Source organism: Crinia signifera, chromosome 19, assembly GCF_055691185.1.
Source record: "Crinia signifera chromosome 19, ASM5569118v1, whole genome shotgun sequence".
NCBI classification, from domain to species: Eukaryota; Metazoa; Chordata; class Amphibia; order Anura; family Myobatrachidae; genus Crinia; species Crinia signifera.
In genome coordinates, this window is record NC_139226.1 from 133834088 (window position 1) to 133949624 (window position 115537).

Sequence of the window (115537 nt, forward strand, 5' to 3'; positions counted from 1 at the left end):
ATAATAACAGAGTCCGGGTAGCGGCGAGCGGGAGAATAGGAAACATCCTATTCAAAAGACTGGGCGGGCAGGGCGGACACTGATTGGCTGAGCTCTCGGCCAATCAGCGTCCGCCCACTCTCTACGTCTGTCCAGCATACACCTCTTTTTCTTTATTGTTTTGCATCTGCTTATATTTCATAAAGGCCATCTTTGCTTTCCCTTTCCTTGTGTTTTTTTCTAACCCTTTTATTCAAAAAAGTTGTTTTGCCTTTAGTACAGTGGTTCCCAAACTGTGTGCCGTGGCACCCTGGGACAATAGCAGGGGTGCCTCAGGTTGGTGGTCCAGGACCAATTCATATTTGTCCAGGACCAATGGAATATTCAAAACCAGTGGTGGTGGCTGACCATAAGAACATACAGTAAGTTGGAAAACAGAAGCAAATCTGGTCCCTCTCCACAAAAATTGAACCTAAGGATGACATGTAAACACCATTTTCTTCAATTAATATTTTTTTTCTAAATTTCTCAACAAGCAGCTTTTCGCCTAGGGGTGCCGTAAAAATATTCTGACACTCCAGGGTGCCTTGACTCAAAATATTTTGGGAACCACTGCTTTAGTATTTCACTTTTACATTTTTCCACCCTCTCTGGCACTCCTAAGTTTCTCCACTTTGCCAAAGCATCGCTTACACTTTTTCCCATCCCTACAAAATCAGCCTCCCTAAAATCTGGCACCTTTGTTACAATGGGGGTTATTCTGATCGGTGCGGCCAAACGTGCGTACGTTCCATATTAGCGTACGCTCTCCGTACGCGGCCGTTGAGGTTAAGTCCACCCACAAATCAGCCGCATACGTACGGCCAGAAACAACGTCGAAGGGGAGTGGCGTACAATTGAGCATACGCCAACGTATACGGACGGATCAGCCCTTAGACTCCGACAACTGGCGTACAACAGAGCGTACGCCACCATTTACGGACGTCTCTCGTCCGTCTTCCCACCGACTTCTTGCGGCTATCTGAGTGTACGCCACCGTGCACGGATGGGTCTCTATTGTTTTCAATGGAAAACTCAGCTTATGTCACCGCTCATGAGAGTGAGCGTACGTCTGTGCACGCTGGCATACCCTTCACATATATAGACCTGCAAATCTTGCCTTTCAACTATAATTAAGACAATTAATTAATTATTCTAATTGTTATTCAATTATTGTTTTCTATTAACTCAATTGTCTACCTTAATAAAGACCCTAATAACACAACATTTTAACCCTCATTACATGTATATTTGTTATGTTCTAATGTGGCATTTTAATCACTATCTATGTGTCCCCACATTGCTTTTACTTTCAAATAAATTTATGTTGGTGTTTGTGTGTATGTACTAAATTATGTCCATAATTAGTTTGTCCAAAATGTGTAACATGTATACCTACCCTGATGTTATGTGTGATGTTTTAATCTAACAACATTAAACATTCATGCATTTTCACTATGTGTTATTTAACTCAAAAACACACACATTCATACAGCAATCGTTACCCCTCACCTCAAATTACAAATATAAGTTAAATTACACATCTGTATGTACCTGCACTTACAAACCCTCTAACATTTGTATAATTAAAAACACAGGCAACTTCTAACTGAATATAAACTTTTATTTTTGTGAAACATAAAAACAAATAAAAATCAAAAAATTAAAAGAGGGCCTCCAGGCGCAAAAAAAGTATGTTTAAATACAGCAGGGTTAAAAAAAATTCCTGCACAATCTGGCCCACATCTTTCTGGTGCTGTTCAGTGTCTGTAGTGAAGGGCAAAAAACATTATATTTAATATATAATATACACAAATGTTTGTTGTATTTGTACATAATAAGAAGTTGTGAGTTAAGTGTGAAGGCCACATACATTTTTAAACTACATTGAAGATGGGTATGCTGTAAACACGGTCCTAAATACTATTCTGTTGACACACACATACTGTACATATTACATAACATTAAATAAATTACTCCTTCTTGGATGAATGTATGCTGTATCCCAATTGGTAGTTTTGTTTTGGGGGACTCACCTCTAACCTCACAATTAGGCTGTGCTATTTAAGGGTTATGACATTGTTGCAGCTTAAGCACTCCTTACTATGTTGCACATCATGCTGTGAAGTGGAGTTACACAACACCTGGACCCACATAACTACAACACCACTAATGTCGGATATGTCATTGGATGTACTGTTATGTCAATTAATCAAAGGGTTGAGGCATGGCCACACTCAAAAAAACCACCAAGGGGACCCTTGTTCCTGGAGAAGGACAGGCCACACCTCATGGTCGCCAAGCAGTGATATGTTGCAACTAATGTTGATGTTGGAAACACATATGTGGTTGTTGTGATTGTTTATGTGTAGAAATGTGTAGGTAAACATTAGACACATTATTTACTTACGGCTAGTTGAGCCATCCTGCTCGCCGCTGGTTGGGTGTCCAGTGGTTGGGGGGTCAGGAGCAAGGGGGATGGGATTGGACTTGGGAAACAGGTAGTGGGTTGGAGTGGGGATTGGAGAGGTTTGGGGGTGGGTGGTGGGGAGGTGTAGGTGGGTTGGAAATGGGGTGGGGAGGGGGTGTTGGTGGGTGTAGGGGTGTGGGTGGGGGTAGGGGTGTGGGTGGGGGTAGGGGTGGGGGTGGGGGTAGGGGTGTGGGGGGGGGGGTAGGGGAGTGGCTGGTGGAAGGGGATGTCGAAATGGGGTGGTCACCAGCAGGTGCCAATGTCTCCTCCTCTTCCTCCTCCTCTTCCTCCTCCTCTTCCTCCTCCCGGGCTTCCTCCTCCCGGGCTGCCTCCTCCCGGGCTGCCTCCTCCCGGGCTTCCATGCGTGCCCTTGCGCGTGCTGAAATGTTCATGTTGATGGCATAGAAATCGAAGGTTGGGTTTCATAAAAATGGGGGAATGAAAAATTCACATTAGTCATGCTCATAACCTTACAAATTATCATTTCTGTTATATTTCATACATTTATCATGCTAACTAATTGATATGCTACACCGAAAAACAGAGCGACTACATATACCCCCCATATACACCCCTTATACACCCCTTATACACCCCCTATACACCCCCTATACACCCCTATACACCCCTTATACACCCCCTATACACCCCTATACACCCCTTATACACCCCTTACACACCCCTTATACACCCCTATACACCCCTATACACCCACATACCCATGAACATATTTATAAAAAGTACAGAAATCATTGCTAAAAAACGCAGACATACTAGTAAAAAAAAAACTTACATCGGGCAATATGGCGGCGAATTGAGCATAGCATCACTGGCTGCCGCCGGCGCAGGTCAGACCAGCGTCGCTCCACTTGGGCCAGGCTTCTGCGGACGCCGGTCCGGGCGTATATTAGCCGGCGGGCAGCATTATATGCCCGCCGCTAGTCCATGTTGGACACATATGGGCCCCTGGACCCCAGGCGCCTGTCCATCACCTCAACCAGGGCCACCAGCTCCTGGTTCGAAAAGGCGTTAGCCCTGGTTGAAAACATATTGGCAATGGCGCAGTTATTAATTGCAGGTACATATATAACTTTTGGTGCTTGCTGATTGGTCTAAAAACTTGTTTGTTTAGTATAAACTTTATTAATCCTTCTTACATTAACAAACTGGATGCGAATAGAAACTTACGCGGACCGTTCTGATATACACACACCATAACCAACAGTATGCTTTCAATTTATAGAGAGCCGTACTGTATATACAGTGTGCTGAAAATAATACACGCAACCGTCTACTAATAAATACGCTGATAAAAGGGCACAATACAACGATTTCCATGGAGAGACGTACTGTATATACAGTGTGCTGAAAATAATACACGTAACCGTCTACTAATAAATACGCTGCTAAAAAAGGCACAATGCAACATGTTGGTGTATGACAATTTCATACTCATTACATATGTAAGGAAAGCATTATAACGTGATGTTTTGAAATGTGATTCAGAAAGCATACACAAACTCCAACAGATACCACCTGACAACACTCATCATTGGAATGACAGGTGCACACATTTCACCATGTAGCACACAATGGTCCACAACCTGTGTATGTGCATTAGGGCGGAGTGAAAAAACTGAAATTGAGAAATTCAAAATCGGCTAGTGTGGGAAAGTTGTGACTTGACCTGAATAAGAAACGTGCAAAAGCTTTTTGATCTGAGTCAACATCTTCTGTTCTGGCAAGAGACCTAAAGTTTCACTTTTTAGGTGAAAATAACGAAACCTATGAAGATGCTCCGATCTAGTTATAATTATGTCAGGATGTCTTATAGTGGTTCATTAATATACTTTAGCATAGTAAAAAACAGTACGAGCTTGTCCTAGTGCAAAGTGACTGACTGGCGGGAGAAAAAAATCCCTTATAATTGACCCATTTTCATAGTCACAATTGTGAATATTGTGTGTTTTCTCCTGAACGTGTTTATAATAGAAGAAGCACAAATACTCTAAATGGAATGACACTGTGTGAAATATAACACTGCATAACGGCCCTTAATCAGACCTAATCGCAGTACAAATTTGTTTTCAAAATGGGCAAAACAAATGCTGCATTGCAGGTGGGGCAGATGTAACGTGCGGAGAGAGTTAAATTTGGGTGGGGTGTGTTGAAACTGAAATCTAAATTGCAGTGTAAAAATAATGCAGCAGGTATTTACCCTGCACAGAAACAAAATAACTCAACACAAATCTAAAGGTGGCCATACATCTACAGATCGATTGTCAGATCTGGCTGGTTGGAACAAATACCTGGTAATATCTGAATGACAGTTTTGGGCAGTTTTCCAGCATTTCAAAGCAAAGTATCAGCATTTCAAAGCATCCATTACCAGTATTTTGTTCCAAACAGACAAATCGGACAATAAATCTTTAGATGTATGGCCACATTAACTCCCTCTGCACATGTTACATCTGCCCCACCTGCAGCTGCATTACAGCATATAATTATGCCAAAGATATACCAATATATTAACAGTTAAATACATTAAAGTGCATTATGCTGTAATAAGTATTGCTGATCAATCCTGCCTAGCATGGCCGTCTTTTTGTATGGGCTTAATGGGCACTTGCCCAGGGGCCCCAGGCCTATAAGGGCTCTATGTTGATAGCTGAGGATCCCCTTTTTCCAGGGATACCAGAATTTTGAAAATCGGCCCTGGGGAACTGGAGATATCCAACTTCAAAGCAGCAGTCCACATCCGACCTGTTAATTACAATTTCCAGTCATATTTCTCAGGTTCTCTCTGACACTAGCGGCTTGTCTCTATCATGCCCAGAACCAGAGATATCAGCCTTCAAGCAGCCGGTCCCTGCTCCAGCTCCAAACGTCTGGTGTAGTTTTATATTTTTGTCAATGGATTGCTCTGGCTCCTGATCTCTGATACCCAAGTTCCCAGCACCTCCTGAAAGGTGGGACTCTAGGTTTTTATACTAGGCTAAGAAATCTATTTCCAGATAATGGCGATATCTGCAGTCAAACAAGCTGCCCTTCCACCGGAAAATGACGAATATTAAGCCCACTCCATTATCCAACCCTCCTCTACGTATAAAACAGCCCCTACCTCCCTGGAAGTCATTTACAAGGGACCTTTCATTCAGCTCAGTGCCCCTTCCACACGTTAGTGTTCTCAATCCCACCACCTGTGCAGTAAAGGAGTAATTAGCAGAAGTTACTGCTCCAGGTCCTACATGTTGAATGGAAGATAGAGCACCCTCTGCCACCCGTGGGACATCAAAGCTGCTGCTGATAGCACCCCCCACCCCTAGGAGGGGAGAATGGGTAAGGGCCCCAGTGCATTGCTTTGCCCAGGTGCCCACACTGCTGTTAAGACGGCCCTGCTGCCTAGAAATGAACACAGTGATTGGCATATATGTACTGCTGGACACCACTCATAGAATGATTAACCTGTTATTTTTTGAATCAATGTATTTGTTTATTTATTTATTTACAGTTTCTTATATAGCTCAGCAGATTCCGTTGCGCTTTACAATAGTAGACAGTGATAAAACAAACTGGGTAATGACAGACAGACTTGGGCGTTAGAGGGCCCTGCTGCAAGCTTACAATGTATTACATCATAATACACTTCAACGTATTTAACAGTTAATATATTGGCTTATCTTTGGCATAATTATATGCTGTAATGCAGCCCAATCATGTTCCCAGTATAGGGGATGCAACACTGTTTTTCTGTTAATAAACAGAAGTGATATGTAAAATGATACATAAGACAGTTTACACTGTTACTTGTAATACTTATTGTAACAGTTACTGTTTTACAATAAGACTGCAACAGTTATTTCTTATTTATATACACAGGATTGTCTGTCTTTGTATATGCACTGCAAAGAGAGCAGCATAAATCCAATTTCATGTAGTTCAGTGACACTGTGTGAAATATAACACTGCATAATGGCCCTTAATCAGACCTGATCGCAGTACAAATTTGTTCTCAAAATGGGCAAAAAAATGCTGGACTGCAAGTGGGGCAGTTGTAACATGTGCAGAGATTTAAGGTGGCCATACATCTACAGATTTATTGTCCGATCTGTCTGGTTGGAACAAAATCCTGGTAAAAGATGAGAGCAAATGACAGTTTACCATTTGCTTTGAAATGCTGAAAAACTGTCATTCAGTTATTACCAGGTGTTTGTTCCAACCGGCCCAATCTGACAATCGATCTGTAGATGTATGGCCACCTTTAGATTTGTGTGTTATTTTGTTTCTGTGCAAGGTAAATACCGGCTGCATTATTTTTACACTGTAATTTAGATTTCAGTTTCAACACAACCCACCCAAATTTAACTCTCTCAGCACGTTACATCTGCCCCACCTGCAATGCAGCATTTGTTTTGCCCATTTTGAGAACAAATTTGTACTGCAATCAGGTCTGATTAAGGGCTATTATGCAGTGGTATATTTCACACAGTGTCACCGAAATTCCATTTAGAGTATTTGTGCTTCTTCTATTATAAACAAGTTCAGGAGAAAACACACAATATTCACAATTGTGACCATGAAAATGGGTCAATTATTAGGGATTTTTTCTCCCACCAAAGTCATTCACTTTGCACTAGGACAATCTCGTACTCTCTTTTACTATGCTAAAGTATATTAATGAACCACTCTAAGACATCCTGACATAATTTTAACTAGATCGGAGCATCTTCATAGTTTTCGTCATTTTCACCAAAAAAGTGAAACTTCAGGCCTCTTGCCAGAACAGAAGATGTTGACTCAGATCAAAATGCTTTTGCACGTTTCTTATTCAAGTCAAGTCACAACTTTTCCACACTAGCCGATTTTGAATTTCTCAATTTCAGTTTTTTCACTCCGCCCTAATGTGCATGTACAGGTGAATGTTCAGGTGCGTTGAGACCTGCGTAATTTAAGCGAGAATTATCGCCGGGAAATATCAGCGTAAATTAGCTACTACATTGCGGGAAAAATTTACGCCCCCTTGTTCATGGCGGGAGATTACCATATAAATATTCAGGCAGATGCAGGCCAGAATTGCTGCAAACATGTCTAGCTCAGATGATTCCGCAGCTGAGGACGCTCTACAGAGAGCAAGAGCAGAATCCTTGCTTGAAAGGTTGAGGCACAGGGAGCAGGAGAGGATAAGGAGGACCCAAGATCAAGGGGGCCCCTCACTAACAGCCACTTCTGCAATGCCACCAGCTACACAAGGGCCAAGCAACCAGCCAGAACAAGAGGTTGCATCTCTCCAAACAGGTGTGACCCAGCAGGTGCATGGTGAGAGAACTGGGGCCACCAGAAAACGAGCTGCAACATCTAGGGTGAGGACTGAGCAGGATACCACCACCAAAAAGAGAAACCCTGCATTTGTAGAGGCAGAATTGAGAATGTTAGTGCCCAGGGCACGCGAATGGATCGAATTGCCAACCAGGAAGCCGGGTGCCAGTGCAAAGAGAAACCTTTGGGACAAGATCACAGAGGAAGTGAACCAGGTGTCACCAGTGGTCAGAGATTGGCTAGCAGTGAAGAAAAGGCAAGTGTGTTTCTCCCCCTGATAATGTCATATGTGTGTACATATGTTACATGTATGTTTTGAGAATAATAGAAAGGTGTGTTTGTAGATAGTGCTACACTTCAATGTCACATGTGAACACAACCATGTCTAATAACCCACATTTATATATGAAACATGCACCATTGGTGTGATGTGAGGTTATGGGCACAGTTCTGCTCATGTGAAGTATGTGATGGGACAACAGAAAGTGTGTTGTTGAAAAAGAGTTGTTGTAACATGTTCCATATGATGCTACTGAAACAAGAATGACCAAACTGTGCACATGTAGCTGGTGAGAAACTACACATCCCAGTATGCCTTCCCATAGTTAAATTACTCCATAATAACCACACTGTCAAGCTATGGTGGAATGTGTAGTTTCACAACAGGTGGAGGTGCATAATTTGGCCATGGATGATGTCATTTCTGCATAGTGATCTATGTATGTGCATTTAGTGGCCTAATGAATGAGATGAGACACTGAAATGCCTCATAATGGAGACATTAATGTGTGTGTGGGAAACATATGGCTAAAAAACATAAGATCACCCACACTAGGAAATGTAACGTAGTCATGATGTTCACTAGCACAGTGGTGCACATATCTCATGGTGATATTTGTATTTTTTAACATGTAGGTGGTCAGACTTCAAAAGTACACTGAAGAGGAAGATGACTGACCGGTACAACCACAGCATGTCCACCGGGAGGGGGCCTATGCCAGATCATTTGGAATATACCCCCCTGGAGCAGGACGCCTTGGATGTTATTGATGTGGCCGAGGTCAGGGGGATATCCAATGTGGATAGTGAGCTCCCGGTGGAGGTCTTTGCTGCTGATTTTGATGGTAAGTCACAGTAATGCATTGTATTTGGAAAGATATTTTTTAGTGTGTATGTGATGGTGACATTGTTTTCAATTATTATCCTAGAAGAAGCAGAAACACAGGATGAACCGGCAGCATCTTCCTCTGCAGAGCCACAGGTGGAGCAAGTGGTCCAGCCTCCACCAACACGACACCCCCCAGCCACAGGACACATGGGATGCCAGGTGGAAGGTGATACTGGAGAGGATGGAGCAGCGAGGGGAGGAGTCTGCGGTCTGTCAGCAGAAGGTTATGGAATTTCTGGCAGATTGGAAGACCACAAAGACGCAGCAGTGTGAGGCCTTAAACCGCATCAATGACACTCTGGCAGTTGGCATGCAAAGCATTGTCCAGCAATTCAGCCGCCAGAATGACATTCTGGTGGAGCTGCTCACCACCGCCAGGTCCCTAAGGGACAATCCCCCATCTGCTGGCCCACCCCAAGCTGCTACCCAACCTTCCACCTCTACTGACCCTCCTGTGTCCAGTAGGGGAAGGCCGCGCAAGCCATCAGAGCCAAAGGCCCCTATCCCCAAGGCCCCATCTAAAAAGGGGAAAAAAGGGCCCAAATAATGACACCTGGTTCACTTCCTCTGTGGTTGGACCCCAAATGTTTAAATTGCACTGGACATCCACTTCCTGAGTTGGCCATCGATCCATTTTCGTGCCATGGGCATTAAAGTTCTTATTTTGACCTCTAGAAATGCAGGATACATTTTTGGTGGTGTGTATCATGCTTAGTATTCACCCTGGTTGTTGCAGTACGTATTCTGGTGTCCACATTTCTTTCACCATTGCATTTGCAGGGTAACACATGTTTGGAGTTATGCAACCTCTTGTTCTGGCTGATTTTTATTTTTGTGTATATTTTATATTTTATTTTTATTTATGACATTAAAGTGGCAAATAAGCTGTGATGCTGAACAGCAAATAAATTTATTTTCCCAATTACAACACAATTGTTGTATGTGTAATTTCTTGTGTAAAACAAATAATACATTTATGTGTACTTACTGACCAGGGTATTTTTGAGCATTTCTTGAAGTGTGGTAGAAGTTTCCCATGTGTAACCCTCTCCATGGCCATTCACATGTTCATATCCAACTTTTCCCTGCTAATTAGTTTGTGTCAGCACATGTGCAGAGCAACTTAATAGGTGAGAAAGCAGTTTGTGTGCAGGTGAGGTAGCTCCTACATTAGTAGGTAAAAGCAGGTCCAGAACAATGATTTCCTCATGGAGTGGGTGAGGTAGACAAACAAGGGTCAAAAGGGACATTTGTGTAGGAATGCATATGTGTCCTCCCTAAAAAAAGATGTGTGAATCGGCCAAACATGATAAAATTGCTTGTGAACAAACATGTTTAACTATTTAAATATATATGAGTTTACAGTGTCATAAGCAGATGTAGGAATCCTTTGTTAGAGAGAAGTGAGTGCAATAATGTGATTGGTGGCATCTTACATCCAGAGTGTAGTAAAATCCAATTCATAGCAGATCAGAAAGTGGTACAGTTCGGTATTTTGGTACTATACAAAGATTGTGCGCAAAATAGTGGGCATGGGCTTAAAACATTGCTGAAACATCCTTTGTAGGTGTTAGATGTGGTTTATGTTATTGTATCATAAATACGAAACCTATGTTTGTATTAGAGTGAACACGTTGACACATGTCGACTTGTGTAGATTGAGTGTGCTACTGTGTAAAGTCTATGAAAGCACGTAGTGAATGTGTATAACTGTTTAACAAATACCTACCTTAGCCAGGGGCGGATCCAGGATAAAATGACAGGGGGGGCACCATGATAAAAAAGGGTTTGGGTGGGGGAGGGGCGGTGTTAGTGGTGCCAGTGTACATGCTAAGAGAGCGGCAGGAGAGGGTGGGAATGGAATTAAAAATAGGCCCTGGCATTTAAAGTACGCAGTCCCACCATGGCGACAAAAGTGAAGGATGTAGTTGTGCGCGCGCCGAAGGCGCGCTCCTGAAAAGGGTGTGTGGCCACTCAACAGGGGGCGTGTCAACACTATATACAACTTCTACACATTATGCAACAAAATACTAGACCCCATTATACTTGCCCCTTACACATAATGCCAAATGGAATGAGCCAAAATTGACATAATGCCACATGGATTGAGCCAAAATTCAAATAATGCCACATGGATTGTGTCAAAATTCACATAATGCCACATGGATTGAGCCAAAATTTACATAATAACACACACGGATTGAGCCAAAATTCACATAATGCCAAATGGATTGTGTCAAAATTCACATAATGCCACACGGATTGAGCCAAATGCATAAAATTCCATACTGATTGAGCCAAAATTCACATAATGCCACACGAATTGAGCTAAAATTTCACATAATGCCACACGGATTGAGCCAAAATTCACATAATGCCACACGGATTGGGAAAAAATTCACATAATGCCACACGGATTGAGCCAAAATTCCCATAATGCCACATGGATTGAGCCAAAATTCACATAATGCCACACGGATTGAGACAAAATTCACATAATGCCACATGGATTGAGCCAGAATTCACATAATGCCACACAGATTAAGCCAAAATTCACAATACACTTCATAAACAGGGACATTGTCCACCAAAGGCGCGCATTAAACATTTACACCATAATGTCCATTACACGTTAAGTTACACGCCATTATGTCCATTATGTGTTATGCCAAACACCATAATGCCTATTAAAAATTATGCTACATAAGTGCTGCTTCTCTACATGCTCATTGCCAAGGGTTCCATGCTCATTGCCAGAGGTTCCATGCTCGTTGCCATGTGGGATTACATGCTCATTGCCAAGGGGGAATACATGCTCGTGGTAAATGGGGGACAGCCGCCGCCAGGCAGAAGTAATAGCCACTGACAGTGTCAGAGCCTGGCTGTATTCAGAGCACTGCAGGTCCCGGCTATTTGAAATAATACCCCTTTCACACCAGAAAATGCATTCCCAGGTTGGCCCCTTTTACACCAGCCTAGTCCCTGCATTTTCTGGTGTGAGGGGGAGAGAAAACCACCCCTCCCCCCTTTAACCAGTTATCTCATTTAACCGGCTATATCTTCGGAACCAACTGACCCATTTACATGAGACAAGTATTATATTGAAGAACTTTTGAGTGGGCTTTGAATGATTTTGGTCCAGTGAAACTGGAACGTTTGGTTCCAGAGTAATCTGCCCTCAAAAACATGAAATTATATTTCAAAAATAAAGAAATCGGTTTACACACAATATCTCTGGAACCGATTAACCGATTTGGAAATTAACCACAAGCTTATGTGATGCCAGGGCGGGAACTGGCAGCCGTCGGAACCGGGTGGGGGTCGGAATTGACGGGTCCCATATTATCCTATGGGGAAAAAAGTTACAGGTTTGCCAGGCGATATCTCCGGTTCCCGGGGGGCTAGAGACACGAGGCTGGGCTCGTTGGAAAGCCCTGGTCCTCAGCTACAAAATAAATGACAGGGGGGGCACGTGCCCGGGTGCCCCCCCCCTGAATCCGCCACTGACCTTAGCATATATAAGCAGGTCTTACAAAGATTCTTACCTTAAATTAAACAAACCTTTAAATGTAGAGAAGTATAGAAAGATAAGCTTCCAATGTGTTTGAGTGCTGTGTGTAGGCTTGCAGGTAGTGAAATCATGGTTTGGACTTAATAGACTGCAGCATTGCTTATTACATTCAGGTGTATGTGTTTGAGTAGTAATCAGCGTAAATTAGCAAACCCAGGCGCACGCTGGCATGCGGTATCTGTAGGTGGCGGTTGGCGGCCGCCTGTTTTGTGTCCGAAATGAACGGTGCTTTCGCCGATCGAGCGGTAGTAGCACCGTTCATTTTTGGTGCACACCCCCGTGTACGCCCATGTTTACGCCCATTTTCCCTCATTATTTCGGCCGCTCCCCTCAACACGCCCCTATGCCGCCCCCAATGACCGTACTCTCGCGTACAGGTTTTTTCGCATGGAGAGACCCGTCCGTAAGCGTTGTGGAGTGTTCGCGCCTGCGCATTGGAGATGGTACGCATGCGCAGATCGTTAAAAACCCCGGAACGTACGCGTACGGCCCGCCCGCACCAACCAGAATAAGGCCCTATATTAGATGAATTAGTCTTTGTCTTTATTCTGAACCATACTGTCTGATGGTCACTGAATTCCAGGTTTTACCTAATTTTACATCAGATATTGGGGGTTATTTTGCTTCACTCTTTCTGACAAAATCCTTCTTCAATGGACAAAACCATGTGCACTGCAGGTGGGGCAGATGATACTTGTGCAGAGATAAGTAGATTTGGGTGGGGTTTTACTTCAAAGTAAGATCTATATTGCAGTGTAAAAATAAAGCAGTCAGTATTTACCCTGCACAGAAACAAAATAACTCACCCAAATCTAATTCTCTCTGCACATTTTACATCTGCCCCCCCTGCAATGCACATGGTTTTGTCCACCTAAGAAGGCTTTTGTCAGAAAGAGTGAACTAAAATAAGGCCCACAGTCTCCATTTGGAAGTATTAAGTCTAGTATTGCATCTTTCTGAGTAGGCTCCCTCCACTTCTTTTCCACTTCTAGTGGAATGTGCAACAAACATTTTACCTCTCCTTTTAATGCCATTTTTCTGATGTCCTGCAATTGGTTCTTGTCCAGTTCCTCTTCCTGACTGTGTAGTCTGTAGATCATCCCAATATGAAGAATCGTCCTTCAAACCTGTTTTTATGGTCACTCGAAGGGCCTTAGTGTTATCTTTAATACTTTGTTTTGCGGTAGTATTTGTGCTTTTGTTTCCTTTCTATTCTGTCTTTCCTAAATAAAGTTCATACCAGTATAGATGTGTTTCGGTACTTTTTATTTCACCATGACTTATTAGGAGCTTATACTCTATCTGGCATCACTACCATTGAAGGTTAACATATGGACTTTGTGGACACTTAATTCATCAAAATTAAGAAATCTCTTAAATCACATCTGGAAGCCTATCCTAGGCAGCGACAGATTTGCACAGTCATCCAGGGTTACCAATACCCACTCCAGAGGAATCGGCAAAAATTCTATTGTTCACATCTGAAAACTGTTTTTGGGACTTTACTGGCCACCTGGTATCTATCTGCTGCTATTTGGAGACAATACAGTCCTGACCACCATGTCTTTGTGGTAGTATGTTTGTTACCATTTTAATTGCAATTAAATTGCACTTGTACCATGTATATTTATATGGAATTCCATATTTATTTTATTAAATTGCTTGGTACTTGCGTATTATCACGGCTCCCACGATTTCCATCTTATGGGATCTTGTGCAATTTAAAATTGTATACCATTGTATATGTCATACGATGAGATGAGATGAGATTTTAAATTGTATAAGCACACTAATGGGTGCTTTCAAGGTCAATTGGCCCCCCAATAAGATTTTTAATTGTATAAGCACCCTAATGGGTGCTTACAATGTTAAATGCACCCCCACGCCACCCCCACTATCAACGCCAACCCGAAGCGTGGCGAGCGCAGCGAGCCCGCGAGGGGCGGCGGTACGTGTCCTCCGACCTTTTTATACCCCCACTATCCATGTCGGCGTGGAGTTTATTTCATATAGTGTGGCGAGCGCAGCGAGCCACCGAGCCCGAAGCGTGGCGAGCGCAGCGAGCCCCGCGAGGCGTTTCGGGTTGGCGTTGATAGTGGGGGTGGCGTGGGGGTGCATTTAACATTGTAAGCACCCATTAGGGTGCTTATACAATTAAAAATCTTATAGGGGGGCCAATTGACCTTGAAAGCACCCATTAGTGTGCTTATACAATTTAAAATCTCATCTCATCTCATCTCATCGTATGCCATATACAATGGTATACAATTTTAAATTGTATAAGATCGGGTCCCATCGCAGCACATCTCATCTCATTGCATACCATCTTAAGCCTTATGGTATGCAATGAGATGGAATGAGATGGGAGCCGTGATAGTACACAAGTACCAATTGTTTTTTTGTAAAAGATACCGTTCCTATTGCATTATATTTTTCTTTAACAGCCCACGCTGGCACACCCTATTTTTTACTAAAAGCCACAATATCCAGATGATCACTTGTTATTATTACAATTAGCTTTGCTTGTGCTTCTCCTGTTCCTAACTATTTTTATCATTCTGCCTATGTTTATTTGGTTTTGATCATCTGAATCATCTTCTGTTGATGTGCATATGTTTTCCATTTGCCTCTAGGCTGGGGGAGCAAATTGCTTTATTCCTATTTGGTTTACTGTCCAACACTGCTAGTTTAAACAGTCCAATCTGAAAGCTGCTCAAGTGCTGAAAGTTAAAAAAAAAATATATATATATATATATATATATATATATATATATATATATATATATAGGTATGTCGGACTTGTGGATCAAGCCATTAATTCCCTTTGCCAGGATTGCCAGGATCCAAAGAGCAATCTCTTGAATTAGATTACTTTAGGTTGGCAACCATACCTGATCCTGGGTTTAAGTCACACATACACGGAAATCTGCAGAGCTGTTGGTGAACTAATTGTCAGCTCAAGTGGCATGTGACACCACAACATCTCCTCTTTCAGTTTCTTCTGCAACTGCTGCAGCTAGGAGAAAATGAAAGTGTCCTAAGGGAGCCACTGGTAGTGATGCAGATCTTTCTGAAAAAGCATATGACATCTTGTTAGGTCTGAAAGAACTGCCTGCAATTAGGGACAAGTCTACTGTGACTCCATCTGATACAGACACCATTTAAAGAAAGGTGGATGATATTTTAGTGATTATTTTAATGTCAGCATCTAAATCAGCATGTTATTTTGCCTACTGGCAGTACAAAAAAAAGACCACCTGGAGACCCTTGCACAAACTGGCTTTGCTTAACTTTAGTTGCCCACCCTACTCTGAAAGAATTTACAGCGTATCCGTGAACCTTGGCCCTTATTCTGGTTCACTCGCAAATTCCTTCTCAAATGGATAAAACCAGAGCTATTTTTCAGCAGGCTCCAGCAGGAACTGAGGCCCTTATTCTAGTTCACTCTTTCTGACAAAATATTTCTTAGATGGACAAAACCATGTGCACTGCAGGTGAGGCAGGTGTAAAACCCCACCCAAATCTAATTATCTCTGCACAAGTAACACCTGCCTCACCTGCAGTGCACATGGTTTTGTCCATTAAGAAATATTTTGTCTCCTCAGTTCCTGCTGGAGCCTGCTGATAAATAGCCATGGATAAAACCATGTGCACTGCAGGGGGGGGAGGGGGGCATATGTAACATGTGCAGAGAGATTTAGATTTGGGGAAGTTATTTTGTTTCTGTGCAGGGTAAATACTGGCTGCTTTATTTTTACACTGCAATATAGATCTCACTTTGAAGTAAAACCCCACCCAAATCTAACTCTCTCTGGACATGTTGGGGGAAATTTACTAAAGGAAATTTGTAAAAAAATAGGTGTATTTGTATTTAGAAATACACTCATTTTTGACATTTACTATCCCGAAAATACGGCAATTCGTAGTCGTATTGATGTGCTATCAATACGAATACGAATTGCCGTATTTTCGGGATAGTAAATGTCAAAAATAAGTGCATTTTTAAATACAAATACACCTATTTTTTACAAATTTCCTTTAGTAAATTTCCCCCGTTATCTCTGCCTCCCCTCCCCCCAATGTACACATGGTTTTGTCCATTTGAGAAGGAATTAGCCTTTGCGAGTGAACCAGAATAAGGGCCATTATCCGCAGTTGCCATAGTTACTTCCTCAAAATGTGGAGGATATAATGTTCATCAAAATTAATTACAAAATTCCACCAGGAGCACATTTTCTGGCAATTACTTCCACAAAATACAAAGGCACCTGTAATGGTGGATTCCAGCGGTTACAAATTAATATTGTGTGAAAATGAGGATGTACACACAGATGGGGATGACTAATCGGAAGATGATGAGGACGACATCTTGCCTCTGTAGAGCCAGCCTTTGATAGATTTTTTTGTGGGGGCCCAAACAAACCAATCATTTCAGCCACAAGTGTTGCAGTATGAAAAGTAAAGAAGATATTGGGTGAAATATAATAGGATGAGAGATTCAGAAAGTGAGAGATTTGGTAAGAAATTTCCATTTTTTTTTAAAGCGGCAATCATTTACACTGCAAGTTAAAACTGGTGTTGCAGTGTAAATGATTGCCGCTTTAAAAAAACTGGAGATTTCTTACCAAATCTCTCACTTTTTGATTGTTATCATCCTATTAAATCTCACCCTATGTCTCTTTTATGACACACAAAGGGAAGAAAAATGTCTATTTAATTATATTATACTTATTAAAATGTACATTTTATTTTATATTCTTAAAACCGTCAAAAAAGTGAAATATTTTAAAAAAAAAGTACATAAATTGAAATAAATTGTTATTAAAAATTATGTTTTTTTTTGTATACAATACTAATTTATTAATCAGCATGTGAAGCTGGGATGGTTTCCTGAAAGCACCGCTACTGCAGCACCACTAATGGCCATTGTGTGCACTTTATTAGAGTATTACCATTCTTCTTTTACTGAAATTGTTACTACTGTATTATTAAAAATCCTCACTGCTCAGCTGCTGTTTGTCAAAGATCAATGTTTCATCCACCTAAACCTTACTCGATGAATGCCCTATAAAATGGTGAAAATACGTCTCGATATTACCCTGAACAAACAGATGTGTATTAGGCAGGCTTGCCTACCCTCACGGAATTGCCGGGAGGCCCCTCCCCCAATTCGTGGACCAGCAAATTACGTTATTTGACTGTCATGCGGGCGGAGCTTGAGGACGCTTGCCCGTCCCGCCCCCTGACACGCTGCTGTCGGATCTCCTCTCCAGGCTTCTCCTGGAGAGGAGAAAAAAAAAGTCGGCAAGTATGGTATTAGGGAGTTTAGTTTATATTCTAGAGATAAAGCTCATTATCATGTTACATTTGTGGTATTAGTGAATGTACTTATAGTCATTTATTGCTGTTTAAACTATTACAGCCCACCAACTGCTAAAATCCTTTCAGGTAGACAACAGTTAACCTTATTGTGTAGATATGGTAAATATTCGGGTCTGACCTGCCTGCCTGGGTCACTGCCATAGCAGTTAGAACACTTGGCCTTAATTGCACTCCTTGCCTCGTACAAATGTTTGGTGTATGAATAAGAAGTTCCCTGTGCCCAGTTACATAAGGATGCAGGATTCTGCTCTATGTAAATATTAATCCACAAGAATAAAAAAGCTACTGTGTATTTCGCAATAATAGAGGAATCACAAGTTCTATATTGCATCTGGGTTTGGTTTGCATTGAATAACATTACTGAACATGAGTTGGTGCATCTTATTAATGTTTACATCAATAAATGAAATGAAATAGTTTGTAAGCTGTTGTGAACAGAGACTGCCTGTTATATCAGAGCATTAAATACATCCTGGACAGGCCGAAATATCAAATGCTTCTGCCAACAAAAACAGAAGTGATAGGCATTTTTATTTCTAATGGCCACTTTCATTGGCTTTCATTTTGCATAGTAAAACCTATTTGACACATAGCATAGCTGCCTACCCTCCTGCATTCTGCAGGAGACTCCCTGACATATCAGCAATCTCCCTCTCTCCCTCATTAGTCTAACAATCTCCCTGATGTCCCCTAGCCCACATTTCACTATTACATCATAGTTATCTCCCCTCCTGCATTCTGCAGGAGACTCCCTGACATAGCAGCAATCTCCCTCTCTCCCTCATTAGTCTAGCAATCTCCCTAATGTCACCTAGCCCACATTACACTGTTACACCATAGTTACCTCCCCTCCTGCATTCTGCAGGAGACTCCCTGACATAGCAGCAATCTCCCTCTCTCCCTCATTATTCTAGCAATCTCCCTCATGTCACCTAGCCCACATTACACTGTTACACCATAGTTACCTCCCCTCCTGCATTCTGCTGGAGACTCCCTGAAATAGCAGCAATCTCCCTCTCTCCCTCATTATTCTAGCAATCTCCCTCATGTCACCTAGCCCACATTACACTGTTACATCATAGTTACCTCCCATCCTGCAAATCTGTAGGAGACTACCTGACATAGCAGCAATCTCCCTCTCTCCCTCATTAGTCTAGCAATCTCCCTCATGTCACCTAGCCCACATTACACTGTTACACCATAGTTACCTCCCCTCCTGCATTCTGCAGGAGACTCCCTGACATAACAGCAATCTCCCTCTCTCCCTCATTAGTCTAGCAATCTCCCTCATGTCACCTAGCCCACATTACACTGTTACATCATAGTAACCTCCCCTCCTGCATTCTGCTGGAGACTCCCTGATATAGTATCAATCCCCCTCTCTCCCTCATTATTCTAGCAATCTCCCTCATGTCACCTAGCCCACATTACACTGTTATATCATAGTTACCTATCCTCCTGCATTCTGCTTGAGACTCCCTGATATAGTATCAATCCCCCTCTCTCCCTCATTAGTTTAGCAATCTCCCTCATGTCACCTAGCCCACATTACACTGTTACATCATAGTTACCTCCTCTCCAGCATTCTGCAGGAGACTCCCTTACATAGCAGCAATCTCCCTCTCTCCCTCATTAGTCTAGAAATCTCCCTCATGTCACCTAGCTTCCATTACACTGTTACATCATAGTTACCTCCAGTGGCGTAACTATATATTTTGCGCCCCCCTGCCAAACTTTTTCGGCGCCCCCCCCCATACCCATACCTGACAGAGCCGCATCTGCGGTCACTGTCCCGTCCAGAGTCCCTCAGTCTCCGCTGCGCTGCTCCAGCCTCCACTGCGCTGCTGCCCGGCCGCATCTGCGGTCACTGTCCCGTCACTCGCTCCCGGCGCCGGCTCCTGCTGATAATGAAAAGTGACTCTTAGAAAATGGCTGCCAAAACTGTCTGCAATACATGGGCAGCCATTTTCTAAGTGTCAGTTTTCATTATCAGCAGGAGCCGGCGCCGGGAGCGAGTGACGGGACAGTGACCGCAGATGCGGCCGGGCAGCAGCGGGTAACTATAGCACCACAGCCCCCCAGCGCCCATAGTTACTCTGCGCCTCCCCGCCACGGCGGGGGCTGCGGAGGCATAGTTACGCCACTGGTTACCTCCCCTCCTGCATTCTGCAGTAGACTCCCTGACATAGCAGCAATCTCCCTCTCTCCCTCATTAGTCTAGCAATCTCCCTCATGTCACTTAGCCCACATTACACTGTCACACATGGGCTAATTCAGGTTTGTGACATATCCAATGCATCATTACTCCACCACCACCTACAACTCTAAAGGTGGCCATACACACGCAGATTTATCTGCAGATCTGTCTGGTTGGAAAAAAAACATGGTTATGGATGAGAGCAAATGACAGTTGACCATTTTCTTGGAAATGCTGGAAAACTGACAAACTGTCACTCATCCATAACCCTGTTTTTGTTCCAACCAGCCAGATCTGAAGATAAATCTCACTAGTGTATGGGCACCTTAAGTCTCCTCCCGGCCGGGTGTAGAGCCTACAGCTGAGAACGTGACACCGGGTGACGGCGTTACAGAGGTGCCGCTACCCGGAAGTCGCGTCTCACCGCACTCTGTAGAGCCGGGCTCACAGTACAGCAGCTGCTGCCAGAGCTGGCTGGAGCTAAGAGGACGGGAGCATTGCGAGACGCACTAGGACAGGACACATCACACAGGTGAGAGGTGCACTGCGGGGAGACAGGACATCAGCCCCCTGTACCACCACCCTGTGAGTACATTTCATTGCCTTCCATCAATGACTGTGTCTGCATTAGCAGACCCCTGTACCACACCGCAGTGACTCATCCACTAACTCCAATACCCACAGCCCCCCTGGGACCGGACAGTGGCAATCCCACATCACCAGTCCCCCAACCCCTCCTCCACCCTAACCCCAAATCCCAAACCCCATTTTTTCATTTTCTATATGTATTTCATTCATTTTATTTCAATTAATTGTGATATATATATATTGTTTGCATGTAATCCAGCATTGTGACCTACATTACAGTGTATAGTCAATAAAAATAATATATCACCCACCCAACCACATTGGTTCCTAAAAATAAGGCAGACACATATATCTAGCTATAGTAGCAATATACAGCACCCATTAGGAGCTGAGCACAGTATCACCAATCCAATTTGATGTATCTCATCTGATTGATGAGATACACAGTACTCCCCTTGAATTTAAATCTGGTGAAGACATCAGTCGGATAGTTTATATATCCATCCTGAATTTTTGATATCCTGCCAGCCTACACCCGTTTCTAGGGTGTTTGATACAACTCTGGTACTCCTACCATTCGTTATAGAATACATGTTTTGATACCTTGTTACCCCTGAGGAAGTCCCTATGGGACGAAACGCGTAGGGTCTCTCAGAAGTGGTATCTCACATCAAATTTATGATGCGAACATCTGTATGAAATACATATTTTATATACTTTTTATTGTATGAAATAAAAACTTTTTACTGCTTTATATGTGTGCATATATACAGTTTTGGTGAAACTGCCATCAGCGCACCTCTACACTTTCTTTCTCTCTCTATGTTTTCCCTATACCTCTATTAACAGCGAGGTATTTAGAGGTGCTGCTAACCCCACAGCGCAGACAGGGTCACAACCCCCCATCCATATATATATATATATGTATATATATATATATATAAGGTGTGTCTATTAAGTTCCATGTTACCTTTGAGAAAGCTTTTTATAGCGAAACGCGTTAGGTGGACACCAACCCTACAGCAGAAGCGGACTACAAGCTCCAGCAATCAATTGTGATTTTCCATCTGCCCGAACCAGCCTTAATGGACCGGACATACCATCAGTTTGTTAAACCGACACCCAGTGGCAAGCCCCACTTTTCCAATGGACTCTCCAATATAAGGGACTTTGGACCTCAAAAGGGAAATTCCTAATTCCATCAGGATCCATTCCTCCCTAAAATCAAGCAAGGTGGACGGTAACTATAATTCAATCTGTTTACAGAGGCGGTCCTAATATTAATCCATCAGGCACCCTAGGAACGGACAGTCTATTGAGCCTATCCAAGTTCTGCTTTTCTGCTTAATGCATTCTTTTAACTAATTCATTGTACCATTTGTGTGGCCATGTGGCCTATTAAATTGTGATATTTTTCAATTTTAATTGTGAAGTCAATCCAACAAGTTTATAAGTTTTTATTTATTCAGCGCTGCATACCCTGTTTTTTTCTATTAAATCCCAGGACTGTACATGTAGTTAATGAATGAAAATGTGTAGGAACGCGTTATCATGCGGATGTGATAGCGTAACCAATGAGGCGCGAAGGTGGAACAAATGTGCAGTGATTGCGTCAGCATTTCCGGTTTGGAGAAGGTAAACGCAGGTGGTTCATTAGCGCGCGTGTCGCGGTCGGTGATGGAGCAAAGAGTGAATATCAAGTTTTGTTTCAAAATTGGGAAAACGCAGAGTGAAACCTACGAGTAACTGAAAATTGCATATGGAGATGCTGCTTTGAACCGCTCCCGTACTTTCGAATGGTATGCACGCTTTTGCGATGGCAGGGAAAGCACGGAAGATGACCAGCGCAGTGGGCGACCCATCACAAAACAAACAGAAAACAAAGCTATTTTGCATCGGTTAGTTAAACGGGTACTTGTTTCCTAGCACGGCCACAATCGCGGGCATCGTGTGTCATTTTTAGTGGTATACGACGCGACCGACGCGATGCCCCCGATTTTCCCATTGAAATGCATTGAAAACAGTGAAAATCGTGTCGGTCGCGTCGTATGAGGCTAAAAAAGGCTTAAATGGTGCAGACGCGATGCCCACAATTTCCCCATAGGAAACAATGTTAAATGGCTCAATGTACCCGCGATGCCCCCGATTTCCCATAGGGAACAATGTTAAATGACTCAATTTCACCAAATCATCATAGGGACCAATGGTAAATGGCCCAGAAACCCCTCAAAACACCCCTGAACAGTGAAATTTCCCCCCAAAAGTATTTTACGCCACCCCACGATCAACGCGAACCCGAAGCGTGGCGAGCGCAGCGAGCCCGCGAGGGGCGGCGGTACGCGTCCTCCGACCTTTTCATACCCCCACTATCCACGTCGGCGTGGAGTTGAGAATAGAATAGTGTGGCGAGCGCAGCGAGCCACCGAGCCCGAAGCGTGGCGAGCGTAGCGAGCCCCGCGAGGGGACGCGGATACCTTCACAGGTAAACGCGTCCCTTCGCGGGCTTCACAGGTATCCGCATCCCCTCGCGGGGCTCGCTGCGCTCGCCACGCTTCAGGCTCGGTGGCTCGCTGCGCTCGCCACACTATTCTATTCTCAACTCCACGCCGATGTGGATAGTGGGGGTATGAAAAGGTCGGAGGACGCGTACCGCCGCCCCTCGCGGTCTCGCTGCGCTCGCCGCGCTTCGGGTTTGCGTTGATCGTGGGGTGGCTTAAAATACTTTTGCGGGGACATTTCACTGTTCAGGGGTGTTTTGGGGGGTTTCTGGGCCATTTACCATTGTTTCCTATGGGAAATCGGGGGCATCGCGGCTAAATTGAGGCATTTAACATTGTTCCCTATGGGGAAATCACGGGCATCGCGTGGCGGCCATCGCACCCGATTTTTTTAGTGCATGCGATGGCCGCGATGCCCGCGATGCCCCCGATTTTCCCTTACGATGCCCACGATCATGATCGTTGTGGCCGTGCTAGGAAACAAGTACCGTTAAACGAGTACACCGTGTGCGACCGAATATGGATAAAGGCAGCTGGCTCCTACTGCACGACAGCGCGAGGCCCCACTGTGCTCTCATTGTGAAGTGCTTTTTGGCAAAACATGGCATTGTAGAGGTTAATCATCCTCCGTATTCTCCTGATTTGTCACTTCCTGACTTTTACTTGTTCCCAAAACTTAAGACTGCTCTGAAAGGGCATCGATTTCAGGACGTAGAGGACAAAGAAAACCGTAACCGCTCAACTTCAAAGCATATCTTCAGAGGACTACGAAGTGTGTTTTCAGAATTTGTACCGCCGTGCACAAAAGTGTGTGAGTGCCGGAGGTAATTATTTTGAGGATTATTAAATGTATGTTTGTTTTTTATTATCCATTCCGTTGTATTAGCCCCAGTCCTGGAATTTAATAGACACACCTTGTATATAAAAATTGTAGTCCGCCCGGAACTCTCTTCTACTAGTGGCCCCCGGTGTCCATCTCAGTAAAGGATAGAAATCAGCTTCAAACAAACAGAGGCATTCGTGGACTTGAAAAAATATCGAATTTAGTAGGAAATGCCTCTAAAAGAGACTTGCTTTAAACCTTAAGGTCCTTTTATATAGTTTTTAGTATATTTTTTCACCGAAAAGTACTTATCAGAAAATGTAATCAATTCTTGATTGAAACTTACCCAATCCCTGACTGAGATTTAGGAATAGGAGAACTTCTGTCTTCACCTACGAAAATTATTTTCTTAGTCTCACCTAGAAAATCACGAGATCTAAGATGTGTTGAGATTTTAACCGTTCCCCTGATGAAGTCTATCTAGACGAAACGCATTGGGACAGTTCCACACTGCTGTAGCATCTGTGACTAAACATTGAAGAATCAAATAAACTGTTTTATCTTGGAAGTATATCCTCCTTTGCATCATTGAAACCTTGATGGAACTTGTAGACATTATATTTAAGTTATAAGTGCGATGCCACTATTTGGGAGGATGGATAGATAGATAGAAAGATAGATAGATAGATAGATAGATAGATAGATAGATAGATAGAGAAATAGAGATATATAATGTAATACCATCCAAGTTCGGTGGCAGTGCAGGATGCCATTCGAACTATGACTTATTTTTTAAAGGGGCAATCACTTACAAGGCATGGTCTTGCTTTGCCATTACATTCCGCACTATAGTCCTGGAAATACAATTTAGCATAAGTATAATTCAGTTCTCCAAATGTTGTCAGCCTTTCCCTGCATGATCATCATAAGGTTAAATTTGCCAAACTACATGTCCCTTCTTGTCATCTAATTGTCTGTGACTAGCCTCACCCTGTGACTACCAAGTTGAAAGAAGAGTGAGCTAAGGTGGAGACTCCAGTCATACTGTTCTCTGGGAAGGCTTCATGCCCTGTACCAAAATGGCCAATCTGTAGTGAGAAGGGAAGAGAAATCTTTTGATGCTTGCTGACCAATGAATGATTTTTCTCCCCTTCGGTAATAAAAGTCAGCATAAACTGACATTTATTTCTGCCGATGATTGCCAAATACGGGGCGGGCAGGCATTGCCACCCCTGCCTTTCCAGTGCAACGCCCAGTGTTCCCCTCTTCCAGCCCCCCGGTCGTCCCCTCTGGAATGGACAGCCCGGCGAATGTGGTGTAGTTACATATGTGGCAGACCCCGCAGCGGCTTGGGGGAGCGGCCCCTGCGGGGTCTGTGGTGGGCGCCGCTGGCTGAACTGACAGGCGACCCAGGCAGCAGTGAACGCTGAGCTGGTCCCGCCCTGTACATATCTAATGAGCAGGGACCCAGTGCAGTGCATATTGAATGAGCGAGTCCCCACGCCATTACATATGCATGGGGTGGGGCCCTGTCATTTAATATGCATTGCGATGGGTCCCCGCTTATTAGATATGCACGGAGCGGGACCAACACAGCGCTCACTGCTGCCTGTGTCGCCTGTCAGCTCAGCCGGCAGCACCCGTAGTCCATCGCCTCGCCCCCTTCTGGGGGGGGGGGGGAACGCTGGACAGGGGGGAGAAAAAATTCTAGCTATGCCACTAGCACAAGCGCGGACCTGTACCATAGGCGAATTGGGACCTGTCTGACCAAGTCTGAATCACCCTCTTAGTTCCTTATTCACGGCGCAGATAATGACTCATTTGCCAGAACACATCTGCAACATTTGCAAAAACTCTTCCTGAGCCTTAAAAATAATTGGTCAGCTGCAATCTGTGCAGTGTGTTTCCCGCAGGAACTCAACGCTTCGCAGGAGGCTACTCCCCAAAGGTCACATTCTGGGACTTGTATCAGCTACGCACAGATGCAATGCCTGATAACATGTCCAGTCATGTAGGAGGAGAAGTTATGAAGTACTAAGGTAATAATCTACCTGGTTAGTTTAGGGATGAATGTGACTAGAAGTTGTAAATGCAATTTAAGATGTATTGAATTGCAGTCATTTGCAATTCAATATGATCTACAGCACAGGTTCTCAAAGTCGGTCCTCAGGACCCCACACAGTTCATGTTTTGCGGGTCTCCTCACAGAATCAAGTGAAATAATTCGCTGCAGCTGTGGATCTTTTAAAATGAGTCAGTCAGTAACGGAAACCGTGAACTGTGTGAGATCTTGAGGACCGAGATTGACAACCACTGATCTACAGGATTCAATGAGGCACTGATCAGAAGATGAGTTTCCACAATGCAACATGGATGATTGTCTGGGGCCCAGCAGGTCCCAAGGGGCCCCATAAAGATATCCTGGTCATCCAAAACATTCCCAGAGGAGCATTGTGTGCCATGACATCACATACCTCCCAACATGACCCTCTCCAGGAGGGACACAATGCTCTGCACCTGGACTTCTCTGTTACTTATATCATACCTCCCAACATGACCCTCTCCGGGAGGGACACAATGCTCTGCTCCTGCACTTCCCTGTTACTTATATCATACCTCCCAACATGACCCTCTCCGGGAGGGACACAATGCTCTGCTCCTGGACTTCTCTGTTACCTATATCATACCTGCCAACATGACCCTCTCCAGGAGGGACACAATGCTCTGTTCCTGGACTTCCCTGTTACTTATATCATACCGCCCAACATGACCCTCTCCGGGAGGGACACAATGCTCTGCACCTGGACTTCTCTGTTACTTATATCATACCACCCAACATGACCCTCTCCGGGAGGGACACAATGCTCTGCACCTGGACTTCTCTGTTACTTATATCATACCGCCCAACATGACCCTCTCCGGGAGGGACACAATGCTCTGCTCCTGGACTTCCCTGTTACTTATATCATACCGCCCAACATGACCCTCTCCGGGAGGGACACAATGCTCTGCTCCTGGACTTCCCTGTTACTTATATCATACCGCCCAACATGACCCTCTCCGGGAGGGACACAATGCTCTGTTCCTGCACTTCCCTGTTACTTATATCATACTGCCCAACATGACCCTCTCCGGGAGGGACACAATGCTCTGTTTCCTGCACTTCCCTGTTACTTATATCATACCTCCCAACATGACCCTCTCCGGGAGGGACACAATGCTCTGCTCCTGGACTTCCCTGTTACTTATATCATACCTCCCAACATGACCCTCTCCAGGAGGGACACAATGCTCTGCACCTGGACTTCTCTGTTACTTATATCATACCTCCCAACATGACCCTCTCCAGGAGGGACACAATGCTCTGCTCCTGGACTTCTCTGTTACTTATATCATACCTCCCAACATGACCCTCTCCAGGAGGGACACAATGCTCTGTTCCTGGACTTCTCTGTTACTTATATCATACCGCCCAACATGACCCGCTCCAGGAGGGACACAATGCTCTGTTCCTGGACTTCCCTGTTACTTATATCATACCTCCCAACATGACCCTCTCCAGGAGGGACACAATGCTCTGCTCCTGGACTTCTCTGTTACTTATATCATACCTCCCAACATGACCCTCTCCAGGAGGGACACAATGATCTGCACCTGGACTTCTCTGTTACTTATATCATACCTCCCAACATGACCCTCTCCAGGAGGGACACAATGCTCTGCTCCTGGACTTCTCTGTTACTTATATCATACCTCCCAACATGACCCTCTCCAGGAGGGACACAATGCTCTGCTCCTGGACTTCTCTGTTACTTATATCATACCTCCCAACATGACCCTCTCCAGGAGGGACAAAATGCTCTGTTCCTGGACTTCTCTGTTACTTATATCATACCTCCCAATATGACCCTCTCCAGGAGGGAAACAATGATCTGCACCTGGACTTCTCTGTTACTTATATCATACCTCCCAACATTCCCCCTCTCTGGGAGGGACACAATGCTCTGCTCCTGGACTTCTCTGTTACTTATATCATACCTCCCAACATGACCCTCTCCAGGAGGGACACAATGCTCTGTTCCTGGACTTCTCTGTTACTTATATCATACCGCCCAACATGACCCTCTCCAGGAGGGACACAATGCTCTGTTCCTGGACTTCCCTGTTACTTATATCATACCTCCCAACATGACCCTCTCCAGGAGGGACACAATGATCTGCACCTGGACTTCTCTGTTACTTATATCATACCTCCCAACATGACCCTCTCCAGGAGGGACACAATGCTCTGCTCCTGGACTTCTCTGTTACTTATATCATACCTCCCAACATGACCCTCTCCGGGAGGGACACAATGCTCTGCTCCTGGACTTCTCTGTTACTTATATCATACCTCCCAACATGACCCTCTCCAGGAGGGACACAATGCTCTGTTCCTGGACTTCTCTGTTACTTATATCATACCTCCCAATATGACCCTCTCCAGGAGGGAAACAATGATCTGCACCTGGACTTCTCTGTTACTTATATCATACCTCCCAACATTCCCCCTCTCTGGGAGGGACACAATGCTCTGCTCCTGGACTTCTCTGTTACTTATATCATACCTCCCAACATGACCCTCTCCAGGAGGGACACAATGCTCTGTTCCTGGACTTCTCTGTTACTTATATCATACCGCCCAACATGACCCTCTCCGGGAGGGACACAATGCTCTGCTCCTGGACTTCTCTGTTACTTATATCATACCTCCCAACATGACCCTCTCCAGGAGGGACACAATGCTCTGTTCCTGGACTTCTCTGTTACTTATATCATACCTCCCAATATGACCCTCTCCAGGAGGGAAACAATGATCTGCACCTGGACTTCTCTGTTACTTATATCATACCTCCCAACATTCCCCCTCTCTGGGAGGGACACAATGCTCTGCTCCTGGACTTCTCTGTTACTTATATCATACCTCCCAACATGACCCTCTCCAGGAGGGACACAATGCTCTGTTCCTGGACTTCCCTGTTACTTATATCATACCGCCCAACATGACCCTCTCCAGGAGGGACACAATGCTCTGTTCCTGGACTTCCCTGTTACTTATATCATACCTCCCAACATGACCCTCTCCAGGAGGGACACAATGCTCTGCTCCTGGACTTCTCTGTTACTTATATCATACCTCCCAACATGACCCTCTCCAGGAGGGACACAATGATCTGCACCTGGACTTCTCTGTTACTTATATCATACCTCCCAACATGACCCTCTCCAGGAGGGACACAATGCTCTGCTCCTGGACTTCTCTGTTACTTATATCATACCTCCCAACATGACCCTCTCCAGGAGGGACACAATGCTCTGCTCCTGGACTTCTCTGTTACTTATATCATACCTCCCAACATGACCCTCTCCAGGAGGGACACAATGCTCTGTTCCTGGACTTCTCTGTTACTTATATCATACCTCCCAATATGACCCTCTCCAGGAGGGAAACAATGATCTGCACCTGGACTTCTCTGTTACTTATATCATACCTCCCAACATTCCCCCTCTCTGGGAGGGACACAATGCTCTGCTCCTGGACTTCTCTGTTACTTATAGCATACCGCCCAACATGACCCTCTCCAGGAGGGATACAATGCTCTGTTCCTGGACTTCTGTGTTACTTATATCATACCTCCCAACATGACCCTCTCTAGGAGGGACACAATGCTCTGTTCCTGGACTTTCCTCTTAATGCATGATTACCATCACCTGTGCTGAAACACCTTACTTACCAATGAACAGGTGATCGCAATCATGAATTAAGAAGAAAGTCCAGGAGCAGATCAGGGTGCCGGATGGGGTCCCGACAGGCATTTACTCCCACGGCGGGATCCCGACTGTCAAAACACCGACAGCCGGGTTCCCGATGGCCACCTGCTATTTTCCCTCGTGGGGGTCCACGACCCCCATAGAGGGAGAATAGAATAGGTGTCGAGCGCAGCGAGCCACCATGCCCGCAGCATGGCGAGCGCAGCATGTCCGCAAGGGGCTTAGTTGCGCTCACCATGCTGTCTGAGTCCGGCCAGTCGGAATCCCGACATCGGGCTAATGACTGTCGGAATCCCGACTGTCGGACCCCTGTACCACACCCGCAGAGCATTGTGTCCCTCCTGGAGAGGGTCATGTTGGGCGGTATGCATCGCATAGACATGACCACAGTCACAAAGTGATAGGATAAAAAAATATTTAGATGCACAAAATAGTGTCATCCACTGAATGTACTTTAAATGTGACTCAAATATTAAGCTTACTTCCAAAAGACCTAAAGCCTGTTTCAGACCTGCTGTACCCAATGCCGATGTTCACGCAGCAGAGCAATATTGTTAGACTGTGCAAGCGTCAAGTATTTTATCGATGACGCCTGTAATCAGAACTAAATCTAGTGCTAAGGATTGTTTGATGGAGGGGGCCACAAACCCATATCTTGCCTAGGGCCCCTTGAGGTCTTCTCTGCCACTGGTAGAATGATTTGCTACATTTTTGTAAATATCTGATTTCACATTGTATTTATTAACATATATATTATCTTTACTAACAACATTTAACGCTATGCATGACTTTATTCCTCCCATCACACTGCTCCGTGCACAGCGCACAGCAATGTCCTCATTCAGCTGAAAGATTTTAGCCTCTGAGTAAGTTTTTTTGTATTAGACTTTTTTTTTTATTTATTTCTTGGTCTCAGTACAGTGAACTGTCAAGAGCAGATTTATCCCTCCTGTTGCTTAGCCAGTCAGCTGGAAGTAGACTGAACTGCTTATAATCCCCCCACATTCGCCCCAACACAGACCCAGACCAAGCCCTTTTTGCCTGTGAAAGATGAGAACATTTGGCTTCAATTGGAAGGATAGTTGGCAGCCGAAACACAGCCTGGTTTTTTAACGAAAGTGGGAGAAAGAGAGGAGTTCGAGGGAAACTGAGAGAGGGGAATGATGGAAAGACAGGAAGGCAGGAGCTGAGCTCGCAGACCTCTCAGACAATGCTAGAGTGTCACTAGGTCCAATCACCCTACTGCAAGAGGAAGACCCTAACAAATCAGAGAAAACATTGCAAATTAGGCATTGCGATGAAATAAGGGGAGAAAACAGTGCAGGAGGGAATTATGTGAAGCATTTTGTCAGGGCTCAGATAAGCAGCAGCTGACAGATAAGAGAGTCAGTATATACTGCACCAGCAGGACCATAGTCAGACAATATGGACCGTCAGAGGGATGAGGATGCTGGCAGTAGACAAAGAAGAGTCACTGGGCTCCTGCTTGGATTATTTGGTGTGCTGGTGTTTTTGGCTGGAGTTCTCACTACTTCCACACTTGTGTCGTGGAAGACACAGGTAAGAGTTATCCACGGGTTGTCTCAACATTCAGGGGATGCTGAGAAATACATTATTGGGGTTTATTAACCCACAGAATACCCTGATTCATTTATATGTCATCCAACGAGCGCAGTGATAGCCAATAGGCGGCCCTCGGGCCACGTTAGGTCCTACAAGACCTCACTTGCATCTCGCAACTCCTCTGTGCTGGCTGTCATATTTCGTTGTTCTAGCTTGTAATGCTTATTGTAAGCTCTTGCTGATATCTTATGATCTATAATAGGTGTGTTGTTCATTGATCAACTATTAACATTAAAGGGATCTATTCACTAAGCCTTGGAGAGAAAGTGGAGCAGAGGCAATGGAGTCATCTGCCACCGGTCTCCTGCTCCCAAAGGGGCACCTCTCCTCCCCTGCAAGTTTAAATCAGCTCAATTTTGCAAGTGTCACTCCTGTATTAGAACCCATGGCCTGTTCCACTAGAATCAGACACCTTACTGATTGAGCTGTTTGCTCCTTCATAGAAAGCAATGTGGATTCTAGCTATATGAAGTGGCTACAATACAGAGCTTTTTGTACTAACAGTTACACATAGAAGGTGAGATTTAATAGGATGAGAGATTCAGAAAGTGAGATATTTGGTGAGAAATCTCCAGTTTTTTTTAAACGGCAATCATTTACACTGCAAAACCAGTTTGATTTTGCAGTGTAAATGATTGCCGCTTTAAAAAAACCTGGAGATTTCTCACCAAATATCTCACTTTCTGAAAATCTCATCCTATTAAATCTCACCCCTATATCTGCACAATTACTGTAAGGTGTCTGCCGCCAGTGAGACAGGTCACAGATTCTAACCCTGTGTTTGACTGCAAAGCAATGTGTTTGTTAAAATAAATTGTAATGTATATTAAAAATATTTTCTTAGTTGTTAAATATATATATATATACTGTATTTGCTGGCGTATAAGACAGATATTTTTTCCCCGGAAAAACATGCCTCCAAGTGGGAGGGTCGTCTTATACGCCGGGTGCACTTATATAACAAACTCTGGTACTTATGTATTATCTGGGCTCCCATGTTAAATGCACCCCATTTTGTCATACCCCTACTATCCAACTACGCATGGAGTTGATTTTATATAGTGTGGCGAGCGCAGCGAGCCACCGTGCCCGAAGCGTGGCGAGTGCAGCGAGCCCCGCGAGGGGACGTGGTCTCATAAGAAAAACGGGAGCCCAGATATTACATAAGTAACCAAACTCTATATTTTGAGTGGAAATGTTGGGGGGTCATCTTATACGCCGGCAAATACGGTATATATATATTCTTGATGAAGTCTCTGCGACGAAACGCGTTGGGTACTGCCTGCTGACTCCTCCCAAATAGATAAGTCATATTTTATACTATCTCTTAAAAAAACTTTTTTTATATATCCCCTTATTTTAGCGACATCTTATGTAGGCCATTTTTGTAGTAACTCGCATATTTTAGTTTTTTTGTGTTTTTTTCTATATAAACTCACTGTTTGTTCTTTTAAATAGTGCTATTGTGCACACTTTTGTACCTAAATAAAATCTTTTATATATTATAAAAAGACACGTCTCCTGCATAGGTATTTGTAGTCGCTTTAGCCTTTATCCAATCTGTTGCAATATATATATATATATATATATATATATATATATATATATATATATATATATATATATATACTCTATATACCAAAATTTTTCTGGCCAGTGGGCCAAACTTACGCCACTGAAGTGGAGAGAGATAAAGTACCAGGCAACCAGCTCCTATCTTCCTATCTGTCATGTTACAGATTTGGGGCAGATTCTCTAATCTTGAAAAGTGATAAAATGGAGAGTGATAAACAGCCAGCCAATCAGCTCCTACCTGTCATGTCACATGCTGTGTTTGAAAAATGTCAGACAGGAGCTGATTGGCCGGCTGTTTATCACTCTCCATCTTATCACTTTTAAAGCTTAGAGAATCTGGCCCACTGTGTTTTACTTAATCTCTCCCCAAGCCCTAATGCATAGACCCTAAGGAGTAATGTGCGCCCCTTTTTGAAGGTCAGAGGGCTGTGCTATCTAGCCACTGACGAAACTCAGGAATCCGATCACTGGACTAGCGCCAGTGAGACAATGACAGGAGACCGCTGCTAAGCCTACAGCACATTTGTTAGCCAGTAACCCCACAATGAAGACTTAAGGCCCATACACACTAGAAGACATTGGCTTCAATATTGCTGATAAAGGGGCTTCTGAGCGATATTGAGGCCAATGTCTTCTACTGTGTATGACTACTATCATTAATGATATGCGCCCCCACGCGTTGTTCACATCAGTCGGTGTCTTCCAGCCATGCAGGTCAGTCACCCCAATATCGTATGTTGTTCAGCACATCGGTATGTGTGTATGCCGCGCCAAACGACATTAACGATAATCGGCTGTAGCCACTCCCCCGTCTCTCCAGAGATGACGCAGGAGCTGGAACTCAACACAGTGTGAGTACTCCAGCCACTGGCCACCAATGATTACATCATTATTAATTTCCCCTGCCCACCAATGTTTTAATAGTTTATTCCACCCACTGCATACCAATGTTTTAGCATGCATGCAATTTATAGGCCACTCGCCACCAATGTCTGACCCATGCACCCTCCTCCACCAATGTTTCTAGCATGCATACATGTTTATACCATGCATATATGCACCCCCTGCCCAACAATGTAGCATGTATACGTTTGTAGCATGTATGCACCCACATCCCACCAATGTACAGTATAGCCTACATGTACGGCAGTGTGTAAAATATAGCGTGCATGTACACACACTATATTTTATACACCACAATGCATGTAGGCTATCAGCATGTAAAATACAACGTACATGTATGCCGCCAAAATAGGGCCAATATGTATGGCAGTGTGTAAAATATAGCGTACGTGTATGCTGCTTTTTACACTGTAGAAAAAATATATCTCACTGTAAGGAAATGGGCGCTTATATATCAGAGACTATTACTACCCTGATTGTCTGGTGGATGTCGATGTCTCCTTCCAAATCACTCTTCCCGTGTCGATATATGAAACGATAAGAGAGGGGGAGACAGAGGGCAAATCCCCTTGTGTAATACTGTTTAGGAATATCACCGCCTATACTAATTATATTATAGCTTATAATAAAAATTGAATGATAAAGCAGGGTGTTATCCCCTTCTGGAAACACTCACAAGATGTTTATTTTACTTAGTGCATATAGAAACATAGAAACATAGAATGTGACGGCAGATAAGACTACTGTATTTGCCTCTACCACCTCTGATGGGAGGCTATTCCACTTATCTACTACTCTTTCTGTGAAGGAATTCTTCCTCAAATGTCCCCTTAATCTAATACCCTTGATATATGCGACAGTCTCTGTCCCCCCTTTCCCTTCTCTGCTCCAAAGTATACAAATCAAGATCTTTTAGTCTTTCCTGGTACGTTTTGTGATGTAGGCCATGCACCATTTTAGTTGCCCTTCTTTGTACAGTCTCTAATGTATTTATATCCTTCTGGAGATATGGCCTCCAGAACTGAACACAATACTCTAGGGGAGGTCGTAACAATGACCTATACAGTGGCATTGGGGCAGATGTATTAAGCCTTAACAAGAGATAAATTCAAGGGTGATAAGGAGAGATAAACGTCCAGCCAATCAGCTCCTTACTGACTTTTTTCAAACACAGCCTGTAACATGGCAGTTAGCAGGTGATTGGCTGGACGTTTATCTCTCTTTATCACCCTGGCATTTATCTCTTGTTAAGGTTTAATACATCTGCCCCATTATTACTTATTTCTTTCTACTGCTGATACCTCTCCCTATGCAACCAAGCATCTGACTAGCCGTCCTCATTGCTTACATTGCCTCCCTGCCTTTAAGGCCCCTGAAATAGTGACACCTAGATCCCTCTCTTCCTCAGTAGTTTCCATTATAGTGCCATTTATACTATATTTAGTCTTTGGATTTCTGAGACCCAAGTGCATGATTTTGCATTTTTTGGCATTAAACTGTAGTTGCCATGCTCTTGACCATTCCTTCTAATCTACCTAGATCATCGATCAATTGTTTTACCCCTCCTGGTGTGTCTACCCTGTTGCATACCTTTGTGTCATCTGCAAAAAAGGCACATTTTACCCTCAATTACATTTGCAATATCACCAATAAAGATATTAAAAAGCACTGGTCCATGTACAGATCCCTGGGGTACTCCACTTGTAACCTTTGCCTCCTTTGACTGTACTCCATTTACTACAACTCTCTATTTTCTATCCTGCAACCACGCTCTTATCCATTCAACTATCTTAAAATCCAATCCGAAGCTTTCAATTTTATTTAACAGTCTGCAATGTGGGACAGTGTCAAAAGCCTTACTAAAGTCTAGAAAAGCTACATCTACAGCCCCACCTTGATCTATTTCTTTAGTCACCAGTCAAAAAAGTCAATAAGATTTGTTTAACATGATCTTCCCCAGTAAACCCATGCTGTTTCGGATCCTGTAAATTGCTGGTTTTGAGATATTCTACAACTCTTTGTTTTAAGAATGTTTCCATCAATTTGCCTACTACTGATGTAAGGCTCACTGGTCGATAGTTGCTTACCTCTTCCTTTCTTCCACTTTTGTGCAGTGGGACTACATTCGCTGTTTTCCAGTCCTCTGGGATTACCCCAGTAGCTAGTGACTGGTTAAATAATTCTGTTATTGGTTTTACCAGCTCCCGTTTAAGCTCTTTTAGTATCCTTGGATGTATCCCATCTGGCCCCATTGATTTATCCACTTTCAGTTTTGAGAGTTCTGTGAGGACTTTCTCCTCTGTAAATGTACTTGTTTCTCCCTCAGTTTTCTGACTATACTTGCAACTTAACTGGTGTATCTGGAACCCCAAAGTATATTCAGGAAAATACAGTGGGGTTAGAACCCCTAAATTAAATTACTCATGTAGAGATTTGTTATAAACAGCATATCAGGTGGGTCTTTCTCATCCCATCCATTCCTTCACTTTCAATAGAATCTGCTGCCCATCCGGAAAAGACAGCATTGAATAGGCACCGTCACTATTTCCCACTGTCAGAAATAGTGGCAGAACGGGGGAAATAGCGACGGGTGCCTTTTCAATGCTGTCTTTTCCGCCATGATTCAAAAAAGTTTGGGAACCACTAATATAGACTATAAATCAGTATTTACTATTATATTCACTATTTTTGAAGTTCAATCTAATATATAGAAGGTAAAAAAATACATAATGCTTTGACCAACCGCTGTATATGAAGGGAAAAAACAAAACATTCCAATCGATTGCCCCTTTTAAAAAAATGTCAGAGTTCAGCTGGCATCAAACACAGGCGCCGACTCGGAGGCTTTTACATTTGACCCTTTCTGTTGATTCTTCTAAGCCAGGCCAGTCCCACATGTGACTCTGCGGATGTTGTAAAACTACAAGTCCCAGCATGCACTGCCACTGTTTTGCTGTTAAAACAGGGCATGCTGGGACATGTCGTTTCACAGCAGCTGGCGTTCCACAGGTTGTACAGAGCTGTTCTGAATTACAGAATATTATACACTTAAATATTGCAGAGAACTAGATGACGGCATTAGAAGTGTCTGGGTTCTGCGAGGCATGGCACGCTAGTTGGAGGTGAATTTAATCCAGTTAGTCTGTAATGGTGGAAATCTGCTGTTTCCATTTGCTGTCATCTAATTGTAAAATAGAGACAAGTGAAACTTGTAAAGTTGTATAATTAGAATATCCAGATGTCAGATGTGTCACAGTGAATGGGTTTCAATTATGTAGCATAATACAGAATCCCGCCAATTGCAGGTGCGGTAATAGAATGACATACACTGGCCCATTGTCAGCTCTGAACCAGTTATTCCAGGAGTGTTTGCAGACAGGAATTCCTGTTCTTTAACTTGCTGTGAGCCATTTATACTAAATCACAACCTAGCAGTTAGTAACCTGACAGGAAAAGGGCCACTTTGACAAAATGTGTTTGCATTAGACCAGAGGACAATTGTACGCTGGAAACAGACCTGTCAATCATCATTTTCCAATTTGATGTCATAACTTTTACTAGTACATGATGTCATGCTTCCACAGCAATGGGTGATTAGGTTGGTTGGTAGGAAAGAATAAAATGGATCGCTGGGCCGTCAAATTCACACGCTATGAAGGTTTGTACAGATGTAAAATAAGACCCAGAGCATGTTGGGAGGCTCGCTCATGTCTGGGAAATGTCTGTATGAATTTTAAATTTCATGTGTCGGGACTCGGGAACCCTGTCCAATACTTGTTTTTTGTTACTGTGGGGGCATGGCCCAGTAGCGCACGCAGGGGGGGGGGGTTTCTGAGTACCCAGAAACTCCCCCAGGAGTCTAAGGGTACTCGCCTGAAAGCTGAGGGTCCCCTCTTTCCATAGGTACAAACAATTTTAAAATCGGCCCTTGGAAACCAGAGATATCTGACTTCAAAGCAGTGGTCCCCATCCAAGCCTGATAATTGCTCTTCCCAATCAGATATTTCAGGTTCTGTCTGACTTAGAGTTTTTCTGAGGGTATATTCCAAAATCTGGGACTCTCCCCCTTTGATTGACACTAGTAGCTTGTCTCTACTGTTCCCAGAACCAGAGATATCAGCCTTTCAGCAGCTGGTTACTGCTCCAGCTCCACACACCTGGTATGTAGTTTTATATACTCGTTGGCAGATTGCTCTGCCTCCTGAACTCTGATCCCCTAGTCCCCAATATCATAATTCCATTAAAATCTAAGAAATCGATTTCTGGGAACTGGAGATATCTGCAGTCAAGCAAGCTGTCCTCCCACCAGAAAATGATGAATAATAAGCCCACTCCACTATACACCCCTCCTCTGCGTATTAAACATCCTCTACCACCCTGGAAGTTATGTATCAGGGCCCCTTCATTCAGCCCAATGCCCCCTTCTCCCACCCCATCTCCCACCATCTGTTTAGTAAAGGGGTAGTTAGTGGAAATTACACTGCTGTTGACGCTCCTGTATGTATATATATATATATATATATATATATATATATATATATATGTATGAATGTATATATATTTTATTATTATTATTTATATACATTTGGTCTATCTATAATACTTTAACTGACCCGGCATATATTGGGTCACCTAAGTGACCGTCTCCGTGGAAACCCCCTTCTGAAAATCCTGCGTTTGCCCCTGTGGCCAGTGGTCTATGAGCTGCTTCCATGCCCCCTTCTCCTCTTCTCTGTCCTCTGCATGAATATAGATGATGTGGGACCAGCATCTACTCACTGCTGCTCTGCTAAGCAGTGTGTTCAGTGTGACGTATGCAATAAGGCAGTGTGCTCAGGGTGCCAGGCAAGCAGTGAGTGTGAGGTGACAGGCAAGCAGTGGGTGTGAGGTGACAGGCAAGCAGTGGGTGTGAGGTGACAGGCAAGCAGTGGGTGTGAGGTGACAGGCAAGCAGTGGGTGTGAGGTGACAGGCAAGCAGTGAGTGTGAGGTGACAGGCAAGCAGTGAGTGTGAGGTGACAGGCAAGCAGTGAGTGTGAGGTGACAGGCAAGCAGTGGGTGTGAGGTGACAGGCAAGCAGTGGGTGTGAGATGACAGGCAAGCAGTGAGTGTGAGGTGACAGGCAAGCAGTGAGTGTGAGGTGACAGGCAAGCAGTGAGTGTGAGGTGACAGGCAAGCAGTGAGTGTGAGGTGACAGGCAAGCAGGCAACCAACAGCTTCGGATTAATAGGCAGGTTTGCAGCAGGTCCCCCCCCCCCAATCAGACGACATGTTCATGTCACTTAGAAAATGAGAGAATCCGAATGGTTATTTGCACAAGATTGCATAATGGCCTCCAAGACTATTAAATTACATATTCGAGACAATCATTTTCACCAGTCTTGCTAACAAGAGGAGCTATAATGGTGATTATCTATTGTCATGGACCTTTCCAATCCTCCTGTGTGCCGGCAGTTCTACATCAGTTCTACTTCAGTGCTTTAATCAACCTGCAGATAAGCCACAATAACAGTCTGATCTGACTCCCAACTCAAGAATTTACTTCGGAGTCTCCTGATTTTCGTCCATATTATGAAAGGAATAGTATGCTCTGGTTTCCCTGCCAACATTCCTGATAACGGGGGATGCGCTGCACCACAGATTCCAGAAACTTCTCAGGGAGATTGTCAAGCAATACCTATATTAGCATGGCATTAAAATGAATGTATGCTGCTCCTCAGAGCCGTAAATAGACATTTTGGTGCCCTGTGCCAGAAATGGAATTTGGACCCCCACCATATATAAAATGGGGATGTTGCTTCATGTGTCTTATCCCCTCCCCAGGCAACATATGTTAATGTTTCCAGCAGCAGCACTTCAGTACTCCTCGGCCAGCTCCTGGACCCGGTAGTGCTGTTCACACAACAGTACTACATGGGAGAGGATACTCTGCCTGCCCAGTACTGCCTGCTGTAATATAGACAGTGCTGCAGCAGTCACCAGCTCCATGTACAAAGCCAGCCAACTGGGTTACATGCAGAAAATGCACGGAATGCAAAGCATTGTATGCAACACCCTAGTAACAGCCATGCAGGCAGAGTATATGCTGCAGGATATACAAAGTAGCATAAACAGGGTATACTGGGGTACATACACGATATACTGTATAGTCAGGATATTTAGGTATTTGAAGCATATATGCAGGCTATATCGGTGATTATACAGGGGCTGGTTGGCTACTTTTAGCCTGACATATCTCTGTCAGGGAACTCCTGCACTATTTGGCGTAAGAACCCCCTCTAAGAAGGGTCTTCTGCCAATAACAACCACCCGTTGTTCTCTTAGTGCAGATGGCACACCGGTACTTACAATGCCGCCTGGTCTTATACCTCCCAGCAATAGAGACTCATGACAACAGGCAGGAGACCGCTAGATAGTATAGTAGTGGCGTTCTGGACCAGATGGAATGAGGATATAATGTAACATGCTCTGCAGTTATCCAACACTATGGGCAGCCAGATGGAATAAAAATATATTAACATCACAAATTGCTGGCTGCTACAGGCAGACCGCCCAGCCCAGAGATGTTAATGATACACAATATGCCCACTGGTGTAATTCAGGCAGCTTAAGAAAGGAGCAGGACAACCAGACACTGGGGATACCAGAATGGCAGAGAGGACTTAACTTTAGATACACAGGTAGGAGAAATGCAAAACACCAGAAGAGACATGAACTCTGGAGCACAACTCACCTCCTTCCATGGGGGGGGGGCCTGCCCAACTGCCGCCCTCCAGTGGCCGGTGCCCCACGCAAATGCCTAAAGCTGCCTAGTGGTGGCCCCGGCCCTGCCTCCACCACCTCCGATGATGCTCCGCCCCACCCCTGCATGACATCAGAGAACCGGCAATATTATCAGGTAACTGAAGGCGCCTGAGAAAGCAAGATGCAGGGTCGCACTGGGACTGAACTGTTTCAAAGTCCCGGTGCAACCCTGCATTTTGCAATTTGAAAGCATTATATCAGTTTCCTACATAAATCTGAGCCCTTCACCACACAATGACCTCACAGCACTCACTGACCTCATCTGACAACACTCATTCAAATTTCACTGACCCCCTCTCTCACGGTCCTCATCCCAACTCACGCACTGAGATAGGTTCCTAGGTTTGGCCCAGACTCCAAGGTTGGGGTCCTGTGAGAGGGAGGACCATGGAACATGCCTATTCATGCTCTGGTGCGCAGAAAGTATTACCTAGAGCAGGGGTTCTCAAACGCGGTCCTCAGGACCCCACACAGTTCAAGTTTTCCAGGTGACCCGACAGGTGCACTTATTACTCACTGACACTTTTTAAAAGAGCCACAGGTGGAGCTAATTATTTTACTTGTGATTCTGGGCCAGATTCTCTAAGCTTCAAAAGTGATAAAATGGAGAGAGATAATCAGCCAGCCAATCAGCTCCTGTCTGACATTTTTCAAACACAGTCTGTGACATGGCAGGTAGGAGCTGATTGGCTGGCTGTTTATCACTCTCCAGTTTATCACTTTTGAAGCTTAGAGAATCTAGCCCTCTGTGAGGAGACCTGCAAAACATGCACTGCGTGGGGTCCTGAGCACCGAGTTTGAGAACCTGTGACCTAGAGCAATGGAGGAAGCCAGGGTGCATACTTCAGGACTGGTGGCCTAGGGGACTGAATTCCATTGTCCCCTGTATTTACGCCCCAATATGGTACTATGGATCTGTGGGGAGCCCAAAGGACTTCATGAGTACATTGGTACAGCGAAATCTAACCAACTGCACAAGTATCCAGTTGAAAACAAATGTAATGTCAGGGGACCCACGCAATATGTCTGACATATAATTCATGTTCCTGTCTGTAACTGTAAATGTAGCTCCTGTAGCTGATGTTTTCACTCTCTCTAAGGTAGACTCTGTGGTGGCCCCAGTTCCGGCTCTTCATCTATCCTATCATCCATATCACCTGAGGGCGAAACGCTACACCCTGACACCAGGCCTGCTCAAATGGGACCATTACAATTTGACTTTCAGGTATGTAAACAACATAAAAGACTGTAAGAACCATGAAATCACTTAGGGGCTAATGCAGGGTTATCGATAAGTGCTCCCATGTGTACTACCAAAACGGTTATATACTGTATATGATATATATATATGTTGTGTGCACTCCGACTTCCAATATGATTAGGATGCTACAGTGGGGAACTCATTCGGTGGTGAGCAGCTGTGAAGTCTTCGCAAAATGTACACACCTATTCGCACTGATTCTCAAGGCTGCATTTCACTCTGCCGGGGCGGCATTTACCTAATCGCTGGCCGCTGCAAATTAGCAGCCATGTCCTGAATCAGGCCCACAGTTCTGTACAATCAGCATTAGTGTTGCAGTGCAGAATTGCACACACAGTCTATGAATGACAATCTTCCATTCAAGTGCTTACATTCAGCCACATCATAATGTTTTACTGGGATTCATATAAACTGCTTGGTGATAAATAGTATCCACCTTTTGAACTTGTATTTGCAGCAGACACAAATCTGAATGTGAGTAATGCCCATATGGACAGCAATAGCAGCTGCAGTGACTCCCAAAACCCATAGCATGTAATGTAAATAATTCATAGTGGAAATTCCAGGTCAGGTTACATGTCAGTATGATATAACTCACAACTGCGTGAGTGAGGTTTATAAAAATCACGTGTGTAGATTTACTCAGTATTGATACTAGTTTACATTTGGCTGGCGAAAAAAGATGTAGTTTAAAGAGTTTCTATAAACTGAGAAAGGAAGGGGTTGGAGAACCAACCCACTAATACCCCTTTCACATTGCAGCTTTAACACGGTATATTGCGTTTTTTTTACAGTTTTAAAAGGGTATAGCTGCAGTGTGAAAGCTTTATTGTCAATTTACCGGTTACAGAATACCGGTATTTTGAAACGTGTTAAAAGCAGGATCCTACACGTTTCTGAGCTGTTTTCCCTGCAGTCTGAAAAGCTCAGAAATTTGCTACAAATGATAACTACACAAGGGTGATAGGTTATCCCCCTGCATTATCCCCGCCCACAAGCAGGAAATAAACAAAGGAGATTCATTGCAAAGAAGCACTGCTTGAACTTGTTGCTTGAAACGGGTTGGATCTGAAAGGTACAATAACGGTATTGAAACTGCTATATACCGTTTACAACATGCAATAGGATATTTAAGACACGTTGACAAAAACGGGTTGAAAGCAGGTTTGCAATGTGAAACCAGCATTAGTTGTCTTATAGGGATCTATTCTTTTTAAGATGCAATGGCCCCATATACAGTATATTATGGATTTCACAGCTATTTGCAGCGGCTGCTCCAAATCCGCCAGAGTAATCCATTATTGCTCCACTGCCAGGACAGCTGCTTAGCACAGCAATTTCTTTTTCAAAACTCATTTTCACCACCAGTTGCAGCAAGGAAATTTGACGCTGCTGAATGTCATCCCTGCACGCACACTGGGAGGGCCTAAAAAGTGGCACAAAGTCGGATGTTATATGTGCGACTTTTCCCCGGAACTTGGCCAATGTCATAGCATGTATTTTTATTTATTTTTTGAATAACAGTATCTATTGATTTTGTATATAGAGAAAACATAGGTTGTAATTTAGACAAGGCACAAATGGTATTAAAATAGTTTAGGAGCACAGAACATTATGAAAGTAAAGGCTGTCTATGTGCCACACTGATCAAAAACATGCATATGACAAGGAGTGTCCATGATCAACAAACACACATACAGGTCTTGCAAGTGTCCCAGCAGGGGCGGATTGGCCCACCGGGAAACCGGGCCATTTCCCTGTGGGCCGGCCCAAAACTCTTTAAAAAGGGGCCGGCCGCGCTCCCCCTTCGCTGGCTGGGCCGCGGGTAGCGGGCGCAGCACTTTGCCCAAATCCAAAATGGCCATGAGAGGCTGCTGCACATGCGTGCACAGCACCTCCCAGGGCCTTCAAGCCTCACTGAAAGAAGAAGCAGCAGCAGCAGGTGAGCCGCCCGGCGCCCCCCCCCCCCTGCCGAGTGCGCGCATTGCATAACGCCGCACCCCCCCCGCGTGCGCATTACATACCACTGCCAGCCGTCCACCTTAAGCCCCCCCCCCCCCGCACATTACATACCCATACAAGTTTGGGTGGGGTGTGTTGTAACTGAAATCTAAATTGCAGTGTATACATAATGCAGCTAGTATTTACCGTGCACAGAAACAAAATAACTCACACAAATCTCTCTCTATACATGTTGTATCTGCCCCACCTGCAGTGCACATGGTTTTGCCCATTTTGAGAACAAATTTGTACAGCGATCAGATCTGAATAAGGGCCTACAGTAAATGTAATCCTAGTAGTATGGCCACAATATCTGTTCCTATTGTAATATTTTTCAGATCCTCTTTACAGTTTTTAGTTTTTTTGTGTGTCACAATCATCTTTCCAATCTAGTACACATCTGGTCAACATATATCTCTGACCACGTAAATCTGCAGCTGCCTAACATTCATGCGTAAAATTGATATTGTTCCTTTGGTTTTTTTTGCAGAATTGTGTCATTTCCAAGAAATTTAATAAACGAGAGCGATACGAGAAAGGGAATAACGTCAGCTTTCCGCATGTGGAGTGAGGTGACAGCCTTCCACTTCAAGGAGGTCCCTGCAGACCAGGAAAGCGATCTCAAGATTGGTAGGTAGTATTTATAAATATGTTCACATTCGTTAGAATGGCCATCTGCTAGTGCCATAATTAATTATCTCAGTTTGGAAGTCTTTGGCCAGCGGCACTAAAGAAGTTGTATTGAAATAATATAAATAAAGTGATCTTCCCAGATAGAACATTTCCTCATACAAATCGCTAATAAACCATGAAAAGGATATTCCAGTAGTCCATTTAGGTTGGCAGTTTAAAGTAATTTTGGAGATCTATATTAAGATCGGGCAGTAAGGTGAATTTTATGTTATTCATTTTGGTTTCCTGTAATAATAATCAATGTGTGTGATATCTTCATACTTGCCGACTTTGTAAAACTCCTCTCCGGGAGAAGTCCGGAGAGGAGTGAAAGGGGGGCGGGGCGAGGCTATGTTTTGGGGGCGGGCGAGGCTGCCGTCACCAAGCCCTGCCCCCATGACTGTCAGTAGCATCAAATTGCGGGTCCGTGGACGTGGGGAGGGGCTAAACTGACGCAAAATGACGCGATTCGCATCACTTTAGCCGCGCTCCCTCCCCGCGGACAAGCGAATTTCTGAGTTTAATAGCGCGGGGAAGGGGGGGGCGGGGCTACGAAAATGCGAGAGACTTGCCCACCTTCCGGGGGGCCGGGAGGGGGACCCGATTTGTGGGACAAGTATGGATGTCTTTCATATAAAGTCGTAGTGCGTTTGCAGTGTTTTAAATGGACAAATCAGTGCTAGGCGCTATACACAGTAAATGCACAAAGGCTAACGTAGTTTAGCATGTTATATTCAGTACTCTGTGGACTTGATTCAGCTTGGATTACATATCATAAGCTGCTAGCAGATACAAGAGGACGTGCGTACAACCCCCTGCTTGCATTTACCATAAATTTGAACTGCTATTCGAGTTTAGAGGAACATCGGACCATCGGTCGTGGTGTCCCTTTGTGAATGCAGCCTGAGTAAGTCTAAAGGGCCATACACACTGAGCGATTTAGAGCAGGGTTGCCAACTTTTTAAATCTCCTCTCCAGGAGAAGCCCGTGTGTGTGACGTCCTTAAGCCCCACCCCCATGATGGAAAAAAATGACCCTATTTGCCGATCGCTGCTGAGGGGGCGGAGCTAAAACAACGCGATTCTGCCAATTTAGCCCCGTCCCCTCATCGGAGAACGGCCAATCCAGTTATTTAAACACCGTGGTCAGGGGTGAATAGCCGGGAACAGGGGGGTGGGGGGAGCTGGGGTCCCCCAGAAACGGGGAGGGTTGCCCACCTTTCCGGGAGGCCGGGAGGGAGGCCCAATTTTCGGGACCCGGGAGGCCGGGAGGGAGGCCCAATTTTCGGGACCCGGGAGGCCGGGAGGGTAAGCAACCCTGATTTAGAGCTGAAATCAGCTCAGTTTTGTTGCTTGAGCTTCTTTCATCTCAAAAGCCGCCCAGTGTGTACAGGCCATCGATGAGCGCTGGTACGCGCTAACACATCATCGCAGGGCCCAGACTCCCTGATGAAAAATGTTCTAATACATGTGAAACGTTGGTACAGTACCCAGTTTCTTGCCTTCATTGTAGTGCTGCTGATCACTTCTCTCGGGAAGGCACCCAGGCTATAGCATTATATGATAAAATGTCTCATCTCAGTATATAAAGGTGTCTGTGACACTGTAAATCCTATTATCCTAGTGCCATGTATATATTATTGTGTGTGCGTGTGTGTGTTTATATATATATATATATATATATATATATATTAATTATCATTTTCTTTTTCCAGGATTCTACGGTATAAACCACACCGACTGCTTGGAGTCTCGTATTCATTATTGCTTTGATGGGACCACCGGGGAGCTGGCACACGCCTACTTTCCAAAAACTGGGGAGATCCACTTTGATGACAGTGAATATTGGATTTTGGGGGACACGAGGTTCAGCTGGAAGAAAGGTTAGGACGTATTCTGTGAGCCAGAAGCCTAACAGGAGCACCTGACAGTATCTGTTCATGTGTATAACATTCAGGACTTAGCCTATTGCTACAGCTTAGAACTGCAGCCCCATATGCAGTAACCATGGTTTCAGTGTCTCACTTCTGACGGCCATGCAGCGCAACCGCGCAGTTACTCAGGAAGTAGATCTTTGCGTTTCCTATGGCTGTGTCTTCATATGCAAGCGGTGAGATGCCTCCAGCGGCTTAATACAAACCCCTAGGACAAAATCTGCATGCATGTATTCACACAGCATTTGTATTCATTTGTGAATCAGGCCGATTGCACCTGGGCAGACCATGCTGCATTGCAGGTGTGTCAGGTGTAAATGTGCAGAGAGATTAGATGTGAGACTGGTGTGTCCAAGCGCAATTCTACACTGCTGTGTCCATGATGTCCATCATTTATGTGCTACATGTAAAAGCAACCAGTATTTACCCTGCACGCATAAATAATAATTATTTTTGCACCCCATGAATTTTCTGGTAATGATTTCCTAGGAGCGGAACACTCATTCATGAAGCAATGTATTGACTATGTTGGGGTAGAAAAACAGGCTGAGGTCTACATGTTTTAAAAGCGATCTAAGTAAGTTTTAGAACGGGAGACGGTAATCTCAAACATAGCATTCTAGTTGCCTCCTGCACCCTTCGGAAAAGTGAGTAGATCTCCCCTTTATCAGCTGACCCAGGCTGATCCCACCAACAAGGGCAGGCCCCGAGAAGACTGGATAGTTGATGCCACTGGGCACATTAAGCTCTGCCACCACTTTTGCAAAGCGCTGTGATTCGCCAGTTTACTGGTAGGTAGTGGGTGTGAAATAGTGGGGTTCGCATCATTGTAGCCCCATCACCTCCCTCAACGCTACAATTGATGGTGATTATCATTCCCTCCTGCCTTCTCCACTAGAATGCGGGAGATCTGCACATAGGCCCTTATTCTGGTTGGTGCGGATATATTCGCGTGCGTTCGGGCCGCCGATGTTTTGTGTCTGCGCATGTGCAGAGGCGTCTCTGCGCATGTGCGAGCGGGGCGTACGGCCAAATCCCGCATGAAATGTGAACACTCCGAACGGGGGGTGGAGAGGGGCGTGAAGGGCTATTTGTGCTCATTACCATATGCATACGCCCCGCGTTTCATGGGCGTTCCCATGCAAACGCTGGGCGTACGTATGGTAATGCGGCCGTGACGCACGTGTAGGGGGCGGACATATGACATCGCCGGATGTCAGCTGCCCACCCAGATCCCTGCTTTTGCACGGAAAAATGTCCGTGTGGTCTGAGGTTGCGGGAGCTGGTGGAGCACTCGGTCCTGCATTCGATGGTCTGCGACCATCGAATGATGGGGGAGGTTCCCTTAGATGGAGGAGGCGTATTCCGTGTAAAATACACGTGCGGTCCGTTCGGCCAGCTTCTTACCGCGTACGGACGGAGTTGGCGATCCGTATGGAAGGCAGGGTTTCGCACGCACGGTCCTGGCCGCATAATCGGATCCGGCCGCACCGACCAGAATAAGGCCCATAGAGAAGACCCACACAAACATGGGGAGAACATTCCAATGTCACATAGACCTCAATGCTGTGAGTCTGTAATTGTAACTGGTATGGTGGCGGTCCCTTAATTGTATTTATTTATTTACTGTACTGTATGCTGCTAATCAAAATTGATTATTTGGACAGGCTAATTGATCCCTCACATTCTTAAAACAGAAAATTTTAGTCTGATCATGAAAAGATCAAATTTGGTAGAAAAGGAGTCACTGAACCACCCAAGTGGTGCAATGTTGCATCTTTAACAGCATCAGCAGAACACAAACACCTCCTGCAGCTTTTGTATATTTTTATAGGCAAGTTCCTTCTCAAATAGACAAAACCGTGTGCACTGCAGGTGGGGCAGATGTAACATGTGCATAGAGATTTAGATTTGGGTGAGTTATTTTGTTTCTGTGTAGGTATAATACTGACTTATTCCTGCACTGCAATATACATCTCTTTATGGGGAAAATCCGCCTCTGGTTCAAAGACACAGCTGTTGTAGGAACTGTATCCATCTCTGAATCAGACCCCAGATCATGCAATGAGATATTTGCATGCCTGTAGGATGGAAGATCTGCTCACTTCTTCTACCTCTTTCCTGTATAAAATAGGAACCAAGTTGTCAAAGTCCCTCCTCAGTGAAAATTCCCATCAATGAAACTGAGAAACTCACCTCGGTGGGGCATTGACCACAAACCATTTGTTGAAAAAAAAAAGGCCAACTTCTGCAGGCAAAGACCGCTATAAAATCTTAATGGTCCTTAGAATTAGAGCTGGTTAGTCTCAGTGGGGGTAGATGTGTTATCTTCCCACATATCAGTGCGCCTCTGTCACTTGCCACACTTAATGCATGCGGGCGAAGCAGTATCAGCACAGAGCACTGATACTGCTTCTCTCCCATAGGGCCTTATTCTAGTTCACTCTCAAGAGGCAAATTCCTTCTCAGATGGACAAAACCATGTGCACTGCAGGTGGGGCAGCAGATGTAACATGTGCAGGTAGAATAAGATTTGGGTGGGGTATTACTTCAAAGTGAGATCTATATTGCAGTGTAGAAATAAAGCAGTCAGTATTTTCCCTGCATAGAAACAAAATAACACACAAATCTAATTCTCTCTGCACATGTTACATCTGCCCCCCTGCAGTGCATATGGTTTTGTCCATTAGAGAGTGGTTTTGCCTTTGTGAGTGAACAAGAATAAGGGCCATTGCCCCGTCCACTTGATGAAGGCAAGGGTGTCGCAGAGCCCACCTCCTCCTTCCGTTCTGTGTGTGCTATCTGCATCTCCCAGTGGCCAGCTATCAGTAGTAAGCAGGTATGTAGTATAAATGTTGAAGTTTTCCATTGTTTACTATAAAGCAGATAATATTGTTCATTCACTGATGATTTTTATCATTTGAATTCTGTCTATATAGGCGTTTGGCTCACAGACCTTGTGCACGTAGCAGCCCATGAAATCGGACATGCCCTGGGACTGATGCATTCCTTAAACAGCAATGCCCTGATGCACATTAATTCCACACTGACCGGGAAGAAGACAATCTCCCAAGATGATATGTGGGGAATCTACAGTCTGTACGGTTAGTACCATTTTCTTCATTTTCTTGTATTGCCTTTAAAAAGATTTAAGGCCCCTACACACTGGGCAACTTTGAGCCGAAAGCAGCTTAGTTTTGGCATTTGAGTGGCTTTCAGCTCAAAACCCGCCCAATGTGTACAGCCCAGCGGTGATCGCTGATTCGCACTCCCGCATCATCGCCGGCCGGCGCCACTCATCCGCTGGTATTACAAGCAGATGAGCAAGGGGGTACACGGCTTTCCATAGTGTTCTGCTATGGAAGGCCGTCCTACCCCGGTAAAGTTGCTTAGACAGGCGAAATCACTCAGTGTGTATGCACTGAGCGATTTTCAGCCCAACCCAGCTTAACCATGGTGCCTGGATATGATACGGCACCGCCAGTTATTTCTCTTTGAACAATGTGACTAAACAGCAGCACTGCACTCTGGGCCAGATGTATCAAGCTTCAAAAAGTGATAAACAGCCAGATAATCAGCTCCTAACTGTCATGTTACAGGTTGGGTTTGAAAAATGACAAGTTGGAGCTGATTGGCTGGTTGTTTATGACTCTCCACTTTATTGTTTTTTTTAAGCTTGATACATATGGCCCCCTGTGTGGTGGGGGCACCTTGCCAGGGCTGCACTGTGTGGTGGCAGTTTTTGGTAAGAGCTTTCACTCTGTGTGGTGGCATCATCTAGTTAGTGTCGTGCTCTGTGTGGCAGCTCTATTTGGCAAGTGCTGCACTGTGTAGCGGTGGCATCTGGTGAGTGCTGCACAATGTTGTGGTGCCATCTGGTGAGTGCTGCGCTGTGTGATGGTGCCATCTGGCGAGTGCTGCGCTGTGTGGCAGTGTCATCTGACAAGTGTTGTGCTGTGTGTTGGTGCTATTTCATGAGTGCTGCTTTGTGTGTTGGTCCTAAATGGCGAATGCTGTGCTTTGTGTGGTGGCACCACCTGGCAAGTGCTGCGCTTTATGTGGTGGCACCTTCTGGTGAAAGCAGTGCTTTGTGTGGTGGCACCACCTGGCGAGTGCTGTGCTTTGTGTGGTGGCACCTTCTGGTGAGTGCTGTGCTTTGTGTGGTGGCACCTTCTGGCGAGTGCTGCGCTTTGTGTGGTGGCACCTTCTGGCGAGTGCTGTGCTTTGTGTGGTGTCCCCTTGTGGCTAGCAGTATGATACTTAGGGAACAGTATCATGGGAAGATTTATAATCCACACAGCAAGTGGTTACACTTTCACTTAAGTATTTTATTACATGTCGTAAGGGCTCTTCTGTACTATAAGGACTTGAAAGGAGTTATCATAGACAGCAGTAACTGGATCAATATAAAATACTATTGTAATAGTTCACCAAATAGTTACTATTTGCTGTAAATTGCATAAGCAGTTAATAGTCTATTAATTATTTATTACACAAAGTGTAAATCACCGATAAATAACCTTACAATATGGGCCCCACAACCTCCGTAAACTACAGCTGGCTCATTTGAGTGCACTGTCTGGGAAAGGTTATTCTCCTAAAATTAGCTGCTCAAAGTCTAAAATGATTGTAAAGCGCAACGGAATCTGCTGCGCTATATAAGAAACTGTAACGGAATCTGCTGCACTATATAAGACACTGTACGGAATCTGCTGCGCTATATAAGAAACTGTAAATAAATAAATGTAATAAAAAGTTGTTAACAAAAGATAAAGTTCCGTAGCTCTGTTAAGACCAGTAGCATCTCTTTCCTCCAAGGCCTGGCCATTTTGCAGGGCCGTTTTCAGCAGATTCCTTGCGCATGGCCATCTGCGGAGACCCTGCACCCCTGTGGAACCAGCGCCCCAAACCACCACATGGGTTGTGCTGTCATTGTTACGCCACTGTGTAAAGTTGTCTCATTGCAGTCAGATCTAATGACAATTTACAAATCTATTAATTTACAGATTTTCTAAGAACCATGTTGCTAAACTTTTGTTTTACAGGAGACGGCTGATTTCTCATATTAAAAAATTACTTCTAAATTGAAATATATATAAAAAATTTAAAAAAATATAATTGGTTTGCAAATGTTAAGCTGTGCCCCAATTTAACAAAACTTTGCTTTGTAGTTATTTACTTTCCCTTAATCTTTTGTGAATTGGGCACAAATTACTAGAAATCTGATCTTTTTTCTGTGAGTCTAAAATATTATATAAGTAATCGGCTGCATAGTGCATAGTATATTTATTGTCCTACGGAAAATTTGTCATGGCATTTTTTAGTAGTATCCACCCATAAGAACGTTGGGACTAATTCAGACGCGATCGGAAGGTGGACAATTCAGGCCGGTTCCGATGGTAGGGGGTAAGGCTGAATATAAACTCTGCTGGTCTGAATGAAGCCCCTTATTCCCTCGCTGACTATCCAAATCCATGTGACCGCATCCATTCCAATTCAGCAAAACAAGATCCAGGCATTCAGTGATTGGACCAAGCCAGATCACATGGCGGTCACATGACACCATGCAGGGACTGATGGAGGTTACCGGTGACCTCATATTACTAAGGATATTTTGTTCTTTTTGCAGGATGCAGAGACAGATACTTAATGTGTGCCAGCTGGGCACACAAAGGGTACTGCGACTCCAGGAGAATGCCAATGAAGAAATACTGCCCATACAGCTGTGACTTCTGCTATGGTATCTGTCTTAATATTAATTCATTTCTATATCTCATGATCTGTCACAATGGGGCACATTTTTGTAAAGGCTGAAAGCCCTATTGGTGGATATATCCGTTTGGTTTTCATCATGTTTTGATAAATATATATGTATATTGTACAATGTACAGGGGTATGTATGATAAGTGGCTGTTCAGTCACCTGACTTGCCACAATGTACTCCACCATCCTATACTTTCTGCATTGCCTGTATAGCTGGGCATACATGATCAGATCAACAGATATATTATCTGGCAGCATCACACCCCTCACATATCATGGGCATGCTATGGTGCCTCCGCTGGGGTAAGACATTTCCCCATTCATCTGAATGTTCCTTTAATGTAGAACATCTCCTGGATTAAACCTACTGCTAACCATGGGTAGTGCCCAATCCGGGCGTGTGATACAACTACCTGTACATTTTGCCCGTCCTGATCACGGACTGACACTCGGAAGTGTCACTCTGGGCCACTTCTCATTTTACATTTTCAATTGAACTGTATGGGGCAAGTCAGTAATGTGCAATGTGTGGGGGCTGCATACATCCCAATTAGTTATGAGAAAGCAGCATCGCTCATTCTACTGCGCACCAACAGGTTACCTTATGTTGTATATTACAGACTTTCCATTTCCAACACGGATGCCTACGCCAACACCACCTAGAACCAAAGTCCGTTTGGTTTCAGAAGGCAGGAACGTGACCTTTAGATGCGGGAAGAAGATTATCCATAAGAAAGGCAAAGTTTAGTAAGTATATTGTGCTTTCGCCTCCTGTGTACAATAACTGCTGCACACTGACAGCTCTGGCAAATATTTGAAAAATTCATGGTGTTGAAACAGAGAATAGTCATTTAGGCCCAAGTTTCCTGGTTCACACATTAGAGGCAGACTACATGTGCAATCCTATGGGGTATATGAGGCGTAAAAGGAGCCCAGCTGGCTCGGCTCTTGGTCACCACTGGGATAAACTTCACAGAGTACTCAGCTCCAACACCGCCTGTATCCAGCATTATTGGGAACAGTACTCAGCTCCAACGCTACCTGTATCCCACTCTACAGGACACAGCACACAGCTCCAACATCACCGCCATACTCAGCTCCAACACCACCTGCATCCAGCTCTATAGGGCACAGAGTACTCAGCTCCAACACCGCCTGTATCCAGCATTATTGGGAACAGTACTCAGCTCCAACGCCACCTGTATCCCACTCTACAGGACACAGCACACAGCTCCAACATTACCGCCATACTCAGCTCCAACACCACCTGCATCCAGCTATACAGGGCACAGAGCACTCAGCTCCAACACCGCCTGTATCCAGCATTATTGGGAACAGTACTCAGCTCCAACGCCACCTGTATCCCACTCTACAGGACACAGCACACAGCTCCAACATTACCGCCATACTCAGCTCCAACACCACCTGCATCCAGCTATACAGGGCACAGAGCACTCAGCTCCAACACCGCCTGTATCCAGCATTAATGGGAACAGTACTCAGCTCCAACACCACCTGTATCCCACTCTATAGGACACAGCACACAGCACACAGCTCCAACATCACCTGCATCCAGCTCTTTTGGGCACAGAGCAATGGTTCCAACACCACCTGCATCCAGCTCTACTAGGCACAGTACACAGCTCCAACACCACCTGCATCCAGCTCTACTAGGCACAGTACACAGCTCCAACATCACCTGCATCCAGCTCTACTAGGCACAGAGCACTCAGCTCCAACACCACCTGCATCCAGCTCTACTAGGCACAGAGCACTCAGCTCCAAAACCACCTGCATCCAGCTCAACTAGGCACAGCACTCCGCTCCAACACCACCTGCATCCAGCTCTACTAGGCACAGAGCACTCAGCTCCAACACCACCTGCATCCAGCTCTTCTAGGCACAGGACTCAGCTCCACCACCACCTGCATCCAGCTCTACTAGGCACAGCACTCAGCTCCAACACCACCTGCATCCAGCTCTACTAGCACAGCACTCAGCTCCAACACCACCTGCATCCAGCTCTACTAGGCACAGTGCACTCAGCTCCAACACCACCTGCATCCAGCTCTACTAGGCACAGCACTCAGCTCCAACACCACTTGCATCCATCTCTACTAGGCACAGTACACAGCTCCAACACCACCTGCATCCAGCTCTACTAGGCACAGTACACAGCTCCAACACCGCCTGCATCCAGCTCTACTAGGCACAGTACACAGCTCCAACATTGCCTGCATCCAGCTCTACTAGGCACAGTACACAGCTCCAACACCACCTGCATCCAGCTCTACTAGGCACAGTACACAGCTCCAACATCACCTGCATCCAGCTCTACTAGGCACAGAGCACTCAGCTCCAACACCACCTGCATCCAGCTCTACTAGGCACAGAGCACTCAGCTCCAAAACCACCTGCATCCAGCTCAACTAGGCACAGCACTCCGCTCCAACACCACCTGCATCCAGCTCTTCTATGCACAGGACTCAGCTCCACCACCACCTGCATCCAGCTCTACTAGGCACAGCACTCAGCTCCAACACCACCTGCATCCAGCTCTACTAGCACAGCACTCAGCTCCAACACCACCTGCATCCAGCTCTACTAGGCACAGTGCACTCAGCTCCAACACCACCTGCATCCAGCTCTACTAGGCACAGCACTCAGCTCCAACACCACTTGCATCCATCTCTACTAGGCACAGTACACAGCTCCAACACCACCTGCATCCAGCTCTACTAGGCACAGTACACAGCTCCAACACCGCCTGCATCCAGCTCTACTAGGCACAGTACACAGCTCCAACATCGCCTGCATCCAGCTCTACTAGGCACAGCACTCAGCTCCAACACCACCTCCATCCAGCTCTATTAGGCACAGAGCACTCAGCTCCAACACCACCTGCATCCAGCTATACAGGGCACAGAGCACTCAGCTCCAAAACCACCTGCATCCAGCTCTACTAGGCACAGCACTCAGCTCCAACACCACCTGCATCCAGCTCTATTAGGCACAGCACTCAACTCCAACACCACCTGCATCCAGCTCTACTAGGCACAGTACACAGCTCCAACATAGCCTGCATCCAGCTCTACTAGGCACAGTACACAGCTCCAACACCACCTGCATCCAGCTCTACTAGGCACAGTACACAGCTCTAACACCACCTGCATCCAGCTCTACTAGGCACAGCACTCAGCTCCAACACCACCTGCACCCAGCTCTACTAGGCACAGTACACAGCTCCAACACCACCTGCATCCAGCTTACTCAGCTCCAACATCGCCTGCATCCAGCTCTATTGGGCACAGTACACAGTTTCAACACCACCTGCATCCAGCTCTATAGCTGGATACACACTATAAGATTATGTTTCCAATCTGACTGGTTGGAATGAAAATCTTGTAATTTCTGGGAGCAAATGACAATTGAGTTTGCTCCCAAACATGGAAAACAGACAAAAATGGTCATTCAGATAAACTGATGCACTAAGTAGTGTATGTATGTAGGTGTGGAAGTATGTATGTATTTATATGCACAGATGTACAGTGTGTGTGTAGTGTGAAGGATACTCAAGCCCAACATGTATATATAGATCCAGCAGACTGGCACAATCCACAAAATAACCAGGTATACTTAGGGGGTATTCAATGTTTAGGTCACAGCGGTCGAGCTTGCCCGTTCTCGGTCAGCTCGACCGAGAACATGCAGGCGGGATTCAATGTCCCGCCTGCCGGGGAGCGAGAAGGGGGTGTGGCCGTGAGTTGCGGCCGGGAAGAGGCGAGATGCAGCCGGCGGCTCGTCACTTCCCGGCCGTTCTCGGCAGAACGAGCCCGACAGCTAGTAAAGTCGGGCCCGTTCTGCCGAGATACCCTGCTCAATGTTGTCGGGCGATGGTCGCCGGCGATTGAATACCCCCCTAAGTCGGGTGCCCTCACATGAGGAATAGTATAGTGCAGATAGGATGCGGCACTCCTAGCTCCAAAAAATATAACTCCAGACTCATAGGTAGTATCAGCAACGTTTCACTGCAATTTAATCTGCATTTTCATCAGGCTCAACATTTATTTATTTATTTATTAACAGTTTCTTATATAGCGCAGCATATTCCGTTGCGCTTTACAAAGGGGACAGTGATACAACAAAACAGGGTATTTACAGACAGTCAAAATATAGGAGGGCCCTGCTCGCAAGCTTACAATCAACATGATACAAAACAGTTACACAATGACCACTGGGTGTATGAAGATATGTATCATTGTGTATGACGGCGGCCATGGCTCACACAATGTGACATCAGCACCTGAAAAAGATATATAGTAAAACGCAAAAATACTAAAACAGAACTGCCATTTAGGTGTCATGCAGCTTAGGCACTCATTAAGTCCCCTAGGTACAATGGTGTGAAAGCGGAATATCCCCTTGGTGACACATTGCAGCAGTTTTAATGCAGTACTTGGGGGTGTGGTCAATCATGCAATATCGTAAAGATGGTAATGTATGTTACAAAATGTTTGGGTACTGGGAGATCACATTTGCCGCCTGCCAAAGCTGCACACATAGTGGACCGGTGGGTGGTGATTCTCTCCTTAAATGTCCTTTCAGTCTTACCTATAATAAGACAATCCGCACGGTTAAATAAGTTGGTACACAGCATATTTAGTGTCACAGGTAAGGGTGTATCTGATATTATACTTGATGCCAAGGTGGGGATGGTAGAAGACATTACCCGGGATAGTACATACATACATACATACATAAAGAATGCAAGCACACTTTTACATTACAATACACTTTTTTGTTAGATTTTTTTTTTTTTAAATTAAACAGTGAGCTGAACAAATAAGAACATACATAACCGAGTAAAACACTGATCGATGGCTGGGTGCAGAATCGCCATCGATGGCAACCATCGATGGTGTCTGCAGCGATGGCCATTCCTAGCAGCAGCAGCCTTATTATTCCTTCTTTCACTTGCAGTCGCAGCACTGTACTCAGTCTCCGGAGTCAGTACATCTCAGCTGCCACAGATGGCAGTGCTGAGCTCAGGCAAATGCATTGTAATGAAAAACGAAACTGAAAGTAAAAGAACGACGGATCACCTTTTTGGGATCGGCGGGTCACTCGTTCTTTCATGGGATCCGTTCAAAAGATTTGCTTCGTTCGCGAACGACCCATCTCTACTAAAAAGTCACTTGGTGTTAGAGGTTTGAGCAGGGATGAAAAATTGGAAATACGTTTGTTTGGAAGTGTCCAGGGCATTGCCATAATCGTAGATAGTCATACATAAGAAAATCACTTGGAGTACAAGATTGACGTCACTGACATACGTTATGTGAGAGTTTCTGTAGTTGTCTTGTTCATTTGATTTACTTATACACTTAGTAATTATATTGTTTTTACGTGTGGCCAGCATTAGCGTATGCAGTCGTTTTGGGAGTTGAACCATGTATTTTCGAGTGACTATATCCTCTTATATTTAATGCGTTAACTCATTCTGTGTCTACAGCTGGTACAAAGACAATGAGCTCCTGGAATACTCATACCCTGGGTACCTTTCCCTAAACGATGACCACATGAGTATAATTGCTAATGCCATCAATGAAGGACTCTATAAATGTATAGTGAAGAAAAGGAATCGAGTGCTGACCACCTACTCATGGAATATCAGAGTACAGATGTGAGGAATCCAGTGTTTACAGAGTTAGAAAACTACAGTTTGACCGGTTGAACGCAAACACCAACTTTTCTCAACTGCTGGCCAATGTTTTATTCGTTGGCTCATGGACCTCAGACCTCCGGAACTGGCACAGCTTGGTGGTGATACATTGGAAGTATCATTACATTATTGAGCTTTGCGCATATTACTGCTGCAGTCAGTTGACATTTGCTATTGAGGTAACAAAGCCCTTTTTCGGGTGGATTTAGTGATTTTTTTTAATACATCTATAGGACAGTCAATGTGTGGCTCTCCCAGTTGTGGCGAAACTACTAGTCCCAGTGGGGTGGGCATGTTACACAAGTAAGTCCTACCTTGATGGCAGAACTTCAGACGTTAGCCTTTAGATTTAGTTTTGCTGGGCTGTAAAGTACATGCTATTTCTCTCTGTTATCAGCCATTTTCTGCACAAATAAGCTGGCTGCTGGCTCTTCCTGTTATTACGGATAACAAGGATGTTGGGAATAGAGAATAAAAAAATTCCCCTTTCAATGAAGGCATATTAACATGTTGCAACTTTTCCATGTGTATTACTCAGTTCTATTAGATCGCTGTATTTTAATTGACCATTTAATAGTGCTATTAAATTCCCCACTTCGTGACATATTAAATTGTATGTTGAGGCCGTGTTTTGTGAACTAAAGTTAATGTGAGCATTCTCAATCCTTAAAGCTTAATGAACCTAAAAGTATTTTTCTTAGACAAATATCATTATATAATTTACTGGAATACTACTGATAATTATTCTCTCCCCTTCTGAGATAAAGGTGAGTCTAAACCAGGCATGTCCAACGTTGGCCCTCCAGATGTTGTGAAACTACACATCCCAGCATGCTTTGCCACAGTTTTGCTATTAGAGAATGCTAAAACTATTGCAAAGCATGCTGGGATGTGTAGTTTCAAAACATCTGGAGGGCCAACGTTGGCCATGCCTGGTCTAAACTGACTTATTTCCCTCGGAGACCGCCGAAGGATTGGCAGACGTTGCTATCATGTGACGTCAGCCACACCCCCCCAGACAGGCACCGCCCCGTCTGCGTTCCCATGGAAATATCCAGCATTTGCATGGGGGCGCCTTTTAAATACCGGGAGTTCCACTCCTCCAGCCCCACAACGGACAGCTTGGGGGGGGGGGGGGAGTGAAACTCACCGAAGCGGTTTGGTTTGCACATACGCAAACCCTGTACATCGGTGGTTTGGGTCGAATTTAGATCGCTATGAATGATCCAGAATCAGCCCCTATACTTATGTGTGCTTTCCACCAATCTGCGTGACCATTATCCAGTGTGTACACCCAATCTGTCCCACACACAGGCCGTGGCTGATTCCACAGACAATGCGGCATTGCTACATGACACATGTGACAAGATATTGTCCAGCTGTTGGTGCATTGTGTAGGGTGAATGTCGACATAATATATTATTACATAACATGATATATTCTGTGTGTATCCAACTTGAGCTGCTACCAAAAGTCAGTCATGAAGAGCCTCAAACAGCAGCCAGCATATCTTCCCATTCTAAGGGCAACATTCAATAGTTTGTATCCAGCGCCTAAAGCAGGGGTGGGGAACCTCAGGACCGGGGGCCGTATGCGGCCACCATAGCCAGTCTGAGTGGCCCCTCCACCTGCCCAGCGGCTTTGCCGGGAGTCCAGTACAGGGGAATTCTCCTGAGAGGTCTGTAGTTCTCGTGAGAGTTCCTCTTAACCAACAGCAGCCGGAGACTGTCAGTCCTATTCAGCGGCAGCCGCCGGAGCGTGGGGCGGCTGCAGCAGGACAATTTGTAAGAATTTTTTTTACATATGGCCCTGAAGGATTCCCCCCCCCCCATACAAATGGCCCTTGGAACAAAAACGGTTCCCCACCCCTGGCCTAAAGTAATAGGTACCTGTCCAAGTTATTCAATTGTTACAGTTGATAGAAACGTAATTGGACCAATTTTGAAATACAGGCAAAAATATCAGCGCTTGAAAACTTGGGTTGTGTAGTTTATTTTTATGGCTTCTACCGGTAATTATATTTCATAGGTAATGTGAGGGGAACACACTTCATGAGACACCATACACAGTCTCTCACATCCCCCTGTTATCCTCATGGTTCTACAACTGGGCAAAACCATGTTGCCCCGCAGGTGGGGAAATGTAACATGTGCAGAGAGATTTATATTTGGGTGTGTTATGAACAAACTGAACTTTTAATTGCAATGTCAAAATAAAACTAAAAATCTAATTTCTGTGGGCTACATGCAGAGGGAGCCAATATTTACCCTGCACAGAAACAATATAAAATACACTTACTCCTTTTGCAGTGCACCACGGGTTTAGTCAAGACACAAAATTACTTTTTTTTCTTCACATTACTGAAGCTGGCCTAATATTTCAAGCTTTGCTCTTTGTAAAACGATGTATTTAGTAGTTTTGTGAAAATTAAAAGAATTGTCAATAAATTTAATTGGCATGCCTTCTCACTAATAAAAAGTAACAGAAAAACATAAACATGACACAACTTTGTCACATGAAACCTTTACTATAAAATGGCATAAGCAAAGACAAAGTGACAACTGTTAGGAATATAGTCCCATTCCTCGGTACTAAACAGCTTCAACTCAGTTATGTCGGCGGATTTTCTCCAACGAAGAGCTCCCTTCAGGTCATTCCACAACATTTCGATTGGATTAAGGTCAGGACTGTTCAAAACTTAAAATGGATCCTTCTTTAACCATTCTTTGGTCAAACGACTTGTGTGCTTTGGGTTGTTGTCTTGCTGCGTGGCCCATGTTCTCATGATATGCAGTGAATGGACAGATGTCTTCTCAATCTATACCAGATTATTCTAAAGATAAATGTGAATTCTTTGTCCCATTGGCAAATCATCCTGGAAGCAAAACCCAAACCATACCACCACCACTGCCGTATTTCGCAAGTGGTATGAGGATTTTATGCTTGAATGCAGTGTTCTCCGTTCTTCAAACACAACACTTTAGTAACAATGGGGCAGATGTATTAAGCCTGGTGAAGAGATAAACTGGAGATAAAGTGGAAGGAGATAACGCACCAGCTAATCAACTGCCAACTGTCATATTTCAAACACAGCTGATTGGCTGGTGCGTTATCTCCTTCCACTTTATCTCTAGTTTCTCTCTTCGCCAAGCTTAATACATCTGCCCCAGTATTCCAGAGATCCATTTTGTTCTCCTTTGCAGAAATAAAAAAAAATGTTTCATTAGCCTCCTGTCTTGTTCAGGTGATGGAAGACAGACAGCAGTGTTCTTTTTGGAGCGCAGAGCCTTTTCTCCTTGCACTCCTGCCATGCACACCATTGTTCTTTAGTATCCACAAGATGGACTCATGAACATTAACAAACGTGTTGTGAACATCAGACTTTGCACAATCAATTTTTTTTTTAAAGACGGGTTGTCACAGCTGATTGTCATCCAACAAATTGAAAACATCGGACTAACTTCAACATATCTGCTAAGCCTAAAGATTCACATTCTTGTATACCATTCAATATTGGATAATATTTCTCCATAAAAAAGGGAGCATGTCCAATTTTATTTTATGCTCTTTATATACTATTTTGTATGGCTGCACCCGATGCCCGTCACCGTTACCAGCAGCACGCAGCAAATCTCCCTTAAACAATAAATTAAAAGTTACAAACAAAAAAGAAGTTAACTACAGAATTGCTAACCCTACCGCCCATTAAACGTTGCTCAATTCTTACAGGCACTTAATGCACCGGCCTGAGGGGAGAAGCTTATATTTAGCGGAAGAGTCAGGTTTAAGCGCCAGCTCCTGTGGTCCCCATCAGCAATCCCCTTGGTTCAGTGGTGTCCAATAGCCCGGAATTATGCCTGGGACAAACCAGGACAACTAGGGCCCGATCCCCTCAATCTAGATCCAATTCCGACCAATTGGATGTAGATTGTAGGTAGATTGGGCCCTTTTTTTCCCTGTTCTGGTCCGATCCCGATCCGATGCGCGGCCCCGCGGGTCGGTTGGTCGTTATTCAGATCCTAGCTGCTGCAGGTAGGATCTGAAGAACGACCATACAGCAGGGTGCGGGTCGCCATCGGATGGGACCCGCTCACGATGCACATCGTGAGCGGGTCGTGCCCCCCCGCGTCACCGTGAGCGGGTCAGACGAGACACTGACGACCCGCTCACGATGTGCATCGTGAGCGGGTCGTCGTGGTGTGTACCCTACATTACTTAACCATTAGATCACACCATCACTATGCTTTTTACCTAGCTCCTACGTCCTTTTATTTTACCATATGAACATTTATCAAGAGACATAAAAGGAGGTAATCCAATCAGCTCTGATAAACTGTACCCGTGGGTGGAAAAATGATTTTATTCCATTGCCTGCAATAAACTACCAGCGATAACTCTCCACAGGATGTATCACAAATCTCACTACACCACACATACACTATATTGTGGTACTTCATGAGTAGGACAGTAGTATCTTTTTTGCTGGTGCAAGTGTTTATTATTTTATTTTTTTTTAAATGGCCTTAGAATGACCCAAATATATGTACCGTCATTTTTGGTGATAAACACTTGGTTTCTCTAATTTTTCCACTTAAAAAAAAAAATGATATAAACTTTCTTTTGTTGAAGCAAAAGTACCCCAAATAATATCAGCTGATTTCTCCATGTTCTCCTACATTTGTCTCTTGTTTTGGAGACCAGAATTATCTTTAGTTTCCTGCTTGTGTGAATCTGTAATAGAATAGGTCAAAATGCTGGAGTGCGCAATCAATAAGAAGCTTTGGCGTCATCTTTGGGCAATTTCCTGGAAAAGTCTGATCATGGCAAAGCGCAACACACTGCGACTAGGATGTACGTAGAGCGTAATTTGATAGAATTTGACACTTGTACAATAAGTGACACAGTCTCTGAATCTGTATACAAATGACTACATTATAGCAGCGGCAGCATAAAATGGATTTGTGGCATGCATAGTATGTCATACAGTACAATAGGGCGGTATTCTATAATACACAATTTCTGATCGCTGGTAACAGTCTATAAAGTGACAGCTAGAAGTAGACAGTTTGTCATTGTTTCAAGGACCAAGCTGTAAATAATCCACATTATTTGCATACAGTACATATATGCAACAGGAGATACAATTCAAAGCAATTACTCAACATACTTAATAATAAACAACTGCTAATACTAACAAGCTGTAGGTATATTATGCAATGCATATGGCCAGGTTAGGAGCTTGGAGCAAAGTAAAACAAACATGTTTTTGCCAAGTTGCACAGTCATTTTCTAACTAAAAGGTAAAGCAGAGAAATATAGATCTGAGAGGGGCGTGTTCAAACTCAAATCTGAATTGCAGTGTCAAAATAAAGCTGCCCAAGCATCTGTGGGCTGCATGCAAAAGCAGACAGTATTTACCTTGCATTAAAAAAGTACATATTTTACCCCGCATGAATTTGAACACGTTTCAATGCAATCCGTGTATTGACATATGGGATACCAGTGCACAGAATCCCTGTTTTTCTTTGCCGTTAACAAACTTGTACAGATGTACGGGCTGAGCTGTTGCATCGTGGAGTACACATTGACTGTGATAATAGGTCTCGCACAATTCACAAATAAATGACACTGCTCAATGTGAGACAAGACTCAGTACAGCAACTCCAGCTCTAAAGGTAGGTCACCGTATCATACAGCACACCAGGAACCTTTGCATTCTGGTGGAACTAATGCCTATTACCCTATAGATCAGTGTTTTTCAACTACTGTGCCGTGGTACACTAGTGTGCCTTGAGCTGTTCTCAAGTGTGCCCCCAGATCTAGAGATGCCCAAACCAGTTTACATGAAAAGAAGAGACCAGTAACTGGTGGTGGCTGTAAAGGGCCGATGTGTTTTATTTTTGTTACCTGTGGGGACCAGTGTGCTTGTTTTCTATATGGGGGCCAATAGGTTTGTTTTTTCTGTGGGAGGCAATTTGTATTGGCCTGTGGGGATCTCATGGTGTGCCTTGGCAATTTTAAAATCTTATTTACGGGGTTATTCAATCGACCGCCGTGACCCTGTCCCATTCTCGGTCAACTCGACCAAGAACACGCAGGCGGGATTCAACGTCCTGCCTACAGTGGGACAAGAAGGGGGCGTGGCCGTGAGTTGCGGCTGGGAAGAGGCGAGCTGCAGCTCGTCACTTCCCAGCTGTTCTCGGCAAAACGAGCCCGACAGCTTGTGAAGTCAGGCTCGTTCTCCCGAGATAAGTAACAAGACATTGGTTCCGCCAGCGCACTGAATGGTATTAGTAACCAATCTTGAACGCTACATGATAATAGAATTCAGAGATGTTGGTTACATATATCTGCGCAGGTGTATGCTATGCCCCCAAGCCACGTCAAGGCTTCTCTGTATATTGGGGGTCCCTAGCGCTATATCTAGGTGCAGGGTGTGGCACCCCAAAAACCATCATAAGCTGGGAAGCCCAGTGCGGCATGCCAGTGATATACTAAGTGTTAATAATTAGTGATAGGAAGCCGAAGCTATACATAAAGAGAGAGATAAATGACATGTAATTAAAATAAGAGAGAGAGAGTGTTAGTGAGGGAAAAGTGTTAATAGAATGTAAGGGCTTGCCGCACTAAAGCCACCCAGCCCAACCAGTCCAGGGGCACCACACCCCACACCACTGTTAAGTTCTGCAGAGATACCTTGCTCAATGCTGTCGGGGAAGAAAGTATTGAATAGGGCCCGGCGGTCATCTCCCTTATAGGGAGATGGTCGCCGGTGATTGAATACCCCCCTTAAATGTGCTGCAAGGTTAAAAGGTTGAAAATCACTGCTATTGAGTGTAAGCTTGCAAGCAGGGCCCTCATACCTTGAACTGCCTGTAAATACCCAGTATGTTGTATCACTGTCTTCTATTGTTAAGTGCAACGGAATTTGCTGCGCTATATAACAAATTGTTTATAATAAAAAATAATAAATGCCAACCTGGTAATTAAAATCTCATGGTAAAGAAGGTACCATAAGTGAGTGGCTGGAAACAGTTGGCAGCTTATTACATTACTGTCTGCCTCTGTCGGGAGGAAGGCTCAAGTTCTAGAACTGGCAGCTTCTGAGGGTACACCGGTTCCTTCATTTTCTCTATGTGGCTTCCTGGGTTCCATCCCAGGCCTGGACTCGGGTACTCTCCTGCAGCATTAGGCAGATCTAGGCCCTTTAGGACAATACTCCTGAACTTTTCTATACAACTATTTGGATTAAAATGCTGCCTGGATAATTGTTATTCTTAGGTGTGCGAACCCTAGTCAAAAAGATGTAAAAATACTGTACAATATGAAAAACAAATCCTCAAGATGAATGAAAAAAAAAAAAAAGTGAGAACTTGTTTAAACAATTAAAAATTGCATTTTAATTCTACAAATTTACAAGAGTGAAAAATAAATAAGTCAAAGACTTCAGTCCTTGCTTATGTCTCAATGTTCTGCTTCGGAATGAAACATCCTTTGCACCGCTTATTGGTAGATTTTTACTTTTACGGTAAGAGTTGGAACGTCGGGACTGAGAGGTTACACAACCTCATAAGTTCTCCAAAAGTGAAAAAATAAAAGTCATTTTCTTTTTGAAGATTTAAAACTTGAGGCTGAAACCCGGTCCGGCTGCAGACGCTCCCTGACTGGTGGTGGTCAAGTGAAAGCCAGTCTCTTTCAGATCATCATCCCCCTAGGAAAAAAATGAAAAAATATTTAAATACTATGAGAGGCCAAGGAGAACACGTGCAATATTAAACAGGATCATTTAGGATTATTTTTTTGTTTGGATAGTTATGTAATTCATTTAAGCTTACAGAGTTGACCAACAGTATACAGCAATGAGCTGTTGTCACTGCTAAATCTGCTTTACATATTGTCTTGGAAACATTATACAAAACAAGGACGTCTTGTGAGGCAACCAATAGAATCAATGCACGTAGTAACTTCCTAGTAACAATCGTGACGTTGAAAAAATACATTAGTCCGTCCAACCTATAACTGATCTCCCGTTATGTAAATGACCCAGATGAGTTTACCGCCTATTCATTACAGACCAACGTCTTCGCTCACCCAAAATGTCTGTCCAATCTGAGTCCACTATAATACATTATAATCAATGATTATACCCCTGGACAGTGTTGACTTAAAATGTGTCTAACAAATTTTTAACCATATCAATTGGATCTGCCACTACCACCTTCTCTGTCAGAGTATTCCCTATCTCACCTGCCCTTACTGTAAAGAATCTCTTCCTACGCTGGGTGAGAAACTTCCTCTCCTCTAACCTTAGGGAGTGACTGCGCGTCTTGGTAAACAGATAGAGAGTTCGTTCACTGTATTGACCTTTTATGTATTTATATATGTAAATCATATCCGCTCTTAGACACCTTTTCCAATGTAATCCTACCGAGCCTGTCCTCATAACCCAATGACTAACATCTTAATCAATGGAGTTGCTCTTCTCTGAACCTTTTCAAATTCTAATATGTCCTTTTTGTGGAGTGGTGAACCAACTGTACACCATCGATGGTTACAAACTTTCATGAATTACTGCACCTTAGTGTATCAGAATTTTTTTACGGCGCCCCTTGGATAAAGAATGTATTCATCAACTTGGAATACAACATTAAATTAAGTAAATGCACTGTATTCTAAATGAGGCCGTACCAAAGGAAGTCACCCGATTACACCATCTTCCGGAACCTCTGTGGGGGGCATTCAATCTCGGGTCACAGCTGTCAAATCTGTCCCGACAGCCGTGACCCCGGATTCCATGTCCCACCTGGCGATCGGCGAAAAGGGGGCATATCCGTGTAACTTAACAGAGTTTGTCGAGAGTCGGCCGTGACTGCGACAATTCACGGACGCCGCTATTTCTTTTTATGCATGCAAATACCTTACAGGCCTTAGCTGCTGCGCCTTGACATTGAGCAGCGCCACTAAGTCTGTCCATGAGAACCCCCAAGTCCTTCCCCATTAAGGATTCCCCTATATTCTCCCCATTTAATTTATAGATCGCAAGCCTCATGTTCCTGTCCAATCCTCCAGATTATTTAAGTTTTTCTGTAGAGACCACGTTCTGGACAGATTTTATTGCCTTGCATAGTTTCGGGTCATCTGCGAAAACGGACACTTTGCTAACTAGACCATTGCCTAGATTACACAGACCCTTGAGGATCCCCACTTAAAACTTTAGCTCAGTTTGAAAATGTTCCATTTACAAGAACGGTTACCTATTCTCCAGTCAATTTTTCACCCAGGGTGATATAGTAGGCAAGTATAAGAATACCTGAGACATTAGACTCAGCACACACAATCAGGACCTTCTGCAGTACTACAGTATGCTTCAGGATATATTATAAGTTGATCAGCAACAACGCCAGAAGTGCGTGTATCAATATCCGCACAGTTCCGCACAGCAGGCTATTGCCAAACATTAAGAATCTCTATTAAGTAGGTTTTAGAACTATAACCTTCAGTAATGCACTATTCAACTTCCAATAGCAAGGACAAACCGTGACCTAACTGAGGAATAAAGCTGAACAAAACCTTTAACATTAATTGCAAAATACTAATTATCTTTCCTCCTGATGAAAATAATGTTTGGATTAAACGTCTGCTTTACATTTTATTCTGGCAACTTTCCAACGTCCACAAAATCTCTCCAATTACAACTGAAAGTAAAAATTGCATGAGAATATTTGTCCAGCTCCTATGACTGCCCTAAGCTTTAAACCGCTCGCCGTTTTATTACCGTAATGGCAAAAAACTCGCCGCGCCGCTAGATCAGCAAGGGCAAAGCTTCTGGACGGAAACTTATGCTCACCAGCTCTTTGTAGCCGAGACCCCCCTCCGGTGGGCGAGGGCTTGTGCCACGTTTGACTCTCTGCTGTTCACTTTTTGCTGGCCAGGTGGGGAACATGGATGGATCTATAGGCAGGGGGGTCTCGCGGAAGTATTCGTGCTTTAATCCATCTTCTGAATTAATTCTTTTTGTAGGGCAGTAAGTCAGGAACCTGAAAGACAGAACGGACGTTAAGGGACAATAAACCAATACAGCGTAAAAACTTTTAGTAAGAAATGTTACAAAAAAACACCCTGTACGTACTTATTCATGAGATCAAATCCTTGGTCTGAAAGAAGAGCTCCAAATCTCTTTCGGAGATTGTTGTAAGGATATTCAGTAAAGGTCATTTTCTTTATTGCTGGAAGCTCATTGTAACCAGGCCAGATCTTTTCACTGGGTGTTCCTAGATCCTGGGAAAAAAGAAAGGTTTTATACAACTCAGCCAAAAGCCTTCTCACCCCTACAAGAAGCAGTGATGCTGTAGTTAGTCCACATTCAGACATTCTTTTCTTATCTGTCCGTGTTTCCCCTCATCACCTACAGCTGGGGCGTTTTACACCATGCAATGGGCAAATGAGTCACAGGCTGTCAGCAGCTCTTCAATAAAACGCAGTAAACACGTTCTATAGAGCTATAGCTTAAAGCAAAAGAACAGACTTATGCTGCAGGTACTCCGCAGTGCCATCCTGGGATACTCCCAGGTCGACACACAGGTACAGCATATAGAAGGCCGATGCTTAGAGGGGTCATCTCCAAGTGCCAAGAAATCCGCCAGCTGGGGACCTCGGCTGCACCTACGTCATGCTAGGGGCAAGATCAGAACTCCCCACTGTCGGAGCCACCTAGCCCCGGCACCGCTTCTGTCCGCATAGTACAGCAGCAGAGGCTGCATGACACTTGTCCTAACCTCCGGAAAGAGCACAGGACGCTGCAGTCAGTAGGTATGGGCCCTTCCATTGATGTAAACGGGTAATGTTGTTACCCGTCCCGGCAGTAACCTGGGAAATTGCTTTTGTGTAAAATGGGTATTAGGCAGCGCTAAAAGATTTTACTGAGCACGAGATAAATATCTGATTGAGCAACTGAAGTGTAAACTAGCAGAGATAGGACGTACCGTCACACTAATAAAGGAATAATAAAAACAGCAAAGGAACAGAAGAGCTTGATGAAAAAAAATATATGTCTGATTATTACATGTTATAACAATGGAATCATACAATGACCACAGAATTTCATTAAATATTTTTTTATTTTCTAAATTTAAAAATATAAAAATGTAAATATTGCACATAAACAAATCTAACCTTACCTTAAATATTTTATTGATCTGATCAATTTCAGATTTCCCTGGGAACAGTGGTTTCTGAGTCAGCAGTTCACCAAATATACACCCCACCGACCACATGTCTATGGCTGTGGAATATTCCTGTGCACATAAAACAGATAGATGTGAAATAAGAAAGGAGCGATCAATAACAGCGCACAAGTAAATATGTCGTGGAAGTGCATTTACCTTAGCGCCGAGTAGAAGCTCTGGGGCCCGATACCATAAGGTGACCACTATGGGAGTATAAGGTTTAAGAGGAGACCCATATTCACGCGCCAAACCAAAGTCTCCCACCTGTAACGAGGACAGTTGTCAGTACGGATCATGTAAACCCGAGTGAGTGAATAGCAATAATGGTCAAAAACAGACAGTGGAGTGTCTGGTTTTTATCACCGGCCAATCAGCTCCTAACTTTGAAGTTACAGGCTTGGTTTGAAAAATGACAGGTAGGAGCCGATTGGCCGGTGATCAAAACCAGACACTTTATCACTTCACCAAGCTTAATAAATCTGCCGCAGAGCTCGCTAACTGGTGGCCGGGGGCCAATTGGAGACTGTCAGGACACCTGCACTGACTCCAGCACAGGGCAGCATGACTTGACTAAAATCCAGCCAAGAATAAGTAAATGTTTGTTCCTACTGATCTGCAACTCAGAGGACCGTTGACTTTTAAATTACGGAACGCCTGTTCTTGTAATACATTATGTGAACCAGTGACGTAAATAATATAGCAATCAATAAATACCAATACACAGAAGGGCTAATGTCACTGGCAAACAAAACGTGGACCTTTGTCTGTTTCAGTACTGTCCTGTAGGTTGCAGCATTCTGGATCGTTATTATATTTATGAGTAGAATAGGTTATCTTTGAAGAGCAAATGACAGTAAATATGATAATAAGCTTTAAACATATGATAGAAGGGATTTCTCTATGGTGAAAGTACCCTTTAACCCAATTACTGAGCTAATGTCCCCCTACATTAGGCCAACTTGTCCTCAGGACAAGTCGTACACAATTCTCCTGTGAGCCGCCCGGCAGCCCCCCCCCCCCGGGAGGCTCACATACAATTTGGCACTTGGGCTTACGATTGCTTACAATTTATTACATGTAACGGGGAGCTGCACCAGCGGTGAGGAGCAGGGGGAGGGCGGTCATCATCATCATCTGCGGGATGCCGGGGTGTGCAGGGGGCGGCGAGTCCTGACCTGGCCGGGCAGTGAACGCAGCTATCATCAGCGGGACGGGCAGTGCAGTGGCGGGCATTTGATTTTTAAAAAAAACCTGTCAAATGACTGGCCATTCTCTGATTTATAACCTGTAACTCGCGTTATCTTTGGGAAAAGAAGAACTGTGCTGTAATCTACTGGCTACTAGTGATTATAAAGCCTTCTCTCTCCAGTCTCTTCGGTCTTACCTTTAATATACCAGCATGACTTAGTAGTAAATTGGAAGTCTTCAGATCTCTATGAAGAATCCAGTTATCATGGAGGTGACGGACACCCCGCAACAGCTGAATCATCAGTGTTTTCACCTCCCCTGGTAAGAAATGAAACGGATGAAAACAGGATCCGTCTGAATTTGTACTGTAAGACGCACACATCCAGTGCATTTTATGAGACACTGTATGATAGTCCTGCTTGGGTGATGCTAGACATATATTATGATCTTATGTCAATCATATAGGGTGCACATAAGTTATGATGTGTCTGGGAGAGCAAGGGATATTGTATATAATCTGTTAGGGTATCCCATCACTCTAATGTGTACATAGCCGAGGAATCGACTGCTTTCTGTATGAACCACAAATAGATGCATGGATGATGGAAATGAGAGAAACTAAACACAAACTAAAAACATACAGGGAAATACACACTGAGAGAATTTCACCCAGACCAGCGATTTTCACTGGAGGTGAATCACTTTCCACATCATATGCCGACGGCCGGCGATGACATCAGTGCTCACAGCCCCAGCTCATTTGCACTAGCAGATTTTGAGCTCAAAGTAGCTTAAAGCTGGCCATACTTCTACGGATCGATGGTCAGATCTGTCTGGTAGGAACAAAATCCTGGTAATGGATGCGAGCAAATGACAGTTGACCATCTGCTTTGAAATGCTGGAAAACTGCCAACAACTGTCATTCAGATATTACCAGGTCTTTGTTCCAACCAGCCCAATCTGACAATCGATCTGTAGATGTATGGCCAGCTTAACATACCAAAAGTGAGCTACTCTGAACTCAAAATCGCCTAGTGTGTACGGGCCTTTAGAGTGATTTTAATCGAAAATCAACCACAATCCATTCAAATAATAAATTATTTAATTATTAACAGTTATTTATATAGCGCGCACATATTCCGCAGCGCTGCACAGAGAATAGTTGAACATTCACATCAGTCCCTGCCCCAGTGGAGCTTACAATCTATATTCCCTACCACATGTACACGCACACACAGACATTCTAGGGTTAATTCTGTCTGGGAGTCAATTGACCTACCGGTATATTTTTGGACTGTGGGCCCGGCTATAGCGATGTATTAGCAAGTGCTATACTGTGGCGATTGTTGTACCCTGAATGCATCTATTACTGTGCTCCAGATCTATTCTTTAAATGCTAAATTCATCCTTCATTGAATCCCAAGTAAGCTGGATGGACAACGCAAGTTTTGCAAAATCATCAGGAGCCCCAACTTCAGAAACGTTGGCATTCCCAGTTTTTTGGGTACACAAGGTTTTAATATATCAATCTTTTAGTCATTGACTAATCCTTGTCATTGAGTAATGCCTAAATCAGTGTACACACGGGGCAATTCTTCCAAGCAATTTTGACTACATAGTCAAAATTGCCTAGAGGGTTCGGCAGAATCGCGATGCACGGCTCCGCAGCGTCGCTGACGCCTGCACTGTGTATTTGGCCGCGGCTGGGGAAGGCAGGATGTAGTTAGCAATCAAATCTCTGACGGATGACTACTTCTTGATTACACACGGAGTCCAAATCACCGGAGTTGAGCCCCGTGGATACACCCCTTTATGCTAAAAAGTATTATCAAGAGAAACAGCCAGAAAGCAAAAAAATCTAATTACACATTTGAACCATCATCATGCAATAATTAAGAGGTTACGTTAAAACGAAAAATAATGTGACAACGTACACAAAAATAACGATGTACAAACTAGACACACATAAAAGCATGCACTCACCTGGCAGGAAAGGCTGTTTCATCGTCTCCATAAGACTCTTCAAATCGTGTTCTACGTAGTTCATTACAATGTAGATTTTGTCCATATTACTTCCTACAACAATTTCCTGTACAGAAACAGAAACAAGGTCTAAAGAAACCCACCATTTGTGATGATCGTTCTACCAACTAGTTTACAAATGATAACACCAATATTATTAATAATAAGACGCTGATTTATTTTAAAATGAAGACTAAAAATCGCTGCAGAGTGGCAAGGGCTGTATCCAGACCTAACGATAAAAAGCAAGCGCCATATATTCTCTGTATAACTGTACAATGTGCTCTCTAGAATTTCAAATCTGGGCACACAAAGCGGTTACTAGAACGTATTTGAAATCAATAATATCTGTTATAAAAGAGCAAGATAAATTTAGATGGTAAAGAGTGATCTAGAACATATGGTAAGACCACTTATTCCCTCACATATGTAACACTGTAACCGCAGACCATGAAGGCTTTGAATAAAGACTATAATTTCCCTCTTCAGTTACACATAATACCAGCTGTCTCCACATACAGCGAGTAATATCGGCACACATGAATGGCTTGGAAGGCGCACAAATAACAGCCCTTAAGATAAATACTGGAGGGTAAATAAAAAAAAACTTACAAATAATTGGCCATTCAAATTGTCCAACTAAGATGATTGCGTTGACATCACCCCTACCACGATACTTACCCTGACCCTGACAATATTATCATGTTGGGCCTTTAATATAGTATTGATTTCTCGGAGGGAGGTTATTGGGAACCCTTCCTTCTCTTTCTCCATTTTTAGCCTCTTCAGAGCCACAATTTCATCTAAAAAGTAAACAAAGCGACGCAGCGATTAATGGGAGTGTGAATTGCCCCGGAGGTAATGATACTGACATAAAACTAGGTCACATACTTAACAGTCTATGAAGAGCGTTATAAAGCAGCAGTAAGATTAATGCAGGAGTAGCTGCAACCCGCAAAATCTAATATGACTCCGTAATGTTCTCCTTCGCTCAATATGGGACGATGCTGGGCATGGGGCTGGACAGCAGGACCAGGCACCAAACAGTTAAAACTTTTGCCTCTGGGCACCCCAGGCTCCTCCTATTTAGTGTTCCCGCTAGGCTGTTTTAGCGGGGCGCTGCACCCTGCCCCTCTGGCAGCGCCCCGCTAAAACAGCCTGCCTCCTCCTCTTATTGTGATACCGGGGAAGCCCGGCGCCGCAGTATATATTGGTGCCCGGCGCTTCCCCGTCAGTGGAGAGCCTTCGGTGCGGCCGGGCCCGCCCCCTTCAGTGACGACGGCGGCAGGGCCCGCCCCTTTAAGTCACAGCCCGGCCCTTTTGTAAGGTTGGCGGCCTGGTACCGCCCAGAACAGTGATGTCGGCGGGCCCGGTCCGCCCCCTTGACGCTGCCCCCGTGCATCGGTGCCCTGCTCGCCCCTGTTCCTAAAAGGAACATTACTATTTCCTGCCTCTAACCTAAGCAGCCTCTTTTGGTTTAAGAAAATGGACTTTTAAATGAAAATGGACAATATGATATTGTCCGTGGATGATAGATACGTGCTATTTAGGGACACATGGTTCTGCTGGATGGTCTTGAAAGACACCAAAACCTATAAAGGACATTATTGCGTCCCATCCCTCTTAAACCCACCCCTGTGGATTAATTTGATTTTTTCTCCCCTTTCTGTCTGCGGCCTCTATATATGTAGGATACTTGTTATTCTCCTACTCAGAGCATTCCGGAGCATTTTTTTTTTTTTTTCTTTTAAATAAACCCGTTCACTTTTTGATTCCATGGGGGGCACTGGCGACAATGGGGGAAATTTACTAAGATGTGTATTATACTTTACGTGATGTTGCTAGGGGCAACCAATCAGATCCTGTCTACTATCTTCTAAAGGGTGCTAAATAAATAAGATAATTAGATTCTGATTGGTTGCCCATAGCAATATCACATGTGAAGTACAATACACATCTTAGTAAATTTCCCCCCGATGGGTGTAACAGGTGCAAGGGGAGTCTGGGCACTAAATAGTTTGTTTTAACAAAAAAGGTTCCTCCCCTCTATACCCTACCCCCTGCGGGGCACACAACACAGCAGCGAGTATCACAACTTCCAGTGTCTACCCAGCTTTAGCCGAAGGACGGAGGGAGGAAAATGACAGAAGGAGGCAGACACACAAGCACACACTGAACAGTGGTAGCTAGGCAACTAAGCCCCCATTAACTGTTTGGAGCACAAGGGGGGGGGGGGCATCCTGACTCCCCCATGGAAGCAAAAGAAAAAGATTCAACTGGTAAGTATAAAAATAATTTGTTCTCACTTATCCATCGGGGACACTGGAGGCAATGGGATGACCCAGAGCGGCCTTCTAAAACTACCATCACCAGATGCAAAGGTGTCAAAACAACAGAATTTAATGTGTGTGTGTGCGAGGGACCAGGTCTCAGCCATACAATGCTGCATATTGCTTAGGCCCCTTGTCTAGCATCAGTACAAAGCAGCGCATCTGAGAAAAGCAGGTCCTTGGTGCTGGAGACAGATTCTGAGCACATGAAACAGCACAAGGAACGCAGATATATTCCTGAACCACCCAACCACTTTGTGAAGAATAGTGTAGGCCATTATTCCCTGGTTAGTAGGTTAACTGGAGACCACCTTGGGTTACAAAGCCGTATTAGTGCAGAGGACTGCGCCCGGCGTTCCATGGGCGTTCCCATAGAAATGAGACCGTGACGCGGCTGCCAGGGACGGCTAGCAGACATCAACGGATGTCAGCTGCCTGCCCCTTTTCACGTTAACAGGAACAAAAACCCCTACGTACCAGTTTTGCGGTCCTTTGCTCTGTACACTACTCCATATGTTCCTTCTTCTATACGGTTCAAGCACTGGAATTCCTCCACGCTACGGCAGCCCTGCCACACGGAGGCAGAGAAGATGGTTAGACGGAGAGCTACCAGACTGTATTGTACACAAAGCTATTTACACCCGTTACCTGGAGGGCTGGGAGGTATTTCGGCAGCTCTGGCTTCAGCTCAACAGGAGACATGACTGGAGAGTCTGGGACATATTCACCATCGGTCTGAGCATTAGAATGGGGGCTAATATCTCTTATTTCTTCATCTTCCTCATCGTCGTCTTCCTCACTCTCAGGAGAATCATGATCAAACCTTGATTCTGGGACTGCAAAAGAACATATATGTAGCGTACCATGTGGGGTAAATGTATCCTGCACCTCTAAAACTATAGAAAGAATGCATAAAACATGGGGAGGGGGGGGACAACACATGGGGAGGGGGGGACAACACATGGGGAGGGGGGGACAACACATGGGGAGGGAGGGACAACACATGGGGAGGGAGGGACAACACATGGGGAGGGAGGGACAACACATGGGGAGGGGGGACAACACATGGGGAGGGGGGGGGACAACACATGGGGAGGGGGGGACAACACATGGGGAGGGGGGGACAACACATGGGGAGGGAGGGACAACACATGGGGAGGGAGGGACAACACATGGGGAGGGGGGGGGGACAACACATGGGGAGGGGGGGGGACAACACATGGGGAGGGGGGGACAACACATGGGGAGGGAGGGACAACACATGGGGAGGGGGGGACAACACATGGGGAGGGGGGACAACACATGGGGAGGGGGGGGGGACAACACATGGGGAGGGGGGGGGACAACACATGGGGAGGGGGGGACAACACATGGGGAGGGAGGGACAACACATGGGGAGGGGGGGACAACACATGGGGAGGGGGGACAACACATGGGGAGGGGGGGGACAACACATGGGGAGGGGGGGGACAACACATGGGGAGGGGGGGACAACACATGGGGAGGGGGGGACAACACATGGGGAGGGGGGGACAACACATGGGGAGGGGGGGACAACACATGGGGAGGGGGGGACAACACATGGGGAGGGGGGACAACACATGGGGAGGGGGGGGACAACACATGGGGAGGGGGGGACAACACATGGGGAGGGGGGACAACACATGGGGAGGGGGGGGACAACACATGGGGAGGGGGGGACAACACATGGGGAGGGGGGGACAACACATGGGGAGGGAGGGACAACACATGGGGAGGGGGGGGGGACAACACATGGGGAGGGGGGGGGACAACACATGGGGAGGGGGGGACAACACATGGGGAGGGAGGGACAACACATGGGGAGGGGGGGACAACACATGGGGAGGGGGGGGGACAACACATGGGGAGGGGGGGGGGACAACACATGGGGAGGGGGGGGGACAACACATGGGGAGGGGGGGACAACACATGGGGAGGGAGGGACAACACATGGGGAGGGGGGGACAACACATGGGGAGGGGGGACAACACATGGGGAGGGGGGGGACAACACATGGGGAGGGGGGGGACAACACATGGGGAGGGGGGGACAACACATGGGGAGGGGGGGACAACACATGGGGAGGGGGGGACAACACATGGGGAGGGGGGGACAACACATGGGGAGGGGGGGACAACACATGGGGAGGGGGGACAACACATGGGGAGGGGGGGGACAACACATGGGGAGGGAGGGACAACACATGGGGAGGGGGGGGGGACAACACATGGGGAGGGGGGGGACAACACATGGGGAGGGGGGGACAACACATGGGGAGGGGGGGACAACACATGGGGAGGGAGGGACAACACATGGGGAGGGGGGGGGGACAACACATGGGGAGGGGGGGGGACAACACATGGGGAGGGGGGGACAACACATGGGGAGGGAGGGACAACACATGGGGAGGGGGGGACAACACATGGGGAGGGGGGACAACACATGGGGAGGGGGGGGACAACACATGGGGAGGGGGGGGACAACACATGGGGAGGGGGGGACAACACATGGGGAGGGGGGGACAACACATGGGGAGGGGGGGACAACACATGGGGAGGGGGGGACAACACATGGGGAGGGGGGGACAACACATGGGGAGGGGGGACAACACATGGGGAGGGGGGGGACAACACATGGGGAGGGGGGGGACAACACATGGGGAGGGGGGGACAACACATGGGGAGGGGGGGACAACACATGGGGAGGGGGGGACAACACATGGGGAGGGGGGGACAACACATGGGGAGGGGGGGACAACACATGGGGAGGGGGGGACAACACATGGGGAGGGGGGGACAACACATGGGGAGGGGGGGACAACACATGGGGAGGGGGGGACAACACATGGGGAGGGGGGGACAACACATGGGGAGGGAGGGACAACACATGGGGAGGGGGGGGACAACACATGGGGAGGGGGGGACAACACATGGGGAGGGAGGGACAACACATGGGGAGGGGGGGGACAACACATGGGGAGGGGGGGACAACACATGGGGAGGGGGGACAACACATGGGGAGGGGGGGACAACACATGGGGAGGGGGGGACAACACATGGGGAGGGGGGGACAACACATGGGGAGGGGGGGACAACACATGGGGAGGGGGGGACAACACATGGGGAGGGGGGGACAACACATGGGGAGGGAGGGACAACACATGGGGAGGGGGGACAACACATGGGGAGGGGGGGGGGGGGGGACAACACATGGGGAGGGAGGGAGGGACAACACATGGGGAGGGGGGGTGTATTGAGCAGCATGGCCTCCTTGCCATACAGTAGACATAGACTGTGCTATTTCTGCTTTCTATCCCAATGCCGTGGGGAAACGCAACAGGATCCGCTGTGGGCGCACACGGTGCGATTTGCACCAATTTGTTATCGATAGTACAAATTGCACTGTGTACAAACACCATAAGTCTGACATCGGATACGATCTGTGGCGCCATTCACATCTATGGTGGACACATAAATTAGACCACAGGTCTTCAACCTATGGCCCTCCAGATGTTGTGGAACTACATGTCCCAGGATGCCCTGACAGTTTTGGCATGCTGTTATAGGAAAAATGTGGCAATGCATGCTGGGACATGTAGTTTCACAACATCTGGAGGGCCATAGGTTGAAGACCCATGCTAGACCAAGGGACATCCCAAAGCAGGGCCCTTACAGGCGAAAATGCTCATGAGCTGCACTAAAGACCCTTTGCCCAAATGCCGCATTTAGTCAATGGTGTCAAAAGAAAAAAAAAACTGATGAACATTTGAGTAGAAGACCAGGTGGCCGCCATCAACAGAGGCACCCACCTAGCTGCCCACGAAGTGCCTTCCGAGCTAGTAGAATGAGCCAGCAGCAGAGGCAGTGCATGAAGGACTGCTGCATAAGCATGGCGAATAGCAATATCATAAGTTCCCACGGAGCCATCGGGAGGAGCAAATGGAGGCTGGATATGACACACTCCCTGTAAAATGGTCCTATACAACCTCTAGACAAGGGGGGACCAAACCGGTCCTCAAGATCAGAACAGTTCATGTGTGTCAGGCAGCCTGTGGCTCTATAGCAAGAATGAATGCAGCGTATTTGAAAATGTGACAGTTAGTAATGACTACAGCTGTGCAGCAGCTAGGTGATCTGGGGAATGTGACAGTTAGTAATGACTACATCTGTGCACCAGCCAGGTGATCTGGGACATGTGACAGTTAGTAATGACTACAGCTGTGCACCAGCCAGGTGATCTGGGGAATGTGACAGTTAGTAATGACTACATCTGTGCACCAGCCAGGTGATCTGGGACATGTGACAGTTAGTAATGACTACATCTGTGCACTAGCTAGGTGATCTGGGACATGTGACAGTTAGTAATGACTACAGCTGTGCACCAGCTAGGTGATCTGGGGAATGTGACAGTTAGTAATGACTACAGCTGTGCACCAGCTAGGTGATCTGGGACATGTGAGAGTTAGTAATGACTACATCTGTGCACTAGCTAGGTGATCTGGGGAATGTGACAGTTAGTAATGACTACACCTGTGCACCAGCTAGGTGATCTGGGGAATGAGGCAGTTAGTAATGACTACAGCTGTGCACAAGCTAGGTGATCTGTGACATGTGCCAGTTCGTAATGACTACAGCTGTGCACCAGCTAGGTGATCTGGGGAATGTGACAGTTAGTAATGACTACACCTGTGCACCAGCTAGGTGATCTGGGGAATGTGACAGTTAGTAATGACTACATCTGTGCACTAGCTAGGTGATCTGGGGAATGTGACAGTTAGTAATGACTACAGCTGTGCACCAGCTAGGTGATCTGGGGAATGTGACAGTTAGTAATGACTACAGCTGTGCATCGGCTAGGTGATCTGGGGAACGTGACAGTTAGTAATGACTACACCTGTGCACCAGCTAGGTGATCTGGGGAATGTGACAGTTAGTAATGACTACAGCTGTGCACCAGCTAGGTGATCTGGGACATGTGACAGTTAGTAATGACTACACCTGTGCACTAGCTAGGTGATCTGTGACATGTGCCAGTTAGTAATGACTACAGCTGTGCACCAGCCAGGTGATCTGGGACATGTGACAGTTAGTAATGACTACAGATGTGCACCAGCCAGGTGATCTGGGACATGTGACAGTTAGTAATGACTACAGCTGTGCACCAGCTAGGTGATCTGGGACATGTGACAGTTAGTAATGACTACAGCTGTGCACCAGCTAGGTGATCTGTGACATGTGACAGTTAGTAATGACTAAAGCTGTGCAGCAGCTAGGTGATCTGGGACATGTGACAGTTAGTAATGACTACAACTGTGCACCAGCTAGGTGATCTGGGGAATGTGACAGTTAGCAATGACTACACCTGTGCATCGGCTAGGTGATCTGGGGAACGTGACAGTTAGTAATGACTACAGCTGTGCACCAGCTAGGTGATCTGGGACATGTGACAGTTAGTAATGACTACAGCTGTGCAGCAGCTAGGTGATCTGGGTCATGTGACAGTAATGACTACAGCTGTGCACCAGCTAGGTGATCTGGGGAATGTGACAGTTAGTAATGACTACACCTGTGCATCGGCTAGGTGATCTGGGGAACGTGACAGTTAGTAATGACTACACCTGTGCACCAGTTGGGTGATTTGGAAAACGTAGGCCACTGCTAGATCTCGAGGACCGGTTTGGCCACCCCTGCTCTAGACACTAAGCCAATACCAACAGAGGAGAATGAGCGAAATGTATACCCTGACCTCAAAGACCAAGGCATACAGGGAGGCTGGAGCCCAGACTTCTCGGAAGGAGGAGACAGAAGCGAGTCCAGTGGCGAGTAGACTACATGAGGGGATGAGACAATGAGTGAGGCTAAAAGGGACAGCCCATCCCCCCCGTCTCGCCTCAACCCCAGGGTAATGGCCACTATGCCTTACAGCACCCCATTGCCAGAAAATATCCTGACGGTCTAGTGGGGGAGCAGAAATAACGTAGCCCTCGCTGCCAGATGGAAGACCAATGTAATAATAAATCATTTGATAAAGAGAAAACAACAAGTGCAGTTTCCCCATGAACCAGGCCTACTCAAATGTAGTAAGATTATTTTCATTGCCTTAGAAAACCAATGTAAAGTATCCAGTGAAGGATACGGAAATGCATGTAAATCATAACTGGCTGAAAATGGCTTATGTTTTATTAACTGTTCAATCCATTGTTATCTCCAGCGCTTTGATGCCACTATCACGGTACAACTTTGCCTGTTGCCTCGTTCAGTAGTCTGAGTGTGTCTTACCAATTGGAACATGAATTCCGTTCTCCCTCTCCTCTTCGTCGCTCATTTCATCTTCACTGACCTCTTCTGCAAAGCAATACAATTGAAAATCAATTTAGAAGATTATCCAGTGGCAATCGAAGGCTGGCTACACATTGGAACGGTGTGTTCCCAGCAGTTTACCTTTGGTAAAGCTTCCAGCCGGGCAGGGAAATGCTACCATTTGCCAAGGGATTGCTATTTGGACCAGCCTTGAGTTCTTCACGTTTTGGGGAGGATGCTTTACATTTTAAGGTGCACATTCTCTGTCAGAGGAACTGCATTTAACCAAACTAGCGGATTGCGGATTACATACGGAAAGGAGTGCGTCAGTTTTCAACAGTCACCCACTCAACTTCTGGCGATCAGCTCGGTAACTATCAAAGCCTACGGAGATACCCCTTACACCTCCATTCATATAATGAAATTGTATGGCAATAATATCTGCCCCCCCAGGCTAACTAGTACACATGTGGCCGCTAGCACCTTAGGCATCAGATCAAATAATCAAGTACAGGTGTGCCATTAGTCATTTTGTTTTTATTGTGTATTTTTTGTGTCTTTATACTTTCCATTATTAAAATAGTTTTAATGTTATTAAGATGGTCTAAGCGCTGCCTTTTAAGTGAGAAATTGAGAGAATTGGTAAGAAATTCAAGGTTTTTTTTTTTTTTTTTTTTTTAAAGCGGCAATCATTTACACGGCAAAACCAGTTTGATTTTGCAGTGTAAATGATTGCCGCTTAAAAAAAAAAAAAACTGGAGATTTTTACCAATTCTCTCAATTTCTAAATCGCTCATCCTATTAAATTTCACCCATAATACCGATGTCATTCTGGTGTATACTTAGTTCAGCCCATGTAATAAGCATAGTGTAAGTCATGTGGCTTACTACTGGAATTTAACATACAAAAGTTACACCGCCAATAATTCTACCAGAGACAGTAAAAGATAAAATACAATTCCTTTGTCTCTACTCATTTGAATTTTACATCACAGAACTGAATGGGCCAGCATAACTTCAAACCTCTTCAGATGACAATGATCATCTCCGTGCTTCTCTAACCGTTTATTACCTGCTGTTTGTTCTGATACTGCCTCAGAGTTACTTCCAGTCTCCTCTTCCTCCTCCTCCTCTTCTTCCTCATCATCATCCTCGTCCTCTTCCTCAGGTTCTTCAGACTCCTCAGAGCTGGTTTCCTCTTCTTCCTCTGACCCAGATCCTGAACCTGCTGATAGGAAAAAACAATCTGTTGCAAAAGACGAACAAGTCTGCACAGACGCCCACTTCCGGTTTGTCCCAAGTAAATACCCAGCAGTTACAAAGTGCGGGCAGAGCCAGAACCAAAATGCACAACCCACAGTAAGAATTCACCAGGAACAAGTGACATCACTGAAGCATGAGGCACTCAAATACCTGTTCTGCCCTAAAAAAAGGGACCCGTGGCGTTGTGTAAGCACAGGCCCAGCAGTACGTGTCCGCTTTTGTTCCTTAACAATAACATTTAAATAGAGTCCAAATCCCAGTATCCACTTGTGTCATTTCAAATAAGTGACTGAAGAAATAGGGATAAAAATGAACAAGGTCTGAGAAGCTACTCCATATATACTCTACTAATTAGGGAAGCCAATCCCGGGATCGGGATCCCGGGCATTTTTGGCTGGGATTTCAATCCCGGGATTGAAATGCACATTTCATCTCTTACTGCCAGGCAGCGCTGAGCACAAACAGCACTCGGCTCGCACAGTGCTGCCTTAAAAATGTTCTCCGTGTCTGCTTGACCCCCAGCAGCAGCTCTAGGTCACCCCCACCCCCTCTCTCAGACAGTGCCCAGGGGGATCCCGATGCTGGCTCACACATAGCAGGGTCCCGCCCCCACTGATGTGCAGGCAGCGCAATGATGTGCTGTGGTAGTACAGGGGAATCACTCGCTGCTGTCAGTGTGTCTGCTGAATCTGCTGGGCACAGGATCACTCAGAACACTCAGCTCAAACAAGGGAGGTGAGCGGTCACCGCGGCCGTGGATCCTGCAGTGGAGTAATGGAGCAGGTAGGTTTGAAAGTGCCCTCTCCTCCCTGCACATCGCCTGTGTGTTCCAATAGCTCCATACTTTTAAACCGTCGCAGGTGTGCGGTGCTATCTGCCGGTCCCTGCAAACTCTGCCCTCTCCCCGTCAAGAGGCCAAGCCCGGGATTGAAAAAATGACCCAGTATTGGCCACCCTAGAACTAATAAAAGCTAAAGAGCATTTTGAAGAGGTGACCCTTGGTCCATATCTGTATGAAAACCCCAAATTAAATTCAAGTACCGTATATTTTGTCATTATTGACATTGTGAATTTGAGGTGTACAAAAACAATGTGTGTATTGAGCATTAGAATGCAGATAGGATTACTATTTAAGCCATTAGGAGTTCTTTGAGATCTCCACAACAGTAATAGCAGACTGCAAACAGAAGTGGGATAAGGACCAAAGAGAGGAACTCGACACTTATTCAGGATAGAAGAAAATGTTAATTAACTCAGTTCTTAATACAATTAAATTAGTATTTTGTGAAGTGTATTGTTACAACACTTGTTTTATGAAGGGATGACAGAATCACCTTAACCCTTAACATTTCTGAGAGATGTTCAAAATATCCCCTAAAAATCCCAGCATCGCTCACATTTGTTATATAAATTCAAATTAAAAAAATGGTGTAAAAAAAAAAAAAAGTTTATATTTTCTATATAAAGGTAACATTACATGTTTGCTTGGCAATTTCTACACCTATTTTGACAAAGTTATTTGGCGTTGAAATGTATGTAAGGTTCTGGTTGTCAAGAGCCTTCGAATTGAGAAAAGTACTAAAAACCTCACAATAATTCCAAGCTTCCTATCTGCAACAGTGATGGACTAATAATCCTCAATCATGGATAATTAAATACATCTCCAGGTGCATTAAGCACAATTATTGGTTAAATGTAAATTCTTGGTGTTATTACTGCAAAAAAAAAATCCTTAAAAGCATTTGCTTTTGAAAGCTGCAATTAGGACAGAGGGATATCACTGGTTTGACGAGGAAAATCCACAAACACAGAAATACGGTTACATGGCACAGCACTCTGGATTACAGAAGATGCTGGAAAGAGCATCGTTACCTGTGGAAGATTCTGCAGAGGTGGTTTTCCTCTCACTCTCGCTGATATCTTGAAGGTCGGAGAGCAGATCTCTCACATCTGGTCTGTCGTCTTTGACTGAAGAAAGGAAAAGCAACATAGCTTAAGAGTTTCTCCCAATTAGAAATATCACTGGGCGGTTTTTGGGGGCAGAGAGTAGAACAGTCAGGATAACTAGGTGTACGGTGTAAACCAACTACAGCATCAGAGATAGAGATTACAAAAATTAACAGTCAGGAGAAGAGCACCGGGATCCCGACGGCCAGAACCACGACACATCCCGGTATTTTCTTCCTCCCCCTCACCCGCCGCAGCCTAAGCATAGACCTAACCTCGCCTCCCACGCAGCCTGATCCTAATCTCCACAACCCTCGCAGCCTTACTATACTTACCTCCGGGATATGTCGGGATTCTGGCCGTTGGGATCCCGCTGTCGATCTACTGGACTTGTCGGGATCCAAACTGCAGGAATTTGGACGGCCTCCCATCTTATCACAATGTATCCGTTGAAGTATTTATTTGTAGGCCCCATTTTGTTTTCTTTAAATTGAGTCGCTAAACTTCCACTTTCAAAATGACGCTTACCTGGTTTTCTACCTTCGCCTGCCTCTAATCTTTCCCGTGGCTGTCGTGTGGGACTGCGACCGCGGTAATTGACTTTGGCTTTGTCTCCGTGTTCCTCTCTAGCTGTTCTGTGGTGAGCAACCACTGTGGAAGGTAATACCGTCAGCAGAACACTAATACGTTTTATATCGGAATAAATCTAGATCACGTCTGTACTAGCGCCCCCCATGTTTAATGAGTTTATGATTCCGGAGCTTTACGGTTCTTTTTACTTATTTAAAACAAAAAAGGTAGAGCTTTATAAAATGACACCATTAACCTGGTACACAATTTTTCTAGCAAATATGTAGATTTAAATTAACTAATTTTGGTTGAAAAAGATTGTAGCAATGGTTGCACTCTGTTCCGTTTAGAAGTCATTAACACGAAAGTAGCAATATTTAAATTCCAATCGTCTCTTGTAGAACAAAAACGTCTGTAGATAATTCGATTTTGATATGAGCGGTGTAACTCACTTCACAGAAAGCATTTGGCTGTTTAAAAATGTAGCGCTGTGCATTGGGGGGGGGGGGGGGGGGCTTTGGGGCCCTATTGAACAGGGGGGCTCAGAAGAACGAGCCCGACTTCACAAGCAGTCGGGCTTGTTCTGCCGAGAAGGGCCGGGAATTGACGAGCTCCCTCCCCCAGCCCGCGGCCACACACCCTTCTCCTCCCGCGGCAGGCGGGACATTGAATCCTGAGAACGGGACAGACCAAGAACGGGACGGGACGGGGTCACGGCTGTCGGGATAGCCCTACAGCCATGACCCAACATTGAATACCCCCCTAAACCACCATGTGATTCGAGAGTTAGTTAATTAAAAAAAATAATTATAAACATGAAAGATTCAATCTGACATTTAAAAACTACATAAAAACTTATTTCACTTATTCTTTAGACTTAAAAAGCACAGAAAACATAAAAATGGCCTGAAAACATGTTAGTCTATGATGCAGACCACACAAATGGGTTAGAAGACGCAAAGCATAAAGCCAGCATAGAAAATGCACACAAATAGCAGAATGAGACCAAAAAGAAAAGAAGACTCCTAAACTGTTATTGGTGATCTGGGTAATTGTATTGCAATATTCAGCATACAAATACAGTGCAGGCAGGAACGATATGAATTGGAATTGTGCAGCGTTCTCGGTTAACGGTATCATCTAACCGTACGCAAGATGTCACAGGTCAGCTACTCGCATAAATGTTGGTATCGTTTCTCGGATATTCACCTTTCTAAAGGCCAAATGGGAACACAGGTATGCAGTGGCCTATGGGCAGGCGATATATTGGGAGTTTAATTGATCGCCAATGTATTTGCAGGTGTGTACTCAGCATAAGTCCAGATATCCATGGCTCAGTAGGGATGCAGTGTGAATTCCGGCGGTCGGGATCCCGGCATTCAGAATCCCGACGCCGGAATCCCGATCGCCGAAATCCCGACACTTTCTCCCTCCGGCGGTGTCCACGACACCCCCGGAGGGAGAATAAATTAGTGTGCCGAGCGTAGCGAGGCACCGGGCCCGCTGCGTGGCGAGCGAAGCGAGCCCGCAAGGGGGGGTGATCCACGTCCCCCCCCTTGTCGGGATTTCGGCGATCGGGATTCTGAACGCCGGGATTTAATACTGAATCCGCTCAGTACAGGTGGTTAAATTAATATCAATTAATTAAGTCACCTGTAGTCAAGCATGGATAAACTTAAAACCTTGACTGTTCGTGTACATTGAGGAGTCTTTGGAAACTCCTATGTAGGGAGTGTAGCTACGATTACTAGACCACTGGCTGCTCTTTGAGAACAGAACACTCTGGGCACTCCCTGATAGAATATACAGAAATGGTACATTCTGTAAGTTGCAGTGAGTTTGACAGAATGCTTTACATTTTATCTGTAGCTTGTTAGCTATAATGTAAATGGTCACAAACATAGGCACGCGTGTGCAGTTTCTCAGGACAGGATTACAATATTTAGAAACAAAATAAAACCATATTCCCTCAAAACATTAGTACAAAAAAAAAAAAGACTGAAACCGCGCTGTGCACAGTATATCAATTATTTATTCATTAAAAAACATATTTAAAATACATTAAAGCCAGCAGTAACAAACAGTTTGAACATGCATATAAACAACTGTAATATCCCTTTATTTCTTCTGTTATGAAGGTTAGTGCATGCAGTAGTGGGTAGAGATTAAGGCCTCCAGTCCCCAGTGGAACGCTCCGACCGCTGGTGCAGTCCTATTTATTGAGGTCTCAGCGGCCCCCGCTCTCCTATACGCGTTTCTCCTCCTCATCAGAGAAACGCGTAGAGTAGAGTGGGGGCAATTGTTGGCAGCTTACAAACCAGAACTGGTGGATACTCTTGGATAAGACCGCAATAAATAGGACTGCACCATCGGTCGGAGCGTTCCACTGGGGACTGGAGGCTGTTATCTCTACCCACTACTGAGCTCATTATAAGTATACTTTTCAATATACACCATGTGCACATAGGTGGGACTGAGCTTAACCAATGTGGCTTACTAACATAGTAACTGGCAATAAGCAAATTTGCTTGGATATAAATTGCATGCATGCACTAACCTTCATAACAGAAGAAATAAGGGGATATTAGTTGTTTATATGCATGTATAAACGGTTTGTTACTGCTGGCATTAATATATTTTAAATATATGTTTTTTAATGAATAATTGATATATTGTGCACAGCGCTGTTTCAATCTCTTTTTTTTTGTACTAAGGTCTTGTTTTGAAGGGGTTTGGTAATCACCCTTATTTGAAACAGCAGCCGTGCAGAATACAACAGTCTGCGCTCAGAATTCTTTCTATATTAGGTTGGTCCCTCAAAACATGGATCCTCTGATCCTTGGCCGGGGATCGCCAGCATGTCCCCGCTGGTCGATCGCCGGTGCAGAGGCACTCCATTTGACTGGGACACGCGTGCGTCTCACACGCATGCGCGTCCCAGTTTCAGGACTGTGCTGCTGCGGGTCCCTGCCTGTCTCCACTGCAGGGAGATGGGCAGGGATAGGGGGGACAGCGGGGCGGCAAGGGGCGGCAAGGGGCACCGGAGAAAGCTCCGTAGCCACAGGGCGTGCACGGGCGTCTCGTGCGCCGCTGGTGAGAGCTGGCCGCTGGCGATAGAATCGCCAGCCCCGGCAAGGAGAGGCCAGCTCCATGTGCTGCTGGCTTTAATTTGTAATACCCCATGACAAAGTAGAAAGTCAACATGTCAAGGTAAGAGATTTTTTTTATAACTACTCACATATGTTTTATAAAGTTCAAAGAATAATTATATTTCAGGGGGAAATGGCCACGACCGGCATGGAGAAGCACTTCGTGATGGGCTCTCCTCTCCAAATCTCCCGTATTACTATCCTGAGTGCTCTTTCCCAGGACAACTTAACAAAATCCTGCACGGGAAAGTGTGGTGCCCCTAGTGTACCCAGCTGAGCAGGGAAGGACACTCCCTTCATTGTCCTGAAGACCTCTACAGACATCACGGCCTGGGAGGATCGTGTCCACCAGGAACTCCTGATGCCGGGTGCCAGCGATGCTGAAGACAGCGCACATCATCAAACCTCTCCCACTGGCGGTTGCTGGAAACGCTGAATCGGCAGGAAAACCCTGCTGCATGTTGTGGCTCCCAGATATCAGCAGTAGTGTAAAGGGCTGCATTTTCCTAGGTGCTGCTGGGAAAACACAATCATCAGCCCGACCAGGTGATAGTCTCCTGCCTACTGGTACCTCTGGCAGCACATTATATATTACTCTCGGTCTGCTATGGAACTGAAACTGAAATACTGCCTCTAGTCTCCTCACGTTGCTAGTACGCCTGAGCCTGGGGGGGGGGGGACTTCTAAGGCTTCACTTGTGACACCGGAGGATATTAGGTCACTATCCCTAGTAGCTTGAGTGTCATTTCATCATCAATGATATCTGGCTTTATGCAACAAATACTTTAAGCAATTAATGCCTCTACCCAGAGGCTCCTTGTTATACTTGGGTTGCCGAAAATTAGCTTTCAAGCCCCACAAATGTGCTCAGCATTATCTTCTCCGCCAGCACTTTTTGGATTTCTCTCCCGCTGACGACACTTTAACTGCTGATATTGAGGACTATTTGAAGGACTTTATACAGCTGCAGTGGTGGATTCGAAGATCCCGAATTGGCTCTCTGGTTAGGTCTTATATCTATATGCACATACTTGAATGGTCGGGAAAATCTTGGAAAGTTCGTTTCAGTTCTTTCGGCTCCTTTATGCCTGTTTTTGGGTCTACAGCAGTGGTTCCCAACCCTGGTCCTCAAGTACCAGTGCATGTTTTCCAGGTCTCCACACAGAATCACAAGTGCTATAATTAGCTCCACCTGTGGATCTTTTCAAATGTGCCTGAATAATGAGTGCACCTGTCGGGTGACCTGGAAAACGTACACTGTTGGGGGTACTTGAGGACCAGGGTTGGGAACCACTGGTCTACAGAAAAGGGCCTGTTATTTTTAGGATTTTGGCCGGATTAATATCTCATGTTCCTATGCCAGGGCTTCTCAAACTCGGTCCTTAGGACCACACACAGTTCACGTTTGCCAGTTCACCTGACAGGTGCACAGGTGCATTCATTACTCATTGACACATTTTAAAAGATCCACAGGTGGAGCTAATTATTCCACTTGTGATTCTGTGAGGAGACCTGGAAAACATGCACCGTGTGGGGTCCTGAGGACTGACTTTGAGAATCTGTGTCCTATGCCCATTATTTTGGTTTGCTGTATACGTACACACGGGGCGATTCTAACAAAAATCCCTGTGTGCACGGGCTGACGGTCACCACACTCCTGTGACTAGCCCTTAAGTGATCGCTGGTTGCAGGAACATGCTCCCGCGACCACCGGCTTCCCCCGGGGTAGTGTCTCGTTTTAATCAGCGACTATTGCCATCTTCCAAGGGGTACACACAGAAACAGAATGTGTAAATCCACTAAATTTTTCTAAATTTAATGAACCATATACAAAATGGATTTTCTTCACATACTCAGAATTAATTATTTGTGAACATGACGGACCAGGACTGCAGCACTTATCCTAGCTTGTGAAAAAGAAAATAAATGATGTTGGCCAAAGAAGCCATATTTTTTTAATTTTTCTAGACTATGCTGTATACATAATAGCAACCTCCACTTTTTTATCTCTCTGGCTTTTTTGTCTTGGCACGTCGTTTGCAAAAGCTTGCCGAGAACGGGACTTGCGCACCACCATTCGTAGCAATGGGATGCGCATACATGTGAGAAGCTCACTCGTCCCTATCTTGGTGAACGGTGAGCAAGATAAGCATGGCTCCACCTGTATGTACATTTATCTAACTAGATTGCTTAGAAATTAAGCACATATTGACCCGTGTATAACCCCCAGCAACGGTGATCCCTCGCATTGCTATCTCCTGACTAGATCTGGACTGCATGCAGTCAACACCTAGTCGGATTGCCAGTATTCCCACCAGAGAACACCGGGCCCAAACAAATCACTCAGCAAGGAGCACCCATCACCGCCTGTGTATGGGCCTTTAGGTCCACATATACAGTATTTGACATTTTGTCCTTTTAACCACATTTAAATTACAGTCAGATAATTATTATTGTTTCAAATTGTAGCTTTACAAATTTAGCCGCCAAAAAATCCAGCCCAGTTCTGGAACCGCATTCTTTGGAAAAACAAAATGGCGTCCAACCTGAACCAAAATGATGAGGGAGGAAAAAAACAAAGTATGGAGAAGGCTTGGAAAGGCTTTTGATAGGAAGCATAACACAACTTTAGTGAAACACGATGAAAGCAATTCCTAAAGGGCTTCCAATGGCGTAGAGTCACTAGTCTTTATTGATGCGACAGAAGACAGAAACATCCTAATGACGTCTGACGTGTATAGCGATATACTGCCTGCTTATATTATGTCATTCCGCAGAAATAAATGACGAGGTACTTCATAGTGAAGGTGCACAATGACCCAAAACACACTGCAACCCAGGAGTTCTTTAAGGTGGAGTAACCTGAACACGATCAAGCACGCCTTTCACTAGCTGGAATACGATCAAGCACGCCTTTCACTAGCTGAATATAATACCAAAGGCAGAATGACCATGAACTGTAGACATCTGCAGTAAAGGCCTGGAAAAGCATGAAAAAGAAGGAAATTCTGTGATGTCCGTGGTCAGACGCTCATTGTCAGCAAAGTATTCTCAACAAAGAATTCAAAATGAACATGTAACTAAACGCTCCGTTCGCCGGCGGTCCGTTTTGTACTTTGAGATGCGCGCTCCCGCGCATCTCATCGTACAGTACAAAATGTATGCGCTGCACATACCTTTTGTACAGCGCACACATACAGAAACAGAGCTGTACAAATATTTGACCAGTCACATCAGCCCCTGCACCAGTGGACCTTACAATCTACTTTCCCTATTACATGTACACAAACATTTATGCTAGGGTTCATTTTGCTCGAAGCCGTCTACCAGTATCTTTTGAATTGTGAGAGGACACCGGAGTACCCGGAGGAAACTTACGCAAGCAAAGGGAGAATATACAAACTCCGCACAGTTAGGGCCATAGACCCCAGTGCTGCCAACATTCTGTTAAACCCCTGGAAAGTTTGCACTTCAACTGCATCTTTATTGTTTTATTTCAAATCAATTGTGGAATTATGCAGAGCAAAAATTAGGAAAATTGTGTCAGTGTACAAATATACAGTATAGTATACTGTCTATGGTCCTAACTGTATACAGCCCTTAATCGCTCTTCGGCCCCCTCCCCCTAGGTTCACTCTGATTTTGGTGTACATGTGTCTTCCACTCCATCTTTCAATGATCACCGCATCACACCCAAACCAGTTACCTCCTCTTAGGACCACCTTCGCAAAATGTCTCCCTCTTTGTAAGGGGGTAGGATTTAAAGTAGGAGGACAGAGTTAGACTTGCCACCAATCAGGTCCACTACCGTCAAAACAAACCTATTTTTTTTTTTAACTATCAGCCTTTCCCCGAAACCTCCGCTTACCTCTATAAAATTGGCATGTTCCTCTTTCCAGTAAACCCTCCAACTTATCACCACTCCTCTTAGTAGGCGACACCTCACTGGCCTTCCTGTTCTACTTTTAGCATTACCCACGCCACCTGTTCTCTTATGGCCGTCCCAGACTCACTATTTGGTGCATTTTGACACACTATGGGCCTTATTCTGGTTCACTCTGACAAGTTCCTTCTTAGATGGACAAAACTATGTGCACTGCAGGTGGGGCAGATGTTACTTGTGCAGAGAGAATTAGATTTGGGTGAGTTATTTTGTTTCTGTGCAGGGTAAATACTGACTGCTTTATTTCTACACTGCAATATAGATCTCACTTTGAAGTAAAACCGCACCCAAATCTAACTCTCTCTGCACAAGTAACATCTACCCCACCTGCAGTGCACATGGTTTTGTCCATCTAAGAAGGAACTTGTCAGAAAGAGTGAACCAAAATACCCCCCTATGTGCTTACGATGTACTTGTGATCTGCACCCACTCTCAACAGATCATATATGCAGCACAAAAGATTATAGGATCCATCTCACGACCCGCAGGACCGCGCATCGGACCGTAATCATACCGAAAGACCTTGCAGTGTGCACACAAAAAAACATACAATGCATCGAAACTGTGCATTTGTCCCTCAAATTGTTATAATGTATGTCCAGCATTAGTCTGGTGTCTCCAATAGCCTTATTCTGGTGTATTATATTTAAGATGTGTATGTCAAGTACACGGCCTCTGTGTATACAATAGCGTGCTGCAGGCGCTATGAGAGATAACTGCTCCACCAACTGAGGAACCGAATGCCTATGTTGCCCATACGGAAAGATGTGAGAAATCCTGCAGCTGAGCTGCGGCCCTCTGTATCCCTGGTTTGATTTAGGCCTTAGTATGGTATACCGTATACAGGAGAATTCACATGTGTTCACAACTCTTCATAGCATGGAATCCCTTTGACCGGCCTGCACTGAGCATGTGGCTGCCGCAGCTTTATAGGACTTTGCATCTCCTTTAGCCACAGATTCTGGGTTCCAGAGGATGTTCAGTACTAAGACACGCTTCGTATAACAGTCCCCTGTAATGTGCAATGCGGGGAGGCTGGAAAGGCTGCAATTAATATGCTGCGAAGGCTAATACTTCTTTCTTCCGCAGCCTTTGTACAGCATGGACTTACTCTGAACAAAATTTAAAAACAAAATAAAAAATAAGAACAAATTTGAGATAAACGTACCTTTAGCACAAGTCATGGGATACGGTCATTTGGTCTACAGCAAGTTGGTCGACAATTCTTGTGAGGTCGAAACCATTAGGTCGACATGGGTCAAGGTCGACATGATTCAAGGTCGAAACAAGCATTAGGTCGACATGGGTCAAGGTCGACATGATTCACGGTCGAAACAAGCCATAGGTCGACATGGGTTTTTTGACTGTTTTTGAACCCGACACGCGGTATTTCATGCCCTACCATCCCCTAGGGTGAGATGGGAGAATAAAATAGTGTGCCTGAAGCATGGCGTGCGCAGCGAGGGGACGTGGTGTACTTTAACCAGTGTCGACAATTGGGTCATAAACAATAAAAATAAACATGTCGACCTAGACCATGTCGGCATAATGCTTGTGTCGACCTAGAACCATGTCGACCAACTTGCTGTAGACCAAATGATCCCTAACTAAAGTGTTAACGCAGTCCCCTATCCTCAGGTGAGAGTAATTCCCCTTTTACACCAAAAATCCCAGATCCGACCCGGCATTTAGAACACGGATCCAAGCCAGGTTGGATCCGGAATCCGCACCATTAACACTGCGGTGCCTAGACGCAGTGTAGACGGAGATCATCATCTCCAAGCGCCGGGACCACGATCACCCCCGCCGGGACCGCGATCACCTCGCTGGGGCAAGCCCAGCACCAAGGTAAGTTGCTGAGCTGCACCCAGCCCTTGTGCACCGCCAACCCCCGTCCGCGAGGTTAATGGACGCCGCACACAGGCATCCACTCACCACTTCCCTGCCACAGCTGCTGTCTGCAAAGTACAGCAGCGGAGGCTGTGTGTGTGCCCCCCGTCCAACCAGCGGACGCTGCGGTCCGGAGGTTTGGCTTCCCCCATTGATTGTAAACGGGAGCCGGGTCGGATGACCCGACGTACACGTTTACTCTGCCCACTACCCAGGTCCTGCCTGTGTTCTATCCTGGTCAGGACCTGGGTAGAAGTCCTGTGTAAAGGGACACGGTTTGACCCATTCCCACCGCCTCTGACCCAAGTTTTTGCGGTGGTGTAAAAGGGGTATTAGTCTGTGATGAGTACAGTGGTGCCGGCTCTTCTGGCAGAAAAGGGTTAAATAGGTACAATGCAGTACAGGATTGCTACAAAGATATTGCCATAAAAATGGTTTAAAAAGCCAAAACTTACTTTGAGTGCTAAACTCTACAAGTATTCTTGAATCTGCAAAGTGTGAACTGTACTGCATTTTCTCACTCTCTTGCAAGAGCCCTGGCTTCCTGCGCGGAGGAAGCGCAGATCCTGCGAGCCCTGGAAGGCACGTTGCACAGGTTGGTACACTACAGCAGCAGGTGCAAGACTTGGTATTTATATGCGTTATCAAATGCTACATAAAACAGGACATGTAATAAATGCTGTATTGCAGGCGAGTCGTAGGTTTTATAGTGTTTCACCGCTATCACCCATATGCAGAAGGTTAATAGCTCTGCCATTCATTAGCAATCTTCAAAACAAAACCAAATAGATATAAAACTGCGAATAAACACAATGGGAATATTCAATCTCCCGGCGGGGAAAATAGCACCGGAGCCCTATTCAATGCTGTCTTTCCCGACAGCATTGAACAGGGATCTCGGCAGAATGAGCCCGACTTTAGAAGCAGTCGGGCCCGTTCTGCCGAGCCACAGCTGGACGATCCACGTCCGTAACCCACGGCCACGCCCCCTCTCGGCGTTCAGCAGGCGGGAAACTTAAATCCCGCCTGCGGAATCAGTGTCAAGCCGGCCGAGAACGGGACAGGGTCACGGCTGTTGGGCCAGCCCGACAGTCTTGACCCAGGATTGAATGTCCCCCAAAATATTAAGAGTGTATGAGTGCATGATTTCTGTGTAGCAAGGTCACCTATGGTGGCAAAATTATCCCAAAATCCTAGGAACTTATTTATGCTATGATGTCATAGTGTATACTGTAAAGGTGACTGCACAATGACTCTCTAATGTTGCTACTTAAAACTATTTCATGATTTGTTTCAATGCTGAAACAAGGACAGCCAGGAAATCCCATACACTCCAGGAAACAATCTGCATTCCTCCACTACTACGCTATAAGGCAATCTGCATAGAAACAAACGCTTGTGCCTATTGGCTTCATAGTTCATTGTAACTGGCGGCATTCTAATGCTAGGTATTTAGGCGCTTACAGATCTACATTTAATCTGACAATTTAAGGGCCTACACGTGTGGTCACTAAATCTCTGGTTTTCTACCTGTTGCAGTGTAATTTGGTATAGATCAGTGCATACCCTCCAACATGACCCATTCCATTAGGTACAAAATGCTCTGTTCCTGGACTTCCCTGCCGGTGGCAGTTACAAAGGTTGGACTCCAGCACAGTCCAATATTCAAAGAGGGGGGGGGGCACATCAACTGCCAGTGAGTCCAGGACAGTGATGTTTGGAGTGGCAGTGGGTGTGGTTCCCCTTTTTGAATATTGGACTGTGCTGCAGCCCCACCTCTGTAACTGTCATTGTCAGGGAAGTCCAGAAACAGAGCATTTTGTACCTAATGGAATGGGTCATGTTGGAGGATAGGTCAGTGTGGGGGTTTAATCATTTTCATACATCTATAGTAGTCAGTGGAGGATTGTACAGGCAGAGTATACAACTGTCAATACGGCTATGTGCTGCCATTAGTTATGTAGAAAATAAGTGATCTACACTGACAAAAAGTCAGCGGATTGAAAAGCAGAATATGGTTTAATGAAGCATGTAGGGGAGTCTAGTACTGTAAGAACCAACTTCTTTACATCTGGGGCAGATTGTGACTGACCAATTCCATGTCTCCTACGATTGTTAACACGACCCTGTATTGCCTATAGAATTTGACGGCAGATAAGAACCACTTGGCCCATCTAGTCTGCCCCTTTGGTCAGGTAGTGGTCAAGAGATACAAATACAGGCAGAGTACAGTACTGTAATAAAGGAGGGAAAGTGGCCGGCTGCCTTTGCCATATAAAATATGCCCTTTTATCTTACTGACCACGTATAGGACAACTTGTCTCATCGTAAATTCAGTATGTTTTTTAATGCTTAATTGAATACATCCATGTTAAATGGAGCATGCTACACAAAATTGGTATAATATGTAGGCAAGCACTCAAACCTAAACACAGCACATGTTGAAAGAGGGAAGAGGACCTGGAAATCTGGTCTTCAATTCGCTAAGAGTCTGAAAAACAATTACATTTACAGTCTCTTCAACTAACAGAACTCTGCCTTGTTCCTTGTATTTTTCATATTACAACAAGGTGGCATTGTGCCCCCTTGTGGTCATGCTCAGTTAATGCATGCCTGGCAATACGCATCTACTCAGATGTTTGTTACCATTTTTAAGTGGTTAGAGATGCAGTTACAATATCTTTAGAATCTGTCTGGGGGGGATCTGCTCCTTTATATCTGCTCCCAACTGCGAATAAAGTATTAACTGCCACAGTAGAGACTTTAGAAGTGACAGCTAAAGGGCAAGTTCAACAGACAGAAGCCAGTAACATAACATTATTATTTAACCCGTTTACTTCTATAGGCTTCATTCTATTTAAGCAACACAATGCACCACTTGAAAACAAAAATAACAGATTATTATTTGCTACTATAATAAATAAAAATGGCAGCCACCAATCAGAAAAAGCGGGTCGTAAAAAGGGCATGAGCTGGTGTAAAATGCTCCTTTATCACTTATAAATTATAATTATATCATTTATATACAAAATAATGTATAACACATTGGTTTTTATTATCTATTTTTTTCAATCTAGTTTTACTTTATTACTGTAGGGCTACAAGAATGAAGTATGTTACTCAGATGCTGTGTAGAGGAGTGAATGTTGCACTACATAATATGCCAAAGAAACTTATTATAAAAAAAGAATACTAAAAACACCATATACATAAACACACACATACCCTCTATGCAATGCAAATGCCATGTAACTAGTTGGTGCGCCAGTAGACTTTTTTTTTTTATTACAACCGGAACAATAGAAACAGCTTGATACAATGAAACCTCCAGCCCTGGGTGGTAGATTGTACAATTGTGCCGCCACAATTACCTTCTCTCCTGGCCTCACGCTCTTTGCGCCTCTCCTCTGCTCTCCTCTCACGCTCCTTCAGCTCTTTCTGCTGTTCCCGTATCTTTCTCTCACGCTCGCGATTCCGTTCCAGTTGTTCTAGACGGTCACTGCAAACATTAAATTGTTCCCTAAAATTTCACATTTAAAGTTAAATAACAGAAAGAAAATGTAACATATACCCCGTGTCTACCAGGCCTGTGAAAACTGACATGGTGTGCACGAGTACAGCAGTCATAAACACAAACTCGAGCTATAACTTTTAACTCATTGTATAATTAATAGTATACTAGAATAAAGATAAAATTAAGCTAGCAGAGTGATGCGTAGAAGGAAAAATAATTCCCTGTGCATTACATATGAAAGTGGTCTCTTTGACAAAAAGTTCTAGGTTGCGCCAACAGATCGATATACACAATTGTGGCTTTTGTCATTTACAATGAACCCAGTGCAGCTGTAATATAACATTGGCAATTCCCCTCCCATCCGCACACTGCAGGCACCGTGTAAAGCTTTATTTTGGCATCTTCACCCCTCATGCAATGGTGAGGACATTATGATCTTGTGTACATATAATACGTTGGGGATCTGTAATAATTATCAATACTAGATATTTTGTATACATTTTTTAAATACAAATTTCTGATAGATATATCTTATTGAACACATCACCGAGTGATTGCGGCTTTAACATGTTTATATGCCAGCAAAGACCACTAGGTGTCTGTTTAGAATAATTTAGCTATAGTTTTACCTTTATCCTTAATAACACAATATCACTGAAATATTTTTAACACTAGAATTTTTTTTAAATAATAGATATTTTCCCTGTTTTGTACCTAGGTACATTGTATCACTGCATATTTATTAATCTCTGCTGGGCTGCGAGACTGGTTACTGGCGGGTCTCCTAGGCAACCAGGAGACGCCTGCAGGAAGTGCCTTGACACGGACGGAAGTCCTAGTCCGCTGACGCGGTGGGACGCAGATGCGTCATCATGACAACTGGTTGATGTCACCCGTGTGCGCCTGGACACACACGGAAGTCCTGCCTATACTCTTACCGCTGGATGCCTTTCAACCACTTATCCACTACAACTATAAGACCTAACAACCTATACCAGGTCCAAATTTGTCAATAGTTACAAGCCCATCTACCCATTGTCCAATACAATTATACACATTTATACCCTCAGTCCAATACATTACACACATTTATACTCTCTGTTTAATACCATATAATAAGATGAAGGAACTTCAACCACTACTGGATACTTATGTAATATCTGGGCTCCCGTTTTTCTTATGGAGACCGCGTCCCCTCGCTGCGCTCGCCACGCTTCGGGCACGGTGGCTCGCTGCGCTGGCCACACTATATAAAATCAACTCCATGCGTAGTTGGATAGTAGGGGTATGAAAAAATGGGGTGCATTTAACATGGGAGCCCAGATAATACATAAGTACCCACTACTGTATACTTCCAATGTTGTGACATCATTACCTATTTATGTGAAGAGTGTTTGCCCCATTGTTGACACCACCACCTTTTTTCCATGTCCCCTTTGTTTATGCAAAATAATAAAATAAACTGCACCACGGTATATGTACAGTGTTTGGACAATCTGCTAGGAATTTTTAACCTTGTGGGTTTTTTTTTTTTATATTTGTTCCTCAAAATAGTGAAAATTTAGAAAGTACCTTCTGGAATTGCATGTGCAGCAAGCTTCACCCCAGAGTGTAGAAAGAATTAAGGAGAAAGTTGAAGTTAGTGGAACCAGTAATAGCGTTCATTCTAGCACCTGCTATCTTTGAAAACCCATGCAGTTCCTCTTCCCTGCCTGCTGTGGTGTTTCTAGCACAGGTCTGGTTTGCATATCAGTGCTGATATATAGGGATATATGCTCCTATAGGGATAATAGGAGGGATACAGAAGGAAAGAACTCCAGTGATCGCGAAAACCCCCCAAAATTATGGGTCCCTGGGATCCCTCACTTACAAAAATAGGGGTCCTACTTTACCTTTTCTGGGTCCCAATGGAATAAAGCCTCCTCTCCCCTTCCCCAGCATGGCACATACAGAAGCCTCCTCCTCTCTTCCATATGGCATATACCCTGAGCCAAGGGCCAGCCTGAGCCTATTTTTTTTTGGTAAGCAAACATAGATTTGGGCACCCCAAAACTGTAGCTATTGTGGGTTGGGGGGGATCAATTGGCAATTTGCCCACTCACATGAAGCAAGATACACATATACTAGAAAAAGGCATAATGTCGGAATAGGGACACCTGTGCTGCACCAATCAGGATTGTAAAAGTAATGGCAGCAGGAACAGGAGGGATACGGTTAGTAAAATCCCAGCAGAGTCTATAGGCTCCTCTCCTACAGGCAGCTCTGTCTGTTAAGAGTTAATTGGTGAGCTGCAGCCTCTCTGCCAGCCGTGCACTGAGGGGAGGAGGGGACAAGTGGGCCATTAACAGCCATCACTCAGAGCCTGGATGAGGTGACAGTGACACACAAGAGAGCAGCACTGCGAGGAAGGAGAGGAGGAGGGAAGTCTGCAGCCCGAGTCCTGCTAGCAATAAATCCCCTTACATGACACAGCCAAGCAGCCTGCTAAATGGACCACGAACCCCTCTTTCCTCTATTTCCTGCCTGGGTCTGCTCCTCACTGTCACACCTCCCTGGTTCTGGCCCCCAATGCTGGTTTCAGTTCCTCGTGCTCCGTCCTCACACCAGCCGCAGCTCTGTTCCCCTGCTGAGCAGCTGCTTCTGGTGTTGGCTCCAGCCGTCTGTTGTGGAGGCACCGTGTAGGAGCCAGTTTACGCGGCTTCCGTGCACTGCTGCCTAATACTCGGTGACAGGCGGTGACAGGGACCCTTTTATTTTCACGCCCAGCAGATGTATGAAGCGGCCGTAAGTCACGCTGTGTCCTCCACGGTCGCATCACAACTGAGGGGGAAACAGATCCCTCCGCCCTTGTCACACATATTAACACGGCGTGCACGCCGAAATGGCTGGGTCCCAAGGGACCCTGCCATATATAAAAAATGAGTCCCTGGTGCTCCAAAGTGGGTAAAATACTCGCTATAGCGAGTATTTGTGAACCCTGGAATTCCATAGCATGGCAGTCCCACCAGATTACTAGACAGTCCTGATGGGATGCAATTAGACATGAATGCTACTGGAGGTTGGGTGGGGGTCCTGAATATGATCAGCTTTCCTATGATAACAGTTCCTATCAAATAATGTCATGGAAGTAAACAATTGCCCGGCTCTGCTTTCTGAGCAGAGGAGATGCTTTGCAAACCAGCATGTCTGCAGCCAGGTGAAACCATTCCCAGTCAAAATTCTTTGCAAATAAAAGAATCCTCAATCCAGCCTGGAGTATCAACAGTGCCACCAAAGCACTACCAAACTCCCAAGCCTGCCAAGGTAAGCCACCTGTCTTCATTGAACAGCTTTGTCCCAATGCAGGTAAAAGACATGTAAATTTACCCAAAGATTGCATCCCACTAATAGATATCTGGATCCTGCCTCAATAAAGCTTCTAAAAGGGTGTATGGACATTTTTTGGCCCAGTACTTGCAAGTTAAATACTCTTTGCATACAAGTATTTTCCCTGAAACACTAAAAAGCAATTATTAAAGCACTTCTTAAATAGCCCAATTTTGACCCTTGACTGCATGCCCAACTACAGACAGTTTCAACCCTTTCTTTTCTATGTAAGGTTATTGAGAAAGTAGTTGCAACTCAAGTAGAAACCCACCTATTTGCCTATGATTTGTAGAATGCATTCCAGTCAGGATTCTGGAACAGACGTAGCATCAAAACAGCCCTGGTGTGGGTGCGGAACGATTCTACTGCAGCAGTTCCAAAACGTTATTCTCTCCCGTACCCTTTGATTAGTCTTTTTACTTATGAGTACCCCCTCCTTTCAATTTTAAATAGTCACAGTACAGTCCTTCCACAGTGAAGTGAGCGGTATGTCTATCCTTATGTCAAGGAGTAGCGGAGGAGTAGCGTGCGGGCAGGAATCGGACCCCTCTGTGTCTGGTCGCATACTGTCCCCGGTGTTCTCACGAACGCCTGTAGGATTAATGCAGCTGCTTTCTCCAGTTGTGTCAGCATGGGGCAGATGAAAACTGATGTCTGAGGGCAGCGCAGGTAGCTCGTAGTGGATTGCTGGTCGGCAAAGGCACAAGGAGAAGCTGATGACACTGCAGACAGAACCAGAAGTGACATGGTTCATCTTCACCTTAATCCTACTTCTTCCACCATTACCAATTTTTTTTTCAAAGACCCCCCAACAGGTCTGCAGTGTACCCCAGGTTTGGAACCACTGTTCTGCTAACAAGAGACAGAGATGACTGTTTACTCCTTCTGGATCATTTGTCACAGTGTGCTAATTGAGCGCTTGAAGAATTTCTGGGGCCTGGATGACAGTCCGTAGCTGGTACAAATCATTTCTCACCGGAAGGTCAAAGTTTCTTCCTGAGTATACTTATCACTAGTGTCATATTCCGACGTCACGTTCTGGTCTCCCACTGCAGTACAGATGATGCACAACTGTACCTGTCCTTTACACTAGGGGCGGATAGCCCAGTAACAACCCGCAATGGCTGCAACTTAACCCTGATAAAACAGTGGTCCTTATGATACAGTAGGTCACAGGACAAGACTGCGGAATAGCGTATATACAGGACTTAGGCTTGGAGGTCCAGAACTAAAAAAAACACTTAACAGGTGTAGAACCTTGGTATTGTCCTGGATAGTGGCCGGACACTTAAACATCAGGTATCAGCCACAATCAAATCCTCATTATTTTATCTCAGAAACTCAGCCAGAATCAAGCATTTGATGACCTCAGTAGATCCGTGTAAAGTCACACATGCATCTGTATCATCACACCTAGGTGCAATGCCTTAAACCTGGGTCGGTACTTGTGAGTTATCTGGGCGCCCGATTTTGGGTACTTGCGATTTGCATGCGATATCGCATGCGATTTGCTATCCGTTTCATTATTCATCATTACCCCACTATCCCCTTAGCGTGAAGCGTGGCAATCAACGTGAACCCGAAGCGTGGCGAGCGCAGCGAGCCCGCGAGGGGCGGCGGTACGCGTCCTCCGACCTTTTCATGCCCTACTATCCACTAGGGCGTGGAGTGAGAATAGAATAGTGTGGCGAGCGCAGCGAGCCCCGCGAGGGGACGCGGACACCTTCACAGGTATCCGCGTGCCCTTGCGGGCTTCACAGGTGTCCGCGTCCCCTTGCGGGCTTCACAGGTGTCCGCGTGCGCTCGCCACGCTTCGGGCTCGGTGGCTCGCTGCGCTCGCCACACTATTCTATTCTCACTCCACGCCCTAGTGGATAGTAGGGCATGAAAAGGTCGGAGAACGCGTACCGCCGCCCCTCGCGGGCTCGCTGCGCTCGCCACGCTTCGGGTTCACGTTGATAGACACACTTTGGGGATAGTGGGGTAATGAAATGAATAGCAAATCTTATGCAAATCGCATGCTAAATCGCATGCAAATCGCATGCGATATCGCATGCGATCTAGTACCAAAATCGGGCGCCCAGATAACTCACAAGTACCCCTGGGTCTCTCAACAAAATTGCAATGCATGAGGGTGGTACAAAATACATAAACCTGGCCTGTTCCAGACACATAACACCCATTCTCTACCCCCATATAAGATTGTAAATTGCTTTCAAGATTGGCTTACCGACTTTCAAAGCCCTTCATGACCAGAGCCCAATGTACTTGAAGCAGCTTCTGATTCCTTACTGCTTGATCACTGAAATCTGCAGATCATGGACTAGTAACTGTACCTAGTCCCTGAACTCATATGGGGGCCCAGCTTTCAGTTTTGTGGCTCCAACTATGGAATTCTGTTCCCGGAATAATTTCAGAGGCCTCTACTCAAGAAGGCTTTAAAAAATAATGCACAAGATTTTTCTGCTCATTCGAGCACTTCACATATATCCACGGGTAAGCTGGTTTAGTATTTTGTGCTGTGAATGCAAAACGTGAAGCACTCCCAGTCCTATTAAAAAATAGTCCTATATAAATAACATTATCAAGGTAATAATTCAATTTTATAAATAGATGAATGTTTTCCAATTGCAAATATGCTCTGATATCTATCAAATGTATTCAAAAGGAGGCCAGTTCACTTCACATATCAGCTATCAATTCCAGCTCTTACTAGATGTGCTAATTATTTCTGTGGCTTTCTGGCAAGAGACTATGAACACACACAAGTATGTTCCATAAAGAGCTGTTGAGGATTTCCTTAGAGAGTGTGTGAGCACTCTGTGAAGTTACCACAGAAGGTCAGGGTGTTATTCTGATCGTTCATTTTTAAAGGCACAATGAGAAAAGAGCAGTACATAGAGCTTGTAAAATAGTATTCTTCTCCCCCGGATAAGAAGAGTTTCTGGGAAATGATGAAATATTCATACAAAATGAGGCGCCGTGCTGTACGGATGCTGTACGGATGTTATTAGAGTATCTTCATAGAAACTGCATCAATGTTTGAGACTGGCCTAGGAATAGTCCCAACATGCAGAGTAAAACCCGCTGTCAAATCCAAGGGTGGTCAAAGTACTAGCAAAGGTAAATGCTATCCTAAAATGTAATAATATAAAAAGTTAAAGAAACGAAAAACTTCCTAATTCATTGTCCAACCACTGTATGTACCATGTATTATACCCTCATTATAAAAGATCACAAGAAACATATCGCTTAACGTTTGATGCGAGACACTGCACAAAAACACTGTATACAGTGGATTCATTCTGGTCGATCAGTTGACACATGGAGAAGGTCGACAAGCAATAGCAGGACATTGACAAAAGGATGACATGCCAATGGTCCCCACAGTAAAAGGTCGACAAGTTTTTCATGTTTTTTTTTCCAACCAGCTTGTTCTTACTTGATCTATATTGGCAGACTGAGATTATAACAGTGTGTCGAGCACAGCGAGGCACCGTTCCCAAAGCATTCGAGGGGATGCGCTACACTAATTGGGGGTCAGCATAGACACCCGCAAAAAAAAAACCCCATGTTAAATACTTGTCGACCAATGTCAATTTGACCTTGTGTCCCATGTCGACCTACAGATGAAGCGCCTCTCAGCCAGCACTGGGGCTCGCCAGAATGTTTCCTGGCGGCGGGGGACACGAAACCTGCCCGTCTCCTTCCACACGTGCGTCCCCTTCTGGCGGCAGGCGAACCCACCGCCAGCCCCTGCAAGAATGAAGGGCGCTCCATCGGTACTGCCTGTTCACCAATAGCGGTTACCTACTGACTGTCGACCTAATTATCCCCACCCATAGCGGATATATGGCCCGATGTGGAGTTGGCCTCCGCCCACACAGAAAGAGAAAACGCCTATTGCTAAATTACAAGAGAATTGCGAATGAATCGCTAATCGCGATACGCTCGGAAATCCAGTCGCAATTCCCGAACCATCGAACGGTTTTTGCGATCTGTGCGATTGTGAGTCGGTCTGAGGCTTTCACTAATATGCAACCGTGACAGGCCAGAATTAGTAAGCGCTGGCGTCCCAGATCCTCCTCAAAATTACCTAGGCACACCTGGCATTCACGCCCAGGAAATGCCAGGTTTCTGCCCAAAAAGGCCAGCTTCTTGTCAATTACACGGCATGTACTTAGCGGTCAGGAATTTTGTCACTAGTTTTGGTGACACCGGCGTCTGATGCGCACGTGCGGTCGTTCAGTAATATGTCATATTGTGACTTCGCTGATAAGCGGTAAACTCTGAATAAGGAACAAGGGCGGTATCCAATTAGCTGCAGCCATTTGACACAGATAATGGATTGGCCTGAGGCGATCCAATTAGCTGCAGCCATTTGACACAGGTAATGGATTGGCCTGAGGCGATCCAATTAGCTGCAGCCATTTGACACAGGTAATGGATTGGCCTGGGGCGATCCAATTAGCTGCAGCCATTTGACACAGGTAATGGATTGGCCTGGGGCTATCCTATTAGCCCCATAAGAGGCATCTAGGATTATGCTTCAGTGCCTCAGGCAAAACCCACGTTAATCCAGACCCATTTTTGCGTAATAAAACATTGGTCCAGGAATTTATCAAGGATTCCATGTGTTATCATCCAAAAATTACCTTTGAGAAAGTTGCCAGAGCACAACGAAACGCGTCAGGTTAACCCTTGTCTGCACCATTGTGATTACAACTTTGGATACCTACCTAATACCCCTTGGACCAGCTACCACTGTTCCCCACGGATTCAGCCACCCCCACCGTTTCCAACTTGGATGTACAAATTGGGACTAAACACCTGCTAACTTCCTGGAGCCTCTTATCCGAGCAGTGAGGTATATACATCTTGCCCACCAGTGGAAAACAAGACCAAGGCCTCCAGCAGGACAAACCGATCCCTATCAGTACAAGCTGTATCCGGATTCCCCATCCCCTGCCCTTTCCCCCCTCCAATTGGGGACCGAACAATCCATAACAAGAAGTTAGCAAAGTCTGGAACAAGCGGGACTCACTTAAGTATCCTACACTTTATATATATATATATATATATATATATATATATATATATAGACAAGTGGCTTACTGTATGCCAAATCTCTCTCAAGTGCAATATCTAATTTTAGTCTTAACTGTATGTGCATTTATAATGAATGTGATTTTAATTGATGTGGTAATTAAATGTATTCTTATTTTGTGATACCCAATTGATCAATATTAATTTCTTAGGCTTATTTAAGTTTAAGATTTAATTTATTACTCCGGCGCTCTACACAATTTTTGTTTTTCCCTTGTATCCACCTATAGGGGACTGAACGTGAATGTAGGGGACTGAATAGGGGCTACGTGTGAGCAGCCTAAACATCACACCCCATCTCTCTAGCGCCTTTTTTTCACCTGGTGGTGAATAAAAATATTTTCTCTTATCATCCAAAAATGGTTGCTTTACCATTCAATAAAAACCGGCTATACTATACTATATTATTGGGCTATTTAAGCCCACTTTCGTCATGCTGTAAATTACTGCATGCAATACAATACCTACCAAATGCCAATAATGCGCTGAAAGACAGCTCAGTGGAATAAAGTGGGAAATAGTAACAGCAAACTGCACAAGTGATGTAATCAGTAGTGAATGGATATGATGCAATTTCCGGATTAAACTTTGGAGTTTACTACATCTGTTGTCTGGTGAAGATTAATGCACAATCCATGTGTTATCTGAATATTAACAATGCTCCCTTACCGTTCCCTTCTGGAATGTTCCCTGGCCAACTCTCTCCTCTTCAGTCTCTCTCGATCACGGCGAACTTTATCTTGCTCCTCTCTGTGTCTCTTCCTTCTATCATGTTCTCTTTCCTTCTCCTTAACTCGAATATATTTACCTGGTTATTAAATAAAAATCTCAACTGTATTAGGCTTATTACAGCTATCAATCTGATTTATAGATTTCAGGGCGTTCCCTTTAGAACAGTGAATGGGTTTAAAAAAAAAAGATAATACTCCTGCGAACTGCTTACATTTACCCTTTCAGATGGCAAATGCTGGGACGCATCCAGGGATTAGGACACTGGTCTGTCCGAGGAGCGACCCGCCATTTGCGAACTGAAAGCTCCGGGGCCGACCCGGCATATTGCTGCGTTACCCGTTCACACTGCACCTTGACCTGGGTCAGAGATGCTCAACCTGGGGTGGCGCTTTCACACCTCGACCTGGGCTGGTGACGCAACAACCCAGCAATAACCTGGGATCAACACAGCAACAGCCTTATCCTAAGGGTTGTTTCACAAACCCGCATGGCCAAGCCCCCGTGCCCCACACAGACGTTTACAATGGTCGGTATGGCCACAGCCCGGCAGCCGTCCTTTCCAGTGGTGGATCCGGCTGCAACCCGGCGGCAGGGCCGTGACCGAACCGCGTGAATGGACACAATCCTGTCCATTGTTAACTACTGTGTACGGCCCGGCTTTTGGCAGTGCAGGCTTTCGCTGCCCGGCGTTAGCCGGAGCGTATGAAACAGCACCAACAGTTCATTCTAAAAAACAAACTATAAGTTCCGTTGGTAAACAAACGTCCCTTCCTTATGTAGAGTGCACAGGGCATGGAGAGATTTACATGGCAACACAAAACATGAACCATAAACTGGCAAATCTTACACAGTAAGTACACAAGAGTATGTTGAAATTACTAAAAAACAAATAAAAAAATGGCTTGCAGAACAGAAAATGTGAGCCTCTGAAGGATAAAATATATATATTTTAAGAAAAGCATTAGAAATTGGATTCTAAAACTAATTCTAGTTGTTAAGGTGCCCATACAAGGAGCGATGAACTCTGTACTTTTTGTACTATTACAAAAGGCATACAATGTGCTGTTTGTACCAGACACGATGCAATCTAGTACTAATAGTACGGGCTGCACAGACTTTACAGAAGCACGCATCACACCTGAAAAAATGTTCCATGTATGGGCACCTTAAAACTATGTTATTTGTAGTGTTCCCTCTAAGCTTCTTTCGCAGGGTGCAAAAAAAACTCCAAAATGCACCCTGCCTGTTTTGTGTGTGGCACTGTGCGCCCTTACGCTGCCCCCCACCGTGCTGACCTGCCGATGGGAATTTTTGGTGTGTGCCATCATGTGTAATGGGCATTATTGTGTGTGGTATAATGTGTAATGGGCATTATTGTGTGTGGTATAATGTGTAAGAGGCATTACAGTGTGTGCCATAATGTGTAATTTTAAGTACGACAGAATATGTAATGGGCATAGCAGAGTATGACCATGTTTAATGGGCACTGCACTAGTAGTGCAGTGCCCACACTGCACTACTAGTGCAGTGTGCAACTTTTTTATGTTTTTTTTTTTTTATAAAATGTGCCCTCCTGATTGAAAAAGTGCCCGCCCGCCTTAACGCCCCCCCCCCCCCCCCCGTAACCCTGTCCGTCTCCCTGAAGCGGAGACGGACATGGTTCCCGTCCCCCCCCCCCCGCCGACAGGAAACTGAGACGCGCGTGCGTGTGAGACAAAAGCGCGTCTCAGTCAGATGGGGCGCCTCTCCACCGGCCAGATTCTGGTGCTGGCAGAGCAATAGTGAGAGGCGCTCCATCTGTATGGTGCTGCCGGACATCGCCCTATTGGCCAGTTACAGTAGCATCATCATCCCTCTGCACCTCTATTGGGTGTTTGGGAAAAGCAAGGCCTCACCATGTTTTATGGAATTCCCACCTATATGTCTATAGGTCTCATTATCAGCATCTAGGCTACGTGCACCTGTGGAGGAATAGAACGTTCCTAAACAGGAGACTTCCTGTCAGTAGCCCACTGGACCTACCTCCAGCTCCTTCTGCGGAATGACTGCGATGTCTACGCTTTTCTTTCCTCTTCTCGTCTTTTCTGTGGTGGGATTTTTCTTTTCGGGAAACTTGTTGTGGGGGTTTGATAGCCAGTGAGTCATCTTCCTCACCTCTGGAATAAAAGATAATGGAAACAAGGACCTTTCAGCAGCAGAAAAGGATAGAAGTATGCATTTGCTTATGCCAGTAACTGTATACGATAGAAAAGATTGGTTCCGGTTGATAGGTTCACAGCGTATAAGTCCACACTTATCTGGCGGCACATGTGCAGCATTAACCTCTTCAGGGGCAATCCCAAGAATTTTCTGGGCTGTGCCTTAGTGCCCAGTCTGGCAAGCCCAGAAAATTTGCGGGATTGCCAATGTTTAGAGCTGGGCATCTTCGGCGCTGCCCGGCTCCCTCTCCTACGCCTCGCCTCCTCCTCCCCTCTGGCTTTTCTATTAACCTGTCCAGTGCCGGCTTATGACAAGCCGGCTGCAGGGATAGGGCAGCGGGGAGCAGCTGATTCACAGTTCAGCCCGGACCCAGGGAGAGTGTGGTGGGTTTTTTTTAGGGAGCGCTCCTCATAAAAAACTCGCCCAGTGGGGAGCGCTCCTTAAAAAAAAACTCCACTGAAGGGGTTAGAGTGCTACTCCACTATATATGACCTGTGCAATAAGGTACGGATGCTTAGAAAAAAAATAAAAAAAACAACAATCAGCCTAATATTTTGTGACCACTCCATGCCAGTACCTGTCTTCCATTGAATCCTCGCGGCGGTAAGGGGAATTCCTAATTGTGATCTCCATCTTTTGATCTCTCAGCTCCCCCTCTTCCAAAGAATCTCTCTTGGAATCACGATCATCAGCCTAACCATGAAGGAAAGGTACGGTAAGGGGAAAATAAATAAATAAAATCATAAAACCGCACACTAAAATAGCCAGTTCCAATGTAAACCAAAAGTATTTTAAAACACCTGGCAAGGGAGCACCTTTATACATTAAGAATATATTTTCGAATAACCTGTACTATAGTACATAAAAAAAAAATCATTCCTCTCAATATTCATTTCCTTACCAGCAGTATGTTCATTTTGTACAAGTTGCATTTATTACACTCAAATATTAAATAGACGGTGGTAAAACCGTAAACAAGGGCTGATCACTTTCCAAAGAAACTGGAGGTTACAGGGACTATATCAAGTAACAAAACAGAGATGCTACACTTAACACTATCAACAGGAGTTATTTTAAGTTATACTATACAGATTCAAAGACTGGGTCCTAAAGGCACCATAACAGTACAGTTTTAAGGATATTTCTACTTGTGCACAGATGGTAAAAACAAAGTGACTGAAGTACCTGTGCTTAAGAATGGCTAAACTTAAAATGTTCACTGTTAGCGTGCTTTGGGGACATGGTGCTGGAACCAATGGTCTAGCAAGGTGCTTACATTCTTGTTAGGTTGTGGCTCGATTTTTTCTTCTTTCTCTTTTCTCCTTTTCTTTTCTTGTAAAATCTCATCCAACGTTTTTACTTTCCAGGTGTCTTTTTCATCCCCCATTTGGAGTGGGTCAACCTATAAGACAGGATTAACACTGTGCATAATATAAAATGTTGTAAGTATATTTAATAATTGATAACCTGAAATATTTCAGTGAAATGCCTTCTAGCAACAAATAAACAATAAAGATTAGATTATTAAAAGTTTATATTGCATTCACTGGTGATAAGATGGAAAAGCTTGTCAAAATATATGGTGTACTGAAATATAAAGCTGTGTTTCCATTGTATAACAAATCGCCTATATGGATCAGTGTGTATAGGTGATTCGGCACCCCTTCGCAACGGATGCCAGGCTTGATAAACGTTGCTATAACAATATCGTTAGTGACCTTGTTCATGCTAATGAGGGACAGAATATCATTGTTTCATCCGTTATAAAAGTGGTTCCAGTGTGTAAAAGGGATCAGCGCTTAAGGGCAGCGGAATGCAAATCGCTCTAGTATGTACCTAGCTTAAGGCCATGTTCCTTAACCCTTTGAGTGCCAAATTAATTTGTCAAAATATGTGTAAAAATTGCCACGCAAACATTTTCATTCATCATAATGACCTGTAAAGTTTTTTTATTTGAATTTATAACAAATCCGAGGAATTTTTAGCTGCCATTTTTAGCAGATATTCTGCACGTCACAGAGATGTTGGCATTCAAGTGTTAGTCACACTGGAAATAATACTGGGAACACGGAGACTCAGGTAACAAGTAACAGAAGAGATGGCAGAAGCAGAGTATACAATTATTATATTTTAGGAGTTTCTATGCTCCTTAGAGCAGATAGTGTTCCCACTAGGCTGTTTTTATGCGCCCTGCCCCTCTAGCAGCACCCTACTAAAAGAGCCTGCTGCCTGTCCCACCGGTGTGCCCTGCGCCTCCGTAGATTGCGCTGCCGGCGCTTCCCCAGCAGCTCAGGGACTTAAGCAGGGCCAGGCAAGCCCCCTTGCATGACGGCGGCGGCCGGGCCCACCCCCTTTAGTGACGGCGGCGACCCGGCCTGCCCACAATGACAACGGGCCAGGTCCGCCCCCCTTATGTTGGTGCAGCAGCGCCCTGCCCTAGTTAGTTCCTGGAAGGAACACTAGAGCAGGGCCCTCTTCCCTCCTGTTATTACAGCAATCTTCTTGCATTTCAATGACAGCTCTCTTACTCACCTACAATCTATACCTGCATCTCTTCTCACTCACTTCCCTATAGCTCAGCTGTATTGTGTACTAAGATTTGTGCTGTTAATTGTGCTCTGTTTTTGTTCTTCTGTTGCTGTTATGTCTAGTTCTGTATACCCTGTACCTTTCTAATGTGTTCTATATGTACGGCGCTGCGTACCACTTGTGGCCCCTTATAAACAAAAAATAACAACAACAAGGCCTTGTGGTTGTGAGTTCCAGGCCCGCGGGTGCCGGACAGGGTCCCGACGTCGGGGTCCCGACTGTCAAAACACAGACAGCCGGGTTCCCGACAGCTGTCGGCTATTTTCCCTCGTGGGGGTCCACGACCCCCATAGAGGGAGAATAGAATAGGTGGCGAGCCACCGTGCTCGCAGCGTGGCGAGCCCGCAGGGGGCTTTGTTGCACTCGCCATGCTGTCTGGGTCCAGCCAGTCGGGATCCCGACTGTCGGACCCCTGTACCACACCCCAGGCCCCCAAAAGTAACTACTGTAACCCATGTCTAGTCACAGTGTAACAGAATTCCAAGCCTGCCTGCCAGCCACCTCACAGCTGAGCCAGTCACACAATTCTGTAGTGGGACAGGTAAGAAACTCAGCTATGAAACAAAGCACACAGCGAAAAGAAATCCAGTCGCAGAGAAGTGTACAGCACTGGCGGATATACACATCTAGCTACAGTCACCCAGCGCAAACACATTTATAGGTGCCGATACGTAAGAGAGGGTCTCCGGTTATCACATACAGACAGGATAATAAATAAAATTGTGCACATAGTAAAGTTTGCCCAGTAAATACAGACAGGGTCAATCCAAGTGGCTGGTACTTTATCACTGTCCACTTCATCTCTCTCCAAGGCTGGATTCTGGGGACTCGCCTCCTTTGCATTTAGACTGACACCTATGCCCCCTACTAACAAGCGTCCATCACATTCTGGGTCATACTTGCCTACTTTTGAAAACTAGTTTCAGGGAGATTATAGCTAGTAGTAGAATTTTGCACAGCGCCCCATTGAGGGGGCGTGTCATGCTCCTCCCACAGGGCGTATTTTGTTCCATATATGGAGAGATTGTGTAATGAGATTGTGAACATGGCACCTAGAAGCGTGGGTGTGTACTGCTATATCTGAGAGGAATTTTTATAATTACTTACATCCAATTGTACATGAGCCCAAAGCAGTTAGTAACAGCTACTATACTTGGTAAAGTGCTGGGAAATGGTGCTGATGATTCAATGTAACTGTATCTATCTCATTCCTTTTTCCCCAAAAAAATGTAACAGTGTAATGTGGGCTAGGTGACATGAGGGAGATTGCTAGACTAATGAGGGAGAGAGGGAGATGGCTGCTATGTCAGGGAGTCTCCTGCAGAATGCAGGATGGGAGGTAACTATGATGTAAGTGTATTGTGGGCTAGGTGACATTAGGGAGATTGCTGGACTAATGAGGGAGAGAGGGAGATTGCGGTTATGTCAGGGAGTCTCCTGGAGAATGCAGAAGGGGAGGTCACTATGATGTAACAGTGTAATGTGGGCTAGGTGAAATGAGGGAGATTGGTAGACTAATGAGGGAGAGAGGGAGATTGCTGCTATGTCAGGGAGTCTCCTGCAGAATGCAGGAGGGTCGGCAACTATGTTCTGGGTGCTCAATCCACTTTCCCAAGTCGGAAGTAATTGGACTGACCCCATAAAACGTGAGCTCCTGCGGCCAGTGCAGGGTGTGAATGGGCTACATACAGAACAAGAGGGTAATATTCAGCAATACGTCTAAACCGAGAGCACAAATACACTAACAATAATTATAGTCCGTATTATTTAATATCCACAAATGAAAATGAACAACACATCACTTCCAGCCAGATACATGTGTGACACCATACACAGGAACACTGTGATCGCTGCGGGACGTGCGCGATAACAATACAATATCCGGGTGCCCCGGTAATATGCACCGTGTGTCGGGGGGGACACACCACGGAGCCTCCGCTAGACAGGCGCACGGGCCGGGCCTCTCCCCGCTTACCTAATGTATATCCTCCCGACCGGCCTCGCAGCGCTGAGGGAGGCCTCCCGGCTCACACACCACACGTCACTTCCTGCTTCCGGCGCGACCTGACGCACGGTGCGGGCTGAGAGGACGAGCTGCGCTACGCACGGTCTACGCTAGGGGTCAGACGAGGTACGTGAGGCGCAATCACAGTGTGGTAGAGACTAGATCCCCTTCAGTTTTGATTACAGGATGTGACGTTCAGTGAGGGCGGAAGTTGTTAGATGCCCTCACAACGTTTTTTTATTTCATCTGTAATTTACGTAGGTGTTGTTTTTTTTTTTTTTTCAGCTGCAATGTACCCTCGCCTCGCGGGCTTGCTATGCTTCGGGCACGGTGGCACGCTTTGCTCGCCACAGATTTCTATCCCCCCTCCATCCAGGTATACGTGGACCCAAGGCATGATGGGAAAATTGTCAAAACTCAAGGGGATCTAAGGCCGGTTTCACACACTCCGGCTCCTGCCGGACGGTGAAATCCCGCACGGCCAGGGAGCCGTGCCGCACACATTAGTTGTGAATGGACCCTATTGTGTCCATTCACACGGGACGGCCACGGCCCGGCCGCACGGCTGCAGCCGGATCCCACCACTGGAAGGGACGGCTGCCGGGCTGTGGCCATCCCCTCCATGATAAAGTACTGTGTGCGGCACGGCTCCCTGGCCGTGCGGGATTTCACCGTCCGGCAGGAGCCAGAGTGTGTGAAACCAGCCTAAGGGGGCATATTTATCCAGCCAATTATTCTCTTGAGGACAGCATTAAATATCACTTCTGCAGTTGGGAGGTCAGGACTCTAGCGCAAGCTCCCGAAAAGGGTGCATGGTCTCGTGGGATGACGCGTCCTCTGGCCGCGCCCCTGTTTTCCGCCGCTCGTCGGCGCTGAATAGATGCTGTGCGCATGTGCACAGCGTCTATTCTTGGCAGGCTGGGGAGACTCCCAACTGTTCCCCCCCACCGCGGGACAATGGCGGCCCCGGGCGGGAAGCGGGAACGTCCCCAAATATCGGGACGTTCCCGCGGTAAGCGGGACAGTTGGGAGGTATGCAGATGTAACAAGCTAGAAAGCCAGAGGGTTACCAGATCTCCTGCTTTCCATTCGCCATGGCTAACCCTCTTCATGTGGCAATAGTGAGTTAGGCAAGTATGACCTGACAGGTAAGCAGGGCTTAAAGTGGTGATGGAGAGGTGGTGGAACTCATTTCCATTGCCACCTCCCCCTCTCCCCCAGCAGGCAGAGCCAGGACAGGTGCTATACCCCCTACAAACTCTAAATGTGCGCACTATACTGTAGATTGTAAGCTTGCGAGCAGGGACCTTATTACTTTGAGTGTCTGTAAATATCCAGTTTGTTGCATCACGGTCTCCTATTATAAAGCGCAACGGAATCGGCTGCACTATATAAGAAACTTTTAATAAATTAATAATGCTAACTTAATGCTACAGAGTATTAATGCACCGAAAAAAGGGGTGTGGAATGCCAAAAAATTGGGTGGCCACACAATAGCTGGGCTTTTATTGAAAGACAGCTTGTACAGTGCGGCTTACAGAAAGAAGAGGTCTGCGTCTGCCTGCGCTAATCTTCCCTGGCCACTGTCAGCTGTTGCCTGCCGGGTGGATTTCTCCTGCTGTACTGTGCAACTCCCAGGGTCCCCTTAGCCCAGGGCTGGGCAATTGCGGCCCTCCAGATGTTGATGAACTACACATCCCAGGATGCTTTGCATTAGTTTTGCTATGTGTCCATGCTGAAACTGATGCAAGGCATGCTGGGATGTGTAGTTCATCTACATCTGGAGGGCCTCAATTGCCCAGCCCTGCCTTAGCCTCATGCCAAATCTGTATTGTGTGAGAAACACGTTTTGCCTTAATGATCATAATTTAATTGCTTTTTTAGTTTGAGTGGTAGCTACAGTATTCTGTAGTTTTGTGACATTTCAGATCATGTATAAGAAGCCTTAATGGGACAGGTGTAACCATGAGTGATTACCATGGGAACGCACATATAAAAATGAATTAAAGTCAGGCTCCACATGTATTATCTATTGTTATCTTCCTACAATACACCATCTCATGATGCTATTTCCTTACAAATCTG

General features: G+C 45.2%; 2 protein-coding genes across 15 annotated transcripts; one reads left to right on the plus strand and one right to left on the minus strand.

The window, feature by feature from the left end:
* The first annotated feature begins 30883 nt into the window (after positions 1 to 30883).
* On the plus strand, positions 30884 to 58872 carry MMP23B (matrix metallopeptidase 23B). Its single transcript, XM_083163401.1, has 8 exons — positions 30884 to 31402; positions 41846 to 41970; positions 44498 to 44637; positions 46394 to 46561; positions 49552 to 49716; positions 52242 to 52352; positions 52996 to 53122; positions 57885 to 58872. Exons 1-8 carry the CDS (start codon positions 31268 to 31270, stop codon positions 58057 to 58059), a joined length of 1146 nt encoding a protein of 381 aa, XP_083019527.1. The 5' UTR covers positions 30884 to 31267; the 3' UTR covers positions 58060 to 58872.
* Positions 58873 to 63006: 4134 nt separating this feature from the next.
* On the minus strand, positions 63007 to 113581 carry LOC146043034 (cyclin-dependent kinase 11B-like). Of its 14 annotated transcripts, none has more exons than XM_083163405.1 (21): positions 113423 to 113581; positions 110135 to 110260; positions 109436 to 109551; positions 108682 to 108815; positions 106597 to 106735; positions 97313 to 97440; positions 94397 to 94516; positions 84918 to 85040; positions 84315 to 84410; positions 82252 to 82407; positions 81159 to 81224; positions 75508 to 75695; positions 75337 to 75427; positions 73211 to 73332; positions 72491 to 72596; positions 70704 to 70825; positions 69476 to 69583; positions 69272 to 69388; positions 68224 to 68372; positions 67942 to 68131; positions 63007 to 65805 (listed from the first exon to the last, which is right to left on the minus strand). In XM_083163405.1, exons 2-21 carry the CDS (start codon positions 110243 to 110245, stop codon positions 65713 to 65715), a joined length of 2475 nt encoding a protein of 824 aa, XP_083019531.1. In that variant the 5' UTR covers positions 110246 to 110260; positions 113423 to 113581; the 3' UTR covers positions 63007 to 65712. The 14 variants fall into 14 exon arrangements, with proteins under 14 accessions (XP_083019531.1, XP_083019530.1, XP_083019528.1 ...); XM_083163404.1 differs by having other exon boundaries at positions 82252 to 82404; positions 97313 to 97461; XM_083163402.1 differs by having other exon boundaries at positions 97313 to 97461.
* Positions 113582 to 115537: the final 1956 nt, after the last annotated feature.

Bases quoted from the DNA above. Each gene is read 5' to 3' on its own strand.
- LOC146043034 (XM_083163402.1), bottom strand. From the start codon at position 110,245: ATGGGGGATGAAAAAGACACCTGGAAAGTAAAAACGTTGGATGAGATT. The intron at 81,225-82,251 runs GTAATAAACGGT...ATTGCTTTGCAG, and splicing joins AGTATCAGAACAAACAGCAG to AAGAGGTCAGTGAAGATGAA. The intron at 69,584-70,703 runs GTAAGACCGAAG...TCCTCGTTACAG, and splicing joins GTCATGCTGGTATATTAAAG to GTGGGAGACTTTGGTTTGGC.
- MMP23B (XM_083163401.1), top strand. From the start codon at position 31,268: ATGGACCGTCAGAGGGATGAGGATGCTGGCAGTAGACAAAGAAGAGTC. The intron at 31,403-41,845 runs GTAAGAGTTATC...ACTCTCTCTAAG, and splicing joins TTGTGTCGTGGAAGACACAG to GTAGACTCTGTGGTGGCCCC. The intron at 44,638-46,393 runs GTAGGTAGTATT...TTCTTTTTCCAG, and splicing joins GGAAAGCGATCTCAAGATTG to GATTCTACGGTATAAACCAC.